The sequence below is a fragment of the Calypte anna genome, chromosome 2, assembly GCF_003957555.1.
Source record: "Calypte anna isolate BGI_N300 chromosome 2, bCalAnn1_v1.p, whole genome shotgun sequence".
NCBI classification, from domain to species: domain Eukaryota; kingdom Metazoa; phylum Chordata; class Aves; order Apodiformes; family Trochilidae; genus Calypte; species Calypte anna.
Genome location: NC_044245.1, coordinates 29,690,532 through 29,830,925, shown reverse-complemented (window position 1 = coordinate 29,830,925; position 140,394 = coordinate 29,690,532). Strand labels below are relative to the sequence as shown.

At 38.7% G+C, this 140,394-nt stretch overlaps 5 protein-coding genes across 6 annotated transcripts in view; 2 read left to right on the top strand and 3 right to left on the bottom strand.

Moving 5' to 3' along the window:
• Positions 1 to 2,989: 2,989 nt before the first annotated feature.
• On the top strand, positions 2,990 to 8,892 carry AGR2 (anterior gradient 2, protein disulphide isomerase family member). Its single transcript, XM_030445264.1, has 8 exons — positions 2,990 to 3,027; positions 4,757 to 4,894; positions 5,282 to 5,345; positions 5,498 to 5,550; positions 6,488 to 6,561; positions 6,920 to 6,983; positions 7,883 to 7,966; positions 8,567 to 8,892. The coding sequence occupies exons 2-8, from the start codon at positions 4,765 to 4,767 to the stop codon at positions 8,614 to 8,616; spliced, it is 519 nt and encodes a 172-aa protein (XP_030301124.1). The 5' UTR covers positions 2,990 to 3,027; positions 4,757 to 4,764; the 3' UTR covers positions 8,617 to 8,892.
• A 4,350-nt stretch (positions 8,893 to 13,242) lies between these two features.
• On the bottom strand, positions 13,243 to 28,934 carry TSPAN13 (tetraspanin 13). The gene is made up of 6 exons (XM_030445908.1): positions 28,775 to 28,934; positions 18,074 to 18,241; positions 16,736 to 16,816; positions 15,903 to 16,016; positions 15,460 to 15,570; positions 13,243 to 14,306 (listed from the first exon to the last, which is right to left on the bottom strand). Exons 1-6 carry the CDS (start codon positions 28,835 to 28,837, stop codon positions 14,232 to 14,234), a joined length of 612 nt encoding a protein of 203 aa, XP_030301768.1. The 5' UTR covers positions 28,838 to 28,934; the 3' UTR covers positions 13,243 to 14,231.
• Positions 28,935 to 44,360: 15,426 nt separating this feature from the next.
• Positions 44,361 to 98,725, bottom strand: BZW2 (basic leucine zipper and W2 domains 2). 2 transcript variants are annotated; one of them, XM_030445097.1, is made up of 12 exons: positions 98,589 to 98,725; positions 79,139 to 79,203; positions 72,201 to 72,377; positions 70,982 to 71,085; positions 69,096 to 69,161; positions 62,700 to 62,835; positions 59,979 to 60,088; positions 58,029 to 58,199; positions 57,423 to 57,569; positions 53,681 to 53,819; positions 46,392 to 46,514; positions 44,361 to 44,816 (listed from the first exon to the last, which is right to left on the bottom strand). In XM_030445097.1, the coding sequence occupies exons 2-12, from the start codon at positions 79,194 to 79,196 to the stop codon at positions 44,788 to 44,790; spliced, it is 1,260 nt and encodes a 419-aa protein (XP_030300957.1). In that variant the 5' UTR covers positions 79,197 to 79,203; positions 98,589 to 98,725; the 3' UTR covers positions 44,361 to 44,787. The 2 variants fall into 2 exon arrangements, with proteins under 2 accessions (XP_030300957.1, XP_030300956.1); XM_030445096.1 differs by lacking the exon at positions 79,139 to 79,203 and having other exon boundaries at positions 98,589 to 98,692.
• Positions 98,726 to 98,966: 241 nt separating this feature from the next.
• Positions 98,967 to 121,707, top strand: ANKMY2 (ankyrin repeat and MYND domain containing 2). The gene is made up of 10 exons (XM_030445305.1): positions 98,967 to 99,210; positions 102,171 to 102,235; positions 108,573 to 108,711; positions 110,520 to 110,618; positions 112,653 to 112,813; positions 113,896 to 114,110; positions 115,222 to 115,357; positions 117,235 to 117,363; positions 117,764 to 117,905; positions 118,455 to 121,707. Exons 1-10 carry the CDS (start codon positions 99,144 to 99,146, stop codon positions 118,676 to 118,678), a joined length of 1,377 nt encoding a protein of 458 aa, XP_030301165.1. The 5' UTR covers positions 98,967 to 99,143; the 3' UTR covers positions 118,679 to 121,707.
• A 2,358-nt stretch (positions 121,708 to 124,065) lies between these two features.
• LRRC72 (leucine rich repeat containing 72) overlaps positions 124,066 to 140,394 on the bottom strand; it is an 18,227-nt gene continuing 1,898 nt past the window's right edge. The window contains exons 2-9 of the mRNA XM_030445922.1: positions 140,256 to 140,329; positions 137,029 to 137,098; positions 135,920 to 136,001; positions 134,319 to 134,432; positions 129,593 to 129,682; positions 127,248 to 127,412; positions 126,054 to 126,081; positions 124,066 to 124,302 (exon numbers count right to left, since the gene is read on the bottom strand). Coding sequence (XP_030301782.1) covers positions 124,137 to 124,302; positions 126,054 to 126,081; positions 127,248 to 127,412; positions 129,593 to 129,682; positions 134,319 to 134,432; positions 135,920 to 136,001; positions 137,029 to 137,098; positions 140,256 to 140,329 — 789 coding nt within the window. The 3' untranslated portion in view covers positions 124,066 to 124,136. The remainder of the gene's footprint in view (positions 124,303 to 126,053; positions 126,082 to 127,247; positions 127,413 to 129,592; positions 129,683 to 134,318; positions 134,433 to 135,919; positions 136,002 to 137,028; positions 137,099 to 140,255; positions 140,330 to 140,394) is intronic.

Here is a 140,394-nt window from a genome sequence, read left to right as displayed (position 1 = left end):
AGGAGGAGGAGGAGGTGCTCAAGCAGATATTTACCCACAGCTCATGGTGTGGCAGCTGTCCCCCTGCAGCCCATGGAGGAGCATGGTGGAGCAGTCCCTGAAGGACTACGTGGAGCAGACGTGGAGCTGCAGCCTGTGAAGAATTATGGAGGAGCAGATGGGATTTAAATCAATTTTTTCCTTCCCCAGTTGAATCTGCTTAGTTCAGCCACACTATAACTGGAGTAACCATCTCCCTGCCTTTATCCTTTAGGGAGCCATTTTATACTGAGCAACTTGGGCAGGAACATGGTGATTGTCCCATTGGAGTCACCTGGCCCATCCTCTCCTCCCCATGGACACAGCTGCTCCCCCCACTGTAGCTGCCCCAGGCAGTCTCAGGTCAGCAGCATCATCACAGGCAGCTTTTTATCTTGCTCCTCTCAAGCCAGGACAAGGGACTTGAGCACAAGTATTATGAGGACTGGCTGATGGAACTAGGAATGTTTAATTAAAGACCAAAAGGCCTGAAGGGAGGTCTTATTGCTCTCTGCAGCTACCTCAGATGAGGCTGTAGCAACGTGGGTGTTGGGTGTCTGCTCCCCAGAAACAAATGATGGAACAAGAGGAAATGGCTGCAAGTTGTGCCAGGGGAGGTCTAGATTAGGAAACATTTCCTCACCGAAAGGGTTGTCAGGCACTGGAACAGGCTACTCAGGGAAATGTTTGAGTCACCATCCCTGGAGGTATTCTATCCATTACTTTTATTCTTCTAGTGTAAAGTTTTGCTATTATTCTGAGCAGCAGATCATGAGACTTTGAAGCACGTTTGTTATGAAATTAGAACAAGTGGTTGAACTCTAAAACTTACACGTGCCAAAAGACAAGGAAAAATAAAGTGATGCAAAATGCCTTTAAAACAGGTGTAACATCAGTCACTTGATGCTGTGCTACATTTTCTATGTAACTTAATGAACAAATCTACCTTCAGACCAGAGAAATGAAAAGCAAAGGAAAAATCCAATGATGAGTTTTTAAAGATGTTAAATATTGATGGTCAAAAGGGTCTACCAGATCTTTGTAGCAAAAGAGAAAAAAACTTCTGGAGCAGCCCTATTTGTTCCAAACTGTCCTGGGGAAATTTCTGCAGGGTTTAGTCACTGAGGCAGAGAAAGCAGCCTCTGAGAAAGAGACAGAGGCTACTTCATGGCTGGGTACTCTCTCAGGATCCAAGCAGGGAGCTGTGGGAAAGGATGAGCTCCTCTCTCTTTTCATCACCAAGGCATAAAGAACAGTTTAGAGATGTGTTCAACTACCTCACTAGTTGAGCTCATGGGGAAGTCCTTAGAAGTAGCTTTATTTGGATATTTTAGTTTCCTGTAGGAAATAATTCTTGTAAAGAAGCACAAAGATATGTGGAAACAGGCAAAGGCAAGGGCTCCTGCTGAAAATGGGAGAAAGCAAAGGTACAACGAGCATGTTCCATTATAATTGTGACTTGCCTGAGCAAAGACCAAGATCTGAGAAATAGTTACTTAATGTACCCATTGGCTCCTATGTCTACACTGAAGAAGTAAGGATGTAACCTGATGGTCCAAATATGGAACTTGGAAATGTATTTTGGTGTACGTTCTAGAAGAAAATCTGAGTGGATGTGATTTGGATACACAATATAAAAGCAAATGAAATAAATCTCTGAGCTTTGAGGGAGAAGTGCTGGAGGAGGACCAGATATGCAATCTCTCTTATTTCTTTATCAGGAAAACATATATTTATCAAGAACCACACAGAAACAGGAGTCAAAGTGGCTGACCTCTCAGAGACCTTTGGTTTCACCCTTCTAGTAAGTTAAGCATCTAAGCAAAGCATGGTACTACAGTATATTTGTAAGGAACAGCAATTTATTTTTTATTTGCCTGAATTCACCATCTTGCTTCTGCATCTTGTTTTCATAATTACTATTTAAGAAAGATTAAAAAAAAATAGAAAAATCCAAAGCCCTACTTGCTGCCTTATGTATATTCATAAAAAATGGGTGCCATTATCAGTCATCAGAAAGCACTGTGAATTTCAAACAGGAAAATCCATATCTGATGGATTTCATCTACTTCATTTCATCATCTGAGTAAGGTTGTATTCACTGCCCATGAACATGTGATCCTAATCTCTCTGAAGTATATGAGGCATGCATCAGGCAGAAAATACTGTAGTTTCAGCATAGATTGCTGAAGACAGTATTGCATTGCAGTTCGAGGAAGGACCATCCACTGTCAGTACAACAGTAGGGATGGCCTTCCAGCCCCCTAAAACATCTCGTTTTTCCAAGTGTTGCACTGTATTATACATGCATCTGAAACATAAAATGGTTGATTTTTACATTGTAGTTAAAAAGAAATGTCAACACATCTGATTAAACATGGAATTTGAATTATAAGTTTATTTAGACCTCCGCTTATGACCACAGGTTATTGCTATAGCTTCCAAGAAGATCTTTGTGGAGATTTTTGCAAACTTGCTTTTAGCTTATATTAGAGTGTGTTGTTGTACATGCATCCATACACACACCTGTATACTGTGCATAGTTAATTATCTAATTAAAATCTAAAGTTCTGAGTCATCAATTTAACTTTTTCAGAGGACTAAAAGAACAGCAACTCATATTGATTTTCCAGCCAATCAAAAAAAGACAAATCACTCTTCAGGCAAATCAGGACTCTCGACTTAAGCTTACCTGGACTTGGATCTTTGCCAGCCTTTTAAAACCACCTTTTAAGAAATGTCCCAAAGGTCTTAAGAAATATTTCTGAGCTTTAGATACAGCATCTGACATGAAACTGTAAACTTATTGAACTACAAAATTTACCCTGAATGTTTCGGTGGGGAAAAAAACTGGAAAGTTTAGCTCTTTGGAGGTAGTATTCAAATTGAAAGCTTGTGGGTGGAGTTGGGGTGTGTGAGGGTGCATAAATAGGCAGTAGGAACAGCAGCATTCACACTGTAACTGGGAACACCTTCGCACCCTGGCAGGCATCTGGGAAAGTAAACAAGGTAAGGCACAGCACACTCACTGCTTTAGAAACTACCTGGGAGAGCTGTGAGCCCATGTTACCTGGGGCAGCTGATCAATGGAAAGAAAAGCAGCACCACAGGCACAGCTCTACACAGCTTGCTATGAAGAAAACTGTGTAGAGAAATGTTGGCTTTTCAGGTTGGAAGAGACAGGAGAGGAGAGGTCATTTTCAAGGGGGAGGGTGGAAAACCTAGCAAAAGGGCACATAGTCTTCCAGAGGCAAAGTTTTTAAGAGAAGGTTTAACGTTTCTCTGTCCTTTCTTTCTACATTCTGCATCAGCAACAGCATAAAATGTACCTGGTCTTTGATTTCCTGGGTGTACCATACCTTCTTTCTCTTTTGGATTGTTGTGGTTTTTTGTTCTGGTTTTTGTTTGGGGGGGGGGGGGAGTGTGTGTTTTTCTGTGTTTGTTGGTTTGGGTTTTTTTCCTTTTTTTTTGGGGGGGGGGTTGTTGGGGTGTTCTGGTTGGTTTGTTTGGGGTTTATTTTCCAATAAAGAAGCATTATTTCCTCTATACACCTCTCGCCAAAACAACTCTTGCTGCAACCTTGAAAATCCACTTGCTTTAATTAAATGTTATGGAAAGACAGTCTTCTGCAAAAGTCATATTTCATGCCCTAGAAACAGTGATTCTGGGTTTCTGAGGTCTATTGGACATCCCAGTAGGAAAGAGCACTGTATCACTAGTGGAAACCCAGTGAATGACTCCTCCTACAGTTCCTACCCAGAAAAAAAGCCTATTATTTCCCTGGACTTTCATTTTCATTGTCTGAATTTTATAAACTATCAGCCTTTTAATTTTTGCCTTAATCTTTTGATTTTCCAGTTGCTGCTTTTGGAATATCTTAGGTATTCTTACTGTTCCCCCTTACCCTGGTGTTCTAGGTTCTAGGAAGAAATTTACTGAGAAAACATAGGGTCATGCTGATGAAGTGTTTTACTCCTTCAAAGAAGCATCCCAGCTGAAACACTGAGGAGCTTCCCATCAGACATGTCCTCAGGGAAATCCTTCTGCTTTGGGTGGCTTTGGGTGGCAAACTGCATTTCAGCTCTCACTGTTCCACGCAGCAACTCCTGCCCACTCTTTTTTATTACAGATTCTGCTGTTTTATCTTTAGATTATACACTGAAGTGGGAAGACAAGGATCAAAAGTGTCAACAACAGCATGAGGCTGTGCCTATGGCAATGTATAGCCTAATTTAACATTTTGACTCTCCATTTGAATTGCTCTTGGTGCAGAATGGAGGAAGAGCTGAGAGAAATCAGTATTTCAGGGGGTGAGCTGCTGAAGTGCTTGGTTACTGTAACAATGGGAGATCGATGTGTAACTGGGAATTTGAAAATACTTGTGGAATTGCCAAAACTCAGTCGCTGTACTGAGCAAATTCAATGTATGTGAAAAGAACAGAGAGAAACTAACACATGGGTGAACATCTTAAAAGGACCACAGCCCAGAGGTATGAACAGGGTAGTAGAAAGCAGCCAGGTTCTTCATGGCAATTTACTAATCAAACCTCAGAGTTCCTCAAGGTTCCCCCAGGCCTAGGCCCCATCCTGGAGCAGTTTGTTTCAGCCCTGACTCACCCTGCTGCATGCTTTTGACTTGACCTGCTGCTCTCCCCTTCCTTATCTGTTGCCTGCCACAAAACCTGCTCCAGCCTGCAAGGAAGGACAGCAACAATCAGGTTCTCTCCTCTTGTTCCAGGAACAGCCATGGAGAAGAGTTACATGTCCGTGTTCCTGCTGCTCATTGCCATCTCCTGTGCTCTGGCAAAGGATGTGGGCAAGAAGGACACAAAGGAGACTACTGCTAAACCAAAACTGCCTCAGACACTCTCCAGAGGTAAAAGAAGAAACAAACAATAAACCCCCCCAAAAAAACAACCAACCAAACAAAAAAACACCTACACCAAAACAAAACAAATTTCAAAAGAAAAAAAGCGTGACCTGTTAAAAGTTTTGATTCCCATGATGAAAAATTAATCCTTGAAATTATTGAATTAATTTTAAATTTTCTTAATTAATTTCTTTCAATACATTCCAATAAATACATTTTTCTAGTATGTCCTAGCACCCCCCTCCTCCCTTTTTACTCCTGATGTTTAAAGCCCTCTGACAGCACAGCTGTTCAAAGCCCTTCCCGGCAGGGGACAGGGCGCAGACACCCCCTTCCCCCCCATTCCCCCCGGCCGTCCCCTCTTATAAAGCTCCGCCCGTCCTTGCCCCTCAGGCTGGGGAGATCAGCTCATCTGGACACAGACTTACGAGGAAGCGCTCTTCCGCGCCAAGCACAGGTACCGCGCCCCGCTCCGCGCACCCTTCCGCGCCAAACACCGCCCCCCCTGGCGCCCTGACGCCCCCTGGCGCTGCCCCCTCTTCCTCCCACCCCCTACCACCCCCACCCTCCACCACCACCTCGTCGCTAACGAGGATTTTTCTTTACCAGCAACAGACCCCTGATGATTATCCATCACTTGGAGGAGTGTCCCCACAGCCAAGGTAGATCCCCTTTGCGCTGAAAATAAGTATGGAATTAAAAATTTAAAAGATATACATATATATATCTGTATACCTTCAGCAAAATTAAAATTTAAAAAGTAATTTTAAAAGAGTCATCACTCTGCTCGCTGCATAAGTTTTAGTGAAAAGCTAACTTACACAAGCATGTCTATATGCTTGAGTGTCCTTCGAGTTGCAGTCACAGGTATTTTTCAGAATATAAAATAAATAAAAAATGGTAATTCTGCGTTACATGGTATAGGATAGATACAGAAATAAGCACAGGTCAGCAGATTCTGGCCTGCAGCAAACCTGATTTTGGTTCACATCACCATCAACCAAAACCACCAGCAAGACCAGGACTAGTAAGAAACACTAATTTATTGGAAAGGATGTATTCACCTCTCAGTATCATTGATGACTGAGTCTGAATCTAGTCAGGCACTAAATCAAACTAGGCTAAAACTGAGCTCTTGCAGAATTTTTGGTAACTGGCACTGGTTTTTTTCCCAGTGCTTCTAAATTTACCTGAGGGCCTTCTTCCTGCAGGTCAATCCAAATGGAAGACCCTTGTATCCATCCATAGCTCCAGTGATTCTGGAAGGATCTGTATGAAAGCAGTAAAATCCTTTCAAAAGTTTTAGGCCAAAGTCCTGTGTACTATAGCATCAGTCCTGTAAGAACTGGAGCCAGACATTGCATGAGGAATAGAGGGTCAAATGCCCAAATTCCAACTTAAGCAGACAAATTCAAGAGAGTGCTGCATTCTATAAAGGAAGGAGTATTTTGTACCATAATACTAATGCTTTATCACAGAATATAAACAAGTTGATCAGCTTTTAGTGGAACAAACTTAAAATCTTCATTTGCTGTAACTGTAAACTGGGAGTTCTCATTTTGATTCTAAACTCCATTCCCTTTACGTTTCCACTCTTAGCCCTCAAGAAAGTCTTTGCTGAACATAAAGAGATACAGAAGTTGGCTGAAAAATTCATTCTCCTGAACCTTGTGGTAAGTTTCTGTTACACTTCATTCAGTGAAAGCAATAAAATTCTATTTTTATTTATGGTTTCTCTAGCTATAACTAGTCAGCTTAATAGCCAGGGTTCACTAAGAGAAATGGCTAGTGCTGAAGCATAACAGATTTAATAGTAAGTCTCTTCCATCAGTAGCTATCATAACCTCAAAATATGAGGGAATTTAAAGTTAACAACACTGTTGTTACCAGTTTGCAGCTCCAGCTTTTTTAAAAGACTGCATCCCAAACAAAATGTATTATTTAGGATCTATTTCATAATACAAAGAACAAAGAAAAAAAACTTATGTAGCATGCCCTCCTGCAATCTTGACTTTATCTGTTTTCTTTAAGTATGAAACCACAGACAAGAATCTTTCACCTGATGGCCAGTATGTCCCTCGGATTTTGTTCATTGGTGAGTACCTCAAGCATCAAAGCTGACCTCAGACTAAAGCCCCTGAGGTGCTGTGCATCTCAAATTTTCGGGCTTATTAACAGGAATTTATTCCATGAGAAATACCAGATTTCTAGTTGGTTTGGTTGGGTGAAATTTCAAAGCAACCCCACACAGGGCATTAGCTCCAGAGGTCATTGATTCCATGAATGATGTGATTTCTTCCATTGTGTCATTGAAATGACATAATCCCACAGTCACTGGAATGGGCGGGCACTGACTCAGCTCTGCTCACCCTCCTATCTCTAGAAATACTGCACACCTATCAGAATTCTGTTTGTAAGACAGTCTCAGGCATGACAGGAACAGCAATGACCCTGGATGCCACAGGGGCTGATTTTGAAAGCTCAGTACTCAGCTCTGTGCTCCACCAACATGCACAAGCTCCCTGTAAACATTTGTGGTGACCACGCATACATCCAGGTATTCTTTCTCCCAGAACAGATAACTGTATCTACTGGACACATGTATCATTAACACATAACATGATAAATTCAGGTCATATTGACCAAAGCAGCTACCATATTATCTCTTTCTTTATTATTCCTTTTTTTAACATTATATGTAACCTGAAAGCAGCCTCAGCTTGTATGGTTAATTCAGGTACTATGTAGTGGCAAGGAGTTTATGGCTGATCAGCAGTGATCAGAATTAAACCTATCCTCTTCGTAATAAACCAGCAAACACAACCCTTAGAAATGGAATGTCAGGAACTGTGTAGAGCAATCTGTTGGGTTCTGGTAAAAGCAGAAACTTGTCTTACAGAAACATTTAGGAAGCAAGCAGAAGTGCAGCAAGGGTTATTTCCTTCTGCTTGAAGGTTAGTCCTGTCCTCTACAGCTTCTCTACCTTTTTTCCAGATCCTTCCCTGACTGTGAGAGCAGATATTACTGGAAGATACTCAAACCGTCTCTATGCATATGAGCCCTCTGACATTTCATTGTGTAAGTAGTGCATTCTAAAATATTCCAGAATATTCTGAGAGCAGTTACATTTTTTTCATGAAGCAAAGAGTAACAGCAGGCATTACAGACTCTCACAATCAGCACTTGCTGAAAGGCAGTTCAGTTCACCAGGACTAAAATGAAATGGGATGCTAGACTTAGACTCAGTGAGGTGAAGAGAATGATGGCAAAGCCCTGGAGCCTTAAACACCCATCTGTTTTATAAGAAAGCTTACGTCAGTGGGAACTTGCATAATTCAGCAGTATTCAGTGTAAGTGATGGTGAGAACTCTAGCACACAAGCGCTGCTGGACTAGGTCAGTATCCTCCTAGGAGCAGGGAATGGCTGTCTGATAGAGCCCTCCCCGACTGCTGTGCAGCTCCCACCTATGTGTTTTCATTAATAGATGGGCCTTCAAACAAATGGACAAAGTTAAACAGATGATGTTTGCAAAATTCTTGGAAGAGCCCAGTGCATCAGACTCTGTGTAGCAATAGACACAAGCAAAAGCTTTGATAATAAGGACATTTTCTCTGCAGCAGTTGTAGTGGAGGAGGAAGTTGCAGCAAAAATAACATGTATTAATATTTCATTTCTAGTGTATTCAAATATGCAGAAAGCGCTGAAGCTTCTGAAGACTGAACTGTAAGGGGAAGAAGAAAGCCCTGGAATACAATTAAGTCTGATCTTCTATCTCTTCTCCACTCATTGAAAGAAGGGAAGAGATTATTTAGAGTGATATTTAGTGATATGTAGTGCTTGTTTATATGTATAAACACTACAGTTTTACATTAGCACTTTTGTACTGGGCAGCGTTTTTAAAATGCTGGAAGCTTTTAATTTAAGGCGTACAGAAGAATACTGTATGATTCAACTGTAAAAATGATTTTTTTAAAAAATAAATCCATGTCATGTGTTTACATACAAAATATTGCTGTGTTATTTTTTTCTTATTATCATCTATCATTATTAGAAAGAGCAAAATCACTGTGTCACTTGAGGCCATAGCTTGCAGTTTTACATCTAAGCACTTCGGAAGAAAAAGGAATACCATGGGTTAACACCAGCCAGCAGCTCCATCCCACACAGCTGCTTGCTCACTTCCCTCCAGAGGGATGGGGGAGACAACTTGATGGGTAAGAGTGAGAAAACCTGTGGGTTGAGACAAAAAAGTTTTAATAGGTGAAGCAAAAGCTGCATATGCAAGCAAAGCAGAAAAGAGATTCAGTCACTGCTTCCCATTGGCAGGTGAAGTGTTCAAGCACCCCCAGGAAAGCTGGGCTCCATCACATAATGGTTACTTGGAAAGACAAATGCCATCACTCCAAATGTCAAGCCTTCTTCCCCCCATTTTATTGCTGAACATGACATCACATGGTGTGGAATATCCCTTTGGTCAGGTGGGATCAGATCTCCTTGCTCTGTCTCCTCCCAACTTTTCCTGCAGTGCAGGAGCGAGCAAGGCAGTGTGAGGAGGTCTTTATACCGTGTAAGCATCAGCAGTAACTAAAATAACCTTGCACTTAGTTCACATAGCTAAAGCATAGCACCATCCAAGCTACTATTTAGATATTAGCCCTACCCAGCCAAACCCAGTACAGGAAAGCAGCTTTTATCACATTTCAGCAGCTAGCTGAGCTCTGTATTGTTCAGCCTGCTTTATCTCCATTTATTTTCTCATAGCACCAACCTGTACCAAGCTGTCATTATCAGGCCTTTCTTTATAGTTAGATAACCAGAAGTGCAAGCCTTGCACAGAAGAGTACTTGAGACTAGATAATGGGACTGTTTGCATGTGAGGCTTTTTTGTTTATTTAAACTGCCTGCATTCTGAAGTTATCTGAGGATTACCTTATCTACTTGAACATTTTTTTCATTAAAAAGACAAAACCTACTTCTCTAAAAAGATTGTTTATATCAAACTCCAATAAGGTCTTGAGATGATTAATAGAAGTGATACTGTACTGATTATATGGTTGGTATAATGATTATATTACGGCTTGTGATTGCTTATTTACAAGCCAAGTGAGAACTAAAGCCCTGAGTCTGAACACCATTGGAATACACACCACCTTAAGACTTAGACCAAAACGAGACTTTTCAACCTCTATTATCTAAAAACTCAGCAGCACTACAGAGAAATAGTTTGCCCAGGACTATACCTCCACTATCTTCTCAGCTTTTTGTCAGTATCAGCTGCGAACGTAACTGCTACTACCATTACTACCACCTCAGAAAGTAAGACAAGCAAAAGAAGCAAGTTTCAGCTCAAGAGAATTTCTCAGCACAATCAGAAGCAAGGCACCTGATTACATCTTTGGCAAGCTATGTGAAACCCTTCCAACCAGAAAATTTCAAGTGGTACCTGAAAATGGTCCCAGTCACGCAAGTTAGTACTTCTTCAGCAGTTAGATGTCCTTTCTATTCCAGCATCCTCTAACCGTGATGACCAAATTCCTTGCTGTGGAAAAGTCTTTCCCTTCTTCCTTCCCAAACAAAAGAAAGAGGGGGAAAAGGGATGCCATAGGTGCAGATATATTCTTTAGAAGCAGCTCTCATCCACAGAAAGTGAAAAAGGTGGTTAACACTGAGCAGAGGGACAGCAGAGAGTGAGGCTGGACCACATGATTGTCAGAATCATCTTCATCTACTTGACCTGAAGCACACTTGCTAGCCCTGTGTATCCAACATAAAACTAAAGCTGCCTTTCCCGCTACATTTTAAAAGTCTGTTCTCATAACTCCACTGGACTACCATCATTTTCTTGGGCAGATATACTGATGCCCTGGATAACATCCAGCAGATGGATCTACAGCACATTTTTACATCTAGTAATCTATGTGCTATACACGCAAAGCAAACACTCAAGCTAGTTCAGCTTTCAAGTATCAATAAATAATTTTAAATTTCTTTTTTCACTCAAAGCTATGCTTTTGACCTTAGTCAAATTTTCAAGAAACTTAATACATAAATAGTCAACTTAATTCTGTTTTCATCTCCTCAAAATAGGGTTTATGTTTACACAGGCATAAATGCAAGCTGAGGTACCTAAGGAAAAAATCTTTTACTTGAAAAACACAAGAAATAATTTCTGAAGTATACTTGCTCAGTAACTTGAAGCGTGCAGAATGGACAGGGTTTCTAGGGCCTCACTAGCATTCAGGCAATCTTTAAATAGGCGTAAAGATAATTATGCAATCTAACAACAGCAGCAGGCTCCTATTCTCTGGTCAGCTACATGACACATTTTACAGCTATCAAGTTATGGAAGCTTTTCCTTTTTATAATAAATAGCTATTTTTTATGTGACAGGAGGCAGACACTGTACAGTGGTATCAATATTTCAGTTAAGATCTGGATTTACTTTCTTACACAGATGCAGAATTAGATTTTTTTACATTAGAGACAGTTCCTTTTATGTCATATAACTGTGTAGGTGTGACTGGTTTCTACATTTTCCATGATAACAAACTTTTAAAGAATTTCAACATATCTAAAGTCAAAAGACATCTAATGCAATCATTGCAAATGCTCCAAGTTAAACCGTGCTCTTTTCTTACTATGCTGCTGTAAATAACTTCTAGAAAATCTCTTTACAACTCAATTTAATTCGCAGTCAGATAAAAGCTAAAATGCCTCTCTAGAAACCAAAAATATTTATATAAGTAATGTCTCAAGAGGAGAGACAAAGTAATTAGCAAAGTAAACTTCAAACACAAAACCCACTGTGAACAGGTGTAAATGCTTTTTTAAAATGCTCTATTTCAACACATCAGAATAGTACATTTCTCACACAAGGACATGCAAGTCACGCATCTTCTAAGGGAGGCTATTCTCTTCCCCTGAAAACCAAGGTCAGACTCAAGGGGTTTTACTGACACTCCCCGTAAGAATTACATTTTGAAAGTGAATCCACTCCTCTGATGTGAATCTCAAGGATTGTGTTAGGTTTTTTTTTTCTTGTTTGGCTGTTTCATTTTTTTTTTTTTAATCACAATCTTAAAGAGACAAAATATTAGTACAATTTAAAAACAAACACCTTAAATCAAGCCATAGGATCCACTGATCTATCTTTTGACTACTAAAATAAATTCACACATTTTGAGATATTATAGTTTCTGAAGTGGTAAAGTTTTCAGTATTAGCTCACTGATGCACAATTACACTCCAACATCACCTACCACATCTATAAAACTAGACCCACTAAAAAGCACTAGAACCAATTAGATAAAAAAGTCAAAATTGAAGCAGCAATGTGGTATCATTTTAAGCTTCATACACCCTATCAATGACTCCTCAAATTTATTACAGTAATGTACAAAACTCAGAGCCTGTCTAGACTAGGAAAAATTAACTATTGATAAAAGACAGCCACAAGATGATCATGGTCCTCTTTAAACATATTGAGGATGGCTGGCAAGTTGATAAACAGGACAGGACTTGGGAGTAAAAAAAAGAAAAAAAAAAGAAAAAAAAAAGAAAAAAAAAAGAAAAAAAAAAGCCACGTACACTTACATGAAACTTCAGTAATCCTCTGAAGGCTCTTAAGGTCTTTCAGTACAGAAACGGGCTCTTACACTGACTGTGCAAGCGTGTGCTTGAAACAGAGAGCAAAGCTTCTCAACATACCAAGTAGTAACTCACAGACTACACACCAGGAGATGGCGCTAACAGAAGATGTTGAATAATCAGCCCCACCTGAAGAGAAGCTCTTTTCAGCAAGACCTTGACATCCCTCTGACTTCAGGTTCAACTCTTCCCCTCTGAAACCTCGTGACAATTTCTTCTTTAGGAGCACTGGACACTGATGTATTTCAACTTTTTTTTTTTTTCTCTGTAAGAGCAAAAAGGCATCTCCCTAGTAGAGGGAAAATGTGTAAGAACCCACTGCTGTCTGTTTCATCTTCCTTTCCACTCCACACAGATGCTTTCTTGGCATACATTTTCTTATCAGATGGCCTTCATACTCTTCCTGCTGAGCTGTCTTTCAGGCGACAGCAGCTGCCTACCAACATTAGAAGCAGCACATGAGGGTAAAATGCAGGTCTGTGTGTCTGATTCAGTGTGATCAAAATGGAACATTATGGACCCCAGGTATATAGATGTCTGATGTTCCAGCTGAAGCAACAATTCTATTACAGATTAGCAGAGGGAACATGTTTTCTGTCAGCTCAGACAACACTTAACTACATGGATAATGTAGACAATGTACTAGTCTGTTATTATTTTCTTCGTTTTTGAAACACAAACTACTGGAAACCACCACAATTTTTTATTTTTTTTTTTACTTTCTTTTTTCTTCTTTCTTTTTTTACACATCATTCAGTCTCTCACAGAATCAAAACTGTTACCTGGATGACAAGAGGAATATACACACTGCTGAGTTATTACAACAATAATTTTACACCATCTGAAAAATAGCTGAATAGCTGTACAACAACTTCCCAGACACCAAATTTCTTACATTAAACATGACAGACCAGTATTGATTCTGATGTTGTGCAAATACCAAACTTCATTCATTTGTCAAAGAAAAACAAATTTCAAGTTAATCAGCTACAGATTACATTCTCCTGGTTTTCTTCATTGTAATCATAGTGAAGATATACATTAAAAAGTAAAGAATTATTTTTATTCTCAAAAAACTTCTACAGCTACCAGAGCCAAAACAAACAGGGAATGGGGGGCGTGAAAACTACAGCAGTCATTAACACACACTTACGTGCAGTACAGAAAGTAATATTTCTATTTTTATCTTAACAGGAAAGTGGGAGACCATTATTAAGACAAAAAAGTTGACTACGAGTTCATCCTACAGCCTAATTAAATCACACAGTCCAACCATCCACCAAATTTTTTTAAATCATTTTAATGAGAAATCACATGAACTTTTGTAATCATGTTACAACGAATACATCAGAAAATACTTTGGGGGTTTTTTGGACACCACAGAAGCCAGTAGTGCTATAAAGTTCACTGTATAGAGTTCACCATATCAATTACCAAAGTCTTAACAGAGTTATTTAACCTGCTCAGAGCTGTGTTTTGACTCTGCCCAGCCACTAAATGCACCAGTCTACTTCAAGATAAAGATTCTTAGAAGAAATACAGTGGAAAGTTAAATATGAAAACTACAAATTTCTTACGGAAATGAAGTTTTCCATTGGGTATGTGTAGAATTCCTGTTATGGAGAAATACCTAACTATGGAGAATCAGTATTTTGAAGTGGAAGGTGCAGAGAGAAGATTCAGTCCTTCGTAAACTCAAAGAAATGCACTAGGGTTTGCACGGGGATCCTTTTGGTTCCTGTATCTATACGTCAGCCAGACTCCCAGAATCTGAAAACAAAACCCAAAGATATCATTAAGCAGAGGGCCACCACTCCTTCTTCCATCAGTTTTACAAAATTTATTTTAAACATCAAATCCTGACAACAAATTAACAGTACACAAGCTCAAGATATTTCACTACTGCTAAAACTGCACAACCACACACCAGCTTTCTTAATTAGAAAAAAGAATGCACCTTTGCAGAAAGAACTCACACCTCACCAGGCAACAGAGAGAAGAACAAAACAAAAAAGACAAAACTGTATTTGCAATGCAAAATACTTCCCACAGGCATGTCTACTGTTAAATATTCTTCTCCCTCCCCAAGTGATAAGTATCATAAACCTGTTTTTACTGTAACAATAAACAAATCCTCCAAATTGTTCCATTTTATAGTTACCACTTAACTATAAGGCTATTTTTCTAGTACATTTTCAAATCGTCTCGTTCCTCACAACCACATTCTCTCATCCCTGCAGCTTCAAATTTTCAGTAGAGAAATGGAGGGCAGATGTCAGAGCGATTCTGTTTAAGTTGCTGTATCTCTCCTGATGCTCTATTACCTACAAACCTTCTGGAAATTGCACTAAGCAGGAGGAGGAGGAGTATTTTCATATGCTCTACTGTGAGGTTATGAAAGACCTGCTCTGAGGATTTTTATCTACCGATCAATAAGGCAAGTATATTTATCATCTAGGTACTAAAGAAAAGAGATCAAAATACCCAGCATGAAACTGTATCTTCGCACCACAGAAGGTAGAAAGAAAACAAAATAATCACAGAACAAAAAAGGCCCAAAGACCAGTGATGCAGGAAGAACAGGGGAGAAAAGGTTAAGCAACGGCACCTTTACTCCTTTTGGAGAAAGGTAAATCTGAATAGCAAACTTTCTGTAAAAATGAAACTTTACAGCACCACATCTTTACATGGTACCTAGCTGTAGTTTGTAGTCTAAACAAAATCAAGTTGCAAGAACTCCCAGTGGTGAATAGAGCCAAGTTGTCATTTTGGCAGATAGTCTGGAAATCCGACAGTCTGGAAAAATTTGACTCTCAAGATAGTACTGAGAGTTCCTATAACAAACCCCCTAAAATTAACTGCTTCACAAAATAAAGCCTTGAAAGTGGGGAAAAAGCAATCCATTTTCTAACCTCCTACTCACCTCTGTGAAACTGAAGAAGAGTCCAATGCCTCCAACAAATCTCAACACCATTCCAGAATATTCTTCAATTATCGGTGCACATGGTTGACACTGGCGAGTTCTGAAACAATCCTGTAGCAGTAACAAAAAAACTGAATTCCACTTTCTGATGACACTTCATTGATTGCAAGCATCTAGTTAGCTCTGTAAAAGACTGCCAGCTATGGACAAAACTCTAAGCAGCTTCAAGAGACTCCACAAAAGCACATACATACTTATATGTAATGGAGTACAACCTTTGCAGGGTGTTTTGTGATTACATCTCCAATAATTTAATAGAAGAGCTTGGTATCATTTTAACAACTATCTTACACATTTGTTAACAAACTGCTTTCTGCACTAAAAACAGTCATACATTTTTGAAAAACACAGAGAAAGTTATTTTTCACATGTGAAGAACTTACAGAGGAACAGGCTTCATTTGGATCAAAAACTCTGAATCCACAACAATTCAGATTTCTCTCAATATCTGTTCTTGCATTTTTAGTGTTATTCCATCCCACCTCTAGTAGTTGACTCTAGAAGGCATAAGCAAATAGATGTAATTGTTATGCATTTCACTGGAAACCAATATACTAGGCCAAGTTAATGATTCTATAACTGTTCTATAACTAAAATGTTCAGATCTTGAAGTCTAACAGGATAATACACTGAAGAATGACTTTAATGTTCCAACAGCCTGTGTAGCTAATGGAACAGCAGCACCTGCAAGCAGCAGTGCATTTAAGGTTATAATTAACGTCGTCTTTTTTCCTAAACTCATCAAGAACACTAAGAATAGGACATACAGCTAATCTAACCAGGACTGCTCAGACTTTAAACAAAAAGTGTGCTTTCATGTAACAGCTGATTATTTAGTCACTACCCTTGCCTGGTTCTTATGCTGTAAGAATTAGTCTCCATAGCCCATGGAGCTGGTGTTACATTCACACTTAAGGGTCACCTCTATTCATAATGTAGTTATGACCTTTTCAGTTACACAAGAACAATTCAGTGGCTTTATCACCTTTACATTAGGATTACTCTAGAATTCACCAGATTATTTGGGATTGCTGAATAGATGATATAGTCAAGATGGCAGGTTGCTAAACTTGTGACCACAATACCAGACAGGAATCTTAAAAACAAAACAAACATAAAAACAAAAAAACCTGAAGGTTTTGCTTTAGAACCCAAATGTATTTATTTCTAGCTACCAACCCCAAGTACTGCTAAGTCAAAAAAAAACTTTTCATACCTGCTGTTCCTTGTTCAGAGCCAGACAGGCACAGGAAACAGAAAACTGGACAATAAAGACTAGAAAAAGAATAATCATGTACTGGAAATAGTAGTTAAGGATACACTTTCATATTAATTTTCCTTTTATAACACATGCCTAATGGCATTCTTTATTTCACTGAATAACAGTAAATCCTTTACAACAAAAGAACTACAGAAGTAAACTGATTAGATGTGGAAAGGATCACCCAAACAATGTTCCCAGAACTCAGTCACAATATATTATTTCTATTTGGCTACTACTGTACATAGCTGGTCTTTACAGGCTAGTTGTTTATTGCCTGGCAAGACAACATGAGTGAAGAGCTTAATATAAGGAGTGTTGAGAGAGAAAAATCTACAATTTCTCCATCTTTGGGGACTCATGTTATCATGACACTGCTCTTAAAACTGTTGTGAAGAAAATACTTTTCTGGATACCGCATTTCAGAAATTTTTTTTTTGATGCCATAGTTTTCTAATTAATTAGAAAATATAACCTTAGCCTAAATGTTTTAAAAAGTGAGAACTGCTTCTGGAATGGAATCTCATATACTTTTATACTAATGCATCTGAAACCACTATATAACAAAAAGAACAAACTTTGATAATAAAGTTCACATATTGAGAGTTGACACCATCTTCACAATCTGGCTGCTGTGTACAGAGGTGTCTACTTATTCATAGATGGCAACAAGAAAAATAAGAATTTTATCTGACGAGTTTCTTTTCTCATCCAAATAGATCAATTTTCTTATGCAAGGCAGCACCACAGACTGCTTACAGCATGTCACTGAAGATAAAGAGGCAGCAAAGCACACAGGGAAGGCCTGTGCTCATTTCTAGTGTGGGTTCACACTGAAAGACTTGGTATGAAGAAGTGCTTCTTGAGAAGCCTGTATTACCCACAATGCAAACCCCTGCCAGCCACAACCAGCTTGCTGCCTGGAAGTATCACCTTTCTCTACTGTTAAACATTAATAGTTCACATACTATGGCTTGGTGTATACTTAGCACACAGCAAGAGGCACCTGTGATGCAGTGACCCAAACTGTATAAAGTTCTCCAAAAATTAAAATATAATAATTTTTAAAAAGAGAAGACATGAACACTTCTGTCTTAGAGGACAAACAAGGGAGAAAAAAGGAAGCTGGAATAAAGTTAAATGGGAAGGAAGCCTAATTCAGACTGCACTTGACGAAAATAATATTGTGAATTCCTGTTCTGTTTCCCCAGCACTTCCCACATCTTCCTCAGCTGACAGGTTCTTCACATGGCTGAACCAAGCTGTGACACATGGAACCCATTTGAAGGATACAAAGAATAGCAAGACTTGATGATGTTTCACTGCACCAATCAATCCGACTAAGGCAATAATGAAGAGGAAGATTCCTACAGCAATTACCACTCCAACAACTCTGAAACTACAGATGAGGCCAAAGCCGATTCCCCATGCCGCTATTCCAATCAGCAGCAGGCTTACCAGCTGGAGAGAAGAGAAAACAAGTTAGTTTGCATATTAAAAGACACCTACACACAGCTGCATTCTTTACATTCAAGTTGTTATTAAAAAGGTGATCTTTTTCGTGCAGAGAAGAAGGACAACCCTAAATAAATCCGCCACTTCATTGAAGAGGTAACCTCAGCTCTAGATGTTTTAAGGCATGCATGTCCTTCAACACTGTTAATGTGGAGCTGCTACAACTTAAGCCACAAGTCAAGCCACATTATCTGTAACTACTAGAAACACTGTAGTGTATAACAGAATTCATAAATAAGCTAAAATCATAGCCTTTAATTCACAGAATTGAAGAAGAATTAAAATTCCAGATGTCTTCTGAAACACAGGCACTGTATTTTAAAGAAAATACAGCTCTGAACACATAAAAAAAGCACACTTTGCCAAAATTTACTGTAACCAGGAATATAGCTGTATTAATTCATAGAAAAGCTTCTTTGTAATTGATGATATAACAGTTAACAAGGTGGGAAAAAAAATACTTTTTAGATCTCTATCTCAAGGACTTTGTATGGTCAAACAATAAAGGTGCCTGTCTCTGCTGCGTTACTTCTGCAATAAAACAGCTTTACTATGAAGTCGATCCTCTTTCAATATCCAAAACTGTTATGCAGTTTCCTTCCTTTTAAAGATGGTATTCAGGGAAAGCAGGCAAAATCTATCCCACTGAGCTTACAGGGATTTATTGTTTATATGGACAGGAAGCTCCAGCCTTTCCTGTTTCCACACCAAAAACACAGAAAAAAAAACCCAAAAAACAACATGAAAAGGCACAGAGAAATCTGTAAGGAGATACAGCAGGAGGGAAGATGCTGACAAAGCCAACCCAGACGTCCCATGCACAAGATGCCTAATACTCTAATTTGAAACAGTGAGACCTATCTGTCCATTTTGTTCTCTTAACACCAATTTAACATTCAAGTTTTAACTCTCCAAAACTCTTGATCTCAAAAAAATTATCTAGAGTTGTATCATTATTTAAAACCAACAAACAAACAAACCCCACAACAACAAAACCAAACCCTACAGTGCTTGGTCCACTCCAACTACTTGGCTTTATTTGACAACAAATACAAGAAATACTCACTCACCACTTTTATATTCAAACAACACTTATAAGGTTTTACCACTTATCCAGAGGGGTAGGAAAAAAAACAAGGGCATTTCCAATTTATAATTTCAGAATACCTACCCTGCAGCAAGGCATTTTTGTTGGTTTTAATACCTAATCTATTTTTTTTCAACTTAATTACCTTTGTTGAAGACTGACCAACGTAATGCTGCTTTTGAAACCTGAAAATCCAAGATAACATCAAGAAAGCTAGTAAAAAAACACAGTGATGCTCATCAAGATCAGAATGCATTGGGTGGGGTTTTTTGCGCGTGTTCACACAGGAACACATTTCAAAAAACATTTTTACCAAAAAAATAGTAATCCACATGAGAAATCTAAGAGAACCCACAGGAAGATACTTGTCATGCCTACCTCTCTCAACACATGAAGAGACAAAAGAATGGTATAAAATTCAAAGGAATTGTTCAATACCAGTAGAGTTTAGGATAATTCACATTTATATTTCAAACAAAAAGCGTTAATCCCCATGCTCAGTTAAAACCAAAACACCAAGCCAAGATGTCATGAATCTGAATTACAGGGAGAGGGGAAGAAAAAAAATAAAGCAAAACAAAGCCTTGGCTCTGCCAGAGACAGATTTTCTGCATGCATGCTGCACAAGGCTCAGAACTTCCTAATGTTATGATACTAAAAATCAGCCTTGGTAATCATACAGTAAAGTGGAAGACCTACCTGTTCTGATCAATGCTCATTCATTTTATTTCACTGTCTCACACCACTGCAAAGATTTATTTTTCTATGTAGGCAACAGAACTGAAAAGAAGTCGCATAATACAATTTCCCATCAGAAGCTCTGGCTGATGTCCCATAATATGCATCAACTTCTAAGCACTGTACTCAAATTGCTACTACACAGACTTTCAAATTGTTATCTCATAAAAAAAAAAATCTCAAAGGCAATGTCAAATTTCAGTTTATTTCATAGAGAAACACAGAAGAAACTTTGGTCCTAACGATCTTCACCAATACTTCCTTCTTCTGCCTGAGCTATGATTGCAAATCTTTATTTTCACCAATCTGTCTCCAGGATACCAAGACTCTCTCAGCTCTCTGCTCATTTAATAAGAGATCTAAAACAATTAGATGGTATTAGTTTAAAAGTATCAAAATCAAAAGAAAAGACCTGAACAAAATCTGTGCCTAAAACACCTACTAGAGAAAGACAGTGAGGGAGCTGCAGGATCCCAGTTATTTCTTACTGCTGGTACTAAAAGGTACTACCACAATGCTCCAGCCCAAAAAGCTTTCCTCACAGAAAGTCACACACAGACTCTAAAACTGCTATGGTTTTCAAGAGGAAGAAAAGCCACTGGCTTTTAAACCCATTCTTGAATCCCAGATATTTCAGCAATCAGGTGACTGGGTTTGAACAATATGACAACATAAAATCATTCAGTTTCTCTTTTGATCACATTCTAGTTTTAGCACCACCAGACTCATTTGCAAGTTTTACTTCCATAATACCAAGCCTTTTTTCACATGACAAAGTTGTTCATTGACTAATTCCTCAAAACATCTTGAAATTCAGTGTGATCACAATCCATGCTACTGGCTCTGGCTGGCAAGCCGTGTAAAAATGCTGTATCCAGTCAGGCAGATAGATGATTGGGCTCAAACTTAAGTACTGGACACTTAAAATAGTGGAAAACTAACTTCATGTTTCATTCCAGAAACAACTTTAGTATTACGTTCCTGAGGTCTCTGCATGAGGACTGAAAGATGAAATTATGGTTATTTCTTAATTTTCAGGTTTGGATTAGACTATCTGAATGTTGACAAATACAAATATATATACACATAAATATGGCTTTCTAGCAATATGATGTGAAAAACTAGAATAAATACACACTACTACAAACTGGAAAAATAACTTTATATGGGGCTTCTTATAACATCATATTTTATTTTATTGAAATCACTTTTCACAGCACAGAACTGCCCCAAAGGAAACAGCATCATCCTTGAAAGACTGAAGTCCATGTGAAACTCCATTCTACCTGCATGAGTTCTAGACTTGGCTACTAACATTTCAAGTACCTGTTTGATAAATCTGCCATAAATATATGAAATCACAGTACATTTTTCGGTGATAAGGAGTGATCCTGTTTCCCACACTTGTCTCAATAGTAAGCTGAAAAGGTCTATGTTGGAGAAATGGCCTGTTAGACTGTATGACAGCACACTGGACTGATGAGCTTAATGGGTGGTGGGAAGACACCAGAACAGGATGCCCAAGGAAGCTGTGGATGGTTAAGAAGTGTTGAATGCCAGGGTGGATGGGGCTTGGAGCAACCTGCTCTAGTAGGAGGTATCCCTGTCTATGTTGGAAGTTGAAACTACATGATGTTTAAGCTCCCTTCCAACCCAAACCATTCTGTGATGGCTCATCATCCACCTGGTAGCAGGTTAATGAGTGCCACAAAGGCTGATACTGGGCCAATACTATAGTGTATTTCATCAACAACCTGTGTAACAGAAAACAGAATGAATCCTCAAAAAATTTTGGATGTTACTAAACAAGAAAGAGCAATTGACTATCCAAACAGATATTAAACTCAGATGGACAAGCTTGACAAATAAGGCTTCCAAAAGGAACCCCATGGAGTGCAAAATTCTGCTTGTGGGGTACATCAGTGGGGACTGGGAACAGTCTGGTTGAACAACAGTCTGAGAGAGACCTGAGGACCACGCTGGTTGCTAAGCAGAAAGTGAGCCAAGAGCCTGCTCTCAGTGCAAGGAGGGAAAGCCAAGAGGAGTGCAATCAAAGGAAACTCAATGCTTGTGAAACTGCACCTCACCTCTAATACTGTGTCCTATTTCAAGCCCTCCCCAGAATAAAAAGGAATTTGAGAACCTGCAAAGAGTTACCAAAAAGGCCTCAAGCCTTGAAGATTATGTTTGGGAAGCAGGTGATGAAGTTTGTTTAGGCTGACAGAAGACGCCTAGGGACAATCTAATAGCAACTGAAGCTGAAGGAGCATTAAGAAAACAATGGAATCAAACCTCAATACTGACAGACAACAGAACGGGATAAAAACAGAAGTAATGGCTTGGAAGGTTCAGACTAGACATTAAAAAGAACATCTGCAAGGTGGTTTGGAATAGTATTCAGGTCATAATTTTTCTTCTAAGAGGTTTTCAAGACTCAGTAGACAAAGCCACAGCTGGCAAACAAGTGTTATTCACAATCTTGCTCTGAGCAGGAGCTTAGACAGGTGAGCTCCAAAAGTCCCTTCCAACCAAAATTCACACACACCACCAGGTCTTTCACCATGGAAACTTTGTCAGTCTCCACAACAAAAAAAACCAAAGCTTTAACTGGCAGATAAGGGACAGATTTAGAACTTACCAAGGACTCTTCTGTACCATCTACCTCATGAAGTGACTACCACCAGTGTAACCAACAAAAACTGTACCAACAAAACACCTTCTTACAAGCAGCTGAGAAGGTCTCTCTTAATACAAGAGCAATGAATGACTCCTCAGAAGTACTCACAGAGCTTCGAGAACTCAAGTCTTGTTCTCAGAAGTGGTTTTAAAAGTCTCAATTCACTTACAGCTTGTTTACACAGAAAGTCAACAGGTACTAAGAGCAAAAGAATTTATTACAATCTCCAAGCTGGAGCTATCCATCTCACAGAAAGATGCTGTCCACAAATCAGAAAAGCAACACAGCCATGGGAACTGTGTGCCTGTATGGAGGTGACAGTATTTTAAATTTAATATCCTCCTTTACTATATACTATCTTCTCCATCAACACCAATTCTAGCGAGCCTTTTAAAAAGCAAACATGGGTTTAGCAAAATACACTATATAAACTCATAAATTTCAAGTGGTTTACTGGAACAAACCTATAGGCAGAATAAATTCTAAGTGAAGATCAGTAGTTTTCACTATGAAATTGAGTACTTTTTGTAGGAAGACAAAAAAAAAATAAAAATCCTGCATATTGCCAATAGATAACTCGTTACTCCAACGTCCAGTTTTCCTCTCTAGGAAAGATTTCAGGAGTTGCACAAGACCAGTGGAATCAGCCTTCACTTTAAGTGACTTCCATTTTATTTGTTTTTTACATATACATACACACAACTGAATTTCAGAAATGTTTCAAAAATAATGATTTCTAGAAAAAGATTTTCTTTGTCACAGAAGTGATCACATTCTCCAGTTAACTTATTAACACAATGAAAGCATTACCCTTTACAGTATTCGTTGGAGTTTTCTTTCCCCTTACTGCTGTATAAACTATTGCTTCTACAAAGGAAAAAAAAAACCCAACCAAAAACCTCAACTCCTGAAGTGCTCTGTTCTTTAAATATACATTCTCCTGTGCACATAGCTGCTCATTCCCCTTGCTATTGTACTGGAAATACATGTTTCTCTTCACACTTGCTCCTTGTGTACTTATCCACAAGCTTACAGTCTACATCACAAAAATAAACCAAGATACCAACACATTATTTCTTTAGACAACATCACTAAGAAACCAGTCAAATGCCAAAACCAGCTACTTCTTTCCTAACAGCAAGCCATAATCAAATCTGCTGTTTTGACTAACTAGCAACTTTTCAGCATTTCAACTAGCACAGACAGCTTGCAAGGACTAAGTCATACACAGACATCAGTGTTCTCAGTATTTTCTTGTAGCCTCAGCCCAAAAAGGAGTTAGTAAAGACTGCATTTAAAGAAATACAGCCTTGACATTCCCAGGTGGAGTTTACATAGCATTTACATTGTTATCAGCAAAGAAAATATTTACAGAATACCTGTCAGGATGGATATGGAGCAGGAACTGAAACCAGACAGGTTACACCTATGATGAAGCTAGGAATCATCTGCACCACTAGGATGGCTGAAAATATCATGATATGCCATGCCTCATATAGCCTCCTTCTTCTGTGCCCTGTCATTCTCTATTTCTTTTGCTAACCACACACAAGTCTGCTTTCCTAGCCTGAAATGCCACTATGCACTCTGTGTGAGACAAGTGAAAACAGAAACAAAAAAAACAAACACCTGGATCTGGTCTACAGACCCACCACGTCTCTATTCTGACCTGCTACCACAAACCTCTGTCACTTTGGCTATGACACACAGCATAGCTGATGGCATTCCCAATCACCGACCAGAAGTCTTAAAGCACTCATTTTTGCAGTAGTCACTCTTCTGTCTTCTCAAGCACAAGCATACAAAGCTTACCAAAAAGCCAATGCAAACAAAAAAGACTAAATTGACATGGCCAATATTAACCTTCCCTGCAACATACTACCTGGGAGCTTCTGTACCATTTTATTTACACATCAAGGCTCAATAGCACAGCTTACACTGCTATCTTCAAAATGTTCTTAGGAATGATAGGAATGGCTCCAAGGCAACCTGTCCCATCTTCTGAACATCTAGTTAGGAGGATGAGCTAAACAAGCCTAGCACAGACTGGGGCTGGGGCAAGCTCTTGAGGCCGCAATCCTAAATGTTGACCATAGACAGTAAAGACACAACAAACAAATTTTAAAATTTTAAAAATAATAAAAAAAACCAAAAAACAACAAGCCCACAAACCAGACCACAAAAACAAAACAACAAACAAACCCCCACAAAAAAAACAAAACCAACCAACCAAACAAAAAAACCAGAAACCAAACATACCACAAAAACCTAAAAACCCTTTAAATACAAGATATTGGAAAGTGATGCAAAACCCAGGCCAGTCTAGAAAACAAGAAAGCAAAGTAAAATATTTTTATGGAAGCAGTTACTAGTATGGCAACATGGATGTTCATGTGGAATAATTGTGCTACCAAGATATGCACACTTTTAATGGTAAAGTTACCATTCTGTTTCACTTTGAATCACATGGCCACTCCATGTTTAAGAAAAAATGAAAGTCTGCTTATGAAAACAGAGGCAAGATGTTTACATACTGGCAACAAATAGTTCATGCCTCCTGATGCAGCAGTAATTAAGTAGGTGCTTGGGTGACAAAAATAGCAGACACCATCCAAATGAATTGTTTGATGGGGTTTTATTATTATTTAATTATTTACTCTTGTGGCCCATCTATCCCTTCAATCTGTTATCACTAGACAGGACTTAAGAACTTCCCTTTCCTTTCTGACAATCTGATCTGAAACAAGATAGCAACTGTTCACACTTCAACACAATTACTCAAGATGTCCTTGAATGGAACAACACCTAAGAAAATCCTTGTCTAGCTAAAGTGAGCAACTATTTGTGGAGCCAGCATCTAAGATTCTCATATCTGGAAATTTATAAGTCTTCTGTTACATACATATCCGTACATTTGGCTGAACCTTGTGGACAGGCATTTTCAACCATTTGTGTGTTTTTGCCATTCGATTGGAAATGTAAATATGATTGAATAATAAAGACAAAGCTGGCCACTTACCCAAAACTAGTATTTTAAAGGTCCTTGTATGCAGACAATTTTTCCATGTAAGACTTTCTTCCAGAAATAAACATCATTATATACAACCTTAGTCAACAGCAGTCTCTACTGCTCCAATACCCACAAGAAACCATACTGAAGTGAGCAATATTCGGAAGAGATGACAGAATTACTCATAAATTTAAAAGTAGAATCAAGGTCTAAGGACATTAACTTAGCCCAGAGAAGTACTTTAAAGTCACCAGCAAAGTACCATCTTAAAAGAATGTTAGATGAGCAAGCACATTAGTGAGTGTCTGGCTTTATATTGCTTCTTAGCCCCACTTCCCCTTTCCAACCATTTATTACTGTGAATTAACACTAGTTAAAAATATGAAGATTAAGTTCTTTCTCTGGTTGTCTTCTGAATTTTTTTCCAGCTGGGACAAAAATAAGCATAATATTCATTGTGTTGCTGTAACCCAAGTCCTGTATTCTCAAGTTTTTGTCTGGCCAAGGAAGAGAGAACCCCCCACATTTTGCTAAATAAACTACCAGGCCAACTGAACATCTTAAGGGTTATTACCAAAACTTCCAGTTTCTACAATTCAAAGAATTCCTTCCCTTCAGCAAAAAACATGCGTTCTGCATTGGTCAGATGAAAGAACACACAAAGTAAACCCACAAAGTAAATTAATAGTAATCATAGAATCACAGAATTTTCAGGGTTGGAAGGGACCTTCAAGACCATATAGTTCCAATCCTCTGCCATGGGCAGGGACACCTCCCACTAGATCAGGTTGCTCAGAGCCCCATCCAGCCTAGCCTTAAAGATTTTCCAAGGATGGGGCTTGCCCACCTCTCTGGGACCAGTAAGACCAGTGTCTTACCACTCTCATGGTGAAGAACTTCTTCCTAACACCTAATCTAAATCTACCCTTCTCTACTTTGAATCCATTCAAAGTCCTAGTCCTATCACTACCTAGTCCTATCACTACTTGATATCCTAAAAAGTCCCTCACCAGCTTTCTTGTAGGCTCCCTTCAGATAGGAAGGCTACAATGAGGTCTCCTCAGAGCCTTCTCCTCTCCAGACTGAATAACCCCAACTCTATCAGGCTGTCTTCATAGGAGAAGTGCTCCAGCCCCCTGATCATCCTTGTGGCCCTTCTCTGGACACCATACTCCAGCATGCACATGTCTTTCTTGTAATAGGACTATTCTACTCGAAGAGACATCAAAGCAAGATTAAGGGCATAGGTACATCATACAGGTATCACAAGCAGAACTAACAGAGGTCTCAGAACTCAACCCACTCTTGCTGAGGCCAAATATGCCCCCTTACACCTGGTTAATACATGGCTGTGGGAATAACTGATGGTGTCTTCAGAAAAAAACTTACACCTGCTGTCCCACATAACATAAGATTTGTGCTTCTATTCTTAGAAAGATACAGATTTCTCTTGTTCTTTTTTAACTCAAAAATAATTAGTAATAAATTACAACAAAAAGTCTTGCATTAACCTCTAGTTTACTGAAGAGAGAAATCGGGATGGGACCATTCCCCTATAAACCATCTGTTTATCCCCTATATAAACCATCTGTTGGGATGAAGCAGTCCCACAAAAAGCTGGCAAAGATGATCATTCCAGGTTTCCATTTTGCAAGCTCCTCCAAGGAAGCATGCACAATAGCACAGCCTCTCCTATACGTAAGCTTTTGTTCTGCTGTGTTCTGAGGAAACAAGGGTCACCTCGTACACCAAAGAATGTAATTGCAAACAACAGCGGTTTCAGCACAGGCACTTCTATATCCATTCCCGCTCCGTCCTCGTGATTGCCATCAGGTCCCCAGCTAAGAGAACTGTTTGTTCTGATGAGCAGCACTAGACCTGTTTGTTCTCCTGTCTCACCTTCAGTCGAGATCAGGCAGTACTTGTCAGAAAAGCACTGATACAGCTGCCTGCAAGCACTGGCAATTTCAGTCTTTTGAAAGTGATCCCCAAGCAATGTTGTTAATATGAGGAGAGGATATCCTCTCCACAAGTGCCGTGAGAGGAAGCCATTATACACAGTCCTGTTTCTTGCTATTTCTGTGTCATTTCAAAATAGGCAACGGGAAAAAAAATCCTCAACTGGAGCCATTAGTGTTCTGTTGGAAACAGGTCCCCCATCTTGCCCAGACAAAAGGCCCTGCCTGGAGCTCCCCAGCAATTCAGTTATTTCAGTTTAGCATAATGCTTTCCCCTGCCTTCACACATGCTCCCACCGCCCTGAACCAGCCAGAATTCGTATCTCTTATGGTCCCTCTCTGAGGAGAGCAGGGCAGACCCCTCGCCAGGAGGCTGGCGGCCGCACTAAAGCACCTCCTTTCCCCCCCCCCTCTCCAACGCACTTTGGTCTGTAGAGTCCTGTAAGGCCCAATACACCGGCACGGCACTTCTCACCCCCCGAACGGCCCTTATCTAGGTGCTGCTTCTTGGCTGACGAGTAACAGAATAAACCCTCTCACGCCTGGCTTGGCGCAGCGATCTTTCCAGAAAGCAAAAAAGGGCACGGCCGAGCCAAGCTGAACCTCCTTTAAACCATGGGACAGACCACCCCCCAGCCCAGGCCAGCTGGGCCGGGCCCGCAGAGGAGGAGACACCCGCAAGAGATGAGACACCCCCGCTCCGGACCGGCAGCGCTCCCGGAGCGCCCTGGATTTTGATCCCTGGGAGCCACGTCCCCGCCGTGACAAAGCTCGACCTGACGGGTGCCACCCTCCCCGCAGCAGGAGGCCGCGATCGAACGGCGGCAGCGGCTTGGATACCCCCCCGACTCCGCCGCACCGGCCCGCCGTAGAAGAGGCCGCCTCAGGCCGCAGTTGAGCCCCTCCACCTCCCCACCCTACCGGGCGGCGGAACCCGCAAGGCAAGGGAGACCCCGCAGGGCAGCCTGCGCCCCTCCCGCCGCCTCTCCACAGCACGGCGGCCACGCACCGTATAGAGCAGGTTGAGGGCGCAGAGGCAGTTCCTGGCGCAGGCGAAGCCTCCGAACACCATCGCGCTGCTACCACCGCTACAGCTACAGCCGCCGCCACCGAGGAACCGCGCAGCAGGAGGCCCCGGCTGGCGCCGCCCCGCCCCGCCCCCCGCCGGCGGGCGCGGCTGCAGCAGGTGAGCGGCGCCCACCGCTCGGTGCCGCGGCCGCTGATTGGCCGCTCTCGGGCGCAAAGGTAAAGATATGCAAAGGAGGAGGCGCAGGGAGGACTGGGAGAGCAACGGTTCCCGTTACCTGCGGCACTGCCACGCTGCGCCCTTCGCCTGTCTCGGCCTCCCGGGAGCTGTAACGGGAAGCGGGGCTTTAGCCCCGTACCCTTGTCTCTCCGTTGTTCTATGGTCTCCTCCGTCTCGCCGGCCCTGGGGCGGTGCCATGCGGCTGGCGTGCCGGGAGATCACTGCCGTCCGTATTCGGTCCGCGTCGCGGCCATGGGTGCTTATCCCGGGTGGCTCCTGGCTGAGTGATGCCTCTGTGAGATGGGGAGAGCTAAACCGGCTGGGGCTTCGCCTCAGGGTGTCTTGAGGGGGTTTGACCTCGGCCATTTTGTTGTTTGGGGAGCGGGAGGTCCCTGCTTGCCCCTTCCATGATGGTAATCTAAAAAAAGCATCCAGGGATTTATCATTGCAGGGAATTAAAGTATTTGGGGTACTGCTGCAATTGTACTAGCTTTTTATCTGCGTGTTTATTTAAAAAAAATAAATTCCGAATAGCCATGTTTTCCGTGTGCCTTTTATTCCATGCTTTTATCTGTAGTTTCTCTAGTTTGAAGGTTAAATATTTTTACTTACAGGTAATCAAAATCCTCCCACCCTATCAGTAATTTCCTGCTCATCCCTACCAAGTTTTTATTACTGGTTTTAATTGGCTGGCAGTTCAGTTCGGGGGTACCCTCCAAGCTCCTGTCCCTGCAGTCACCACTGGCTGGACTCAGCTGTGTAATGCTTAATAACAAATACAACAAATCTAATTACTGCCAGCTACTTCTGTGTGTACTTGACTTACAGGATTAGTGTCCAAGATCTTTCTGCTGGGCTTCACAAAAAGACAAGGAGACATGTTCCTCTCCTGGCATGTCTGAGGGAATATATCTTGGTAGGTTTTACTTCATCAGTTTGGTGCCAGAGAAGAATGTGATGGTCATTTCTTAGTAGGTGGAGGAAACTGCATCTGCTTTCTGATGAAGTAATGACAATTCTTAATAGGAACTTGTCATCAAAACAATTTAAGAAGGAAGTTCCAAAAGCATTTTTTTAAATGTAATTTGGCTGGCCTCCATCTGCAAAGCAAAGCCACAGCAGGCTAATAATCCTTGCCAGCAGTGAGACAGAAAGAGGCTGAATTGCAGCAGTCTTTGTCTTTTCCTGATCTATCACTCTGATCTCTTTTCCATATTCTTTGATATTTTGCCAGACATGCAATTAAATATAATGCTTTTTTTTTTCATGCAATAAACAAAACTCGTTGCTTTTTAACTGGTGTATATATCCCTCTAAGCCAGGCAGCATATTTAAATTCTCCATATTTGTGACCACAAATTAAATCTGAATGCTCAACAGCTGTGAAAGCTTTCTGTTTGTGAACTTGAGAGACATGGACTATCCCTGCTGCTAAAGCTATGTGAAGTGACTGGATGAGAGAAAAATCTTTTGTTCCTTGTTAATTAAATTGATGATGTTGTGGCTAATTTGGCCTGTTGGGAATACAGATTTACTGACTAGAGCTACTGCCTTTGCTGGGCCACACTTCTATTTTATGGTCCTGAGCCTGGCAGAGTGTAAGCCCAGGATAAAATCACTTGGTTCAGTGCAGTTTTATCAGCTGCATATGATTTCATTGTAAAGACTGGTTTCAGAAATTGTTTTATGCCATTTCAGTAGGAAAGAGCATCTTGAATCTTTCCTGAATACAAGAAGCCATTGGCGTATCAAATGTATTTTGTTGGATTTTGTTGCAAATGCTCACATATGAAGTTACTGTACTTTTGTTGTTCCTTTTGTTGTGAAGCTGAATTATTCAATGTTATTATCATCCACTCTTCTCTTAGAAGATCTCTTTCATTATTAATTATTCAAAGGTGTACCTACACTTTCTTAATTAATGCTGGTGTTTCTCATTAAGGGACCCAGCTCCTACAGTCCTTCGTGGTTGAGAAGTACCTGTTACAGGTTGACATCTTCAGATTCAGGTTGGTATTTATCCATGACTAATGCAACTTGGTTTTTACCTGCCTCTGGCCATAAGCTGTGGGGCACAGTTCAGCTGGTATAATCAGTCTTCAATTAAGTAAATAAAACAATGACAAATGAATGTAGCTGGAGTCTAGTTCTATTTGGTTTGGTTTGGTTTTTTCCCCTCCAGTTCTGTTCACAAGTCATAGTACAAACTTGAACTAAAGGTTTAGGTTTAGATTTAGAATAATAAATTTGCTGTTACAGCACTTGGCTGTGCTGACAGCTCTAAATTCTGGTAGTGGTCAGGAGTACATCTGAGCTCCTATTCCCCATCAGGCTTCAGAATTTAGCTTGTATTCCAGCTAGAATTAAATTGATTTAATTCTTTTAAATGGATAATTACAAATTGTTAGTTATAAGAAGGCTCTTTTGCAGTTGGAGGGAAATCTTTCTTTCTCTGTAGGGAAAGCGTAGATAGCGTCTGGTTATTTTTTAAAAGATTGTTTAAAGAGCAGGTCCGAGTGAGAGGATCTTAAGTATGTAGCTCCTCACCCTTTGCCCTTTATAGGGGACAAATTCTGTACTCCCATCTGTTAACACAAATACAGAGTGTCCAGACACAACCAAGAGCAGAATATGCCTTTTCCTTTTCTTCCCTCACTTTTTTTCTGATGCTTATTCTCCGCTTCCTTGCACAGCCTTTGTTCTTCTGCCCTTCTTTGGTTGTCTTTCAGCAGCACTGCTGGCAAAAGGAGGAGCTCTGAACAGCGTGAAACTCGTCATTCTTTCATGGGAAACTTCAACAAGGGAGAGTACACTGGGCACTTGTAATGCTGCTGACGTGCACTTACAGACAGTGCACAAGTACACAAGGAAACTCTCCTGCAAAGAGGGAGAGGAGTGAAAACACAGTCACTGGGGCTCATTGCCAGCCCACTACTTACTGGTCAGAAGAGCTTCAAATCAGAAATTGTTTTATGCCCTTTCAATAGGAAAGAGCATCTTGAATCTTTCCTGAACACAAGAAGCCATCAGCGTATCAAATGTATTTTGTTGGATTTTGTTGCAAATGCTCACATATAAAGTTACTGTACTTTTGTGGTTCCTTATAGGCAGTTTACTCTTCGTTTTCCTGTAAAACTCCCGTCAGGTCGGGGTTGTTTCCAGGACGTTTTCTGCATTGGACCTTGCTGCTGGTTTAAGCTATTTATTATGAGCCTGAAACCTAAAGGTCTATGTCACTTGTGGGGTGCAAATTTGAAATGTGAAGGCTCATGCAATGTTCTCTTAAAATATATGCTATTGTCTTAAAATTAAGACTATGACTTTTTTCCTTAATCTCTACTATTATGGAGTGTATAAAACATCGTGACACATTGTTTGCAGAAGTTGATTTTTATCACTTAATTTTTCCCAGGTTTACAATGAGCCTGTGACAGCACTTTAACAAGTTCATTTTACTCTTTGCCTTGCAAAGTAATTTTTCTTTCTCTGCTGTTTGTATAAAGTTTCTCATGCACAACACAATCAGGGAGGGAAAAACAGGGTTAAAAAAAGTCAGTTGTTTCCAGGAGTAGGAGTGCCACATGCAATCTCTGTACTTACAGTTATTAGACTTCAATTTAACTTTCTCATCTTAAATGTATAAGCAAAGTACTTATGTTAGTAGGAAAAATAGACATAAGGAATCTAAATTGTATGAAATCCATTGCAGGACAATCAGGTATCTTAAAATCAGTGTTAATTCCAAAAGATTTTAAAGAGACTCAGAATGCACCTTGCATGGTGTTCTTCTCTGGCTATATTTGTCTTGGTACTTGTTTGTTAAGTTGTTTGGGTTTTTTTAAACTCTAGCACCAGTCTTTTTGCTTCCTTTAAGACTGTATAGAAAAGCTGCAAATTACTGTTAAAATGAGTAATTTTTTTGGTTGTTGCTATGATAATACAGCATCTAGGGAATTTCTCATTTTCCTTCCATATATGCAAAAAGGTCCCGTAAGATTGTTTTTAAATCTTACTGCACCAGTCCTAAAAATCAAGTCAAGCACCTGCTGTCTTTCTAAATTGTATTCAATGTTTTTACTGTATGCAGTTACATTCATAGATGTTAGCAGTGAGGTGAATAGTGTATATGCACAAAGGTACAGGATTTTGGGTACCTTAACTTGGAGTAAGCAAAGAACTTATCCTATCTTGTCAGTGGACCCTTAAAGTGTGTTCCTGTGCTTGCACAGTCAGTGTGTGTGAAGTCGGGGGGCTGTAGGATCTGTGTTACTGTCAACTAAGTCTGTGACATAAAATGCTGTTTTTTAATCTGTGTACAACCAATTGTGTCTCTCCATGGAAAGTGGGTTCCAGTCTCCAGACATTTCTTGTACCACTGAAAAGTGAAATCTGAGTCATCTTTGTCACCTGAACTGCCTCACTTAGTCATGCCAGTTAGTCACCTTAGTTACCAGTAACTAAGTAGGGCAAGTAGAATGTATGGAGTCTATAAAACATCCACTTAAAATGTTATATTCAGTAGCAATCAGAATTTTTTTTCAAAGGTGAATTCAGTGCAAACGTCCTGTGGACATACCCCAGTTATTTCCTGACTCATTTAGTAATGAATTGGCTGTGCCATAGTGTTTGCAGGCTCTTGTGAATTCCTCTCCACTTCCTGGACAAAATTGGTTTCCCGATGGTGCTAATGTGCTTGTGCCATTCCACCCCCAACATTAAAGCAGCCCTTTCTGGCACCAGGAAGTGAGGAATAGCATGGGTAGGCGTAGCTGTTGGATGGGTCTTTGCTCTATTACAAGCAGACATACAAGGTGTTGTAGTGATGTTTCATGTTGATAACCCTGATGAGCCAGACACAAGGGAGGGATGATTCTGGCATAAAGAATAAATTTGCCCATGTAGTTTAGACCAGAAGTTCTTCTCTGCAGAGGTGGAAAAGTGTGCCAAGCTGTTTGGGGTTTTTTTATTTAATTTTTTTTTTTTTTGGTGAAGGGGAACACTGTAGGGTAAGAAAGGGAAATGAGGACAGGTAAATAGGCCATTTAAGGACAGTGGCTAGAGACACCCACAACTAGGTCAGAAATCAGCTTCTCCAAAACCACAAAGACATAGCAAATATTTAGGTTAATAAATATAAGAACTGCGTATGAATGACTACTGGTGGTTTGTTCATCCTTGATCTTAAAAGGACAGCTGCTAAATATATTATTTGAGAAACTTTTTGACCAAAATCAAAATAGCATAAATTTCTTGGATTGAGTCTGAGAAGCTAAATAGCTGTTAGAAAACTACCTAGAAGACAGACTCATTTCAAGCCAAAGCAGCTACAAGCAAGCATAAAGCCATTGTTCTGCTGGATGTGCAGCCTTGCTTTTTAAGCCATTCTTTATAATTCCCACTGGATTTACCATGCAGTGGGTGAAAATAACATTGGAGAGTAACAATAGCATGTCTACTTGTTAATTCCATTTATGTCCATGTCTTTTGAATCAACCCATGAATAGGGCTTGCCAGACAAAAGGTAGACTTGGTGAAAGTTCTCCCTCTGATGTTTATAGGTGAGAGGAAAAAAAAAACCAAATGAAAAAACCAAAACACACAACGAAGAACTAACATTGCAGCAGGATACTAACTTTAAAGGAGAAGTGTATTTCAGAGGTCAGCCTTCTAAAAATAGTAAAAGAAGCAAATACTCATAGGATTTCTATTGTTTCTACATCTTGGGATTTTCTGAAGATCTTGTTCATAAGAATTGCCTTTCAGCACATTTAAAATCCATTTGAAATTAAGGTGATACAGGATTAGGTTGAGGAGAGTTTGTTCTATCTAATGTATTAAAGAAACAACTGAAGCCTGAAAATAACAGGATAAAGCTATTTTGAATAGTAGAACATGAAAGGATTGATCCAAAGCCCAGTCCTTCTGTGTGAGACCAGGATTCAGGCCTGTCGTGGCACTGGCCTGGTTTTAGTTAGGTCTGGAAGAGAAAAAGGCTGAATTTTAGATCCAGGCAGCAAAATGGTCATATGCTTCCTGCAGCCAAATCCAAACTTACTTGTGCTGTTAGGAATAAGGCATTTGTGTATCTTGCTGGAGAGGGGGGTAATGGCTGGAAAGGCATCGTCTTGGAGACAGTGTTCATGATGCCCTCTTCTTGTGGGAAGCATATCAGTGTAGTGTGCTGGCATCTGATCACATCAGTTCTTAAGGTCTGAAATAAAATCAGTAAACTTCAACATTAAGACAACTCTGTGATTAACAGCACATGTTCCTGCCTGTGGACTACAAAAGTAGGGTGTAAGCAGTGGAAGAGTACTTTTCAGATTAATTGCCGTTTTTATTGGTCTTTGGTCTGCTGCAGGTTCTCATTAACATCTCAGCCCAAAGATTTCCTCTTTATCAGGTTCAGGTGGAAATCATCACCACTTGGTTTTGGTTTGAAAGGCAAATGGACACCACCCGCTAAATGTGCTTCCAGGGGATCCCCTGGGAGAGTTCCAGGCAATGCTGAAGTAATCAGGCATCATATGCTAAGAAGTGTAAATTGAAAGTGTTTACACGTGGAAGAACAGTAGAGGATGGTCTGAGTAAGACTTTGAACTGGGGGAGAGGAAGGACAGGGAGAAAAACTGCATCACAAAGGAAAGTTCAAGCACTAAGGTTGTGATGTATATGCTGCTTAGCTAAGTGCTCGTCACCAGTTTAGGTTCATGCTGTGCCTGTGAGCTTCTTGACCAGATGGGTTGTGCCTGTCAAAGAACTGTGGAGAACACAGGTTGGAAGAAACCCATGAGGTTTTCTGATCCACCCGTCTGCTCAAAGTAGAGCTGAATACTTAGCCAAAGCAGTTTGCTCATGGATACGTCCAGTCAAGTATTGAACATCTCTGAGGATGGAGTCTTGGGAGCTACACATGAAAGGAGATTATAATAGAGAGCATCTGTCATTCAGTTAATTGCCAGCCCAGCATTAAACTGGGACAAGGACCACAACCTGTAGGACAACTTGTTCTTGTTGCTTGAGTACTCCCACTGTGAAAACTTTTCCATTATCAGAATTAACCTTGTTCCAGCTTGTGGCCATTGCACTGCTCCTTTGCTGTGTCCCTGGTTCAAAAGTCCAATGGTGAATTTAAAAGACCTTATTTCTTTCTTAATATCAAATCTTAAACCAGCATCATAACTAATTTAGACACATGACATACATTTTGAAGCAGCTGGTTTTGGTAATAATGCTTTGTGCCTCTAGCAATTAATTTCAGATATCTGATTATTAGAACAGCCTGGCTTCTTTTCTTGTAAAGAGAATCATACAGTCCTTACCACTGTTGCAGGACTTCAACTGACAGGTTGTTGCTCTGCTGTCACTCTTTCATTTATTTTTGCAGAAAGCAGAACTTTTGTGCTTTTCTTTTAGTTTATTTTTCGGTACCCATCTGTACTATTAAAGTTGTCCCTAGTAGATTCTTTCTTTGATATGGGAAGAAGTTGTCCTTTTTTTTCCCCTCTCTAAGGATTAGTATTACCAAGAAAAATGCACTTCTCCACTGTGCCTTTTTCATGTTAAAAATTCAGAGTTGTTTTGCAACATCAGCACCCCCATGTGTTCCTATGCACTCAGTTGTCTGTATCCACTTAAAACCTATCCCAGACCCTGTGAAAAACCTTTGTAGTTTAGGGTCATGAGAACCAGTTGTTTTGCAACTTCTTCAGTAGATATACTTCTGTATCTTTGATGTATCCATCTGATTCTTCTTGCCTGCATCTGATTCTTGCTTTTCATCTATCCTACTTCAGTTTAGTAATGTATAAAAGTGAGCTGGTACACTGGCACAGCATAAACAAGGGGTCATTTTGCTTTTCTAGTTCTTAAAGGGAGGATTGTGTCATTTACGTTTAAATAAATTATCCACATGTGCATCTGTTTCATTTGAGCTGCGTTTTGTCTTTAGAATTCTTCATTTAAAGGGGCATCATCATCTGCTGTTTCAGGAAGGATTCTTAAAAAAAGTCATTTCAGTTGCTATGACAGCCACTAAATTATAAGTGTAACATAAATATAATGACATAGATGCTACATAAATCACTAAACCAGTTGTTATAAAAATAATAAAACTCACCCACACAAATCAAAAATAAGAAGACATGTAAAGGAAACTGTGAATGTGAGCATGCACAAAATATAGCTGAAAGCTGAAATGAAAGAACCAGAGATAATGCACTCTCTGATGACTCTTAATGGGGACTGAGTGTGACTAGAGGAGCAGCAGCATGTGAGAGAGCAGTACACATGTGCTGTTTTGTGCAGAAGTGACAGCACATGACCCTGATTTATGCAGTTATTCCAAATTATCTTTCTGTCCTGTTTTTTTTTTGTTTGTTTGTTTTTTTGGTTTTTTTTTTGAATTCCGTACTTCTCTCAGGGCTGGAACCGAATACTCCTCTTTTTCCATCTTGCAGCATTTCTAGGTGTTGGCATTTCCCATGACAAGCTACTGGCTTATTTGGGATCTCAAGAGACTGTGTCCCTCTGGATCTGACTGCTGGGATTATATGAGGACTCGATGCAGATTTCCCTAAAAAACAGAGAAGTTGTGCCCAGTTGTGCAGTTTGTGCCCTCTACTTGCCCTGGTCCCAGCAGGGAGGCTGTGTCCAGACTGGAGAGGCACCAAGGGGGGGTCTGAAGCAATGACACATGGTCCCTACCCCATCCCCTAGAGTGGAGAGATCCCCCTTTGTCCCCTGGGCGAGGGGCTGCAGGAGGTGCTGCTGCATGGGCATTTGGGCAGCCAGTGGCATGGGAGGGCAGATGGCTCTGACTGCAGGGCCAGAACTGGAGCCAAGGGTGACAAAATGTTTTCCCAGTCGTTTTGGAAATTTAGGCCAAACTGTGAGGCAGAGGAAGATGAGCTACTGCAGTGAGAGGTAATCTGTCCGTGGGTAGAGGGCATTTCTGTGTTGGATTTATTGAATTATGTGTATTTTGTGAGGGGAGAATTCAGGGCATTCACAGCTGGGTACAGGATGAGATACCCTTTGATTAGAAATCAGAGAATCACAGAATTGGTTTTGATTGGAAAGGACTTTGAATATCATCAAGTTATCCTGACACTTCCATGTCCACCACTGAACCATGTCCTTATGCACCACATCTGCCTTAATGTTTTACTCTGGAACAGCTTTACAGAGTCAGGGATCTCTGGATTCATCAGTGGCTTAAGCTCAAAGCAAAATGCAGGAGATAAAAAGCCCATGATAGCACAAAGAAACACAAAGAATCCCACTGTCTCAATAAAGCCACAGAAAAATGTTTTTATATTGAAAAGATGGGAAAAGTGTGATCTTCTAGGTCTATGCATATGCTGTTTCCATCTCTTGACAGAAGAGGATTTTCTAGTTGTGGATGTATAGTCTCCAGGCTTCTTCAGAAGATACCTTTGCATTGGCATTATCCCAAGGGCCTGGATTACAGGGACAGACTTGATGCAGGGATGGGCACTCAAACACATGGTAATTGCCATTTTTTTCCAGCTAGTGTTGTGCTATCTGTGACCCTTGAGCAAAGGTGGAAAATTATGAATCTCCTATGTCGTAACTTCTCTAGGTCATCAACAAAGAGAGAGAATCTGTAGCATCTTTTAACCACTTCTTTCACTGACATGTCCTACTTACTCCACAAACTATGAATTATCTGCCTGCCCACTTCCCTTTAGAATATCCTTCAATATCACAGATACCATCTGTTTTCTCTTGGCTGGTCTTATTGACACAAGTCGAACTAAAATCTAGAGCAGTTTTTTTTTTTTTTTTTCAAGGCTGTTGCTTCTATTTTGAGCCTAGAGAAGGACTGGTGAACTTGAAAGCTTACTGATTTTTCCTACCTAGACTAGTGGGTCTAATGACATAGGTCTGCCTATAAACCTTATTTCAGTCCTATCCTTGGATACCATTTTCTTATTTCTTCTGGTATAATTTATGGCTTTCAGCATTATGCTCAAGTCCTGCTCAGTGATAACTGAGACCAACAAGTGCATTTCTCTCTTGCATCCCTCCTGGGAGAGGCAGTGGGGAAACAAGGATTATCTTCACTCTCCCTGTCTGGATTGCCTCAGACTGGTACTAAGGATGCTTCTCTCCCAGCATGGTGCCTGGTATCCCAGAGCAGCAGCAGTGAAGTGAGATTCCCATATGCACAGCTCCCTCCGAAAGCTCCTAAGGTCCCTTGTAAGCTCAGCACTTCTTTCTTATTGGGGAATAGTGTGGATAAAGAATAATGTGGGTAAACTGGAAGGGAAAAATCCAGAAGGGCCAAGCATATTAAACCCCTGCTAGTGTGTGGCATGGCAAGAGCTACCAGACCTGCCATGGAAGGAAACCATGGCTTGTTTCATATTGGTAACTGAATTTCTGCCATGAAAAAATAGAGAGTGAGCAGGTCATCCAGGACACCAGTGCAGGAGCTCTGTGCTAAGGGCCAATTACGGGTTACACAGACAGCCTGGGAGTCTGTCTGCCTGAAGCCCATCTTCTGCAGGTGTTGGCATTACTGCCTCTCTCGGGATTTTTTTCTGTTGCTGTGAAGATGCAAAGGCCCATGTTGCTGAGGAAGGGTTAACTTTTCCTTAAATATTACAGAATGAAATGAAAGGAATGCTTTTCCCACTTTATTTTGTAGCTGGGATACTTGATGCAAAAGATGTCGCTTATTTTATATAAGCAATACACAGAAAGATGTACTTACCAAATTTGTCCTCATATTGATTCTTGATAAGCAGCACAGCCTGGCTTTCATTCAGAGGTTGGTTGAAATTAACCCATGTGATATTATTTGTGGTTCTTTTTGACAGTGTCCTAAGTCTTCTGAATGTTTTCATTAATTTTTTTTTTTTTTTTAGTAAAGCTACTAATATTTGCAAAAAAACTGAAATATATTCCAGTTGGAAATTACAAACTATTCCCTTAGATAAAGCTTCTCTTATGGACTGAAAGTGAGTTTAAAGTCAAATTATTCTGCCTAATTATCTTCCCTTTGGTAATACACACATATCTTGTACTTGTGCAGTGACTTTCTCACACATGTACATTTTAAATAGATTTCTTCAAAAATTATTTTACATTTTATCATTTTTCATTTATATTAATATTTAAATATAATGCATGACATGAATTCTAAACAGATGTAACATTTAGCAATGCGTGAGTAACATATTCAAGAAAGGGAAAACGAAACTGCAAAAATAAGAAAAAAGAGACCTACAGAGCAGGAGAGAGGAGGTGAGAGAGCAATGCCGGAGAACAGACACCAAGGTCAGTGAAGAAGGAGGGGGAAAGGTGCCCGAGCAGAGATTTCCCCGCAGCCCATGGTGAGATGGCAGCTGTGACCCTGCAGCCCATGGAGGAGCGCGGTGGAGCACTTGAGGTATCACAGTGGGGTAAATGTGGATTTGTAGCCCCTGAGGTGTCACAGGTGGGCAGCCGTGAAGCAGCAGCCTGTGGGGGACTGCAGAGAGGGTCAGATGTGGATCTGCAGCCGTGTAGGAGCCCGTGTCAGAGGAGGTGACTGCTCCTGCAGCAGCTGTGACTCTGTGTGCAGCCCGGGCTGGAGCAGTTCCTGAGGGACTGCACCTCCTGGGAGGGACTCATATCCCAAGGGTTCCTGAAGGACTCTCTGCCGTGAGAGGGACCCCGCGTTGGAGAAGGAGAAGAATGTGAGGAGTCCTCCCCCTGAGGAGGAAAAGCAGCAGAAACACCGTGTGGGGAACTGACCCTAAACCCCCCCAGCTCTGTCCTGTGCCCTGAGAGGGAGGCAACAGTGAAGGGATCCGGGCCTGGGAGGAGGGGGGTCGGGAAGATACTGAGATCTGTCCATGTTTTCTCTTTCTCCTTGTAGATTAAATTAGTCTTTTTCTTCTTCCCAAGTTGAACCTGGTTTTTGCCCATTACTGTAGTTGGGGACCTCCCTGTCCTTGTCTCAATTATCGAGCCTTTAGGTGGATTTCCTCCTCCGTGTCCCACAGTGGGGTGGGAGGTGGGTGAGCAGGGGCTGGGGTGATACCAGCTGGGCCTAAACCGTGACAGCAGTCACCTTCCAATTGAATAATCCCCATTTTAAAGTGCATCCTATTGCAATTTAGAGAAATATGTACAGTTCTGACATTTACTGACATCAGATTCCACTGATGTTTCAAAACTAAATGCAATATATTATGTGAACCACATTTTCTATTTTGGATTTTTTTTTCACAAGACAACTGACTCCAGACTTGAAGTATATATTTATCACTGTCTGTAACTTTCACTTTTCTAGCAGAGAAATACTAATGCAAGCGTTATGTTAAAGAAACGCTTTGGGTTGGGGACATTTTTAACTAAAATGCAGATTCTGTGAAGGCTTCCAGGGAAGGGTACTTTGCCTGAAGAGTTGTAGCAAAAGCTCTGCTCATCTTCTAAAACACAGGCTTTACTGCACAGATTAATCATTACAAGTTTGTACTGAAATCCAGTCTGCTGCAAGCTAGGTCTATTTGTACTCATGCCTCTACCTAATTCAGTTTCTGGCACATATTTAAAATGCCAGATTAATAATACACATGGGCATAAAAAAATCCCAATCTGAACTGATCTCAAAGAGGAAGAGGAAAATTCCTGAAAACGAGAATCACAAATATCTACTGCCTCAGCAAAATAACACATCATTTTGTGGGGGAGGGCAAGCTGGAAGGGGGTCCCAGGAGCTAAACTTTAGATACAATATAAACACAGAAGACGATGGGTTTTGGAGTTGGTGTGACTGAAAATGGGACAACTACTGTTAGTTCAGAATGCAACTCGTTACACCACTGTAAATCACAACCACAGAATCACAGATTTATATAATATGCTGAGTTGGAAGGAAACCATCAGGATCATCAAGAAGTCCAACTCCTGTCCCTGTGTAGGGCACCCCCAGAATCACACCATGTGCCTGAGAGTATCAACCAAATGCTTCTTGAATACATTACAAGGTTACAGTCTGTATGCTGTAACCACTTCCCTGGGGAGCTTGCTCCACTGCTCAGCTGCCCTCTGGGTGAGAAACCTTTTCCTGATATTCAACCTAAACCTCCCCTGATTCAGCTTCTTACCATTTTTCCAAGTCCTCACTCACAGGAGTGAATCAGTACCAGTCCCCTCTCTTCCCCTCATGAGGAAGCCATATACTGCAACGAGGTCACTCCTCAGCTTCTTTGTCTTCAAGCTGAACAATCCCAAGTGACTTCAGCTGCTCCAAATCTCAGCTTGGCCAGCAGCCTTGTCCTAAACCCACCCATTTCTCTCCAACGCAACAACTGTAGAGGGAGCCTGGGACAACTGTGTCGGCAACCACAAAATATCTCAAGTTGGAAGGGACCCCTACGGATCATGGAGTCCAACTCGATGGGTGCCTGGCTGTATGTACCTGACCTTCAGTGAAGCAGATCCCACGGAGCATGAAGAAACAGCTTTGCTTGCATCTGCCGTGCTGTGAGAGCACAGATTGCAGCCCGCATCCCAGACTTGCTGCTTTTTGCCACAAAGTGCCTGCTGCTGCTTTTCCTCTCCAGCAGATGGCTCAGCTAGATCGCAGTCAGCCTTGTCTAACCACCCTCAGCAGTCTCATCACAGGTCCACGGCATGATGTCCTCTGTATGTTATTCTGTATCTGCACCTTTGAAATCAGTTTGAGCTTTTAGATTATAGAGAAAAGTAGTTTTTTGTACCGCCAGCTGAGTATTCATTAGTACCTTAGAAAACTGCAATTTCAGTGACAACTCAATACCACTACTTCATGGCTACAGGTTGTGTCCAAAGGGTCCCAGAGGTCAGTAGTGCCCAGCAAATTTATTTTCTGTAGTAACAAAGACTGCAATGAAAAGAATGCAGCTAATGCATCAATTCTGCTTTTATGTATGATTATCTTACTGTGTCTTCTAAGTTAATGGAAATATCCACATCACCCATTTCCTCTTCCAAAGATTAATACCTGTTAAAAAAATAAAAGCTGTTCCAGATTGAAAGGTGGCATCCAACAGCACTTGATTTCCACTTGCTATTTGGTGTTTCCAGTAAAGCTAAATGCAACACATTTACAATCATATAATCTGTAGTTTGCACTATGTGTTGACTTTTCCATCGAAAAATTTGTATTGTTAGCTTATCTGGTTTCTTATGGCAAAATATACCACTTCATTAGTCAATTATGCTTTTTTATGCTTTTGCCCTGTAAGAATAAAAACCTGTCTTTTCTACACTTTATTAATCAAATCACTCATAGTTTATGTGGATTTAACTCTATACTTAAAGGGAAGGATGCAGAGTTTTTGAGTTACATATGCTTAAAGAGAAGATGAACTTGAGTGGTACAATCTGTCATCAAGCTGACTTGCTTCTCTTGCCATTCTGGGCCACCAGCATGGTCAGAGGCATGGACAGCAAAAGGGGGAGTGAGGCAGGAGAAGACTACTTCCAAAGTAATTGATTCTGTGAGAAATAAAATGGCAGCAACCTGATCAGCTGCTGTATGAAAAAAACCAGCATATAGGGAGATGGTACTGCACTGGACCTTTGCTTTGTCCACAAAGCACAGCACAGGATTCCAGGCACTCTGAGAGTTACTCAGAGTCTGAGAATTCACCCAACTTCAGACCTCTAGCTCTGGGAGTAGGTCTTGAAACTTGTGTGCATGTACAAACCTGCACATTGGCTCTACTTATGCAACATCCTAAGCAGGTCTCAGGCGCAAGAACTGTAAGTGGCATCACATCAAGTCACAGGGGAATATTAAAGAAAGTAGGATGGGTCTTCAGAAGTTTACATATTCATTTATGTATTTCAGTCAAATATCTGATCACAACATCACACTGATGTAAATATATTTCAGATTTCACAAGCAATGAGTTCTAATCATGCATGTTTTGAAGCTAATGCTTTAAAGAGAGATGTTTTTTCTTGACAAATATAGCCACCACCAATAACTGAGTATTCTGAACTGAGAAAAGCACGTTATTCTGCTTATCATTTTCATCAATTTTGTACATGCAAAACTGGAAGTCCAGAGATTTGTTCCTGTACATTTTCTTTGAATTAATAAATTGAATTAATCAACATTTGCTATGGAATCAAGTTAATCTGTCCAAAACTAAATGGAAATAAGGGAATAAAGATTAGACAGTGATTCCAATTAACTATGGATGCTGATTTTGTGATTAAGAAGTATGAAAACAGTCTCTTGACACAGTCTCTTGACATTCTTGTGTAATTTTTACTTGAGTCATAAAATTTTTGGCAAACCCGATTTAGAAAACATACACACATACACACACCATAAAACTAAGATACAAAAGCCATTTATTCAAAAAAATGTGGTGGTGTCAAATCACATACACAAGCCAATACTGAGCTACAAACACAGACTAAACAGTTCTATAAACAGAAACTGGAGTGTTCATATACCATTGTACCTGAAAAAGGCCGTTAATAAAAGGAGTCCATAAGTATTTCGTTTCACTTTTTCTATATGGCTCCTTGCTGAACGTCTTTACCTAAGTTAGTGTACAATGAGCCAGAGGCAGAGTCCCAAGCAGAGCATCTAATGCCTCAGGGCTCCATTAAAAACCTTTATTCTTCTAAACAAAAGGAAAGCCTAGCCTATAGTTTTCTGTATGACACTGAAGTAAAGCCTCTTTGCTTGAACAGGACAGCATTCTGAAGCGTGTTTGGCATTAACCTAGATTGAGACTCTGTTTTGTTGAACTGTCTCAGTTCTCCTCCCCTTCAGACTCCGACTCTAGAAGAGAAGTAAAACACTTCATGTAGGTTGTACAAAGACAGTGATGTGAGTAATTCTATAGAAATAATAAGATAACCTTTCCAAAATTCAAATTAAAATTTTCATCATTTTCATCAGTTTCATCAGTTAGTACTTCCTAGGCAAGGCTGGCAGATTAAACAGAGTAAGCCAGAACGAAATGCACAGCTTCAGAAAATTAAGATCTACTCTGCTACCCTCCCTGCTGTGGAGCTCTTCATTTACAGATCTGTCACTAGAATTTTAACCAGATTACTATGAATTGTTCTGGTCCTCATCTGCAGAGCCATTCTAAGTGCATCTGAGCTGAATTTAATAAAGGATCAGCATTATTTGCTCACTCTTCTAATCTCCATGAGTAGGCTGTACTGCTTTCATCCAGGAAGCATCCTTTAAACTATTTGCTCTGCAAATATCAGTGATCATCATCAGAAAGCCCATCTAGAAATGCATGTGTGGTGTTTCATATTCTACAGCAGGTACAAAATCCATATAAACAAAAGTTCTTATGATTTTTAAGTCATGAGATAAAAGTAATTTAGAAGTAAAAGAAGGAGAAGCAAAAGTAAGGAAGATAGGAGTAATTTAGCAGAAGGAACATACACTGTGGTTTTCTAAACTAAAACTACTTTGCATCATACTGGATTTCTGTCTGTGTTCACCTGACAAGAAAGGGTTTGCTGCTAACAAATATACACATTAGATTTCTCAGAGAAAATATGGTCCAGATGTTCTTACAGTAGCATTTTTCTCCATTTGTATTGGACTTTGTAAGTAAGGTCAACTGGCAGAGGGGACATGCAAGAAAGGACAAATATAAAGAGCAACAGGAAAGGCACACACGCAGAAGATCAAAAGGTAAAAAAATGCTCAAAAAAAGTCTCAAGTGTGGAAGAACCTACCATTTTTATACTGCTACCTGGACATAGGAATTGCTGCAGTCTTATCTGCTCCTTGGCATTACTACTTCCCTCTAAAACCAATTATGTTAAATGGATGGAAATGAACACTATCTATTATATGTGACTGCTCTTCCAAATTGAGGTGGAATTCCTTTTCCATGAAAAAAAAGATAACTTATTTATTCAGTACAAACCCAAATATTTCCTGTATAGAACATGAGAAAAACAAAATTAGGGACCACAAAGCTTAGTCTAAACACTCAGATAAAAGCAATTGCAACTGCAGTGGCAGAGGCAGACTGATGTTCATGTTGTCAGTCCAGATGGTAACAGCAGAAAAGGCAATGATACAGAAAACTGGTTGTTCACGTTAGGACCTAGGTACTTCACCCTGTTATCAGTAAAATGTTCCTCCTGGCAGAGTCTTAAACATTTTTATCAACAGACGAGTGGTACCTGATGACTTAAGAACTTTCTTCACAAGGACACCACTACCATTAAAAAGCAGTGAGTATTGTTAGGCTTGTGCATGACTGGAAACAATCTGGAGTGAGTCAGTCTGCTGTTTTCTATTCCATGTAGTTAACAGGAAATCTGGGGAAAAAAAAGAATTTGCCAAGAGACTACCATATTTCTTTAAGTGAACCCATACCTTCTTCAGCGTTTTGCAGCCACTCTACAAATTTCTTCATCTGGTCAAGGAAAACACTTTTGCCTTTAGCAACATGTGCTTCTTTATACCACTTGAGGATAGCTTCTTCACTCAGAACATCAGCTGAAACACAGATCAATGCAATGTAAAGAAATCAATGCAATGCAAAGAAATCAATGCAATTTTTAGGGGTTAGAAGATTCTGAACATGAGGGAAGAATTTTTTTTTTTAAAGGCAGCATGAGAAAAGTTAGTATGATCGCAATGGAACAAGCTTTGCATGAACTATATTAAACTGCAGCTACAGAATATCTGATGCATATAAAGGATTCCAGATGAAATAAAATGTGTAATGTATTAGGCTTAAAGTACCCCATATTGTGCTTCAGTAAAGGATAGTTCTCTATTAAACTGCTTTAAATACACCATGTAAGATTACTGGATATAAAAATAAATACATTAAAAAAAAAATCAGTCTGCATATCTTAGAAGTTACCACAAGATGAGCTACAATGCTTTTTCTTGCTGCTGATCCATAGAACAGTGCATGGTTCTAGAAATCTGAAGTGACAGACACCTCCTGATTAAAGAGTTAAAAGACCACCAAGTAGGGATATGTTTTGCAATCATTTCCCCCAATAGGTTCTATATTGGTTTCAGATTGCTAGTTTTAAGGCCACTATTCAGACCACTCATTTTAAGAGACTGTCTCAGATGGACTGCACAGATGAAATTTTTCTATCAAGCATCAAGAACAAAGTAGCTGTCAGTGAGAGAACATGAGGCTGAGCGAGATTTAGAATAAAGGAATCCAAATAAACAGCAAGGACACTTAATTGTTTCCAATAGATGCAAATTTAGCCCCAGGAACAAAGCTCCTGCACTCCAGCCAAGCCAAATATCTCAGTAATTGATGGCTGTGGAGGCAAAATCTGGGATCCACAATGGCATTTTGTAAGTTACGTAATGCAAGAGGCAACAAAATAAAAAATCCAACTATATTTGTTCTATAAAAAGACTAAAGGCAGCTTTCTACATCTCATTAAAATTTCCATTCTTTTGGTTGTTGAAGAAACTACCCTCCCCTACCTTCCCTTGCTCTGCAAAATCAACACATTTATGTTGAGTTTTTCACTGCTTCCTTGAGCTGCTTGGTGCCATCCCACCATTCACAGTGCTGACCCTGACCATCACCTTCTGCTCTGGCCTAAAGGTGGCAGATGTGGCAGGGAAGGGAAGAAAGCAAAAAGGAATGAATGGCACCAAAACCCCAAAGCATCTGATCAAATTAGACAGAGTAGACACATTTCACATATGCTGTTGAATAATAAACAGATGGAAGCAACCAGGGATCCATTTGAACACAATCAAGATTATCTCAAGACATCCAACAGTCACTGAATAGGAAGTCTCCCTAAAAATTTGGAATTTAGTGAGTATGTGTGACCTTATCTCTCAAACACTTCCAAAATAAAACCTCTTCTGCAGTTTGCTGCAACTGCCAGTGAGCTGAAAAGGGACTGAAAACAAGGGCTGTGCTGGCTCTGGGCTTTGTTCAGTACATATAAATTGCACTGAGTGAACCTTATAAGAGGCATATAAAGCTGTATCTTCCCAAAATTACAACCCCCCACAATGAACTTTTTCTCCAATATAACAGAAACACTGAGGCTAAGAATGAGGTTTCAAACATGTTGCATTAAATACTTGCCAGCAGCTTAAAGGCATTACAGCATTTAACAAATCAGGATTTTCATTTAGCAAACCTGAGAATGTGTCACAGACTTTCATGAGAAACTGTTGCAGAATCCCTGCATGTAAAAAGCTCATGTTCACCACAGACTCTTGAAATTCACAGAACTACATCTGCAGAATTACACATAGTAAAAGACATGTAAAAAAAGTACAGCAACCCCCTCTGTCCCCAGCTCAAGCTAGCTCTTGGGTACTGTGAACATTATTGTGGACATCCAGGAACACAAAAAGGTTGCCGTATAGGAGAAGCTGCAGAAGCTCATTACTGTATTACAGTCCATATTACAGTGTTGTACAAGGAAGCTGCTCCAGGTAGGCACATAACTCAGATCAAGAGTAAAAGGATTTGAGTTAGAGGCTCAATGGGTTTGTTGATGAAGACAAAGGAGGGAACTTCTCCCTTCCCCTCCAACACCCTAACATGCAAAATTGCAGCGTGCAATCTCATGGGGTGCCTCAAAGATTAAAATATCATCAAGCTAGGTAGATGAAAAATTTGCCTGTATGAAACACCATAGCAATAAGCCTCCTACGCTAACAAAGAAGAACAAAATACATTCAACTAAAAAAAGGACAACTGCAACTCTCCTTTCATTTCTGAGCAATATTATTTGTAATACATTCATGCCTCCAGTGCTCCTAAGAAAGGATATCCTGTTAGCACAGAGATGCTCAATTAAACAAACATGCAGGACAGGGTGTAGTAAACCATCTCTAGGTCGCTTGGATGCAATGGGAACACAGGGGAGGGGGGGTGGGAGGAGGAAGGGAGTGATTAATTTTGTTTATATTTTTTTCAGATACATATATTTCTTCCTCATTAAAGTTGATTATAGATATATTTTAATGGCTGAGGCTGAACACTGGTTTGTGGGTGTGTGCACATCATTTTCACTGCAGTCACAGATGATGTCAGGCCCAGAGAGCTGGTTTTGCTGCAGGTGCTGCCAATTGCCACTCAAATCACCCAGAGCCAGAGCCTCCAGGAACATCCCTCATGAAAGGGAGAAGCTGCAGAGCAGAGAGACTGAAACACCCAGTGTCTTTACTGCAGGGCTAACTGGAAAGATAACTTAAAGTTCAGGTCTCAGCTTTGTACTAAATCACCCAGCTGGAATCAATTTCTGCTTTCAACTCAAGCCATTGGCAGTAAAGGGAAAAGCACACTGTCAGCTGCCACCACAGCCAATCAATCTGCAAAACTCAACTCTATTGCAGCTAACTCAGTTGGGTGGACAGAGCCTTAAGGCAAGGGCTCTTTCAATGCAAGGAATGTCACCCACAGTACAGCTCTGGTCTTTATGCTTTGGTGTTTGGGTTTTTTTCTGGGAAAATTCTGAATCCAGCACCAAAAGAAAGTACTTGAATAATGAAGATATCTAAAGATAATTGTGTTCCATCAAAACACAATACCCACGTATTGAGTGGAACTTGAAGTCTTAGTTCTTTTAAGTACAGCATTTCAGAGGACAGCCCACATCATTTAGTTACAACATCTCCATACTGTAGAAGAGTTATTTCAGGGCTATTTATGCTGACACAAACTGGAGAACAACTTCATATGTACTTGTGATTAATTTTTTTTTCTCTGTTTTTGAAACCATTGTCTTGAAATCCAATGCAAAAGTACCCAGGGCTTCGTGCCTGCTAAGGGTGTTTGCTGTTCAAAGGGCAAAATCCTGATTCTCATGAAAGGCATGGTTATTAATTTCAATAGTGACCAGATTTCACATTTGAAATTTCTAGGTTGAACATAAACTAAAATAAAGGAGATTCTCCAAGTGAATATGAATGTAGTATGCATGTAATCCAGTAACAACAATGCTTATTTTACCCACAGTTAAGGAACACACTGCAATGTGGAATGGACAAAAAAAAAAAAAAAGACATCTTAAAATGCAATCATAATTAGAAAGGAGTCTGGCAGACTTATTAGGTGTCACTCAGGAGAATTCAGTATTTCTCATTCTGCAACTGGCTTTTAGGTTTTTTTGTTTAAATGCAGCTGGTAGATTTATAATTGCACTGGCTTTAAGGGATAATCAGAGAACAAAATCATAGCCAAGGCTCAGTACAGAACTGAATAGCTTATTTTTGTCTCTGCTGTATCAGGAACACAAAGATATCATAAAGTCAATAAGCTTTAACTCACTAGAGTTACTTTTTCATATTATACCTATAAGCTGAAAAGAACCAGCTACCATGAAAGTGAAAACAGTGCTTGGGTCTTCATTGGGGGAAAGGTAGATATTCCCCCTTGTTTAGAGGCAGAACAAATAAATAAAAAAACCCCAAACCACAGACTTTCAAGATTTTAGTGGGGCTAATGAGCCCCACTGTTGCTGTTGATGTTTAGGTATTACTAGGTTACTCTGAAAATAATCCAAGGACTATTTTGTGATGGAAATATGGGAAGTATTTCAATGCAAGATGGTGAAGATGCTGATGAGAGGAGTCATGCAACTGAATTTGTCAATGCATGAGTGACATTTGGTGTCTCACCACTGATGACCACCTCCAGCCCAGGAAGAATTACCTTACAATGAGTAATAAACAACAGATTGCCCACATTCATGCTGGTACATTGCTGCATTTGTCTGCCCATCCAGAGCTTGGAAGGTATTTCAGATACCTTCATTTGTCACTTTCTAGTGACAAATTTATTAGGAACCCTGAAAGCTGCTCAAAGCCAGTGCAGGTTACCCTTAAAGCACAAAGAAGAGGGCAACATGGGCATCTGCTGTCCCCTCACCACCAATACAGCCAGTAGGAACTTTTGGGGGCTGTTTTCCTTGACTATTAGGAAAGAGAAGATAGGCTGCCATCAGAAACATCTACAATAAAGTGTATGTCTCTAAAAAGACTTTATGGCTTGTTGCTAGCAGATGGGTATGAACTGGGAAAAAGACCAAGTACAAGACCTACCAGCACTGAAACAAAGCAGAGGGAGGCAGCATGGCTCTGGACAAGCCAACACCATGAGTTGTTAAAGCTTGATAACATCATGTGAGAGAAATGGTAATTGAAGGACTAGCACTCCCAGAATCTTCCCTTGGTAATGCAGAAGCATGTCTGCACCTAATGGACACTATTTAACTCCAAAGCTGCTTTAAATAGATGGAGCTGATGACTCCCTCCCTGTATCCAGTGCTCAGAAGGGCCCAATGGCTTTTACAATTTACTGGCTGTGATATCAGGGAAGCAGTTGCTGAAAGAGGGCAGATCCAGCTTCAGCCTAAAGGGGTGAGGAAGGGCTGGCAGCTGTGCTGCTGCATGACCACATCAGATGGCAGAGAGGCAGGTGCTCCAGCACATCTACCTGAGATATTCCAGGCAAAAATACAGGCAATGGTGAGGATGGCACACGCTAGGCATGCTGAATGTAAAGCTTCCACTGTGTAACGTGGATATATTAAAAATAAAAAAATTGTCTCTTGAATCAGCAAAATTATATCCAAGCTCTTATGAGACGGTGCTGGCATAATTTGCTCTGTTTAAAATGCATCAGACTTCTTTCCATTAAGCAAAACCCCTTCCACTCTGGCAATGCCTTTTCCCTGTTTACAATCTTTGTATGTATCAAGACTAACCTCATGAAAATGCTAATGAGAATGGCTCCTGATAAGCTGCCAGACAGCTAATGCAAATTGGTAGCGAATATGAGAATTAAAGAATTCCCAGAAAACCCGAATACAAAGGGAAGACCTGCAGAGTCTGCTGGCTCTGGCAATAATTGATGAGAAGAAGGGACTTCTTACTATACAAATTCAGAGGAAAAAGGTGAAAAGCAGAAACAAACAGAGAGGAAGCAGCACCAAGGAGCAGCAGAGAGCATCCCCACCAGTGACTTCAAAGACACAGGGATTGGTAAGGAGGTGATACTTGAAGGGTGAGAAGAACACTAAATGCTCTCTTTCTTTTCTTAATAGCCCTTTCCCTGGGATGACTGATTTGTTTAAAAAAGTGTTTTCCCTGCATTTCTCTCCCACTATTAACTCCTTCCTAAGACTCCTTTCAGCATGGTGTTATCTTCCTTGAAATAAACCATTGTGATTTGTTCAAACCATAAACCTGGTTACTTTTGCAATTTGTAGGATGTATAATGTGCAGTGGCTAATATTTCCTCACAAACAAAATATAAAATATTAATAGTTATGGACCATGGCACACTAACAGGCCACACCTGTGTTTGGTAGTTCCAAACACTCTTCCAGACATCATGTAAATCCTAAACAAAATTGTATCACCTGTAGTGCTCAGGCTGAAGTCTTCCCACCCTTCCTAACAAGCCTGTCCCAGTACATCTGCAGAGTCAGAACATAAGCACGTGGGCTAAGCAGAGTAAATGGGAACTGGGTTCTTGGAGCACATTAAGTGTAATGTTCAATTTAGAGATCTATATATTTTTTTTAAAATACTCTGGAACGTCAGGGTTGCTCTTACAGACTAATGCAGAAATGAATTTACAAAAATTTTGAAGGGAATTCTACACAAGACTCTTTCTGGTATTACTATATAGTTATGGTCTGAATGCACAGCAGTTACTGTGCTCATTCAACATGTCCAAAGTGAATCTTCTTTTACAAGAAAACTAAAGTGCTTGCTGCACTGCAATTTCAGGTTTGTCCTCAGTAATTAATAGTGTTTAGGGGACTGGTGTACTGTACAGAAGTAATGGTGTACTGCTTTTTCATTTGACCACCAAGGCCATGCTATATTGACACAAGGATGGAAATAAATCCACATGACTCACTTACTTCTTCCTTCTGAAGCCATGAAATTATTTTAACAATCTGAAATCATTTGCCTTGAACCTGGACACAACAGGGTGAACAAAACCAGTACTGGGTTTCTAATCCTGCCGATTTTTCTCTTTCAACTATTTATAGCAAGAATGTCAGAACAAACTGTTTGGCACCCACCCATCACACGCAATGCAAGACCATTAGTCTCCATGACAACCATATCAGAATAAACTTGCAATGAAGTCAACTTCACAATAAAAAATAAATTCCTCAAACTATGGTACTTGCGAGAAACTCGTAGGGAAAGGAAAAGGGAAAGAAGAATAAAGAAATCTCCTTCTTGCAGGGAGGGAACAATAAAAAAAGAAATAAAAAAAGAAAAATAACTAAAAAAAATTTCCAGGCAGGAATGTTTGCACTTTCAAGGTTTCTTAAAACCAAGCTCCAGTAGCCTCTTTAAATATGTCAGGAATTCATAGAAATGTCTTCCTATAACTGGCTTTATGCAATAATTAAACTGCATTGAACAGGCTGTGGATGGTGCTTGGACCCTGTTCATGCTTCTTGACTGTGGGATAAACACAACAGAGAAAGAAGGGCTTTCTTCAGCTTTTACTGTTGCTACATGTTTCTCTGAACTACCAAAGCAGAAGGTATTTTGCAGTTAAAATCCAGTGCAATTGTCTTACACTTAATAGCCAGACAATATCTGTTGCCTATGACATTGTAGGTGAGTGGCTGGCATAGAGAATCCAGGTACAGTTTAGAACAGTGTATATATACTTTTACCTTTATAAAAGAGTACCACTATCTTCTGAAAGGCTTTCATGAAGTGGATATTGTCATAACAGTACTCCTGCACCTTCTGGAGAAGAATCAACTCGGACTGGCCTTGAGTGCTGAATACAGCAAGGAGAGGTGCATATTGCTGAAATGAAGAGAGAGTAAAAACCAAAATGTTTGTCTGTATGCTAAAATTCAATTAAAGTGATACTTTTTTAAAGTATACATTACCGATTTCATCCCTGAAAATATGTTTCCCTGAGATTTACCTGACAACTGCATTTACTTATATACATACAATGCATATACATCCATGAGCTTTTGTTAGATGTGCTGCATACTGTGAGCTAAAATTCAGTCCCTCCTATAGATACTGAGTTTTGTAAAATCCATTTATGAAATCCACATCTTGGAGTGTGGCTGTTGGCACATCTCAGAACAAAGCAAGCTACTGATTTAGGAGTGATGCTTCACTGATGTTTATAATGCAAGATATCTAGACATAAAGTACTCAAAAATACAAATCTGTGATTTCACATGGATTTCAGAAGTCCCAGGAAACTGAATTAAATTAAATTATTCCAGTTTAACTGTGATCAGGTGTCATCATTTTTCTCATTATCACTGTCAAGAGTATCATGAGAACCTTTGCTCTGGTAAACAGAAGTGTTTTAAAAGCACAATATTAACTGCTAACTTTATTCTGACAAGAGAGTAGCAGTACAACATTTCATTGGTTTTTTTCTTGCCGCTTATTGAAATACTGAAAGATAAAGCAAAACCTTTTTTTAAATCATTTTTTTTTCAGATCCTAACTTCAGATCTTAAAATAAAAAATATGTCAAGAGAGCATATCCTGTTCCCTCTTTCCCTAAGGATGTTTATATCCATCTCTCCAATTTCCTTTCCTCTTAGCTTTTTGCAAAATAATTATAAGCTATTAATTTAAAGAAAGAGAGAGCAAGAAATCATACAGCAACTATAACAAGAGCAGTTAGGTAGGCAGACAGTATTACTACTTTTGGAAGAAACTTCCTTACAAACTAACTATGAAAAATTGCTAGTTGTAGCTAACACTAGAGGCTGAGTTCTTCCACTGGTGTCAGGCATAGCCACATCTTCAGTCACTGTGTTGATAAAAGCCCTGCAAAACTTGTGCAGGCTTTGGCTAACAAGTGTCCCTCTTTTTTCTCCTTTTATCCCTTGAAGCACACAGCTGGTTCCTAGGGAAGTTGCAAGGGAGCAGAGCAGTATGCATTGAAGTTCATTTATTATTCATTTATTTAATAAATAACACTCCCATCCACAGGTTTGTGAAGTGCAGCTGTTCTTAAGCTTTGGGTAATTAATAAAAAGAATCCTATCTTTTAGTTTAGAATGAAGATACCTTCATTTTGCCACAGCTGTCTATGACTCCCTTTTGCATTCCTCTCTCACTCCTTCACTGGTAAAGACATGAAAGTTTCACAAGTGTCTAACTGACTAAGGAACCATAAAATTAGCTTCCTCTCATGGAACCATCAAATTAGCTTCCTCTCATTGCTGGCTGAGCTTGGTGGCACTGTTTTCCATTTATCTCTTTTTAAGTAGCAGTAGATCAGCAGCTGCAGAGTGAGGAAGCTCACATCACAGCCTGCAGTGCAAATTGTCCGGAGGATTCTGCCCACCCCTGGGGAATGTCTCATCTCTGTACTGGAGGTGGCCTAGGGGCCAAGCTCCAGTGTCAATAGTGAGGTTATAGGGATGATGAAGAGCTTATCCTGCAAGATTCAGGATTTAACAGCTTGCCCTGTCTCCTTCTGAGTTCAGCTCCTGGCAGTCCTCCCATGCCGCTGGCAAATGTAGCATCTGGCTCATAGCTGCCGAACCACCTTCCGCTAGGAAGCCACCCATCCAGTAAAGCTTGTTAAGAACTGAAAACTGGGTCTGGTATGTCCTACATCAAGTACGTATTTATATGCATCCTGACTCATGCCACCAGGGGGAAACAACTCCACAATTATTTCAGGGCATGTTGACACAGAGCAGCAAACAGAACAAGGCTCTTCATCATGATAACGGTGTTAATCTGATTTCTGGAGCTGCCTCATGCATTGGATCAGCTGAGAGTCCAAAGGAAGGAATCCAAGATCTGTCTCTACCTATCCACAGAAGGATGTGAACAATGAAATGTAAAGAAGGAGGTAGCAAAGTCTAAATTTCTATGTCTATTGCTTCTGTTAAAATTTTATCAGTAAGTGCAAATAGTAAATATGCCATGCAAAGTTTTTCTCTGTTTTTAGACAGTGGGTGTACCTAGAGAGATGCCTATCTTATACATGCAAGATGCCTTGCCTAATTTAGTGGGGTTACATACACAGCTGATGGCTTGGGTCAGTGAGATGCTTGGGACTAAGCATCCAGTCAACAATACTTGTACAAAGCCAGCTATGTTCCTCTTTTCTTAATCTTCAAGTGTTTGTCAATTTGCCCTGCAGTACTAGACAATAAATTGCAGTGGGTACTCTGTTACAACTCAAAGAGATATGATCAATTTTCAGATCAAAAGAACAAGAAAAACAACGTCTCTCCTCCTTCTGGAAACTATCTTGTCTTTCTACTGCTATGTGGGTCACTTGGGGAGACTTCAAGGCATTCAATTTTACCATCAAAGACTTCACAAGATGCCCAGACTCTACATTTCTAGTATGACTGATTGAGAAACCAAAATCAGACAAAAGGGCAGCAGTAGCAAGAGAAACACCAACATGGGAACTCCAAGTTTGGAGAGGCATCCAAATACCAAGAAGAAAGGAATTCAGATCAAGCTTAAGACCCATTTTACCATAAAGAATGAAGTACAGATTGCTTCTGTCCTAGGGCAAATCTTTGCAGCCCTGGCTATGAGGGAGTATTGTCTTGCTCATGATTTACCAGTTTAAAAGAACTAATTCTGCTGAAAAGTCTCTCTGCCTCTGTTTTCAATTCAAAGTGTCTCGCACAGCACAATTCCTTCAGACTTAGATGAGGAATACCAACCATAATAATAACTACAATGTCTCTGCATTGTTCTTAGGTTTTGGGGCTTTTTTCCACTCCAAGGTCATAAAAGTTTCTGCACCAACATGCAAGTGTGATACTGCAATCTGTCATCACTTAGCAAACTACAACCCATCTTTCTATGCATTCAGTTCTCTCATGCATGTGGGAGATAGGCATCCAGGACAGTGCCTGGATCAGAGAGCAACCACACCATGCTCTCAAGCTGGCTCCTGGCTTGTTAGTTGACAAGTCAGTGAGTGTCCAGCTCCCACAATCAACATCAAGAACAACTATTTCACAGAGTCTGAGCTTAGCAGTCCAGTCTAGATCTAACAAGCCCCTTGCAAAGTCAGCAGAAGAGTCTTCCTCACCATGCTTCCAAAACTTCTTTGCTTCTGGCAGACATTGCAAATGCAATTCCTGCAGGCTTACTAGTCAGGTCTGAACAGAGCTTCTTCCCAAGGCAAGGAGACTCAGTATCTGGAGCTGTGACCACGTCTGTTTGCCCTGTTCACTCCACTGTATGCTTCAGAGCATTCAATAATCTGAACTACCTCAATTTTGCATTCAAGTGAAGGAGAACAGAATATACACAAAGCTTGGTGTCCTTAGACAACCTTCAAAACTCTTACTTGCCTCAATTTATACAGAAACTTAGTGGTTGTATAATGTATTCTGTAAATTCACAACAGTCTTTCCCCTCTCCACCCCACCCCCCAACACACACCTTTAGATGTTTGAGGGCCTGCTCTGCAACCAGCTCTTCCTTCTTGTTCCATTCCACAGCATTCATGACACAGGTCCACAGGAGACCGATCACTGCTGGCTCTGGCAGCTCATTTCTTTTCATTTCCTCTTTTACATAAAGCACTATCTAGAGAAGAAAATAAATGCTTGTCTTAAGCAATATTTCCAATCAGTCAGAAACAATGCTGACTTACCAATACTTGCAGTCATTTACAAGTAACAATACAGTATAGCAGGAATTAGAAACAAAATTACAAGAATAATAAAAAGTATGTTTTTAATTAGCAACACTACTATTACTTGACTACAACATTTGTCCCTCCCTTCCAACAGATAATGCAGTTAAATGAAATACATTTTCACCAAGTATAACTTAACAAAAAAACCCAAATCCCACAGCACTTACAAATGCTGAGGATGTTTTTTGGCTTTAGTCTTAAGCACAGAGTGAACTGATGAATAAATTAAAATAATTTAAAGAAAAACAGAGGGAATCTGAGGTTCTTATACCCATTCCTCTGTAGCAAGTGTTGATTTAAGTCTTTGACTATGATTGTATAAACAGAAGTCGTAAAAAACACTCTACCTCTTTAATTGGGCATTCCTGAGAGAGACGTTCTTGTAGTTCTTTTTGAAGTTCTTTACGAGTCCCCAGTGACTGTTGAACTCTGAGGAAATCTGAGAGCTCTTTTAGACCTGCTTCAGTAAAATACTTGGCAAAATGGTCCACATTCTGCCGGTTGGCTGGAAATAGTTCCTAAAGAACAGGAATGTTCTCCGTTAAATAACCAACTATAAGTCTTGACAGAATGCAAGGAGCAGTTTTTACAAATGAACAGTAGAAATCACCTGGCACTGTGCTTAAAAAAATGTCTGTGATTGTATTAACACTGGAAAAGTCAACATTTGCTCATAATGATGGGTGCCATCACTGTGGAGGGAAAAATTAGTCAGTTATGTGAAAACCTAACATCCTTTTCACATGAAGTGCATGTAGTTATGAGCAGCTGTGAGCTTAAGTGTCATTCAAAACAGTCCTCTGAGAAACTACCCCTTTTCCAGATTCCAAGAGTCTTGTAGGGAAAGTAAATAGGAGTAGATGGTAAAGCCATTATCTGCAATACACTTAGCAATACAGGTTTGGCCCAAGCACCCTGGTCTGATGTTGCTACTCTACTGAACAGTGATTACCACTAGTACATCATTTAGCAAAAACCATAAAATCCATTCTTTACTGTTAGTATTAACTCCTGTAGGCATTTCTAATTCAAAGATGCTGTCAATTTATGATTTGTGGAAGTCTAGCCACTTAGAAAAGTTAAAATTGTTCTTAAAAGTTGCTACAATTGCCCCATCATGGCAAAGACTCAATGGCATTTGCTTACCATCCAGTTCTGGGTGTCTAGCAATGATTTTTGGAATGTATTGAAAGAAAATTTTTTACAAAGAAGCTAAGAAGCCTTGATCTGTTTGCATGAAAATGAGATTAAGAAGAAACTATTATGAAGGCATCTCTGCCTAGACACACCATCCGATACTTTACAGTTCTTCAATACCAGAGCATAATGAGACCCAACTGCTGAAAGCTTAAGCCAGTGAAGTTTGAAACAGAAGTAAGATGCAGCTTGCATTTTTCACTCCTCTCTAATAAATGTGTAGTTAGCCCATTTCTCAGCTTTATGGTAAATTATTTACGACTTGGATTCTCAAAGATGAAGGGTTGTTGGAGGTGTCTTCACTGTTTATTTGCCTTATCATAAATTATTGAGATAGAAACAGGAAATAATGATGAATATCTCCAGGCAGTGCTACACAGGATGTAGGGCATTTGATTGGATTATCACAGTACCAATCTTCTTGAGGATTAAAAAAAACTCACTGGTCTTCAGAAAGACACTGGGAAGAGAAAGGCACATGACATAGCTCCATATTTACAAAGACTCTAAATACCTCAGGCCATTATTACAAACCCAGAAATACATCTTTTTAGTGTGAAGGCTGAAAACCTTCCTGCATTGCTCCTGCTAGGTCAGCTGTCATCACTGTAGGACCACTTATGATACCCAGATGGCTACTGCTACAGAAAATTAGCTTACTGTTCTTTCTCTACACTTTAAACTGTCACTTTGGAAACTTATATTGTAATCATAACCCTTTACACTTTATTTATTACTTAAAAAATTAAAACATATTTAAAAAAATAAAAGTCCACACGCACAATTGCTGTGGTGTATGTTTTGTTAGCAGTGGTTAGGAAAAAAACACATTTAATTAATTCCCAGCCCCATACATACCATCTTTCAGAAGACATTTAACTATAGGAAAAATAGAGACAGAATGTAAAAACATGTGCTATTTAATATTCCTGAACCTGTATCAATGCTACAGCCATAACAATATTGCTGTGATTCAAAATATTTTAAAAATGCTAAGAGTGTCTGAGGGGGAGTTAAAATGCTTACAGCAAACTACCATCTGCATTTTATTTCCCTTTTCCAAGGAGAGATAAGGATTACTGAAAATATACTGTACTTACTAGCAATCTCTTATCAAGGTTGGCTTTTCTTAAAGCAGAGGTAACAGAATTGGCATCTTTCTCTGCCATCCATGCTTTAAAAAGCTTTACAGCAAAAGAAGCTGCAATCCCTGTTTGAGAAAAAACACAAAACACGCTTCAGCGATTTTCAACATGAATTAGAGATGGCTATAAGAATTACAAGGTTACAAGAATATGGAATGAAAACAGCAAACACACAGAACTTAAATACTAATTTTTTTCTTTAATGCAGTATTAGTTCTCTGAAGTACGCTATACTGAATATTTTTTCTTTCTGTATCATCCATCTCCGTTCAACTCTTCAAAGATTTTCTTTGCAATTATTTTTCCTACCTCCCCAATTTACAAGTTCAACCAAGTCCAATGCAAAAGGAAATAATATGTCTTAAATCAGTTAGGAAATGAAGGCATGAAATTATAAAGGATAGTCAGGAATAAGAACTGAAAAAACATAAGGGGGTTTTTAGCAAGTCTTGGTATAGCGTTAAATAACTTTGCAAAATGCCTTTTAGGAAGTATTCAGTTGCTGGTAAGAGCAGGCACAATATTTTAAGTGGAAAAATTTCCTCCTTGAGGCACAACTTAGTATTATGTGCATTTAACTAAGCAAATTCTACCTCTGCTAGCTGTAGCTTTCCCAGGAGAGCTAAAAAACCATTAGGCACATGCCTCCTATTTCCCCGTTTCCTACAGCAACAGCAGCACAATAATGCTCTAATTTCTCTGCTGTAGGAACTGAATGAAGCTGAAAGGTTTCAGAAACTGAGACCCAGCTCATCCTTGGAGAAGGTCACCTGTAGGCCAGTCATGCTTCTCCACACTACTACCTTTATATGAACATTGACAGTGCTATCAAGGGTGCTGATCATGACAATGGGGTACTATGCTACAGCTGATCATTATAATTTTCTGTTTCACCTCTAAACAGAGCTAGATGGGACCTTCTGGTTGGAAATTGCCTCATTGTTCTTATCCACTTTCTAAGACACTATTTTTATTTCTCGTATACATTGATTAAATGAATCATTAAAGAAGAACAGAGGACATATTCCCAGAGCAGTATAAACTTCATTAACATTCATTACAGATCTGGACTGTTATGACAGTTTTGACAACCTTATTTCAAGAGCTAAGTCACACAGCACAATCCTTAGAGAAGAACTATACGGATGAGAGAACTGTGGGCACACAGTGCCATGAAGAGAGGCATACTACTTACCAATGAATTACGTATTTGTCCTTAAACTTGCTAGATCTCCTATCAGCATGATTCATCCTCTCTCCCCTTTAGACAATTCTTTGCCAATGTTAAATCTGCCATGCTGATTAAAAGCTCCCTAAGATAATTCTTTTCCATATGTATTTTAACCTCACTTGCCTGCAGCAGGTTTTTTTGTAAATCAAAAAGTATCAATTTTTTTTTAATATTATCTACCTGTTTTAAGCTTCCATCTTTTTCTCATTTCTCATTGATCTTTACATCTTTAATTATTCTGCTGTAAAAGATCTATTCCAGAACACTGATTGAACAAAGTTTTCCTCAAATGCCGACACAGGTACATTTTAGTACATATAAACCAAGTGTATGTAAGCTCTTGACAGAAGTTTAAGGCTTGCAGAAACCTAAGTTCATAATGCAAAAGGAATATGTTCTGGGATTTGTACATAAAAGTTATATTCCTAAAATACAAAAAATTACTTGAGTTTTAAAAATTTGAGTTTTCAGATGCCTTGTCTTCCCAGGATTTTGATTTAAAAACACTGCAGGCAATCATCCTAGACATGGACTAGGGCTTTTGTTTGAATTTTCTCCTAGCTTAAAATCTGATTCCAAAAGCTGTGGGTGATGACAGAGCAAAGCTGCAGCTATGGATTTTCTTTCTGCAGTGTTTAGAAAACAAATGTAATGGTTCGCATGCTAAAAATGTGAGCATAAAGTTAGAACTTTTTTTTTCTTAAATGAAAGTTAGAATGTTTTAGCTAATACATAGCTCTTTAACCAAACCAAAAAGTTTTCATGAAAACTTCCACATTAACAAACACATTCGCAGGTAATCAGTAACTGGCAGAGAAAGACATTGCTAAGCAAGCATTTGGAAAATTAGGACTTCAAAATAGATAGCTTTAAAATAAATAGCTGAATAAAAAACCTCAAAAAAAAAACCCAAACAAAAAAAAAGAAAGTAATCTGAAAAATGCATTACACCCTAACTGAAAGAACAGTTACTCATTGTATGGTACATGGGAAACTGTATCAAACAGTGGTATAGAGGCAAAATGAAGATATGAATATCTTTTTGTTTTCTTCTGTAATATCCAAATGGTCTGCATGTGCTCTCTGTGCCATTTCACATTCACATGCAAAATGTATTAGCAACACTCAGAAAAATGCTAGTAGGTATATTTCAGAAATAGCTATTATGGTTCACATTTTTATAGCATCAGAATAATATAAATTCAATTTTGTACATACAGTTGTATACTTTGAAAAAACATAAGCCCTTCAGGGTTTGTTTTTGCTTTTTGTAGTTTTTTTCTTATATTTCTCTTAATAGATTTCATGGTCAACTATATTGGTCATTGTTGTCTGTATGTGCTTCTGCTTTAAAATACTGACTTCTGTTGTACATGTTTCCAACACATAAAGTATGTTGCAATAAAATAAGCTAATGTAAGAAAAAAGATCATATAGAAAATTACCTTCTTTGACTATATTGTCAGTGAAGAGGCTTGTTAAAATTGTAGCAGGAAGAGTCCCATTGGCTAACAGAATGCCAGAAAGCATCGCCAGCTTTGTCTGTTCTGTCTCAGTAAAGGCTTTAAGAAACAGCAGAAGCTGTAGGTCAGACAAGAAGAAAAAAAAAATAAATCCACAGGCAATGGCAACAGGTAGAAATGATTATTAGCAGATGGTTTGATTTCTTATTTATCAAGAAGTCCCACTGGAATTAATAGCAGTCCTGTCAAAACCTGACCCGAAGCATGGCAGTACCATTTCACTGATCGCTTACAATTGTGCTTTCCGTAAAGATGCAAGCGTGTGGAGCATTCCTCAGGGAATCAAGGCCTGTCTTCTCCAAATATACATATATATCTTTAAAACTCTAAAATGCCTGTTTAAAGCTTGAGACCCACAGACATTACAGGACCACAAACTTGCTGTTTTAAGCAGGCTGACACAGGTGCCTGCTCATGCATGTCTCCAGACTGAGCCCCGCACAGCTGCAGTTCCTTTTCTAGCTTACAAAACCTGTTACTCATGTGAACAATGAAAGGAGGAGAAAGTTTCCTATTTTCTTTTTGGGGAAGGGAATACAGCACAATTACAAAAGATCTTTTATTTGCTTAAAATAAGAAATATATTTCAAGTTCAGGCATTCTTGATAAAGCTGACAAAGAACAGATGGGAACAAAACCTGCTTTAAGACCTTACCATTCCCACTACTAATGACAAGAGAAACAACTAGTTTGAGAAAAAAACCCTACAAATCTCACTATCTTCGGTGTTAGTAGACCTGAATTACATAATTAACCCTTGAGGTCTAAAAATGGCAATTGCATCCATTTTTAATGCATATTTTCATATGTTAAAATGAATCAATTACTTGTAAGTGTATTTATGAAGTACTTCACACTTCTTTTCCTTTATATGAGGAAAAAAGTTGTGCTAAATGACATTTTGACAGTCGCTTTAGCATTAGTAATAATGTTTTCCTAGCATCTGTTAGCAATCACAATATGGGTGATGGGAAAAAGGAGGCTAGACAGTAAAGGGCATCTTTGTTCATTGCAAAAACCCACTGACTCCATCAGAAGCTAGCATACAAAATTACCAGCACCATAGGAAAAAAAAAAAAAAAAAAGACCACAGACATCCAATTCTAGAGCTAAGAAGGAATCATCATTTCCTTTTCCAGCCATCTTCTGCTATCTTGACACCCTTTTTCCTTCTCCAAACAAGCAACAGACGCAACCAAAGCAGAACAGCTCATGCTGATGAAAATTCCCTACCCCCTTCTCCAATGTAAGGGTATTTCTTAGTGACCAAAACCTACCCATATAAATGGGCAGAAGATCAGTCATGTCCCTGCACTTGTTTGTTACCATGGACAGTGAGAGCTGTTCTCCAAGATATCTAAGCAGCTTATCATTAACAGAAAAGCTTTCTAAATGCAGTGATATTTTAAAAATCCAGATAACTAATGAATTAAATTATTAAAACTCGTGTTATGAAAAGCTGTGCTCTGTATCAGTGAACAAAACCAAAAAAACCTGCATTAATATGATAGTGGTTACATAATAGCATCAGCTTCAAATTATAGCTCACATAGGCCTGAATGATTCAACCACAGAAAAATCATTTGGCGTTTTAGTGGGCTTGAGCCAAATGCAACGTGCAGTTCTATCTTAAAATAAAAATTATGAAACAGTAAAATCTCAAGGTATAATTTTGTTTCAACAAACTGTGACTCACAACCAAAAAATGTTAAGAAAATCTGTAAAGAATTATTTCTAAATATTTGAATGAGAAACAAGTATTGTGCTGTGTTTTCAAATGCAGCAGTTAACTGGTATACATAGATTATGATGCAGGTCAAAGAACTCCAGGGCCACATTTAATGGGAAGACTGAAAACGTTTTAACAGAATTTCACTATAAGTCTAGTGTAAAATGGAAGCCTAGGGATTTCAACTTTTCTTTATGCAAGCTTTATAAACAATACTGTACCAAAACAATATCTGCACAGGAAAAACCCTGAATTAAACCTTTTAGTTTTTACTGTAAGTACTGAGACTGTTAACAGAGAAGAAACAGCTTTAGATTTCTGGGTAGATTATCTAACTTTTCTTTCTGCTCCTCTATATAAGCAACAGATGAGGATTTTGATTACATAGTGGCCACACTTACTATTTTGTAACATTACAGACCAGGTTTTGACATATTTCTGTGCTGTTACTTGCATTGGGCTTTGTCAGTAAGCAGTAGATCTTGAACAGCTGTACCCATTAATGTCAGATTTGAGCCATGAAAACAACAGCAGCAGTAAATCCATCTGCAAAACCAGAGTTATGCAGTTCAAGGTAGGGAAGGATTCAGAATATTTATCAACTAATTTGATATTTTGATAGATCTCTATTTGTTCAAATGAAGGCTGGAAAAAATTTCTCTGTCTCCTCTTTCCCTTGAAACATGCTTCTTACAAGTCTCTTAGCATTAATCTGAAGTTAATAATGTGCTCTTGAACTGTACCCCACCGAAGTATGTTTTGAGCAGGAACCTCATCTGCTACACATCTCTCACTACTTAAAAGTACTGCTGGTAAAACTAACATAATTTTTGTTTTACTAATATTTTTTAGATGCAGCTGAAATAAAATTAAACATGTAATTTTCTTCTATTCAAAAATACTACTCTCCACTTTCAATCAATTGCGAAACATTCCGTAATTCAGGGGGAGACTGGGTGACAGGAAGACTCAAAACCTTTAATACCCACTTAAAAGCATCAAAAAGAAGAAAGCATCCAGTTCAAAGCTGTTGTTTCAGATTTTTATTGCTGGTTATTTTAAGAGCTTTTCTTTTACCATCACTTTTACAAACCTCAGCAGGGAAGTCACAGAATGTCCAAGTCACTTCAGAATAGTACCCAACCACCCACAGAAAGTTCTCCAAGCTGATGCTTCCCTGCTGTTAGCCAGGCACTGGCATTACTGCTTTTGTTACAGATATCAACTGATTCCAGGCGTAAAATGTGCAGTTCTGGCTCACTATTTTGCATTTTTATCATAGCTGTAAGAACTCCCACCTATTTAAGTGGGAGTTCAGAATGCCTAATAAGCACAAGACCAGACCTAATATGCTGTTCCATGGTACTTTTTACTTTAAATAAAAATTCTAGGCACAAATTCTGGCCATAAAAGAAAGACAGGTGCAAGTAAATATGCACATGCAATATTAAAAAGAATATAAGAAAAAACATGTGCTTCTGCTCTCCCTTGGAGACTGGGAACCAGAATAGAGAAAATTAAGGATTTTTTTTCCAGATAGGGAGTGTGGTGTCTTTTTATATCTTCATTATCTGAAGTGGTCTGCTATTGTAGCATCTGACAGGCTGTCACATCTGCAGCTGCACTGAATGGTCAGCAATGGAGCAGGGCAGCTAAGGTAACAACAGATACTTGCTGACTGATTCTTGCTGTTTGTTTAGCTGACCTAAAGCATCTCTGTTTACTTCCCATTTAGGGTTCTTTCATTTGGAAAACAGGACCACAAATAAAGGAATTCATAACACCTCCCAGTGCTTCAGACATCCTCATGTCACTCAGTTATATTTACCATTGTTAAGATAAAAAATATACTTACTTGCTCTTTAGCCCAATTTTGGTAACACAAACCCCTATATAAAACTCTGCTTAAGCATTCAAAAAACCCTATGTAAACAGCTAATATTGCATTCTTCATCCATTGACCTGAACAGAAAAAGAATCTGTAAAAAACCCCACATCTTCAAAAAAGAATACGAATTTGGAACAGAGAATTTTATTGAAATTATTGCAATAATGTTGCCATAGGTCTATGCCACTACACTGGACAGTGCTCACATGCACTGAGGCTGCATATTTAAAAAAAAAACAACAGAAGGTGAGCATCTCCTTAAACATCTTTGTCTTCTGTTGAAATTGCCTGAAGAAAGTAATTTTTATGTAAAAATTTAGATGTATAGTTTGTTTACGTCATAACCCATAATAACCCTCACCTCAAAATTGTCAGTTAAGAAGGAAAACATTTGAAAACAAAGTTGACAAAAAAGGAAGAGGAGATGGGAAATAATAATGTCATAAAGACAAAATTATGAACTAGAAAACAAAGCAAATACTTGTACAGTTACTGCTGTTTAAGAAAATTTCACTTGAAAGTGAAGTCCCGCTGACACCATTTGCTTCTTTAGAGTGAAAGTGCTGGCATTACTTTGGTTTTTTAGCATGACTTTTCCCATGAGAAGAGCTAATTCTCCTCCAGGGGCTCTAGCTGCCTGATGAATCTGACAGAAAAGTCACTTTCATTACTGGGACAGTGAGCTATGAAACAGTATCAAGGAGTTGTTTTCTTTCTTTTCTAACCAGCAAACAACAGGAGTGGACTTTAAACTACTAAATGTTGCAGGAATAACTTCTAGAAATACTAATGCACCTACCTTCTGACTCTTTATGGGCAGCTACTCTCATACAAGCTATTGCACAGAGGCTTTACAACATTAAATAGGTAAAAAAACCAGCAGCCTCATCAACTAGAAGACAGTCACCCAGTGGGTTCACACAAGTAGGAAGAGGGAGAAGGTAAACAAAAGACATGTACAAATAGCCCTTAAGGGTTTTAAGGGAATGACAGTGCAGTTGTGATACACAGGCCTCAACACCTTCCCAACCACCCTCCTAATTTCAAACTCTCAGATAAAACTGCATTATCTGAAGAAGGGAGCACACCCAGCATCCCAATCGAAAGGTCCCCAGGAGCCACATCAAGATTCATACCAGCACTATGGGTGGTAATGGAAGGGAAGATTGAAAAATTTTCCCTCAGCCTAGGACAGCTATGCAAAGCTGATCTCGTAATTTGACATACAATTGTTTTTTGTATAATTTTCCATGTCAGATTACGAGTACATCAAATTGAGATTTGCAGTCTGAAAGGTGAAAAAGCCCACTCTGACCCCATGCTGCCATGGCTACCACACTTCCATGGCTTTAAATAAGCAGCATAACTCCAATCACTCTGTACCTCAAATTACTCCTTCCTCTCAAACCAGCATGCAGCTAAGTTTCACATCAGAGGCACTTGTTCTTCAGCTGAAGAGTTAAATTATTATATATTAACCACAGTATCATCTCACCACTAAGTGTGCAAAGCAAATTCTTAGAAGATTCAAAAGCAAGCAAGTTACAGAAGAGAGAGGAGGCGGCTTGAATTGACGTGGCATTTGCTTAATGTGCTGAACACTCCTGAAACTTGAATACTATGAGTGAGCGCTTCTCATGTCAATGATTATAGTAATTAACAGCAAGAACATTAAATTTGTGTGGGGAGAGAGGTAAATTTAGGTCTTTAGAATGATGTATTGAGCAATCAGCATCCATTAATAGACATGCTATCCACAAGAGCAAAAATTATTTCCTGTATAAGCAAGAATGTATGATTTACAGCCAAACTGATTCAGCCACAAGAGGTGGTGGTGCTCCAGACTTAATCTCATTTGACCCTTGCAGCAATCTTTCTAATGTTTAAATAATATGGAAACACTGAAACACACTTTCACTTTTAACAAATACAGTATTTCAGTTAGAGAACAGGTTTTGTCATTATCAACCTGCCTGCTAACTTACAGCACAACATTTATGACTTTTTCAGGCCATTAGAAAAAGATATTTACATCTGTTACTAGGAACTCTAAGTAGACAACATAAAGCTGTATTGTCTTTTCAAAAGTTTTTACCCACGTTTCTCCTGTTTTTACCCACGTTTTTCCTGTTCTCCTGTTATAATTCTCCTTAGAATTTAATATCACAAAACAGTATCCACAAATACCTGCTACAGTCTAACAGGCAAGTCCTGAGCACTCTGCCAGTGGTGATGACTTTCTCTATGGCCTTGAACACAAAAACCTGTGGTAAGGAATCACCCCACAATGATGGAGTAGTTTAATACTCATACATCAAGGGACACTCTGCGAAGCAGATTTTTATTTATTCTATGGAAATAATATGGGCTGTTCTATTAGCAGGATAGTAACACTGCTTCTCATTAAGAACTATACCCCAAACCATATCAAAGTTCTGCACAGAAAAGTCTGGGATAAGAAGGTGAGTTTAGTCAGAGCGAAAAAAGGAAGCATTAGTTCAGAACTACTCTACATCAAATGCTGTCAGCAGTATTCCCACAGAGCTAAATTTACAGACTAAAGATGCCACCTGTTTATTCCATCCTTTTTTCCAGTAAAGCTAGATGAAATACTTAACAGCACCACATTTGTACATTTACAATTATATTAGACAGAGGATAAAAACATCCATGCTCAAGAGGAGACTGCCACCAACATTACCTTTTTGATTTCATCTTCAAATGCTTTCTCCAGATACTTGTATCTCCTAATGAGTTTATTGAAGACCTAAAGACAAACACAGATTAACTAAAATAACGTAACAATTGCAAAACACGCAAAGGGAAACAAGACTGCCACTACTGAATCCATAAAGACTGACTAATCCAGGATCAGACAATTTTTAAACTTCTCCAGAGCAAGAAAGAAAAAGTTGGAAGCACTGCTGACTTCTCAGACTCTCATACTGCACTGCACAGCTTTATTGAGACACAGTTCCTGGGAAATAAGCCACCAGCAGTATATTTCCATAGTTGTCTTCTGCACTGTCTCATGGCAGACCATGTAACAACCTTCTTTATTAGTTTGTTCACAAGTGGGAAAATACAAGTTTTGCAATTCTTGCTTCACAGAGCAACATTTGAATCAGAGAATTTGCTGCAGTTTGAGTCGTCTTTTTCACATTTCTCTAAATCTTGTTCCTATTTCCAAATAAATTTTGGTAAATTATTATAAGTCCCTGTAAATGACAGAAGTACACTTGCTAAGCAAATAATCTGCTAAAATATAAACATTAGCTTTAGGTTTTTTTCTTGAAGACTTTTCGTTCTTTGAATTATTTCCATTAATAAATGACACTACGCGTTCATTTGGGAGTCGGTGTTTAGACCTTACTGTTTTAGCTGAACTAAAATACTATTTATCCTAACTTGACTTTTCATAATACAGTGTGATTCTATTTTCCATTATGCATGAAAAAAACTGGTGAAGTCTGTAAGAGGATACATTTCTTCAGGCATTACCTACAAAATGCTGACTTACTTTGGTGGCTTTTGGTTTGAAATGTGGAGAATACATTGCAAATTCTGCTGCTTCAAATCTTGAAGCCTTCCATTCCATTTTCAATATACAACATTTTACCTTAAAGTAAAATTTCTCCTTAGAAGATTGGTACTACCAATTTTTAATATCAAACCCTTAAAACATTAAAATTCAAGTAGACAGATCAATGCTTTTACCAGTAACAGAGATTTTTCTTTAGTACAATACCCTGTTTTTAAGAGACTGTAAAGTGAATGCACCAGATATATTTATGCCCTTTCCTTAAATATGTGTGTATCACTTCTTCAGAGTATCAAAGATGTATTTTTAAAGGAGCTTTCTACTATTTAGCAAACAGTTACCAACACTGATTCTGATCCCAGCTCCCTTTAAATCAACCATGCACCTTTTTGGCAACTTACCACCCTCAAAACCTTAGCCAGGACAGTGGCTTTTATACTTTCCCTGACTACCTTCAGCATAGTAATGATAACTAGTTATTTTACCAGCTAAATTTTAAAAATTAAATAAATAAATAAATAAATACAATAAAATAATTCTTAGCCTTCATTAAGGAGTTACAAAACATTAGCTTCTCTTGAGTTATGTTTAAGGCTTCATTGGGTTTTTTGTGTTAATTTCACAAAGGCTATTTCTGCAAGTCTTATTACTGCAAAAAGAAATTATACCTCACATATGTAGGAGAAATGCAAATTCTTGGTCTGTATGTCAAATTCTTAATTAGTTATACGACTAAAGGTTGAAGGTGTGAGCTTTATATTTTTTGTCCTTCAGATACTTCATGCATCTCTAAAAAGATATTTATACAAATCTTTCAGGTTGCATACAGCAAAGGTATACAAGAACAATAACGATGGTGCCTAAAAATATACTGAAATAAGTAAGACTGCCTTTTGCAAAAGAAAGATAATCTGATCACAATGCTTAAGACATCTTATTTCTTACATAAAATGTATAGGTTAGGGCAGATGAATGGTTAACTAGATTTTCAGGTATCTATTTTGATACATAAACAGCAACCAGTAATCAAGCAAGCCTTTACTGACCTGAGCATAATTTCGGATGGCATCATGATCTTCATCTGCAAAAAATACACAGTGGTTGGTCATCTTGGTCTTGTCATTGTCATCTATGCGTGTGCCTCCAGGAGCTAAAAGAAACAATTTCTCACTTAAAAGAATGTTCTATAAGATTTAATAAGTCTAGTAGGTCTTACTTTAACATCACTGAGGCAAAAGGCAAGGTTAAGAAAAAGCAAGGGAAAGGGGTGAAAGAGAGAGGATGTGCTATGTGAGTCTTAGGTGGCACTGGACAGAAGAGAGAGCTGGCTGATAGGATGCACTTCAGATCACAAAGCACAGGACAGAGATTCAGGTCACAGTAAAGAATCTTAGCTGGATTTAAGTGCACAGAATGATCAAATAAGTATGGGTTGAAGAATAACCTTGCACATATTTTAAGTACTACTTTTAACAGCACAATAATGTAAATCCTTTCAAAGAGGAAAGTGTTAGCACCTTCTTACAAATTTGAGGACTTGGAACATCCTCCTAGCCCTTCTAATGCTTGCCAGGCCCATGTAAAACATTCAAAACATTAATGAAAAAGTTTTCTCCTGGCTTGTTTTGTTGAGAGCTTTTTTCCTAGGTATTTTCACTGGCTTTTGTTTCCTGCATCACCTCAAGTCCTACAAAAACATCTTTTCTTCTAATATACCAAACAGCAGGAAGCCAGCCTCAAACCCACATGACCACTAAAAGCAGCTGACTTAGACGAAATACAGAGGAAGGTGAAAGGCATGATTTTCCCCAAACTGCCACTAATGCCTGGGAAAACCATACCATGTACATCCACAAAGCACTCCTCATTATCCTTCACTTCTCCTCTTAGGTAGCCTTTGTTGCAATGTCTACAAAACAAGCTTTCAACACCTAATAACCTGGTAGTGCAGTATTACACCTTTTCATGGTAAAATTCCTCTGTTTCATCTAGGTAGTGCCTCTCATTTTCTTTGCTGTTGCATTTTTATGCCACTTCATCTCAGACTGAAAGTTTCTCTGAGCAGTATCCATTTTCTCTAACATTTGCAGAATGCTTCACACAATCAAGTCCCTCTGTATTACTGCCCTACAAACAAGATTCAAGTAGTATCTAGATAAGGGAAATTGTAATGCAGATTGTAGTTTCCACTTTGTAACAGGAGACAGCATCTTAAAAGAAGCAAAGCTGAACATCAAATTGTTTATCAGGTGCACTGCAGGTTACCTAGCATGCTGCCAGCTACCAAAATATCAAAGAGTGTGTCAGCATAGCGGCGATAATCAAGCCGTGAGCCTGTTGCATCCAGAAACTTGGCTATAGCCTCCAGGTCATTCCCAGCTTCATTGAGGCCTTGGACAATCGTATCCCTGAAGACTGTGGGTTCAAATTTCTCCTTTTCATCTGGAAGAGAGATAAAGGATCAGGAAAAGGAGAGTAATTTTTAAAGCTTTCTGTTAAAATTCCTATATCAGCCACAATTGAAATGACCATGTCATCTCAACATATTCTTCACATTCTAGTCAATACACCAAAAGTTTGTTACCCTCACTTTCCTCTTCTCATCCCCTAAATACCAAAACACACAGGAAGAAATAAATAAATTAATGGGGAAGAAAAGTAACTATTGAAATGGTTTTCAAAATTCATACTCCTACTTCTCTCCTTGAAGGTATTAGAAAATGTGCAAATTATGCATTCTGAAATCTGATAGCAGCATAAAAAGAATGTCAGTTATGTATGTGTACATAATCTCACTGTAGGAATACTTCATTTTTCACTGCTTGATATTTTTCTTTAAATAGCTACGGTCACATATCTACAATGTTTTCAAAAAGACAAGTTGTCAGGAAATGAGATCAAGTTATTCATGAAGATAGCTTTTATGTAAATATTTAGGACCCAACAACACCGTGTAAGCAAGATTTCATCCTTCATCTTCACAATCCTGAGCAGCATTAGGAACACAGATGTGCAGTGCTCATGATGCATTTTCAACAGCTTTCCCTGTCTGAACTCTATTAAGGCACACAGTGACCCTGAGAAAATGTCCCTGTGTCACGGCCATTAGCCACAACAGATGGAACTGCAACCTCCAGATAAAGCTAGGTACAATTACCCATGCCTCCTGCTGCTTTTTCTTACAGCCTGTTAACAGCTTACCACAGACACTTGAAGCTCCTTGACAAAACAAGTGCTGACTTTATATAAGGGCAAATTTATACAAAATGCTCCTTATCATCAAAGTAAATTCTGAATTTCAGAAACAGAACTGTGAGCTGTTCTGTGAGACACCAAATTAGCTTGCCATCAACTGATAATGCAAAAGTTTATACAACTTCTTTAAAAAACCCTGCAAATATTATATCTAGAGGGTAAATCAAGAGCTTTTTAGTTACTAAGACTAAGGATTGTTAAAATACCTGTCTAAACATGTGATAATGCACCCTGAGATACGTCAGCTGCAACTCCAGCAGGCTTTTTGGGAGAAGAGGTTCTGGATGTTAACACATCCTCTAGCTGCAAGGTTTCCTACCCCTGCAATTCATAGTGCAGCTTTTTATCCCAAATACTAACCAAAAATAGCCCCCAAAAGACTTCATTTTCTCATTGCTTCTCCCAATTCTTTTTCCCCTGCCACAATAAGCCTTAAGGCAATTAAATAACTATTTCACACACAATTGCCACTTTTATTAGCTTTACTGCTTCGAATATAGAAACATTTCTCTTCTTGTTCCCCTATGTGTGTGTACTCATTCTACCATCTTCAGGGCATCACTTGCCCATTCTTCCCCTAATTCAAGGCATTCCCTTACCTGTTAAGAATTATATCTGGAGAGCACAGGCAGTCTCTCCCACTCAGTGTCACAGGACACTGGGAAGCTCAGTGGATTAGTCAACTGGTCCTTCCAAGGACTCTGGCAGCACACAGCCAACAGCAGCTCCAAGGCTGCCTGTCAAGTGCACAGAAGCATTGGGAAAATGAGGTATCACCTGATTTTCCAGAAATTTACTGCTACACATAATCTTTTAGGGGCTTGTTAACTCTAGCCCAAAGTGGCTTGCTGTCCATCTCCTGCAGCTAAACTCCTCAGACCAAAGCTGAGGATGGATACCCTGAAACATACTCAGAAAATCAACTATTCCCAACCCCAGCTTGTCATGCACAAAATCACAGTCTCAACCCAGCTTCTCACCTATCAGACTCCAGTCATCCCACAAGTTATGCAATAAGCCCCTTCTTCAGACTGCAAGAGACTTCTTCTCAGGCTTTTACTTCACCCCAGACCTTGGGGATATTCAGGCTCTTAGTCATGTTACCTCAACTTTCAGCTGTGGTGAAGGTCTTAAGTCTGCTGTTTTGAGTAACCATCTCTCATATCTGCAGAGCATGCCCATAGTGCACAAACCAGAGACAGTGGAGTGGGCAAACTGAAGACCATGCATTTTTGCTTGGGAGAAATGCCTTCAGAGAAGCACACTACTGGAATCCTATCTGAGAGATCAGACCAGTTACCAAATACTCAGTCAGCTGTCTTCTAACTTGAATTACTGAACACAAACCAAGCAACAAACCAAGCAAGCCACAAATAAGCCTTTTACTGAAGTAAGTGTAAGTACTTCAATATTTGTACTTCAACACAGCTCTACCCATAAGCAAGTGCCTGAGTGTAATTTTTATCTTTTGGGTTATCAGTTAAGTATGTATTATTTTCAGGATACAAGAAAAAAAAAATCTTGACAACTCATTAATGAGAAAGAAGACAGAGTTATGTCTTAAGACTTTTTTAAAAAAAGTAAATCCTATTTTACTTTTTCAGCTATATTTTGTCTAAAAATCTAAGATGTTCCCATCTAAACTGAAAAGTGTTGTATGCTTGGTATCATGGGCACACAGTGCTCAGCACAAACACAAACACCATGATTAATATTTCTTAGCTATTTTAAAGAGCTTCTTCTCCTGCCCCAGATATCTTCCTCTCATCTGGCATACCCTATTATTTTCTTGTCTATCACAATCTAAAAATTTACACAGGAAGAGGAGGTGAACTCTTTGCATGAAAAATTAATTTTATTGAAACATTTTCCTACCAAGCTAATGTACTGAAGAGGAATATGCTGATGTAGTACAACAGGGTGAATAAGAAGCCATAATCAAGAAGTGGCAACAGTATGTTGAGCTGTCAAGTACATAATTACTAAACAAGCACAGTTTCAATCATGGGCTAGTGGAGGCAGGTGTAGGTTGCGGATGCAGCGCATACAATATCCAATGCAATAGTGCTATACACAGCTTTTCATTTTCATCATGTTCCCAGATACTTATTTCCTTTCTTTTGCTTCTAAGGAAATCACTGAGTATATTTACACACCTCTCTCAAACAGCAGACACACAGCTGCATGCCTGTGGAAGAAAACCAAAGTGCCACATTTGGCTTCTGACTTCACGTTGATATAAAGGTGCTAATATTAACTTTTACTCGATAATTTTCTTTCTACAAGTAATACACAATGCTTTACTTAGCTTCTTTTTATGCTGCCATTTACCTTTCTGAAACAGTTTTTTATCAGATATTAACTCTATTTTATCTACATGATGGGAAAAAATTTAGGTCTCAGGTCTCAGCCTGTCAGCTTACTTTAAAAAATATGCATGGTGTGCTCCTGTTAATGCTTCAGGAAGCTTTTTGTGCTTTAGAAATTTGCCAGCTGTCTGGATATATGAATTTTTCTTACTACTCACTGGTGTTTCTGCTACTCCTATGGCCTCCTTGGCCATTCCAAAAGACAAAGTGCAGTCAATACCATCATTCACGTCCCACATATCTGCACCGTAAGCTCAAATCCCAGACCGATGCCAACTACTGACCCTCACCAAAACTACAGTATTCTAAAGGTACAGAGATTATACTATGAACTAACCAAACTATTTGCTTTATCTGGATTCCTTAAAAGTTGATATGGCACTGAGATGCCTCCTTCTCCCAGAAAGTTCTCCCATTTTTCTTCTTTCAAAGAAGATGGAGCCTCCCTGTTCACAAGGGGTCACATGGATAAGACAAGGGGCAAGGGGCATAAGTTGCTCCTGGGGAGATTCTGACTGAACACAAGAGGGAAATTTTCCACTCTGATAACAGTCAGACACTGGAATGATCCCCCAGGGGAAGTGGTGGATTCCCCCACTCTGGAAACCAGTTTTAAGTCTCAGCTGAACAGGGTACTGAGACATCTCACATAAACAATAATATTAGAAGGGCTGAACCAGATGATCCTTGAGGTCCCTTCCAACCTGACATTCTACGATTCTATTAAATCTTTTTGAAGTTATTTTAATGCCTACCATTATATATGCTGGTGGCAAGGCTTATACCTTTTATTAGGTCAAGTGATAGAACTGGTAGAAGTGGGATTTCCAAGCCCTTCCTTCATAATCCTCTCTCAAAAATGATTTACACATTAAGCACACTTTCAAACCTTAAGGAAAAACATAGTCTTCTTCATTTTCACTCTAGGAAAGCTCAGAAATTGTTCACATTCAGAGATAGCTGAGTTAAGTATAGATAATTATTTTCTTTAGATGCCTGACCACCATGTCACACCTCCCTGCCTCCTGAGGTGGCAGTACTCCTGGGAGCTGCAGAGCCAGTAAGTATCATGGGACACAAACCAACTGGTAAGAACAAGCAATCATCCCTCAATCAGCTCATTTTACCCAGCATTTGCATATGGGTAACCCTCCAACTTGCCTACTACAGACAAGAAATTATAACAGATAACTTAAATGCCATGGCCAAATCACAGTCACCGCACTCTCTCCTACCTGGGTGAAATTCCATGACTCCCTGGCATACTGAATTCAGGATAAAACCCCCTAATAGTATCTTCTAGTCTAAGTCTAGTCTATAACAATCTGTCATACTGCTAAAGAAAAAAAATAAGAAGTACATACAAACAGAAGGGAATAAAAAAGCCATTTTTCTTCCTCAAACCCTCTGCCTCCAGAAAGAAAACAGGTAGCTACAATTTTCTAAACAGGACCCTCAAATATTAACACAACTAGAATTACACCATAGATGGAAGAACGTGCTTTAAGCACATAAAGAAGTGCTTGTATGTAAAGATTTCTATATTAAATCCATTTAATATCCCAAATACCACTTAAGTAATCTCTCAAAAAAACCCAAGTAAACAACCCCAATGTTCCAAGCTCCCTCAAGTCTTTTCCTTGTTCCACGTAGTCAACGATATCTAGTGCAACTTGCAATCACTCCAACAGAAGTTCAAGAGACAGACACAGAATTAAAAATAAAAGCTTTTTATTTATTTTAATGATTACTTTTATTAAATAGGAGTCAAAGACCAAATCCATGTTAGGACCAAATATGCCAAATACACTGCCAAACATGGACTGAAAATAAAGCCTTTTATGAGAGAGAACATTTTCTAATACAGTTTTAGAAAATAATATATGTACCATAACAAGGTGACCTAGAGTAAATAATACACTGGAACAATCCAGCAGCATGCATATCTGATTGCTTTTACAGGCTGATTTGAGAGGTATTTCTTCAGGGATTATTAATTCTACTCCTCTAGCTATGTCTATTCTGTTGCTACTTAACACAGTGTGCAGTTCCATCTGAATAAGAATCATAGAATATCAGGTTGGAAGGGACCTCAAGGTTCAACCCTTCACTGGATTATGCATTGTTGCATAATGTTCTGGACTATACTGATAGAAAGTGAATCCTTCTAATTACTGGAACATCATGACATTTAATTACAAACAATGTAGGTTTTGTTTTTTAATTAATTTTACCTACCAGTGTTGTATTTACATCATAGAAAGGACATTTTCCACTGAAGACATCACACCAGTCAAACTAACTGAGGAGTGATGTGTGCAAGGGAGGAAAGACAGGAGAAAGCTGGCACTGCTTTTAACATGACTGAAAACAAGCTATTTTGCAATTCTCATCCAAACTTCATGATCATCCTCGATCTTAAAACATGCATGCAGCTCTTTAGACTCCTGACAGAATCTGTAATTTTCTGAGAAAGACTACAAACTCTTTTTGTTTCTCTCCTTCACACTGAGAGAATTCTCTTACTTACATTTTCTGTCACAAGAAGTTTAGACTAGGTGTTAGCTTTTGATCAGAAACAAGGAAGTCAAGATGGAAAAAACCTGTTACATGACAAACAGGGGTCCCACATGTATGGGTTATAATAATCTGCTACTGCAACAGCAAAAAAAAAAATCTAAGCCTTCTTTTTACAAACAAGACCTTTTTTTTTTCTGAAAAAAAAAAGAAATTAAACATATTTTTGTTCTCTTTCTCAAAGTGTTGGGCATTCATCTAAGACACCTAAACCATGACAACTGAACTCTGAGTATAGTGTAAGCAAGCATGTTCCAGTGACACTCGCTGTACAGAATTCCCAGATGATTTGTTTCATTAGCACCACTTAGCGTTCCTTAAGAGAGCATTGGTAATGATTATAGAAAATCAGACAAGGAGCAAAATGGGATTTACACAATGGTAACTGCTTTAATTTAACAGTAAAAAAACCAAACAAAAGCAAAATACAATCAAACAGCAGAAATAAGTATTTGTCAAAAAGGCACATTCTGACCTCTGCTGTTAGTGAAAACTGGGATTATGGGATGATCTGACCATCTCATGGAGAAGAAAGGTGAGAGAACACCTTTTCAGGTATGAAAGATTCCTTTATGTAAATTGCACTGATTTGAGTCAAAGAAATAAAAACAAAAATCAAAACTAAAAAAGCTAGATAATATTCTTTAAGCAACCTTTAAATAAAAGCTCATATTTTGCTTTCTTAATTTAAAGGGACATTAGCATAAGAAACACCTGAAACAAACATCTAATAAGTTTTCTTCCATGTATGTAAATAAACTATAGGCTCAGAATCTCAATTTTTAGCAGTCTTCTCCAACACTTAAAAGCTAATAAACCCAAATTTTAAACCAAGTCTGAATATACATAGAGAAAACGAAAAGTAACAACTGCTCTCTTAACAAGACTGAAGAGAGAGAGAAAAAAGTCAATGCTACAGAACTTCTCAGTTATTCCACCTGTCTTTTCTTCTAATAATTTTAACAAAGAGGAAAATAATGTAAAAAATGTAACATAACCTACCCCTCTTCCTAGTTTTGAACCGCTGGCCTGTTAGTACCGGCTTCTGATTCTTATTCATAAAATTTCTGGAGAAAAAGAGAGAGAAATGCATTTTCAGTATGGCATTTACAGACAACAGCTCAACCTTAAGGCAAAATAAGCATTCAGTGTAGTAAAACATGTAGACATATCCCTATATGTCAAGAGGAAAGTTCTTGATGTATACTCAAAGATTCACATCATCTCAAAGATGAAGAGCACTACGACCCAAGAATAACTCTGGTAAGACATACTTCTCTCAGAACCAATCGTCCTCATAAAAGACCCAGAAGATTCAAACTCAAGCAGGAAGGTGATGAAGCCTCTGCCCTTACTGCAACCCTTTCAGCTGATGGGGATGCTCACAGGCATTAGAGCTGCTAGGACACAGGACTGGGAACCACCCACGTGGCACACACTGCCTTCTGAAGAAATTACTACAGTCTAACCACAAAGGCTATGTCTTAACCATCAAATCATTCTCAAATGTTTCTCCCAAGTCTTACAGCATCTTAGGAACTTTTAGTTGCTAAAAACCTGTCTGTGTTGTAAAAATAATAAAAGATACCCAACCTCCCCTCCCATCAATTTTGTGTATAATCACATAGTGAAGGACCTACATGGCATAAAAACAACGGTAAAAAAATATTAGGCTTGTATCACTGCACACCTTACTTCAGACCTATAACATGCAACATTAAAAAATTTGGAAAGTGATACATTAATGCCATTTTATCTAAAGATAACAAAACTGTTTTTCAGCTTTGGATAGAATTAATTTAATCAGACAAAACATAGCTTGTGCAGTGAGCAGGTAATCTGACTGCTGATTGCAAAAAGTAGAAAATACAAGGAAGCTCTGTAGAATATGGCAATCATCAAGGGTCATCCCTACGTCCTGCAAGTGCCAGTACTGGGACTTACAGGCCACCTATTTCACACCCTGCAGGTCATTAGGTCACCATTACGTACGATCTGCTCATCCAGAATTAAGCTTTAACATACAAGAAGCTTTGTCCTTTGGCCATGTTCTACAAAAATTTGTGTAAGTTGTATTTCTTCATTGTGGTATCTAGGTCTAGGTAAAAAGGTACACACATTTCCCAACACTTCTTCCTACCATAATGAAAGAGAAGCTCAAGCTCTCTGTCTACAAAGATGCCAATAACACATTACTATCCAAGTTCATGTTCTCTGTCCACTTGAAAATTCATTTTAAAACCCTGTTAATAATGCTCCAGCTAGACAGTATGTTCCTATCAACCAGACTATCTCTTCTATCTACGGAGTCACTAGCTGGCCTCTTCTGCAGCATTTCAAATTTTTAACTTGGTAAACTACTGCTTTCTAGTCTTGGTCTACTACTTATCCCCAGTCCAAAACTGCCCATGTGCACTGGAAATAGCCAGTTCAGAGTTGAGGTGGGTTTTGCTTCCTGCAAGTCATAAAAACAAAAAGATGCAACATGCAGTGAAACTGAAAGGTTAGCACTGATCACTGAGATTTAAAGCTATGGTTTTAACAGAACATGGAGCATTTCAGAACACCTGCAACAACACACAGCCTTCTGGAAAAATGATTTGCCCACCTGCAAAGACTTAAAAATGACAAGCCATGATATCAAGGGATCTTTTACAGCAGCTGTAGGATACAAGCCTCCCTCTACAGCTGAGGTTGAAAGTCTCTTTTCTTGACTTAGCTGTCAATGTGGCAGAGGAACAGGAGGAGCTTTAGAAGTTAATTAGGGAGATAATCCCTCAGTTAGAAGGGATAAGCAACAGCCCAGCCTCTAGCCACTGACTGGAGAGTTGTGACATATTTATCTTGTTTCTCTTTCTGACCTTTGGTTATTTGCACAACTCATTTGTAAAATACAATATTCACCCACGTATTTCTGATTGCTTTAATGCTTGGCCCCTTGTTCTGGGTCTAAAACCATTCATTTCAGTAGGTTGCAGAAGGAGCCCATGAGGTTTGAAAAGAAAGTGTCCAGCATGCCATGCAGCAGGTTAAGAATTAAACCTCTTGTCACATCTCTTACAAATATACCATCAGGCTGGGATGGACACTGCCCATTTTCTTAATGAATTATTTGGGAGCAATGAAATGAATGCCACCTGACCCATCCATACTGGTAGTTTCCCAGTTGTTACAAAAAATATAAATGCATATATTAGATTTCTAGGACTACACTTCTTCCCTTTGATGCAGTTGCCTTTTTTTAAACCGTAAGAAGAGCTGCATGCACCTGAAGCTTGAATATTGGATTTTAAAACTGTTCCCTATGAATATACAATATGCCCTTTAAAAGAGCTGTGAACAAGATTTTAAAAAAAGCAGGTAGACTCACCACTTGTGGGAGATTCAATGACTAGAGATTCAGTGCAACAGAAGAGTCCTGAATAGTTAATTACTAGGAACTCAGGATCTGCCTTCTTCTATATTTAGCTTTAAGCACACTGTACGCTAATCTGCTCGAGTGAGGGTCAGGCTTTATAAGGTGCTCCCTCAAGCACTGACCCAGGGAGAGCACAGACAATTTCATCAAGAAAGTGCAGGATAAGCCTAAGCAAAATCAGCTCCTTGATAGATATGACAACCCAGGATGCATCTTTATTACAAATGACACCAGGCACTGCAAATGATATTTTAAAGGGCTGCTGCTACCACGAGAGGTGCCTGGATGATAGTTTAAGATTTACAAAAGTGAATGCAATGCAAAAACACACCAACAACAGCCCAGAGGTGATGGCTGAGGGTTATAAATTCAGGACATCAGCATATAAACTTGCACAGTGCATTCGACTGCATGGAAGTGCAGCCTGCCTCTGAGATGGCATGTACATATAAAGCCTTGAAATCAAAAGACCTTCAACTAGTACATCTGTCCTCCATTTTGAAAAGTACAGGATCTGGATAGTTTAAAGGCAAATTTTTAAATGCCACTTAAAGAAGTCTTAATGGTTTCAGAACAGTAACGATATGGGTATGGGTAAGAAGGAAGTAGCTTCAAAAAGAAAACCCAGATCACCAGTTATATTTGTATCTTGCAGCCCAACATCCTCCAGGATTTGTAGGAATTGCCATCAGGAAAGGAAACAAGAGATGTAGAAATGATAGCTCCTTACCACTCTTCTGTAGAGGATGAGGGAGGCTCAGCAATAGATGCTTTACTCTTAATCCAGGAAACTTCCTATGGAAAACTCATATTCAAATTCCATACCCGAATATTTTTTATTTTATAAACAGGTAAGTCAGGAGGTGGGCTGGGCCGACTCAAGAAGATGTCTGCAGTACAGAAACAGGCACCAAACTCCAAAAAGGGCTCATTTTCCATACAAATCTCAAAATGTCTATACTTGCTGCTAACTAGCTTGCAGCCACAAAATGCAGCAGAAAAATTTAAAAAAATGTGTGACAAAACATTTTCCCAAATTCCACTCCCACTCTTGTTAACAGGCTTGTACAAAACTGTTTCATACTTAAAAAATAAGTAAGTTGTTGAGTTGATACATTCTCCTGAACCTACTCGAAGCCCACAAGTTCAGCTTCCTCTACAGCTGCTTCTCATTTAGGTACTGAAGAACCTAAACACCTACAGGGACATCCACAGCTGCAGGTACCTAGACATATGACATAGCAGTTTCTATAATCAACCAATCCCAACTAATACAACAGAATTAATAAAAACAGAATTAATTGGTAAAATTAACTTATAAAACCAGAAACAAATTAAATTACTTCAGAGCTTCAGCAATTTTGAACTTGCCTAACAAGTCGGAAAAAATCTTTTATCCACACCACAGGGAAATTCTCATGATGATTAACTCCTAAATTACTGAAAGCTTCGATAAGGCTAAAGTTTTTAACAGGCCAAAATACTGGAAACATTTGTTTTTGGAAACATATTGCACAAACTGAAAATGAAAAAAACACTGAAAACATTTATCCAAACTAATACTATTTTTCTAAGTATTATTTTACACCTCTTTTCAAGTGAACTCTCAGATTCATCTGAGATTCTTCAGACATTAACATGTTCACGATGAATTCAAGAACAGTTGCTTCACAGCAGCAAAACTTCACTGCCCTAGTTATGGAGAGTGAAATCATAAAATCATAGAATCATAGAATCAATGCCAGACATCATAAAAAAAAAAAGAACAGCCATTTAATAGAACTCCCTCACAAGTTATAATGACTCTCTGCAGGCAGGACACTATGGTCAGGGAGGTCACAGGGGGAGGTGGCCCAGCAGTGCTGCTCCAAGGATGCTGCTGCAGAGACGCCACTGATGGTGTTTGATTGACAGGGTGCTGGAGAGAGTTGCCAGAACACCACCAACACAGCACCATCAGCTTTGCCAGGAACAGATGCTTGGCAGGGATTATTTCCATCTCTTTCTCTTGATCAGACATCATGAAAGACAGGAGTATTCATCAAAAAGTTAAATGAAGTAAAAACATAGATGGGAAGTTTCTATGAAGGAAAAACAAAACCCCACATAATCAAGGTCAATTTTTTTCCCCCAAAGAAACGGAATATCCAGGATATAAAAAGGCTTTACTTGGGTTTTTTTCACTGAGTCATACTATAAATACTTTAATTCTCTTTTTGTTTCTTTACTTTCAGAAACAAGTCAAGGAGTTATGTTAAAAGGAAACTGCCAAACTTGAGCAGCATGGAGGAAGAGCTGTCCTTGCACTTCTGCTGTAGAGGAAATGTGTCAGCAGCACACAGCCATCAGCTGTTTCCACTCTCCAGGAAGGCAGCAGAGAGCTAGATTATGAGCTAACAAAATAGGTAGATTGAAAACTCATAAATCATTACCAGTACAGCTGAACAAGAGCAATGTAAGGGGATAACAGGACACAGCAGATGCAGCAAAGCCACCTCTTCTTGCCAAATCCTCATCAGGCTTCCCACTTTCCAGATGGACACCAAGACCACACAGCTCCTCCTTTTCCACCAGCACTACCCAACATCCAGCATGCAGCTTCCATGGTTGCTGCAGCCATCACTGCTGTGACAGCTGCAAAGCATTTTCTGCTTTAACACAGTTTTCACACCCTCCCAAGGCTATGAAATCCACCTTGGCTGCTGACATTTCCAAGGTTTGGTCAGTGTGAAGGAAAAGCACTTTCCTTACACATCCAACACCAGCCTGCAATGTGAAGAGCAGTGCCAGCACTACCCACCGGCTGCCAAAGCTCACTTTGATGCTGTTGAAAGATAAGGAAATAAGCTCTTTTTGCTGCTTTCCAGGTTCTCAAGTGTTGGGATAGGACCAGAGCAATGGAAAGGAGCCACCACTTCTCTGTCCTTCGTTGAAGATCCAGGAAGCTGGCAAGATCAAGCCTCCATACATACTGAGACACACCAAGTTTTCTTTATGCAGGCTGATCTGTGCTGTTTTATCACCATTTTCTGATTCTTGCCCTCTGTTCCTAAAAAAATGGCTTTTTAAAAATAGTGGCTAATAACCTGTGGGTCTGCAACTTCAAACGTGCCAGGAAAGGCAGCAGTGCAGGAAAGACAACACTGGCAGCTGGATGGCTTATCTTGCTACTTTGCTCTGAGGCCACCAGCAGATTTACAATGTTTATGAAACCTTCATCCGAGAGGTCCCACTAGGTATAAACACTAGAGCCAGAGCCAGGCACTCTCCACATTTAATCCCCTCACAGACTTTATTGCACAAATGACCTCAATGGCGACATGCAGGGACTAAGCAGTCATATAAAGATCTGCCAGATAAATATAATCAACCTCATGTTTTAATATTTACATGAAAAAAAGGATACTGCTAATCCATATGTTCATTGCTGAAAAATACATTTTCTGTTGTGGATTAATTTCACCTATGACATTACAGGACATAAAGCAACTAGATACTGACCTTTAATCTCATATTTGGAAGGATGCCCTACTCACGAGTGCCTATCATATGCAGTATCTTGAGTATTACAGAAGGGTTTTGACACACACCAAATTCCCTCTGTTTCCCAAAAAAGCCTTCCAGAAGCTCTTGAGGCACTTCATTTTTTTCCTTGCTTTTTTCTTTTAATCACAGGACAGTGTTTTTCCACAGTAAAGAGCAAGTGTCCACTCCCAACAAAAGTACTCATCTTTTACTAGCATGCCTTGCTGGAGAGAGAAAACAAGAGATGAAACAAGTGGAATTTGTTTCATACTGCAGCAAGCACAAATACCAAAAGAGAATTAAATTTACCACACATTAAATAAAAAATAAAACAAAAAAACCTGTTCATGTAAGGGTCTCCAGCCAAGACTCATGTAACTTGAGTAGTTATCCAGCAGAGAAGTAAGTAAATCCAGATAAAAATGAGATGACAAACTCACCAAAATTTGTACCATGGATCTCATCACTGATAAACAGGAAGATGTTTCTTGAAAAAGAGTCCAAAAAACCCCATTGCCACCAATTAATGTACACACTGCATGTATTTCAGGAGAGTAGATATGTATTACATGACTAACCAAGAATTTATTTCTACAGAAGTAGCTCAGCTGACTAACAAGGTAAAGATAGGGCAGAAATCTCACATAACAGAAGCACTCCTGATGTCCTTGACAAGGCCAAGAGAACAGTAAACTAAACTACTAAGGCATAGGACTTGTATGTCTCATAATCAGCAACCATATGAAAGATGTGAGTCACAGCAGTACATTGAAAATAAAAAGAAAAAGAAAAGACCCTTAATAATTGGCAGGTGGAAAGACAAGTCAAGAAAAGGAAATCATACACTTGGGTTGGCATATACAGAAATTTATCTTTTGGTAACAAGGTCTCTTTAAGCAACTAAAAGGAGAAACTAGATACAGTTCTTGAAGGGCCAGGTATTAGTAAGAGCTTTCCTGACTGCTGAGAGTTCCATTGCTGTGCTCTTATCTACAGCTCTTATCTCCCAGTTGCTCACTGTTTTTTTATTTCATGAACTAAATACAGTAATCAGAGGAGGGACAGAATAATAGCCAGCACTCTTGCACACTTGCAAGTAGTGAACACCAATTTCTGTAAGCAGTTTTAACTTCTAACTCCCTAATTATTTCTTCAAAGCACACACAAGGGAAAGGAGTTGACCAAGTTAACACCTCTTTTTACTAGCAGGATAATGAATCATCTTCCAGATAGTTGAATTCTGGTATTTCTGGCTAAAAAAGAGATGGCACAAAGAGCCAGCAGTGGAAAAGCACAACACTTTGCATCATGTCAGCTATTCCAAACATACCATCTAACACTGGTTATGCTATTAGTAACATTCATTTGGACAGAAAAGGAGCTGATTCGTATCACTGCATCCCAAAAGTGGTCCCATGTTTCTTGCAGCTGCTTCTTCCTCCTCAGAGCAACTTAAACATTTTGACAGCACATAGTTTTGGTGAACAAATCTCTGGAGCAGGAGATAACAGTAGTCAATGCTCACATTGTTTCAACCTACTAATAGTTATTTTCTAGGCACTGATGGACAGAATTAATCTCAGATCAAGCCAAGATAACCTATGGCAATACATTCATATCCACAAGTTGGCACTTGGAAACAAACAAAAACAAACCAATCACTACCACAACCCACCCAACAGTGTATGGCACAGGTGCCTACACAATCAACTATTATCCTGTGTGAATCAGAGAAACAGCTATTACAGACTAAACAGGCAGAGGGGGGGCACACACTCGCTATCCTACCCACTGCCTGGCAGCTCACATACCAGCATTCTTAGCCTGACTTCAGAAAGCAATTTCTTCACCTCTGCACAGAAGCCTGAAAGCTCCAGAATTCATGGCAGGATTGTCTATCAGGGACTACTAAACATTGGGACGATGCAACCTTCTAAGCTGAAAATTGCTGCAAGTATGACACGAGCATGAAAGAAAGAAACGTAGCACTCCCATTTATCTATACTTTTATATCAGTTGAAGCCAAGAAAGTTGGTATAAATCAATAGCCACAGAGATTGAGACTATAAAGCAAGGTATTCTTTATTATGGCACTGGGTGCGCGGGGGATCACTTCACCCAACACACACACCACTTGGTTATTTGGTTACACTTTTATCCTTATAAATCATACATATGCATTACATTTTCATACAAGAAGCAGGGTTATTAAAATCATCTCCCAGAAGTTATTACCATAAGATTCCATACATTTCTGCATGCATACTGTCTCCTGGTGGTCGTGGGTGGGGGTAGTTGGGAAGAAGGCTCAAAGTCCTCTTCACAGTGTACTTTTCACCTTGGACCTTGAATTTTTGCACTTAGGTGAGAAATGGTGATGTAGCAAACCAGAACTATTTGAGTCTGGGTTTTCTCTACGCCTATCAGTAGCACCTCTCATTTGCCTTTGCAATAAATCTGAGTTAGCCTGCCCAAAGATGCCCTGCCTGGCCACATTCTGCCTGGCAACATCCTGCCTGGCTACTTCATGGTTCCCATGTTAGAAAGTTTTAACCCTCTGCACCACATCACATCCTTTCCCTCCCCTCCCACCTCCTTTTTTCTTTTCACATCTACTCAACTCTACAGGACATTTTCAGAGACCACACTCTGGACCAAAAGCCAATTTCTCCCAATACATCAAGCTTTGGTCTGAGGTTAGGGAGCTTATAGGCATCATATATCCCACATAGCTTCTCCTCACTCTGTACTTCCAGAAAGGCTGTCTCTTAGATGCATGAACACAGAAGACAAACATAACAGATCCATGACAAAATAATCCACCTGGGAGTACTATGACAACAGCATTGAGAGCTGGGTGGCAATTCAGTAAGGCCAGGTGAGGAGAAGTAAAAATCCCAAGAAGACTGACCTGAGTCAGAACGTTGTATTACTGATTATGTAGAAGGACTTTAGGTTGCTGCTTTTGAGATGAGGGAAAACATTAAAGAGTTTCAGTCAAGAAAACGAGAAGCTTAGAGCCAGTCCATACAGAATTCTATATACTTCTACATACAAACTACACATTTGAAGGTAGGTGGTGTTACATGGGATTTCTGAGTTAGCAGAATAATCTCACACCCTCCACATGTGGGATATATAAAAGAAGCTGGACACAGACTATTGGACTCTGACAATATTCACCTATCAGAACAAACTGGTTTGGTAACTAAAAAGCTCAAATGTTAAGCAATTGTGAATAGCAAAGTTTCATCTATTTTCAAAATCTATCAATGTAGCCCAAAAAACTCAGTTTATCTATAAAAACAGCACCGAAAGCAATGGCTATTATGAATGGTATGAATGTGTCTTGATAGTTTTGCTCCTTAAAAAGACATATTTATAAGCAACTTTCATCCTAACTGCAACCAGATGAAAACCCAGTTCTCAAAAATACATTTATATACCAAGACACCCAGAATCTCAGAATTAATAAGCATTACCAGGAAAGGAAGCAAAATAAAGTAACAGTATAAATCATCCGATAATTAGCCTGTTGCTTCACTAATTTCTATCTGTTTTCCAGTATTAATGCCAGTGTCATCATGTTACAAAAAGCTAGCAGAATTTTGAGTAAGAGACATCTGCTTGATCCAGATGTAGACCAGAGCAGGTATATAATATTTTACCCTACTCAATCACAAAGGCAGCAAATCCCACCTGTGTGCAGTACGATTTACACTGCAGCAGTTCCTGAAGCACTTTGTGCCCATACACTAGGAATGAAAGCACAGACAGATGTCTGTCAGCTCAGCTCAGTGAAAAAAAATGCCAATGCTATTAGTTGTGGGGACTACTACCTATTTCATTGTCAATGATTTTAGAAGGTAATCAGCTCAACCAAAATTCATATCCATGTTTCCCCAAAAAAGCCAACTGTCAGAACCCAAAAACAGGTGCACTGGACCTAACATAAACATGAATAATGACAGACAGCTAAGTCTAACCCTGCAGCCTTTGCCTCTTTTCACAATCAATGGAGCAAAGCAAATATTTCCAGAAAATAGCTTACCTAAAATATTCTGCTTGCACATTTAAAGATGGATGAGATCTTAAGGGAGTCCCTTGTGAACAGCCTCACTCTTAAGCATTTTTAACGTATTTGAACTAGATCAATCTTCCTCAATCAGTTTCTGCAACCCTACAACAGAAATTCACACCTGCGGACTAGCAATCTGTGTGAACCTCTACACCTCAGTGACACCAAAAAACATCTCAAGTTATGAGTTTAATCACACAGCCAAAATTAACAAAGAACAATTACTGATAGTTCTTCAGTTCTATAGTTAATTCAGTCCTACTTGTTTATCTTTCTGAAATGGTTTACAGATTTTCCATTGTTGGCTGAGAAGCTTCAAAACACAGTGTACCAAAAATATGCTGAAAGAACAGGCCCAGCATTAGACCACAACAACCCACCCACATCCAACTAGGTTTCTGAAGCCAAGTGTTACTGCAGGAGGTTGTGTATTTCTAATGGGAACAGGTTAAGTATCTTTTTTTCAATAAAACATCACTACCTTTGGGAAGAAAAAGCTTACATCTGCTTTGTGGTTGGCTGGGCTGTACCAGTGCCAGCTCTGCACAGTGATATTTGACACTATTAATAGGAAAATCTATTTTCTTGTTTACAGCATCATTGTTCATGCACTGGAAAGACCAATTATCAGCAACCTACTTCTGCAGATAATCTAATAAACGTTCCACTGGATGTACATCTGTAGGTGTTATGAATACATGTACCCATGAAGAGAGTAGGAATGCCAATAAAAGCTACATTAAATTTCTACAACTCACTTCCAATGCTGATGCAAGGTATGAATGATTTAAAGGATTCATTAATGAGACAGCTAAAGGACTACTTTTTTTTTTTCTAGATTGAGAAAATACATTGAAAAGCTTGGTTGGTTTCTCTGAGGACTTCAAAGACATGTAAACTAACCTAAGGCGCTTGAATGTGGATCTAGAAAAGGATTCTACAAAACACATTAACTTCTAGTGAAAAGGGGGCATATACCTTTTCACTATTGCATCTCATGTCCTTTTGAAAGAAACAGAAGCTTTACAAAGGATAAAAAACTTAGCACTGCATATATCATACAGTGAGGAAAACAAAACAAAAAAATTCTTTCTAATTTTAAGAAGTGAACTGATGCTAAATCCCAAAATGTAAATCTGTTCAATCACGGATACAGCCAAGCTCTCCAAGGCAATGAACTGACTTTTGAAGCCCATTCAGACCAACACATCTGCATCCGCATGTTGATTTTCATAGGTTGATACAGTTTGTAGAGTTGAAAAACTAGAAAACTTGCCTTATGTTCTTTGCTAATGGAAAATGCAAAGCAGAAGTGCCAACCTAAATTTGCTTTAAAAAAATTTAATAATAAAAGAAAGTAGATATTCAACATGACACTAAATCAGGGACTTTGCAACAGATGATTTTCCTCTAGCCTTGACAATGCTGCAAAAACACAATTGATACAATTATATACTTGATTCAGATTAAGAATAGGTTGATGTGAACATTTATTAACCAATTGTTGAGAACACTAATGAAGGTGGCTATTCAGTAATCTAATAACCTAGCTATTAACAAGAACTGAATAATTTATACTGGGCTTAGAGAAAAAAAGTAATAAGGATGTTAAAAGGAATATCTGGGGAGCACCTTGGTCTACACTAAGATGATTGTGCCCTTTTCCTCATCACTGACATCTCACTCTCCCTCAGCTTCAAAAGCATTTTTTTTCTGTTGTCTCCTCATACCAGAACACTGCTTTTGCAGCACTGATACCTACTAGGTCAGACTGAAAAGGTCAACAACTGTATAAGCTGACAAGACAAAGGGAAATAGGGAAAGCATCAAGCCTCTTTATAGCCAGGAAACAAAAGTGAATCAGGGAGCCCACTAAGCTACTAAATTAATCATAGCATCAAACAAGCTACCCATTAAATGCTTTGGATTGATACATTTGGCTTCAGTGAGCTGTGAACTACTGCTTATGGATTCAAGTTCCAAGAATCCCACAATTTCACCACAGGAGAGACCCGATAGCCATATGCCTTGAAAATCTAGCAGTGTAAGTCACTAAGTAACCAGTCTGTTATCCTGCAAAGAGGGTTGCTCTTGGAGGCCCAAGAGCAATGCAAGTTGATACACTGATGGCAGGGCACATTGGAAATCAAGCAACATGACTTTTCAGCTTACATCAGTAAGCATTTCAACAGGAATAAACCAACTGAAAACACAAAGCCCTTTCCTTTGGAAAAGTAAATGAGTATGTTTTCCTTTCTCAAATTCAAGGAAAAGAATTCTAATAAAGTTCTGCAAAACAAGACAGCCAAACTCAAAACCTCGTGCGTGTATCTTAGCACAGAAGTGTTTCTCTGTGCTGTGAAGGGATATGAAACAGATGTGCAGGATGATGAATCTCAAAGGCAGAGAGCCAAAGATTCAGGCAGTCCTAGGGACATGCTCAATGGGGCCTCTTTTTGCCACAAAATCTAGGAGAAAAAACATCTCACACAAAACATGGGATTCAACAGCACACCACCAAGCTTCCATTGCACTGGGTGATGGCTTAGGCATCCTGGAATCTTGGCCACATGAAACCAATGCAGTAAGATAATACAGTTGAAGCAGACCTAGGACAGAAGGGAGATCACCACCAGAGTTTTCAGGAGCAATCTCAGAGAGGTGCAGAGACACAGGGTGAAACCAGCAACAAGTCTCTAAACAAACTCATCATTTCAGTATTGGCTTGTACAGAGGAGGTTGCAAACTGAGAAGAAACTCACCATCCCCATCCCCTCTCCTTTTTTAAATGGAGGGCTGACTTCTCACTGAATATTTGAAACAAATGATGTACTTTGTTTTTCTGACTTCCCATTAGAAGTTAGAAAGGAGAAGTGAAATGATAGCAAAAAATAAACTATTAGCCCTGTACTTACTAATGCTCAGTAACATGTTCCTAAAATTTCACTTCCTGTGCCTTACCAGAAGAAAAGATACCAGAAAAAATATAACTTGAATGCACTGAATCAATATTTCCCCCTAGAAAACATTTATAGGAGGGAATTTTATTTATGGAAACAAAACCTAAAAAGAAAGGATCACTTAAATTTGAAAATTACAAACTGTTGAACTGCTTGGACTTTTTTTCTGCATGAAAATGAAACACATTTAAGGAAAATACATGAAAAAGTGGTTATTACAATGAAGTGCAATCCCAAAGCCATATTTAATTGTTCTGCCTGCTGCAGTTGAAGGAACTGTAAGAAGGGTGTAACTCACTGGGATTCTAGACATCACAGGAGGTGCTTCCTTCCTTCCTGTGTCCCTGACCAACCTCTCTTTGTCCCAGACTTTGTCTAGCATATTCCTTATCTGATCTGTCTGTCCTCAATTCTAATTCTCAGCAGAGGTAATCCATCCTTCTTACTAGCTGACTAAAAGCAATAATCTTTGTCTGACTCTATGAGTCTGTAATAGCTGCAAAAATCTCTACACAAAACTCCTCCACCTGACTGAAGAGTAACTCTGATATTACAGAGCAAAACCTTAAACAGAACTGCAAAGCATGCCTATGTACAAAGTACTCAACAAACTCTAAAACTCCTACAGGAAACTCCCTGCAAATACTACTGCAAAACCACATTTCTAATTTCGAAAGCTTTTAGATGTATAACAAACATCTTCAGACAAAGTCACTGTTGTGACAGAAATCACAATTTACTTCTGGAAATATTTTCTTGACCTCTGAAAATTTAAAAACCAGAATACATAACTTGTCAATAGATGATGTGTTTTATATGACACATATGAAGAAGTCTTCTTACTATATTGAAACATACTTAGTGATAGAAGTGTATCTAAAAATGGAGTGGGAACAAACGACAGGGAAAAAAACTGTCAGAATGTGTATCAGCCATTAGCCAGGTTTTGGCTTCTGTACTTATGAACAGCTTAACCTCTTAGCTACTTTCCCCTTGCATAGGCAGTACTCACGTATGCCCTAGTCTCACAATCTGATCTACATAACCATACTTAACAGAAGACCAAAGCTGTTAAATCCTGAAACTCAAATGTTTTGTTTTGCTCTCAGCTGCAAGAAACTTGAGGAGCACCACACTGCCATACCTTACCTTTTGGTCACTGGACTTCCTCTTTATTTTGCTTCATTTTGGAATAGCTTTATTTTGACTTCTAAAGGCTGTTGCAAGATCTACAGCTAGATTTAATAAGTATGGTGCAGGAAGCTGAAAAGGGTTTTCAGGCATGGCAGAATACTATTACACTCCACAGACTTCTCTCTCTTGGGGGATGCAATAGATTTTTTCCAGTATTAGTCTAGTGATCTTTGAACAGAAAATTACTATTTTAAATTAATAAGCAAGTACTGCTGCAGTTGAGGGGAGTAATCATATTTAACCAACAACAGATCACATGGAAATAGGATTTAAATCCACAGTTCAGTGGGCAACCATGGCAGTTCACTGGTGAAATTTATTACACACGATGTATCAGGATGGAATTACTTTACCTGCAGGCTCAGGCAGTGAGTCAGATCTAGGTGACAGCCTACTGCCCTATGTGCAACACAGGCATAAAAATTGAACAGGAGGAGTGAAGAGAGAAAATAAGCTGAGGAGTAAAAAATTATGTCTCTCAAAGCACTCTGATAATGTGATATATCCATTCAACACAATCTCATTTCTTGGCCCTAAAGAATCATCTTAAGCCTGGAGACATGTATATATATCTGTAGATTACTGCATTACCTACACAAAATTTGAATTAATTCACCTTACACTAAAAAATTACAGATTAGATCTTATTAGAGAAGTTTAACCCAACTGCCTCCACTTCTTCACCAATAAAAAGGTTTTATTGTCACTGACTAACTGCTGCTGACACATAACGCTCCCAGAGACTTTATTTTTCTCAGTATCACACTCATGATTCCCCAAAGGTTGAGTGGGGTCTGTATGTATGTGCTGTAAAATTTTTCAACATGGACTTATACTACCTTTACAGCTTTATGAATTTTTTTGTTTCATCTCTGAAGTTCTGAATTTATTTTAACACCACCTATCTGAAAAGCCACTGCAAATCACCTCTTGCAGAGGCGATGATAATGCATGATTGGGTTATTGCCACCACTTGCAAAGCTTAAGTGGGAAAGAACTTTCAGCTTGCAAAGGTGCTCAGCTGGCCCTCTGTTCTGCAGTCGTTAAACACATCTCAGCTTCTCATCAGCAAAAAGCTGCTTGTTCTATTAAAGTCACCAAAAAAAAGAGAACTACCTATCTACATGAAATTCATACATATGAAACAATTTAATTAAAGCTTGGATTTTTTTGAAACCAAAAAGAATCTTAACTTACAAGTCTCATAAGAAAACCAGAAAAGATGAACTAAATCCACTGTTCATATCAGGACCACAAATATTAATCAACCTGCAAAGGAGCAATTTATTTTCTTTCCTAAACTGCAGATCCAATGTTGAGCATATAAATGGAGCAAAGGGTACACATATCTTGTTTTGTTATGAAAGTAATGATGATTCTTTTTCAAGAAAAGTTTTTAACAGGGTAGAACAAACTCACATTTGTCTAAGGCATTCACATTGTCCCTCCTTTATCACAATACCTGAACACCTTAAAATTTCTTCTTTGCACTGTTAACCTTATCTGTGAGATTATGCAGGCTGCCCTTTTATGAATAACAGTTAAAAGATGTACATAAAAATAAAATAATATACTAAAAATGTACTTTGCAGCCTAAACAAATAAACTTGCTAGCAGTTTTGTCTAAAGAAACTTCTCTAGACATGGTTGCTATGCTGGCTGTATTCTGGGTGCAGAACTATCAAAGCTGGCTCTGCTCAATCAGATCAGGCCTAAAAGCAAACCACCAGCACTCAGGCTTAACTAGACTAATAAACCCTCTCAGGAGGGCATATCATTATACAAACCTTCAAGTCTCAAAATGGTACTTTTCCATTGCTCTGTCCAGTATTTCCCACTGAAGAACAGCATTCACCTCAACCCTGCTTAACCAGTAGTCTGGAACACATAATCCTTTGGGAAGATGCTTTGGTGTCCTTCTGTTCCTTATGCTTGAGAATGCTTCAAGTCAGTATTCAAGAGAAGATAAAGTGAGAAGAGATCTCACCTTGCCAGAGTTTGAATACAGCTGGAGTAAAGGGTTGGGATTTGCTCCTAAATTTCCAAGTGGAGAGAAAGCCTAATTTTGTGCAAGGTCCCACAGGGAACTGGTAGCAGATGGAGATCTCCAAGAGTTTAGCTTGGCAAAGACTGAGGCAAGCCATGACTGCACATCAGAGCTGTACAGGGAACAATTCATCATCTCCCAATATAGGAACTGGGGGCTGGGGAATCAAATAAAACTGTGAAGTTGCAGGTTCAAAAACAAATAAAAAGAGGCCATTTTTGAAGCACTTGTGGAAGTTATAGCCACAGGATGCTGCTGACACAGTTAACCTAAATTAAAAAAAATCCATCACAGGTGAGACAGTGCAAATGGAAATCCTTAGCAGTGAACCAGGGAGATGGGAGCTAGGAGGATAAGTATATAAGAATATCACAACTTGTTTGACCCCTTCTTTTGTTTTCCCCCCCTACATAAAATATAGTGGATCAGACAGAGTTTCTGATCATGGGAAGCCTTGGCATAGAATGAGTATAGATCTCTCACCTATGCTACCACTATAGAGCAGCAGAACACATCTCCATAAATAAAGCAAGCCTCCAAGATACAAGAGGTTAGTTATTTGACAGAAAGCAGCTTGAACCCAGTTCAGCATTTTCTTTTCCCCTCTTTCATGCCCAAAGACTATGTCATGGGGCACCCTCCAAAGTGTAAGGCAATCCATTTTCCTAATATGACCCAAGCAAAGGCATTTACTGTATTGTATATTGTATTATTAATACTCAGTGAAAGAAATCCTTTGTATTTTCTTGTATGGACCTTGTTCTCAACAGCTGCAGAAAACATCAGGTGTTTAGGATCACCCACACACAGATTACAATAGCATTTAATTTCCCAGGAGCAGAACTGCACACGCTCAAACCAGCGTATCAGAGGGGAAAAAACATCCTCACTTCTACCTTCTTTGCAAATAAAGTCTCAGATGTGTAAACTGATGAGGAAATAAGGAATATTTCATATGTAACATTTATAATTAGATTTCTAAACAATACTGAGTCGCAGTAAGGTTTATGTCCTTTTCCCCCTGTAACACCCACAACTGAAATTATTAATTAACATACAGTAATACCCACAACCTAAATACCTGTAGCAACCAGATACAGGAGATAAAAGAGATTAAAGGGCAAGACACAAAAGTACAGAACCTCCACTTTCATATTCCAGTCCCATGCCCTGACACAGACCCCCTACACCACCTTGGAAAAATGACTTGCTGCCTTCATGCTTCAAACTCTGCACACAAAATGGAGGCAACAAAGCTTCATTACCTCATCACCATCTCACAAGATAAACCAAAGGTTGAGAAATGTCTGCAAACGACTGGACTGAAGGTTGTACAGAAGTTTTCCATAGGTGAGAGAAAGAAACGTTTTTATCTAGTGTTGAAATATTTCTTTACCCTTACAGATGGATCACTCTTGCAGCCTTAGTCACCCAGTGAGCTCCAGTGAGGCTGCCAAGGAAAAACTGTGTTTGCCTGTTCACTCTATGAACTAGTGAGCAATAAAACCACTGACATTCTCACATTAAAAAACAAATAATAACAAAAAAATCCACTAATATAATATGCATATTCTTATACATTGAATGCCTAACTTTTTTTTTAATATGGAAGGAAGCTTGTAGAGTCCTATTATTTAACAATATCACAGAGATTATCATTGTACTATAACATAAAAAATTGTTCAGGGTGGGTAGAATTCACACCCTGTAGCGAAGCAACAAAAGACCACTTAAACCCTAATTTCAGCCTTCACATGGAGCCAGGAACGGACTTCTGTTAGCACCACACAGACATATCTTCCTGGACCAGAATAAAAAAAGCATTTTTATCTTGGAAGGCATTCCTTCCTATTTTTTTTCTAATTAAAAAAGTCAAGGGAATATGTTGTAATCTGAATCCCAAAGCAATTTATCTCTCTCATTTACACTTGTTGAATCAAGTAAAACTAGATTGTGGTACATCACTGTATTTCTGTGAGTTTCAAAAATCGCAAACTACAGAATTTGACTGTTTTGTTAAAATAAAATTGTATCACATTTTGGTTTATGAAGATACGACAGATTCTGAGACCATGCTCTTCTATACGCAGGAAGCAACCAACAGGACTTCACTTCTGAAAGTCAGTCAAGCAATTAACAAATGTGAAAACAAATGAACAAGTGATTAGTATTTGAAAGATTCCGATACATAAGTAGCCATGAGATGACCTACAAGCACTAAAAAAAAAAAAAAATAAAAAATTTAGTAATAATAAAAAAAATATAATCAGCTTGCTGCTACTGCTATGCCTTCAAAAAATCAGTACCAGGAAAAATTCTGTTCCTTTCAAGAAAGGATATAGAAATTACCCATCGAATAGCGGGGCACAGGAGGATGAAAAGTCACCACAAAGTACTATGGTTCTGTTTTTCTTTTTCGTACAAACACGCAGAAATCAAGGACGTTCAACCTCAGTCTCTGCTCTCACTGGGGATCTGCAGGATGATCCCTATGCCGCCCCAGCTGCAGATGGACGAGTGGAAAGTTGGACCGGTAACAAAGATCGTTTTTCCACCGACGGTTTAATTTTAGAAAGGCGCTAACAAAAGGCACAGCTCTGAACACCCCAAACGCGTTGTTTCCCTTCCCAATTCATCAAAGTCTGCTTCACTTTGGAGACACGATGCAGTGACACAACCAGCGCTTTGTTCGCTCGCTTTAACCCAATAAACACCTTTTCCTGCCTCGAAAAAAACAACACCCCGCAAACCGATGCCATAAAAAGCCAAGAAGGCAGCTCCCTTGGGTGGACAGGCGGCCGGGCACCAGGACGGGCCAGACACGGATGCCCGCCCGCCCACCTAAAGCCGCTCGCTCCGGGGGCCTCGGGACTCCCAGCCGGTTCCCCCCACCGGACGCCCAGGCGCTTCGCCCCTCGAAGCGGTCAGGCAGGCGAAGGCGACCGGGTCGCGCAAACCCGCGGGCGGCAGCATTTCTACGGTCGGGCTTCACCCCGTCGCCGGCACCCGTTCACCCCCTCGCCGCGGTGCCCGCCCGGCCCCGCGATGGCCGCCGCGAAGAGGCCCCGCGACTCATTTGCCCGCCCGGCGCTGCCCCGCTGCCCGCCCGCCCGGGCAGAGCCGTAGCGGGACTAAGGTGCCGTTCCCGCCCGGCGGCGGCCGCGATCTCCGCGTGGAGAACCGGCCGGGAGAGGCGCCCGCCCGCTAGCTCGCTTGCCCGCCCGCCGCACCTGTCGAGTGGTTGCGCGGTCCGGGTAGGGGAGGGCAGGCGCTAAGGCAAGCGGCAGCGGCGGCAGCAGACAATGGAGGAGTGAAGGACGGACACATTGACACACGGGCGCCTCTGAGGCCGCCCCCTCCGCCCGGCCGCACCACCGCGGCACCTCCCCGGGAGAGCACAGGGATGAAGCCGAAGGGAAGCCAGACAGAAAGGGAAAAAAGAGAAGAAATCTCGTTTCTCAACTTCAAAATCAGAGATAAGAGAGGAACAATCTCCTTCTCTCCGGCGGCGCGGAGCTGGGAAGGCGGTGGAAGACAAGAGCCGGCATTAAATTTCCCCCACGCGGCAATGACAATGGTTTACCCCGCGTCCGGCCCTTCGAGAGGGGGAGCTGAAGGAGGAAGTCGCCATGAGAAGCGGAGTGGAGGCGGGCACCACCGGGCTGGCCATAGGGAAGGAGTGTTTTGGGGGTGCTGCCGCCTCTGGGCTGGCGCCGCGACCGGGGTGAGCTGGCCTAGCCAGGCGGCACAGTCCCGACTCCGGCTTAGCGTCTGTGGCAGGCGGTATGGCTCCCCCCAAGAGAGGTGACCTGAGTCCGGAGGAGAAGGACTTATTGGGAGTGATCGCCACAGGTGAGCCTGGCCAGGCTCTCGCCCCTCCGCGGCAGTGGGCGGTAGTGCCGCCCCGGTGGGCTTGGCCCTGGCGCCTTTACCTCCTAGTCGCGGGCTGGCGAGGTTGCCGCCGCCGCCTAACTCGGCGAAGGCTACACGGTGCTGTGCTCTGTCCGGCTGCCGTAGGCTGGGCCGTGTCGCAGCTCCGGCGGGCCTAGTAGACAGAGCCCGGACGGGTCCCTTTCCCCCGCTGTTTGCTGTCAGTCCCCGGGGGCAGCAGGCAGGCCCCGGCCCCGCGGCGGGGCGCCGCGGCCGTTACTGGCCGAGTTGCCGCCCTTCTCGGGGTCCGTGCCACGGGCCGGCCTGCCCACCAGGCTCCGCTTCGGGCCCCGGCCCCCTTCTCCCGAACGGGGAAATGGCTGCGCCCAAGGCAGTGAGAGCGCCTTTCTCTCTCGCACTGCCCGTAGGTGGGACAGCCCTGTGTCAGCCGGGGAGCGTAACGGGGGCTGCTTGTCTGGCCTCGGGGATCCCTGCGCGATGGTGTTCGGGCTGGGGAAGCCCAGCTGCGAGGGTATGACTCGGCCAAAAAAAGATTGCATCTTTCTTGTGTATATTCATATTACGTACGTTGATATTTATCTAGTGACAATATGCGCAAAAAAAAAAAAAAATGTTTTCTTGGGTATAATGCAGCTCCTTAACCTGTTACAGATTTCCTTCAGTGCTAGATCTGGCTGTCTTTAGGGGTGTTCTTAAATTAACAACACTTTAGCTTATTCGGGGTATTGAGCATCTCATATTCCTTAAACTGTTTTATTTTGCATTTTATGTGTTGCAGTTTCAAGCAGGTTATGCAGCGCATATACTTATTGCTTGGGGGCTTCCTGTCATGCTTGCTGTAACAGTTGGGTTTCATGGTCCAGCAGCATGAATTTCACAGCCCTTTCTAAATACTTATACTCCAAATGGTATTTTGAGTGATGTTTGTTAGTTGGAGGTAAACTAAAAACATGCAGTGTGCTCCATGTACTTCCATATGTAGTTTTGGAGGTAATCTGTATCCATAAGAAATGGTATTTATAGTTTTGGGGCTTTGCTCTTTATGATGTTAAGACCTTCCTCCATCAGAGACACGAGCATAGGACAGTCAGTAATGGATTTATTGAGGCTCAGAATCGGTTTGATTGACTCACTTTAATCAGAATTTCAGGCCTTTCTCTTGCAGATGCTTCTGTCTAACTTAACTAATGCTTATGATTAGAGTCATGGGATAATTAAGGTTGGAAGGGACCTCAGAAGGTCTTTAGGCCAACCTCCTGCTCAAAAGAGGTCAGCTGTGAGGTCAAAAGAGGTTGCTCTGGAATTTATCCAATCAGGCCTTGAAAACTTCCAAGGATGGAGACCGCGTCATGTCTCTGTACAGCTTTTTCTGCTGCCTTACTGTGCTCATAGTGAAAATCTTTTTCCTTATATCCAGCCTGAAGCTTCTTTTTCTGTCAGCTTCTGCTTCTTGTCTCTTACCATCCTACCACACACTGCTACTAACAGTCTGACTCCCAACCTTAAGCTCTAGCCAATGCCAGGTGTCTGTCTTCTGTCATATTAGTGTCTTGTTTGGATATCTTTCAGTGTTTTATTATGTAGAACTCTGAACTTGTAAATACAACATTAATTTCCTTTACTTGCATTAAAATTTACTTTTAGATCGCCACTTGAAGACTTGCTGTTTCTGATGTTTGCTTTTTTGATTGGATGTTTTTTCTAAAACTACTCCATCTCCTAAGAAGCTTCTTATGTGTTTAAAAAATATAAATATATTTAGGGAAGTAAAATAGTTGAAAGTGCCCTGACTGTTGTAAGTGTATTTTACTGGGTCCTTATCAAAGGTGTGAGATGACCCAGGTGACTAGCTTTCTTTCCTAAAACAATTAATAAAAAAAAAAGAGTAAGGAAATGTGTTTAATATAGTAAAATCATGCCAAAAGCTTAATGGAAATAAATAATTTCTACTATTTGTGAATATTTTTAATGAGCCAAAATTTAAGTTGCAAGAGCTGCTTTTCTGAAAACTTGCAGGAAGAGCACCTCTTTGCGATACAGTGAGGATAAGCATAAAGCCTGTCATGAAAGTGGGGGATGTAAGACTTATTTTATTCAGCATATCTCTGTGGTTGGAAGAGTTGTTTGATTGAATTAATGATCAGAAGTTTCTGTTCACTTGAAATACATTTAATTCCCCAAATTTAGTATCTGATTATTCTTTGATTTCTGTTAGTTTGAATGCCTGTTGAAGTTACATTGACATTCCTGAACAGGACTTGAGAAGGCTTTAAATCATATTCTTGGATCTCTTGGCTTAACTGTAAGAATTCTTGTAACAAATTGAAAAAAAAAAGTTATGGCCTATATTTCCTTGCCCATATTTTTTTTCAGACTTCAGCCTACTTATGCATTTGGCAAGTTTTAGAAATGTCAGTGATCAAGTTACCTTGGTCCTTTTCCTTTCCACTTTTATTCTTTATCACTAAATTCTCTCCACTTCTCTGGACCTATGAGGTGGAATGTGGAAATTTTCAGGCTTAAACAGGAAAGGAGATGTGAGTAAATACCAAAGCTTGTTTCTTTATGACTAGAAAAGTCTTTGAAACAGGACAGTCTTCTATTGTGAGAATTTACTCTCTCAGATGTGTGATGCTTCAAAAAACTTTATACGTACGTACATACAGTTTATAAATATATCAGTGTCCTTTTCTTATGTGTGTGTAGATCAGTTGCTTTACAAAAAATGGACATTTACTTTTAGTTCTTGCTCTCAGACTAGGTTGTGGTTTCTTGACTTCTAGCTGTGTGATTGATTTATTGATAGTTAATCTATATTCCAGGTGGCTAATCAAGAATGGAACTGAACTTCTACCTCTTGGTTCTCAATTTGTTCTGTTTCTCACTCCCCCTTTCTCTCTCTTTGTCTTTTTTAATTAAAGGAAACACCGAGGAGGCTGGAAGGCTACTGGGCAGCAAGAATGTCCGTGTCAATTGCTTGGATGAGGTACAGAGAAACCGTAAAAACATTATGCTGGGTTTAGTGAGGAAAATACTAGGCCTGAAGGCGTTCTTATTGTTAAATAATATTGCTATACAGACTTCTGCAAATTAGAATTATTCTGAAGATATTTCTAGCCTGCAGCTGAATAATAAACTCTTTTTAAAGAAAGTTTAAAGAGTAATACTACTCTGGTACTCTAGAGTACTCTAGTAGTACTACAGTGTTTTTCCTTAAGTTCCAGCGTGAGCTTTGGTGTCAGTAAGGTAAGATGACGCTGCAGCAAGACACACAGGGGTGCTTCCTGACTTCTTGTCACCTCTACCAAATTGTAGTCCCTCGGTTTAGGTAGCTGCAGACAGCAGGGATAAACAATACCCGTCCCATCTCACATTTGCATCTCATAACCCAAAGCCTTATCTCTGCAGAACCATAAATGTACTCTGTGGGTGAACAGCTAGGTCAAAGTAGAAAATACAGTCTTTTGCAGACACAGATGTGATAGACAAGCAGAAGATAAAATCCTTAAGTGCTACCTGAAGATGTGAGAAAGTTATTGAAGAAAGGAACCTTGTATGGTATTCATGTTTCCTCTTCTTTTTATGTTTTTTAAAGCATGCAACATCAATATGAAGTGTAACATGGAAGAAAAACTAATTGCCTAGCATGCTTGTTGGATCAGTCTTTAATTTATCAATTTATATGTCAATTGCAGTTTTTTCCAGCTTCACAACTAGAAAGTCTCTAGTTTAGCCTCCCACTCAAAGAAGGTTCTGCTCCAAGGTCAGATGAGGTTGCTCTGAGCTTTAACCTATCTGGTCTTCTAAACCTCCAAGGGTGGAGACTGTACAGTATTTCTGGACAACTTGTTCATGTATTTACTGTTCTTACGGTGAAAATGTTTTTTCTTATATCTGAATCTTTATTTCAACTTATGTTCATTGCCTCTTGCTCTACTGCCACCATAACTGAAGCGTTTGGCTCTGTTTTATCAATGATCTTCATGTAGGTGCTGACAGGCTGATGTTGGGTCCTAAGATGATGTTGGGTTTCAAGATGAAATGTTTAGACATTTCATCTCTAGTCTGAACAATCCCAGTTCCTGCAGCCTCTCTTGGCTGCCCAAGTTTTCACTCTTTGAGCATAGCTTGGTGGTAGCCTTGGTGCTGAAATTGCAGCAGTTTGTTCATGTCTTTGTTGTATTGGAAGACCCAAAAGACAACAGGATATTGTAGATGTGGTCTTGTGAATGCTGAGTGAAGGAAAGCAATCACTTAATGTTCCTGGAATATTGTTCATCTTTTTTTGTACTGCCAACAGATCCATTTTTCTGATTGTTTTTCAATACAGTTAAATATTTAAACCTTGATTTCTTGTGTTTGCTTTTCAACGAGTTTCTTAATCCTACTGTAAACTCTAGAAACCCAATATACAATATAATACAATACAAGTGTATTTCTAAGTGTGCTTTATTGTGTGGACTTTAAAATCTTTTAGGGTAGTTGCTGAGCTAGTGCTGAAAAACTGCATCCTTGATGCAGTATTAGCACAAAATGCAGCATTACTGTTGAGAGAATATGGTTTATTAATAGTAACCATAACTCAGCTATGCCTCTGGATATTGTTAAAGAAGAAATGTCATTAACAGGACTTGCCTAATGCTCACATCTGACTGAATATGCTCAAGGCAGTGGACTTCTTTTAGTCTCCTTTTTATACCCCAGAGTGGTATCTAGTGATGTATATGAACTCCAGAGGGCTCAAATTTAGGATTCTTAATCCATCAGTCTTCTCATATTGGCTTTTACAGTTTTTCTGTTATAAACCATATCTATATATAAATGGTGTGTAAAACACTAGTTATCCACTAGTTTCAACTGTTATTCCATGTTGCCTTAGTTGGAGACTACTCTGAATGTATCAGGTCTTATTTTCTTACGTTTGTTCTGAAATTAACATTATTATTTATATTACTACTGTTAATTATTTTATTAATGTTAATAAATGAGGAAACAGAGCCCTGAAAATTGAATGCTTAGCTATTGAAGTGGGAGCATAATTCACTTGGGAACTAAGATCTCATTTCCTTCCTTATAAGACCTTTTTACATGAGATAATCTAGAGAATGAACACAGGTTTAACGTTATTCTCTTGTGGTACAGCAAACATGCAGTCAGAATTTAATAAGGTTCACAGCCTAAAGAATCCACAGCACCCAGAAGCAGGCTATTACATATTGCATTTCCCAATTTTAATAAATAAACACATAAGATGTACCTTTTGTTTTTGGTTTGACGTATTCCAACTTTTTAGATCTGCTTTCCTCTAGATTGAAAACTACTGACAATCATCAGCAGTCTTTCTATAGGATTTACACAAGAACCAAATAATGGTTTAACATCTTCCAAATGCATTGGCTTTTTAATTATCCTGCCAGAAGTTATGTCACTTCAGTAATTGAACTGTAATCATGGCTCTTTTCCAAATACTTTCCAGCTGTTTCAGCTCCTTCCTTCAGAAACGTAGGAAAGAGCTGGATGCAGAGTTTCAGCATTGCTTCTGTTGTTACATTAAAAAAAAAAATTGCTCCCCTAAGTCTCCTTTGCTTTTGCTGTCTGCTGTCTGTGTACCAAGACTCCCTTGCCACTCACTTCCTCCTGTCTGCAGTGCTCTACTGGGAGAATAGATCACTTGAAATCAAAGACCCCATTATGCGAATTAGTTTCACAGATGCCCAGCTTCCAGAAGTTTGTAGATACCCAGGAGATACAGTCCTGGTTTTTTCCCAGCATCTTTTCTGACCAAATCAAATTTTTTTGTTTGTTTGTTTCTTTGTTGGTTTAATGAAAGGAATGGTATTTAGGCTTACATCACTATCTTTATGAAGACAAAGAAAGCTCCTCCACAAAGCTTGTCTTTAGTGGCCTGACTCTGGCAACTTTAAATCTTCAGTGGCAAATTCAGGTGTCCCAAAATATTAGAACCAGTGGATGAGCAATGGAAATGGATGCAAAATAAACACAAATATATTTCATTTAAATGCACACTGCCAAGTCTTCTTTATCCCTATTTTAGTTGAAGTGGCTGCTTATTTGGATGTGTGGTATGGAAGAAAATGATTTGCTTTTTCCTGGGAGTAGAGAGTTGTAAATAGTGTCTTGACTTCATGTTGGCAGTTTGCTGACTTTTAGCCACACCCTGAAAATGGGTGGAGTTAGATATTTCAGATTAGTATGGAAAGGCATTCTAGAGGAAGCTCATGTTTTTTTTAGCTGTGGAAGTTTCCTTCAGTCTTGATGGTAGTTAAGATTGCAAAGGAGCAGTATAGCACTACAATCTGTATTTAAAGTAATTTAATATTAATTTTATATAGGGAACTATCATTTGGCATTAGCAGCATTACTTTTTTCCTCTAATTCAGCAGTTCACTTTGTAATATAATACATCTTTTGGAAGCTGTCAACTTCTGTGTGCTAATGGCAGAACTGAATGTTTTCTGGGAATTACAGCAGCAGCCTGCTTATTAGTGTATTAGATATGTGTAGCTTTAATCCTAGTAATTATGTTCAGTGAATGGGTTGATCTGTCCCTGTGATCCAATTGATCTATCTCTGTATTGTAGTGTGAATTTCTTATGCTAGCAGAAAATGCTCAGATCCTTGGCCATTATTGAGGAGAAAGTTCTGTCTTTTGATAGTTTTTTTTTTTACATAGTACTTAAAAATAGGCAAATCAAAGAAAATTCAACACCTAATTATCTGGTTTCAGTTCAGGTCACTGACTTATGTAGAGTTTAACTTTTCATCACTGCAGATGAACAGAAAGATCATCAGAGAATTCTAATGTATTGCATATGTGAAACCAGCAGCTTAGCAGGATGACTGTAAAGGAGAATTACAGCTATGATAGACATATCTACACACAAACAATACTTCTAATTAGATCATACTTGGATATAGCTAAAATGATTTGTACTTGTATATGCTGACTACCTTCCAAATCTTGCTTGCAGTATGTTCAGGTAGGTAAGAGGAATCTCATTCAAAAGATTTAAGGACTTAAATCAAGTGAAAATTCAAGTAACGTATTTCTAGTCTAGCAGCATTCAGTACTATTGCTGTTAAAATTCGGAGACATTTTTACAATCCAGTTTCAAATATCTACCTGAACTAGTCTGAAAGAAAGGGTCTGATTTCAAAAGTGCTCTTCTATTTTATTTAGGAGAGTTTATCTTGAAGGCATTCCTTGACTGGTATTTCTGTGTTCTTCTGATGCCAGCTCTTCTTGCATCATTTGTTTCCATTTCAGGAACTTTCCAAATACCGTCTAAAAAGAAAAAGTCAAGTCTCTAGTCTTAGTGTTTATTTTGTAATTTTATGGATGGATAGAACTGTTACAGCTGCCTGAATTTGAGCAATAAAATTAGGCACACTCTGCATGTTAATGTCAGGCTGGGTTCCTCATTATAAAATGTGCTGGGAAGGGGAGAGGTGGATGCTTTAATTGACAGTGTCAGCATACAGGTATCTACAGCATTTTTTCAGCTCAGGTTATTACAGTTTTCCCCTTTCCTCCCTTTCACATCTGACCTCACCACTGGTGAGGTAGTTAGGTTTCCCCCATGCACAGTTGTGCTGTACCCCACTGCCTCCTGAGGGAGCCACTCCAGTGTAATCCAGTCCATGGATGCTGCAATTTGGCCAAGTTTCACAGCTGAGGAGGAAGAAGAGTGGAGTGAGCAGGAGATGTAAGACACTGTTGGAAGCACATGGATTCCTCTAGTCTCTTTAGTAAGACAAGTCTATGGGAATATTTCAGCAGCAAATTACCAGCAGGTTATCCACGTATATATACACATTAATTTGTGTTCTTACACAGTCATCTTGAACGTTTGAATGCTCACAGCATAGTGAGTTTTTCTGTCAAATTTGCACCATTTTCCCCTGCTCTTGTTCCCCAGCCACCCTCCTCAATTGCTCTGGTCAACAAAGGCTGAGAAACAGTGTTGTTGAAAACTTTCTCCATAGTTCCTTCTCCGTAGCAATTTCTAAGGACACTGCAAACTATTTCCATTGTGCCAGTCAGCTGTACAGGGAATACTTGTAGCCCTGCAGAAGATGGGCAATGCTAGTTTTGCTCTCTGTAATTCATGTAACATCCCTACAAAGTAAACAAGAAACTGGGAAAACTGATTTTTGCTCTGGAGAATGAGCTTGAAAGAATGGAGTTTTGGACAGAGAAATGATACATAGTAGCTGCTAGAAACTTGATTCTTCATCTCATGTTTTTCTAATCTTTAGAAAGTTTTTGAAAATGACACAAATTTAATTTTATTGGGTTTTATTCTGCTATGAGTTGAAATTTGTAAATTAAGGCTGAAACTGACATTTAGGTGATTTCAGAATATCACACTAGCTTGTATTTACAGATCTACAGTAAAGGTGTACATAAAGGTATTTGTGCACACAGCCTAAATATGCCAAAATAAAAGGAAGAAAATACAATTTTTATGTCTTTCAGGGGCAAATTGAAGCACTCTCTTGTATTCAGTGCTGGAGAATGTTCTTGAGCAATTACTGTGTCTTGGCTGATAGCATGAATCCTGACTGGATGTTAAGTGAGAATAAATAGCATGTTGGAAAGACTATATCAAATTCCAAAAATAGAATGCCATGCAATTTTTTCAAACAGAAATGTGCTTCTCCCTGCCCTTTGAGAGGGAGAAAGCCTGCAATAGCAATTCACCCTAGTTCTGAAAACTTCCCCTAGTGTTTGCCAGGTTTGCACTTAAAATAACACCAGTACAAGTGTTATAAAAACTTGATGCCAGCCTTGCTGAAGCTGATCTTTTTTGTAATGGTGCAGTTTATCATAAGGAAAGGTTTGAGACTGTGTGTTTGTTAAAGCATGGTTAGAGCTGAGTGCTTTTACAAGGGCTTTCAGAGCTCTGGCTGTGGTAAGATGCCAGGCACACTAGAGAAAGGGTGGATAAACAGGAGAGAGGAGAGTAGCACAATTACCAGTAATGATGACTGAAAAGGAGCAAGATGCATTTTAGATAGTAAAGGTCTTGTTAATGGCAAAACTAACTATTCCTAATTTTCTTGGAGAAAAGGAGAAAAGTCATGACTTAGAAACCTAACATTTTATAAAGCAGGTTTCTCCTGCTAGTTCTCTTTAACATTAATGTCTTATACAAGCGCTTAGTGACAAACTGGTGGTAAATGAAATTAAATATTATCCTAGTACCAAAGTTAAAATTTTCCTATTGCCAACAGGCTGGAGATCAAGAGAAATAAATTCTTTTTTCTTAATGCTGCTTTCTTCCTCTCTCATTTGTCAGCATGGCATGACCCCGCTAATGCATGCGGCGTACAAAGGGAAAGTAGACATGTGCAGGTTGCTCTTGAGACATGGAGCTGATGTTAACTGCAATGAACATGAGCATGGATATACTGCCTTGATGTTTGCTGGACTTTCAGGTAACTTGCAATTTGCCATATATTAATAATTTAAAGAAAAATGTTGACATGTTTTTATTATTTAGGTTTAGTGAATTTAGATTTTGCATGAACCAGGTCAGGACCAGTAGAATCATCAGGACAGTGGGACAAGAGAGCTACTGTTCAGACTTGAGATCTTTTTCATATAAAATTTGATTTTGTTCAGCATTTTGTGGCATAAAGTCTGTCTGTACTTTGTCCTGTTTCTTACAGATCTCAAAATTCAGTCTTCCATGAGAGTTTTCTTGTACAGTGGGACAAATAGTGTTTAATTATACTGTGTTATACTGAAAAAGATGCTGCACCAAACTTTCTTTTTTGGGGACTACAAATCAGTAGCTTTTAGTAATATTTGAGATTTGTCAAAACAATCCAGTATTTCTGAAATTTTGCCTTTCTCCGGTGTTATTTTTGCAGCTATAGGTATGGACTTGTAAAAAAATTATTTACTAAGTTCTGAAAATGTGTTTTCTCACCTTAATTTTCCCTCTCACATTTTTTTTTTATTGAATTATAGCTCCTGTCTCAAGTGGTAGTTCAGTTTTCTTCCTGCTGTTCTTTTTCCCTGATGAAAGAACAGTTATTTCCTTGAGTGAGAAAGGCACTACATAAAAAAAAACCAACATTGCTCCTTCTGGGGGATATATTAGATTTGAAAATAAGAGGTTATTTTTAGTATCTTCTTTACTAGGCCACATAAGTCTTCCCAAAAAGGAGATTCTAGAGAGGTAAGATTTCTAAGCAGGTAGAGTTTACACTCTGCCTTCTTCTATTTTAAGTATAAAAAAAGAAGGGCATATGTGTGTATATGAACCTTAGCTGGCTAATCAGATTGCTTTTTTACTAAAACTTTGGTAAATTTCAGTATTTCATGGCATTGAGCAATATCAGAACTGCAGCAGAGAGATTGGAACAAACTCTTAGAGGTTGCTAAATCACTGCAGCTTTATGGAGAATGCTGGATTTTTACCATTTTCTCACAGCTGAGCCTAACCTGTCATCCTGTGTTTGAATGCTTCTGAAGGTCTGTCTTCTGTGAGTGCAGAAGGTACATGAGCACTACTGACGCAATGCCTTTGTTTCTAAATCAGAAGCATTCATTTCCATCCACCACCCCCCTTTTTTTTTTGCATTCACTTTTCTGTTACTTAACACATGCACAAAACCTGATAAAGTAAGAATACCTTTGAAAGCAGAACCAGCATGAGTGGTGACAAGTGTCCTTATTAGCCTCTAAAGGGCACCAATTAAGTCATCTAATCTTCCCATCAAATTTTAGCTTCATTTTCCTTGGTATTTAGCCCAGTCTGAACACCCAGTTCCCACTGTGGAGAAAAGAACAATCTGTTCTCTTCTCTATGCTCCTGCTACATAATAGTACTGGATTTGTTTTTCTTCTTAGAATAGAAAATGTTGTAGTTGAACTGTCAAACTAAATTAGTAGAATTTGCTTCTATACTGCTATCCAGAGGGACCGAGCTCTAAAGCAGTTCTCTGCATATGACTCCCATAAGCTCCATGGGGAGCTGAATGTGTGTTGGGGAGGGCAGAGTTACACACTCCCTGAATTTAGTTTTTACCTTGGTTTGACCTTCTGGAACCATTAAGAGGCAGTGCCATACCTTTCTCATAATCCATTCTCAAAATAATGACTTTAAGAACACTCATTTCCCTCTGTGCTATTCCTGTACTTAAATAAATTCACCCCTAGGTTTTCTTCAACATATAAAGAATTACAAGTTCTGGTTTGTTCTCTCTCATTCCCCATATCTTCCCCCAATATTCAGGAAACAAAGAAATCACCTGGATGATGTTAGAAGCTGGAGCAGAGACTGATGTTGTCAACTCTGTTGGAAGGACAGCAGCTCAGATGGCTGCTTTTGTGGGTAAGGTGAAAGTCTATATTAAAGTTCCTAAATTCATAAAGTGTTAGATTCTGATGCTTTTTATTAGAGGAACACTATTTAATGAACCATTCTGAACCGATGCAGTTCTTCAGCTTTTTTTTTTTCTACATTTCATCCTGTAACAGAGTCAATTTGTGTTCTATTTCCATGCTTTATTTCATAAAAGCACAGATTATCTATCTGTAAGAATAGTTGCTGCTGTTCTCCAAGCATGCAAGTTTTTGCAGCATCACTGCTTTTGCAATAGTAAGAGAGGAAGCTGGTGACATCTGAGGTGTCAGAAGTATGGGGCTCTGCTTCCACAGTACAAAGTGAACAGTTGGAGCTTTCCATGTGGAAACATAGCCTGGGAGCCAGGAATTCTCATCTGAGCTTTGCCATGAGCATACTGTGTGCTAGTGGCTGAGTAACCTGTCCTTCTCCCTCTGAGTTTGGGAAAGGGAAAAGTCCCAGAACCTGTTCTGAGGTAGTCACTACTTACTGACCTGAACTTGGCTAGATCAAGATAAAAGATTTGTCATTGCAGTATGATCACACATTTGTCCTGTGTGATCCTGGGCAAGACATGGAGCCAGGCTTTTTTCTGTTATGTTTCTTGTCTCTTTTTTTTTTCTGAACCCTTTTTATGTCTTTACTTGTTGTAGTGCTACTTTTTCTCCATTTATAGCAAGGATATGATATCACCATAAAAGGTGGAGTAATTTTAAGGGCTTGGCTATTGCTATCCAGATGACCTTCCTGACAACTGAAAACGTGGACCTGTGTTTTCATTTCAATGCAACTTGGTTTTAAATGTCTGAGAAACCTATTGCAAGTCCATTAAGTGTTCTGGATTCAAGAGCCTTTCTCACCATTTAGATTTACTTCCTTAAAGAGGGAGTGCAGTTTCAAATTCAATGATATCTCATTCTGATCTTTTAAAGAGGAATATATTGACATTACTTACTTGAGGTTCAGCCAGCAAAACCCTAACTCTTTGCTTAATATGTCAGAGAAGTCCACTCCTATCAATTCTACTTTGGATTTGCAGGCTCTTTTCCAGTGTGATGCCAAATTGAGTTGTTAGTGAATGGGTAATGTTATCTCTGACATAATTTTTAAGAGTTCTTGTTTAAAATTGCAACATGTCACCAAGAGAGTATAAATATTTAGAGGCATACTGAGATATGCTGCTCTGTAAAGGTCTTGAGCATCCAAAGCCATTCTTGTTAATTTTTATTCTCTGTCCAATCAACATAAATTAATGTGTCTGTATGTGGGAAGTTAGGACACTTCTTCCCCTGCCATTTGTCTTACATTGTGCTTTATTAGCTTAGAACACTCTCTTCAACAACAGCAGTGTTTTAAATGTTGGAGTTTGGTTGGCTGTGTCTTACTCTACTTGTTAATAGAATTAGTTCCAAGATAAATCGGTCCATTTAAAGAATATGGCCTTGAACTAGAGAAGCTAAATTTTACTTTCCCTTTAGCTAAGTAATCCATCATATTGTCTGATGTAGAAAACAAGAAGCAGGTGTAATTTCAGGCCTTTTTTTTTTTTTTTTTTTTTTTTTGTAAATTTTGAGCATGTTTTGCTGTGTAACTTCTCCCACTTTAGGTTAATACACTACTATCTGTTTCAGGTCTGAAAAGTTAAAAATATCAATGCATATATAGAGAACCTTTCTTGAGAAATTTAACATCAGTATGACAGTACTAATATAGTGAAACTCTGGGGAGAAATACTTGTTTTCGTAGTTTTGACTTACCAGGGAAAGAGGGTGTAGGAACTGAACAGAGTTCTCAAAATGAAATTTCAAGATGTCATTCCCTGCTAGGAGTCAGTAAGTTACAACATTGCCTGAATGTTAAAGAATGGCAAGAGTTGTGTGTTACCAGAGCGAAGCATATCATGCTAAGCTTCTGTGTGAGTAATTCTTGCCTGTATTGCTGACATTGCATTTGGGTTTAGGTCTTTTTTTAGGTTATTATTTCATGTCATTGTTGTATTGTTTTGTTCTTCTGTGCCTTTAGGTCAGCATGACTGTGTGACTGTCATCAACAACTTCTTTCCACGTGAAAGGCTGGACTACTATACTAAACCACAAGGGTTGGATAAAGAACCAAAACTGCCAGTAAAATTAGCTGGACCTCTACATAAAATTATTACTACAACTAACATGCATCCTGTTAAGGTGGAGTAATATGTAAATTGTAGGTGTTTGCTAACATGGGAACAGTTTCTTTATGTCAGAAAGCATTTAGTCCAGTTGAGATAAAAAACATTATCCATTAATTCAGATGCTTCTGAAAATGAATTGGGTTTCACATTTAGACATGTTTTAAAAATGAAGCTATTTCCATGTTCATGTACACCAGAATCTTGAAATCACACATTAAAGTGGAGGGATTCTTTTTTTTTTTTCATCAATAGCTTTCTTTTTTGGCTTTCTTATTTTCCTAGCTCCACTTGAAGTGGAAACATAGTTCAATGTCCTTCCTATCTTAACAAAATCTCCTTGTTCTCTCAATGCCTGCCTCTTTCTACCTTCAGCACTGGTTCGCCATAGTAACCTCTGCTGCTGCTTTTCCTGAAAGTATGGGCAGGAGCTGTTTATTTTTGCCTCCCAGTATATTTGCTGAAAAGAATGTCCTTTCCTTCTGTGTAGTTCAGAGAAGTTAATACACCTAAATTCAAGGGCAAGTTCCTTGGGTGTGCCATTCAAAGTCAGGAATTTGTCAGCAGTTGCCAACCAGGTATCTACAGCACATACAAACAGTAATGTGCCGGTGGCAGCTGATGTAGTGAGCAGAAATGGTTAACCATTCTTAAAATGGTTAGTGCTTTGCTAGTCTGCCTGAAGTGCTCCTAAATTATGTGAGGCTGATGTATTCTGTGAAGTTGCTTAAATCATACAACTTCAATTTACTTTAGGTGTTCAGAAGGAAAGAGATTTTTAGGGAAGTGTATGGTAGTATTTGTAACTGCTTCTTTTGAAATAGTTTTTGATACTTCAGATTCTTACACTGAAAAAATCCTTATGATTTTTAACACAAGTCTTAATTTTAAATGTTACTTGTATGGGAACTGTGAATTACAGTATACTAAATAATGACTTAAAAAAGAACAGGCAAACTGGTTAAGACAGAAGTAGGGGAATATTAGAAACCCCACTGAAGTTTAGCTCCAATGAGCTGTATAGCCTGTAATGCTAATGCACAAGTCTAAAAATATTAGTTCTTAACTGAATTACATTTCCTTCAATCTTTTTCACAGATTGTGTTGCTGGTAAAAGAGAACCCTCTATTGGCCGAAGTAGAAGCGCTGCAGAAATGTTACAGGGTTCTAGATTTAATTTGTGAGAAATGTATGAAGCAGAAAGATATGAATGAAGTACTTGCTATGAAAATGCACTACATCAGTTGTATCTTCCAGAAATGTATTACATTCTTGAAAGAGAGAGAGGATAAATTAGATGGATTTATCAAAAGGTTGGTAATTCTACAGAGAGGTCTGAAGGCATATGTATGAACAGCTTTAGAGATAACAGAAAAAGACAACTGTAATAATAGATTGGGTTGTCTTTGATAAAGGCTATGGCAAGTAAATTTGGAAATAATCCTAGCTGCAATCACTTTAGCATGGTGCTGGCTTCTTTTTTTTTTCTGACTGATGTGGCATTGGCCTTTTCATGGGGTACAAAAGAAACACTCCTAGATTTTCAGCTCCCTGCTGCAACTGGTTAGAGCTTGGCAGTCGCACATCAGCTATGAAGCAGCAGAGAAAAAGAATTTCTCAATGTCTGATGCAGATCATCCAAACATTTTTTTTGCCAGTTTGCTCTCCAGCAGTGATAGAGGGTGACAATTTTTTTTTCAAAAACACTTAAGCAACAAAGAACTACAAATCTCACTGACTCTGAAAGAAACTTGAACTTCTAAGTTACCTAGACATATCTCTAGAACCTACTCAGAGCTACAAAATTAGCTGCATGATCTTAAGTATCAAAATAAGTGCCCTGAGTTTTGGAAGGATTACTTTTCCTGTATACCTCTGTAAATTTGTGTGTGATAATGAAACCATATCACACAGAAGTTATAAATAAATTATGAAGTCAGCTTTCACATACTTAAATCAGTGATTCATCAGTGATCCATACAAAAAAGTAGGAGCCAAGCAGATAAATGGAGAGGACTATGACACATTATTAATCATAAGTAAAGTAGATTTTATAGTTTAAAATATTGTGCATTCTGGAGTCCTTATTTTTACAATGCTCATTTTTAAACACAAAATATTTTTTTTCTGTGTCAGTCTGATATTGATATTATTCTACTTGGAGATGGTTATTTTTTTTCTCTGTGCAGTTGAATTAGTAAGTAGTGGTTTCAGAGCATACATTCACTTATTTTTTATTCCCAAATGATTGTACATTACAATAAAATAATTCTATTTGCATTTTAAAAATATTAACATGAAGTTGCCAAATTGTTTTGAATTTTAATTCTTCTCTGTAAATTGAAAGAGGACAGCATGCTGTGTATTTGATTTTGAACCTTTACTGTGTGACTTCCTATTTGACTTTGGTTTTAAAAAATTTAGTCTCTTGAAAGGGAGAGAGAAGGATGGTTTTCCTGTATATCAAGAGAAGCTAATTCGAGAAAGTATCCGAAAGTTTCCTTACTGTGAAGCTACACTGCTCCAGCAACTCGTGAGAAGTATTGCTCCTGTTGAAATAGTAAGTTTTTCCTTATCAAGAAAATACTATCAAAGCTACTTGCATAGTAAATTCAGTTTAAACTTAGCCATTTTTCTGTTGCTCAGCTTCTGCAATGTGTTCTGTTAAGCAATGGTTTTTGATGTCCTGAACTTTCTGGCAAACTGCTACACTTGTTGCAAGGGAATACTCTAAAGTACTTCAGCAAGTAGGGTTTTTTTGTTCCCATTAGGAATGCTTCAATATGTCAGCTTCTAAAGAAAAGTGAAACATTTGGATATGTTTCCCTACTTTCCTTCCCTACTCTGAGATTTCTGTTGAGTTTTCCTCTGCCAATTCATTTCTACAGATTATAGATTCAGACACAGATGAAACTCATTTTGCATTCTTTTTTCTCAATGTCTAAATTCAAGATAAAATAATTTCCTACATTTAATGCATTTGTTATTTATAGCGTACATGAAAAGCTGGTAATATATGGTGGTAGAAAAATTAAAAAAAAAAACGTTCTGCGATGCTCCTTTTATCACCAGGGAGAGGCAAGATAATGGGATGCAGTATAGACCAAATGTGTATCCAAATTAGGAAATCAAAATTACAATTAAAAAAAAAATCTAGCTTCAGTTGTCCTCATATGCTTTTGCTAGCAATGTAATGAAAGTCTTCATTACAGCTGTGCTGATTAGTTCATAATAAATCTTACACAAGATTTAATATTTTTTAAGAATGTTCTCTTTGATCTGTGAAAGCTAGATGTTACATGCACTAACACTGAGGAAGTGGTATAATTTTAATTTTGATGAATTAAAAATAGCTTCCATTTTAAGTGGCTCCAGTCTACTAAAATGTCCTGAGGCTTAATATGATCCCTACTGTTTGTCGAGGGCAGAAAAATAAGCACAGTGGGAAAACACAAGCCATCATCATGCATTAAGACTTGCTTTATGGCAAAGGTTTTCCTTTCCTGTCCCATTTTTGTTTGGGTTTTGGGTTTGTTTGTTTGTTTGTTTTTCTCTTTTTTTTATCCAGAAGACCTTGCAGTCTTTTCTGCCTTCTCCCTTCAAAGAAAAATGGGTTTGTTGCACTGGATTTCTGTCCATTTTGCAGAACTGGGAAGGAGGATGTGCTATAAATTTGTAATTTTTTGGAAGGCCTTGACCTCTGGCACACACAATTATTTGGATTCAGTCTGGAGATCTCAGCAGTATCGTAGTATTTACAATCATGCATATTCTTTAGTCTGACAGTTTAAAGAACTACTTAGAGATGGAGAAGCTTGGCATTTTTTTCCTTTAATGTTTACATAATTGCCAAGAGAATATTCATAATACATGGTTACCAGTAAAATATACAAAATCTTACTGTTTATATTGCCTGGGGAAGACACTGCAAATAATACATAATACACAGATAATTGTTTTGAAGATTCTTGAGTTGGGACCATTTTGGTTTGCAGTATCTGGGTACACAGAACACAATAGTCACATCAGTGACAAGTGAAATATCTTTGTGTGCCAGCTCAGGGACTAATCTGGACAAACCTGCTGCTTATGATCTACAAGTGGATGACCAGTGTGTAAAGAACACTTGAGTTCATTAGTACTGTTATTAATAATATAGAGTAAAAAAAATAATAATTTTTTCCTTCTTTCTACAGCAGATGACGAGTAAGTTTACTTAAGTAAAAAAAGAAAATTGCCTAGCCATATAAATGTTAGGCTGTGTATGTTAGCTGAAGTTCTATGATTTAATTTTGTGTTCTTGCTGTTACAGCATCTTCAGTGAGACTGCAGCTGGATGCTTGGAAGCTTTCAGAGTTCCTGTTTTTTTCTATTACGTGTCTCTTCATGATAATGTTGGGTTTTAATCTCTTTACTACCTCTTGTCTTACCTTGTAGGGTTCTGATCCTACTGCTTTTTCTGTACTTACACAAGCTATTACTGGCCAAGTGGGTTTTGTGGATGCAGAATTCTGTACAACTTGTGGGGGAAAGGGAGCAGACAAAAGATGCTCAGTATGTAAAATGGTAAGCGTCATAAATAGTTACAATGAATCACAAAAATTCAGCACTGAGGTGCTGAGGATTTTGAGTGCTTTATTTACTGTTTATTGTGTAGACTACAAGGAATGGCTTGTATGTGCCTACACTGGAAATGTGTAAGCCATCTACTGCTAGGAGATGTAGTTCTCTGAGTAGAACTTGGATTTGCAGGTATGTATGCTTAGGAATTAAGAGTGTAAGCTTTCTGTTTGCTCAAGAGTTTACAAAATACCGAGTTTTATAAACGTTGGAGTCACTCCATAAGACCTAAAAAATTGCTTAAATATACCATAGAGAGGCTTAACTTGGTACACTGTAAAAAAGCAAGAATACAGTTGTTGTTTTTTTTTTGTGAAGATTCATTGATAGCTCTGTTAACTTTCAGGTGATGTACTGCGACCAGAACTGCCAGAAAATTCACTGGTTTACCCACAAAAAAGTCTGCAAGACCCTGAAGGAAATTCATGAGAAGCAAGAACTAGAAGCTGCCAAAGAAAAAAGGAAACAAGAAAAAAAGCAAATGAAAGGTTAGGATCTGTAGTTTGCTTGCTAAAACTAATGCTGCATTAACTGCACGGCAAGGAAGAGAAGTAATAGGTCTTAAAATCTGTAACAGCTGAAGGTGAAAGAAGAATCCTTGTTTTGACATATCAGCATACCTACATTTGTTGGAATTCTAGTCTTTTAATTTACAAAAGCTGTGTACTTTCTAAAATCTGTTCTTTAATGGTGGGTTTATGAAGGCTTCTACAACTAAAGCATTCTGAATTACACTGAGCTGTTTCAAAATCCAAATATTTAATCAAAATCATGTGAGTTTCATGTTGTTCTGACTTTTGTTGGAGATGTTAGGACAAGTTGGATAGGAAGAAAGCAGCCCACTCCTCTTAACCAACTTCTCTACCAACTTAAGTAGAACTCTAGTTTCTCATTTCTTTTTTGTTAAAGCATGGTTAAATTAATCACTTTTGTAATCTTTGCAAAGTTTCTTAGTGTTTGTTACTTTTCAATAATAAAAATGTTTGTTTGCAGATGAGGTGAGGGTTTACTTATGATGCAATTTCTTATTTGTTCAGATGAAGTGCAACTAGTAGAGGGTAGTTCTACAAGTGAAGAACAGTCAGATCTTGGTCCAGATGCTACCAAAGAAGTGGATCCAAATCATGCTACTAAGTGTACAGAAGAACCTGAGTTTACCAAAGAGACGGAGCCACTGGCCCTGCATCCTGAAAGTCCACTGGAAAGTGAGACTGACTTAGCTGACATTTCTCTTCAAAAATTTCAAGATTCTGAAGAATAAAAAGAGGGTAGGAAGGGACTAATTGTTCTGGCTATGACCCTGTACCTCAAGGGTCCTAGAGCATTTTGTTATGCTTACCATGTATGAGTTCTTACAACATAGCTTATGCAAGACTCCTTTTAGAGAGACAGCACATCTCTTCATCATGAGATGAGATAAATACTTGCTCATCTGTAAGTATTTCAGATTCTCTTGTAGATTGTCAAATTATGTATTTATTAACTGATAAAAGTGTCATAGCTCTATCTTTATGTATATAAACAGTGAGCATAGTGAAAATCTATGAGCACCTGTGGTTAATCAGCCACTCAGTGAAAAATAAAAGAGCATTTGATTTGGATTATTCATGTTCTCAGAACCTAAAATCGATTTCAGTTGTAATTTCAATTTTTTTTTTCTGCAAGCACACAGAACTGTACTTGAGAGCATTGGGAAGCAATCTATTGAATTTCTTAGCACCATTTTATGAAGCTTTATATAAAAGAATTCAGTAGCAGTTAAGTTTCTGAACTACTCATCTGAATTCTCAGCTGTTCATGACATTACTATAAATATTTTTGGCTAGTGGCAACGATGGCATCTATTTTGTGTGGCAATTTTATTAAATGGTACTGCTCTTTCAGTTGTTTCAAGCTGACTGTGAAAGGAGTGCTTCAAGAGAATTATTTCACTATTGGTTTGGTCAGAAATATTCCAAGTTTGTCAAAGTCCAATGAAGGGAAGACCAGATTTGAAGTATTTTAATTGACAAGACTATCAGTTTCTAAATCTCAGTTTTTTGGTGAAGATGCCTTAGAGCCCACTGGGATGTCACTTATGAATTATTTCATAAACATAAAAGATGGTTAATACTGCTTATGGTGAACCAGGTCACAGTGAATTAAATGTGAAAATTCATGTGTGCGTTGGTACAACTGGGATTTCACTTACCCTTTCAACTAAATACCATGTCTAGAACCCAGCTCCCCTTAACTGTGCTGTTTTCAGTCAGATTTACTACTTTGTCTTGGGAAATCAGTGGGAATGCCACAACCAAAAATAACACTTGCTGCATAAGGATGGCAACAGTTGAGGCTCTGTAATTGTTGGATGAATAACAGGTATTTTGGACATGGCAGTATCCTTCAACTTTAAGGAATAACCACCATCCTCAAAAATGCTTTTAATTTGTTACTGTTTAATATAATGGAAGTGTTTATTTAATATTCTATAAACTGTAAGAGTGAGGATACATATATGCAGCTGTGCAGGGAGTATAGCTCTGTTTTTAATTTCAAATTGTGAAGAATAAAGGGAATTCTTTTTAAAAGAAGGGAGCTGAGTGGCAATTCTTGTTTACTGCATCTGTTAATGGGTGCTGGGAACGTAGTTACATTCTGGTTTGACAGGTGTGGGGCTCCTGTGGCTCAGGTACACAAGTTTAATTTAATGACAACTGGCAAACAAGAGCTGCATGTCTGGAACTTAAATATGGAGTCACGATGTAGTCACCATCCATTCTTAGGAATGCAGAAATGCTGCTGGTTCTCTAGTGCAAACACAGTATTTGGGGCTCACTGGGATGTGTCACTCTTCAAGGTTTCTCTGCAAATGGAAGCCCTTTAGGATGGGTGATTCCCACATTCAGAAGTGTGGTAGAATGCATAGGACAAATCCTGCTTTCATTCTGCCAGGCTGGGCCTTTTCTTGATAAAAAAGAAAAGCTCAAAACATAGAAAAAAATACAAACATTGGAAATACATATGAAATATGCAGATTACGAAGTTGTGTTCTCATTATAGCTTGAAAAGCCTTTGAAGTCACTGTGAGCAGAGGCTGCCATGCTTCCTTCTCTTCACTGACTCTCAGATACACACTGACTCTCCAGAGCTACCTCTGCCTTCCTCAGCCTGAGCTGGAAACAGCTCTTCCATTGGGAGATCATGGTTGATATCCCTGCATGAAGTTGGGATAGTCACTAGCTCTTGTGTAATCATGAAATGGAGGAAACATCTCATGTGATGTGCTACTTACAAGGTACTTAAAGTAGAATGAAATTCATCTGCAATTGACTGATTCCTTAAGCAAGGTTTTATGTGACAGAATGGCTGCAGAGTGCAAAGCCAACAGACCCACTTGCACTTACAAGGGTGTGGGATTTTTTTCCCCTCCACTAGGAGAAATGGAGTTCTCACTTCTACAGCTGGTTTGCTAGGTGTAAGAATATAGCAGCTGTCTAGTCTGCTTCATCACAGTCCTTGTTTCCTATTTCACTTTTAGAGTAAGTGGTTTTCTTGTATTTTCTCTCTCTTCTACTCTTTTCTTTACCTTAGGAAATCTGATTGAATTAAGATATTATGAAAGCTGCTAAATCTGAGCATGTCTTCTAGTCAACTAAATGTTGCATGTTCAGATTTTTGATGCAGGTAAGTTTTCTTCATCTGACTAAAGGGAATTATCAGCAAACTTAGAAATTACCTTTGTTATTTGAGTAATTTTTTTAATATAAAAGTGAACTGCTTCTTTTGCACTAGTGACTCTAAAACAGACTCAAGTCTTTTGACAAAGCTCAAATGGATGAGTAAATGAAAAGCACTGTCCTTTACATAAGGTGGACATGTTTGGCAAACCATTGTTCTACTGACTTGTAGCTTGTGGGAAAACCTCTAACATGAACCACAGATGTTAACAGGTAGCAAAATGAAGATCTTACAGATGCCAGAGCATGGTGGGGTTATTTTTTTTTATGCAACATTATATTTTTGTATGACAATTATGGCACGCTTGTATGCAACAGTGAGGGCCAAAAATCTAAGAGGTTTTGTTGGACTTTTCACCATGGAAGAGTATACATGTATAAATCAACTCATTGTCTTCTCCTTGGAGCCCATCTGTATGCTCAAAAAGTTTACAAGAAGTTATGTTTAAATTCTTTAACAGTTACTCCTGTAAAATGTATCTTTTCTTTTCGAAATTATATTATTAGGAGGAAATGCTATATTACATGTTAGAAAAGATTCTGTAATAAAATACTTTATCTTTAAACATTACATTGCAGCATTCTCTGAGTGGAAAACTGAAACAATTCTTCCTTTCATTCAATTTTCATTAAGACAAGTGCAGAAAAATACTCCTGGCCAGAAATACCGTGCCTCTGCTCGATCCAAACAGTTGAAATAAATGCAGTTTACTCTGAAATTACATTACTTACTACCTTAGTCTAGCTCCCAGTTCCAAGTCTGGGATACAGTCTGCTTTCAGAGAAATGCTTAAGTTCAGCCTTTTCTATGTCTGACATGTAAAATATACAGATTCTGAAATTGAAATTGCTGCTGTGAAGGGATTACATCATAGACTTTTTCCATGAGACCAGTCAGCTGTCAGAGCTAAAAGACTGAAAGCAAACTAGGGATTAGAGTTACTAAATACTGGGGAGGACCTATTCAAGAAGATCTGGTAGCCAAAGCTCAGCTTGATATAGCTTCTTTATTGGATGATTCAATTTGAGATATTAAAGATTATTGAAACCTAATCAAAACCAAGGTGTTGATCTACCCTTTAGAACCACAAAGATGGAGCTAATTTAAGGACATTTACAAAATGCGTGGAATGTGAAGCAAGAAAAAATAGGGAAGTTAAAATTAAAAAGGAGATAAGCTAACAACAAAAAGATTAAAGGAATGACAAGAGTTAGCAAAGGTTTAACTCTGTCCCTTGTATCTGGAATAGCAGTCCCAGAACAGAGTGGGATCTGTGGATCTGCTGAAAGGACCTGGGGGTCGTGTTGGGCAACAAGCTCACCTGGAGCCAGCAGTATGCCCTGGCAGCACTGGAGGTAAAGAGTGCAGTAGATCAATGAAGCCAAAAGCACGGTACAGCAGATCAAGGGTGTAATTATTCTGCTTTAGTTGGCAGTTGCTAGGGCACATCTGGAATACTGTGTCATGTTTTGGTCCACTCAGATCAAGACATTAAAAAACGAGGGGTCCAGCAAGGATGCCATGGTATTCAGCCCAGAGAAAAGACAACCTGTGCAGATGAAATTACATCTGAATATAAGAAAAAATACTCTGGAATGCAACTAAAGACTGAAAGAGATTGCCAGGGAGTGGTGGTACTTCCCTCACTAAAAATACTTGAATCACTTTGACAATCTCAGACCTTCTTTCAACTGGAAGGACCAGTACCTGGAGCGCTGTGTCCAGTTCTGGAGTCTCTATTACAAGAAAGACATGGATGTGTTGGAGCATGTCCAGAGAAGGGTCACAAGGATGATCAGAGGGCTGGAGCACCTCTCCTCTGAAGACAGACTGGGAGAGTTGGGGTTGTTCAGTCTGGAGAGGAGAAGGCTCCAAGGAGAAATTTGTAAGGCCAGGCTGGACAGGACTCTGAGCAACCTGATCTAGTGGGAGGTGTCCCTGCCCATGGCAGGAGGGTTAGAGCTAGATGATCTTGAAGGTCCCTTCCAACCCTGAAAACTCTGTGATTCTATTCTATAAGCTCCAGAGATCTCTACCAACTTAGTCCTGTGATTCTGGGTTAACTTTGTAGAGAAAGAGGGACCTCAGAAGATAAGCCACAGGCTGAAGAAAGCATTTTGATACATCAGAAAGCATTGGCTAAGCTTTTGGCAGAATGGAGGGAGGAAGATGTGAAGAAATGTATTATCTTCCATATTTATAGAAGATAAAGATGTGCTTGTACACATCTCCCACTAGCTTCTGTAGTGGTAACAGCCTCTGGAAACCAAAAGTATCAGGTAAAGTGCTACAGCATTGTATGACCCATGTGGTTATAAAGGCAGTGTGTTAAAACCAGTCAGTGGTCTTGGGGCAGTGCATTGTGTATGGGAAGATCCATCTCTCCGAAAGGGCCAGAAAGCAAAGGCCTGCATGCTGGGACTGTATTAGCAGTCACAGACAAGAGCTAGAGATCAACATGGTTAAGTGCTCATGGTTCCATTGTATTAAGATTAAATTGCTTTCCCCATAAAATTACGTTTTTAGTGCATTCATGCAGCACACAGATTACCAGATCAAAATTTTAATTTCTCTCAGAAATAAGCTTTAAATGGTTGCTTTCTTGTATCTGTATTTTGAGGGAGGAAGACAAAAATTACTGATAGTGAACACCATAAGTCTAATTCTCCAGTAGAAACTCTAAGGAATTTAATTACTTATCCTTAGTTTCTTAAAAATTAATATGGTGCTTATTTTTAATGATTTATAATAACAATAATACGTCAGTAATTGCATTCCAACAGCTTTTACTATAACCTTGCCACTACCCATGATCTGCTTTCTTAATTTCTTCACTTCTTGATGATAAAAGGAATGTTACACTAATACTTTTTTTTGCTGGAAGTTCATTTAATTAGATGCATGTTTCCATGTACTTGTTTTGTAGAGATATTAGCTTACTTACGAGGCTTATCTTCACATGAAGAAGAGGAATCATTTTGTTTTAAGGAAGAAAGCACTCATCTAAATTTGACTGTCAGCTTCTCATGGGGTTCTTTTGCTTTGTTTTCAAGCCGTCTTTCTTGGCAGGTGGCTACTTTGTTCCAGTCAAGACAGGAAAATTCCATTAGAGATCTTGTCATTGCCCGGAGTAAAATGGCATCTTCAGGGTTCTCAAATGGTTCTCTGCAAAAAAGAACAAAGCAAATGTGCATTATCTGAATGTTTCCAAGCTACTTTAGAGCTAATTGTCTAGACCCACTCTAGGTAGAAAGTGAAGTTAGAAGCCATAATGACATTAGGAGCAAGGATTTGGAAATTTTAAATGTTTGGAAGGCTTTCTTTTGTTAACAAATTTAAGAAAACAAAACAAAATGGGAAAAGCTCATAATCACAGGATTCTAACAAAAAAATAACCCATAAGTCATATAAAATGCTTTTATAGTAGACTTCTCACTACTTTTTTTTTTTTTCCCACAAGAATTATAATTGTTATATACCTTTAATACTCTCATTCAATGGAAATCATTAAACTAATTTTATTATCACATAGTGATAAGGTATCCATTAGTCCCAGAATTACAGAATGGTTTGGGTTGGAAGGCCCCTTAAAGACCATCTAGTTCCAAACCACTTGCATGGGCAGGGACATTCTCCTCTGGACCAGGTTCCTCAAGGGCCATCCAACCTGGCCTTGAACACTTCCAGGGAGGGGGTATCCACAGCTATTCTGGGCAACCTGTTCAGTGTCTCACCACCCTCACACTGAATAATTTCTTCCTAACGTCAAACCTAAATTTACCCTCTTCCAATATAAAGCCATTACCCCTTGTTTTATCTCTACATGCATTTGTAAACATTAATTAATTGATGTAAATACATATTTATTTCAAGATGGATCTTTTAACTGGCTATCATGCAAATATCCCTTCCCCAAGCTCAAAATACAGAATACTGTGAGCTTGTGTTGTTCATGTACCCTGCCACAGCTGCAGTGTGAAATAGCAACAGTCCCACAGTGTCAACAAAGAATGGGACAAAGACTTCATGTTAGACCAAAACCTTTTAACTTTGATGCAATATTATAATCTGATCTGCTAAGAAATTATTTTATAAATAGGTACTTGTAGCAACACACCCCTAATGTAAACCATGTGACTATTTTCACTGAGTGTAACACTTGGAAAAGGTACCTTGCAAAGCCTAAGCATCTGTATGAGAGAGAGAGGAAGCTACACATCAGTTCCACTGGAAGCAGGTAAGAATTCATTTTTAAACATAAATTAGCTTGACTGTGAAGAGCTGGACTCAAAGTGTGTAGCTATAAATATCAAACTATTAAATGATATCACAGAATCATAGAATGGTTTGGACTGGAAGGGACATTAAAGATCACTTTAGTTCCAATCTTCCTGCCACAAACAGGGACACCTCCCACTAGATCACATTGCTCCAACCCCCATTCAAAGAAATAAATTATAATTTTGAAACAAACCAGAATAAAAGTAGCATTAAGTACAGACTAAAAAAAGTTTCATTCTACAAGTCATAATATTTTCCAGAGAATATGTATTTTTGAACAGCCAATCAGGAGAAGGTTTTCTGGGCCATAATGCAGACCAGCTATTCTGAAGCTCTAATCGTTAGAGTGTGTTTTTTCTAGTGATCAGTATTTGATCTTGTATATAAATAGCATTTATATATACCCATTTCCAAATGTGAAATACTTTTCAATATTAAGTTTCAAACAGCAGAGGCTAGGTTGTATCATTAGAATAATACAGAGTACCGACTGCATTAAATAAAAAGACCAGAATTTTTTTTCATAAGCTCATGGATGTTTTTTCTGCTAGGGTATTTTCTAGGCACGAGAAGAGGAAATTAGTAAATGATTCAGAGATGCTAAATAAAAAAAAATAATTAAAAGAATTACTTACTTATTTGTGCCATTTCCAAATCCAGAGCCTACAATAAAAAGTTCAAATTAAGACATTTTAATGGTTGTACAGCATTTTGATTAGATGTATCCTAAATAACTTGTTCAAATTAACTGAAAACTAGCAGATTATTTGAAATACTCAAGATTATCTTTTAAAATTGCTGTGGAAACAAGCATTTTTAGTTTAATTTTCTGTAGATAAATATTTCCATGCTTTTTTTTTTCCTTCACAGAAAAATGCCATTGTCTATATATGTAATTGATTTCATGGTAGAGATAAATACACTTTTTTTGCCTACTTTAATAATTATCAGCAAAACAAACAAATTATTAAACAATTTTTCTCAACCTTTTAAAACTTATTGTTAAATACTCTGCTTTCAGGCTTAGTCTTGTGATATATACAGTAAAAAAAAAAAACCCAAGTATTTTATTACTATTCCAAGATTCATCCACACTATTCTTTAAAATGCTACTATTTCAGTCATTTATGCACAATATCGTTTCTCTTATCTTTAAAACATAAAAAAAAAATCAGACAAGACTGTAAGATGTCATGACTGGTTCAGGATTGTCATTCATTTCAAATTACAAGGGTGCAGGTGGTATTCACTTGCTTTCTTGTGCCAGGATCGTGCTGTCTTTCAGATCTGAATGCTTTAAGAACTCTAAAAATTACTTCATATGCTATTGTAAAACATCCTTAAAATTGTATCAAATGCAAAGCATAAAAAGGAATCCAGTTACAAAACTAGGCGAGATATGTAAAATTTAAAACACTATATAGAGGAAAATACTTTCTTCGAGAAATTACTCCATAAAAGCACTAGAGGGCATCAAAACTCTATGCTGCTGAGCACTGCCTGAGAGTCTAGAAGTATATTGAGATGTTTTTAGTTGAATAAAACTAAATGCTCACAATACACATAACGAAAAAAATTAAATGTTGTTTGTTCATTTATCTTTAAAGATAATTCTGCAACTACAGGGAGTGAGTAGAACTTATTTGCCACAATGCTCTTAGTAGAAGGATTCATTTGTGTCACTAGCTATGTTATGAAGTGATTTAGTTGAGTGATGCACTTACTCTTTATTACTAAATTAGTGACTTTTTATCAGATAAACAAAAAGAACTTTTTTCTTATTCAAATCACCTAAACATGTATGCTTTTGCTTACACCATTATCAATACCTGAGGGCTTCACCAGTCTTTTGGCCGGCTGAGTGTGTCTTCTGGACCTCACTATAGTGCCAAGAGGTTTATTAACTCTCCTTCCAAAAGCTATTGAGTGGACAACAGCAGACCTTTTGTGGTTATGAAGATGAAGTGCTGACTCCCTTTCTCTTTGTGTAACTGCTGTTAAAAGGGGTAGAAAAATTTTATTTTTTTTCAGCAACTTAAAAGGCTGATATTACCTATCTGCATTCAGAAGCTGATTCACTTTTCTATGCAGTTTTGTAACAATAGTGGTGTTAATTCTGCATAATTTCAAAACTATTCAAAATGGGAAAGTGGAGTGATACTTCTCAAGGCCCTAGGGTGAAGCCCTGTCCAAGAAAAAAGCTTTTTCTTTTGAGTGCATCAGGACTAGAGCTTTTAAACCAAGAAACTATAAAGCAAGATTTTTCGTACAGCTTAAATGAGACACTGCAGAAAGCTGTAAAGATCTGGAATCCTTTTTATGAAGTCCTGGTTCAAGGTCAGTTCAATTCCCATTGGTTGATTACAGATAGAAATTTAGAAGTGCAATCAAAAGCAAAGCTTCAAATTTTTGTTTTTTAAAGTCTAATTAAAAAACTCTAATTTTTAAACTCAGAGTTTGAAACTTTTAAGTCAAAAAGAGAATTTTACCTTCAATTATATGAACTGCATACTAACTTCAGCTAAGGAGCAGAAGTGAGCTAACAAGTAACTAACTCTGGCAGAAGCATTTGGAACTGAGGGACATTTTTAAGTCATGGTGTCTAGGGGACCAATTAGGAAGGAACTGCAGTAGTCATGCCTGGAGGAAACAGAAGTGTGAGCACATGTCTGGTGTAAAGGAGACAGGACTATGCTGTGGTAATGTTCCACAGATGGTGAAGAAGCTTTGTAATGTCAGAGAAATGGTTCACTACACAGAAAGTCCAGGGTACAGCTTGATGCAAATTAATGCCTCAAGTCCTAACCTCGGACTGATTACAGTATAAACGTATATATGAGATTAACTCAAGGAAGTTTTATAGAAGTGCTTCTAGGGCTGTAAATGCAACATGTAATTTCCAGCACATTAAGCTTCAGTTATTGCACTCTAATAAAAAATGATCATTAGTAAACCAGCCTGACAGATGTGCTAAGGACAGATGTGACACGAGACCAAATATTCAAGAGACTGGTGGTACCAGTGCAAAATGAATGGGCAAGCTATGGCCATGTGGTCAGATCCAGCAGCTTCTCATCAACCCCTGACACATGCTGTGACCCATCCACCAGATCTCCCTCATGGCAGAGCCACACAGTCTGCCAGCACCTGCAGATGTCCTGTGGCTGTCTGGCTCAAGGTCCTGCATTTTGATTCTCCTAGAGATTGGGAGCAGGTTTTCAAGACACTGTTTCTCCTTGGCACTTTCTTATGAGGTAGAACCGGGGTACGAATCAAAACATTCCTCAGTACCCTCCAGTGATTCTCAGTCCTCCTGCCAACCACACACATCAGAGAAAAAAACACCAAAACTGATGTTTTGGATCCACTCTTGCAAATTTATCTTGACTGATTTATCACCTGGCTGTTCTAAGGACAATTTTCTTTTATTTTCTTTTTCTGTAGAATTGACAGTAGACAAGCTGTGAAAGATCTCTTAATGATTTATGGAGATTTGTATTTGAAAGCTTGGTCAGCATGCACCTCATCAAGCAATGTGTGATGTGCATGCTGAGGCTATTATCCATACCTAATTAAACATGCTCACACATGTGAATATACCAGTCTGATGGTACAAGTGTAGGTACCTGTTTCTAAGCACAGGCTTTTATACACAAGGGGCAATGGGCACAAGTTGCTCTTGGTGAGACTCTGATTGAACAGAAGAGAAAAATTTTTCACTGTGAGAACAGTCAGACATTGGAAGTGTCTCCTAGAGGAAGTGGTGAATTCTCCTTCTTTGGAAACCTTTGAATCCCAGCTCCACAGGGTGCTGAGACATTTCACATAAACATTAATATTAGAAGGGGTGGATCAGATGATCCTTGAGATACCTTCCAAACAGCCTGTGATCCAATCTGTGATTCTATGATGTGCCTTACCCAAAAATATATAGACTAAGATATGAGATAAACACACACAATTTAAAAAGAAAAAGACAGAAATCAAAAGTACCTGGCAAAGTATACTGTTAATGTCTTTCAAACTTTATTTGCTTGACAAATCTTGCAAAAAAATTAGTATCTGTTAATCAGGTCTATCATTATATCAACAAATGCATGTAAAAGAGCGGGCAATTTACTTATTTTTCTAACCTGATTAAAATCAAATGCAACTGTCAGTGTGCAATCCTTACCCTTCCTGTCAAGGAGCTGTACTGAAGGAAGGAAGTATATCACATAAAGCCGGTAGTCCCGTTCTTGTGCCAGAGGGTTATGGAATAGATCTGCAAAATGTATACAGGAAAAACAAACATCATCACACACACACAAAAAAACAAACCCAGAAAAAGAAAAATAACTTATCAAGGCAGGAAGATTAAAGATCATGCCCAACCAAAGATTTCTTGCAAAATATTATCCAATTTTTCTTCTGCTGAGTAAACAAAGCACAGTCTCTTTACAAGTGCAAAATTACACAGACTCCAAGAACTGGCTTACTTTACAGTATGAAAAATACTACAGACAAGAACCAAGTAAAGGTGCCATCATACATTCCAAACCTTTGAAGGTTTTTTTTGATTTTTATTTTCAATGATACAGAGGCAAAAGCACTAACTGTTTGCCTTTGATTTTCTTTTGTATTGCTAGGTGATGCCTATTTTAAATAATAGCAGCCTTTTAGGTGTGACAGCTTAAAGATAAGACAAAATTTGTAGGGGGAAAGGGTTACTAAAACCAGATAAACTTAGGACATCTAAGGCTTTATCATGGCTGATATGAAGTATTTATTCCATACACACAACATAAAATGTAAATACCCAGTCTTCTGACATTTTGACAGATGTGTTCAATAACTCAATAAATTTAAAGAGTAAAATGTTTAAAAGGGCCTAAGTTCCTGAGAACCTGGATCCCACTTTCACTGAGAGCTGAGGCACTAAGCTCCAAAAGCCCATCAGCAACTTGACTAAAATTCTTTCAGGTTCCATTTACCTGAATAACCAAACCTTTGCAGCACACAGAGAGGTACCAATGCTGCATTGCTGCTTTGCCAGATTAATGTGGCACATTTGCCTAGCTGACATGCCAGACCAGATTGTTTCATGAGAGTGTTATCTGATTAAAATAGAAACTGGCTTATTCCCAGATCAGCCAACCAACAAACAAGAGTTGCTGGGCTCTGGGTATTTTCTTAATAAGAAACGCAATAATGCTTTTTTTCTCCTAATGTTGTTCTCCTGAGATGGTAAAAATAATCAGGAGGCTGATACCTTGAGATCACAGCAAAGAAAAAAACCAACCTCAAATTAATACTTTTGACAACTCCTACAAAGGTCTACACTGGCCTGGTTTTCCTTTTTGGAGGAGAGGCTGTGGCTAATATTCACTCTAGAGTAAAAAAATCCTGTTATATGTAATTTTAGCAGTTATGAAGGGAAAGAGGATATTACAGTAGCAAATAAGAGATACCAGAAGAAGTAAAAAATATGGAAATATTCCACAGAGAGTTGTAAAATACAAGGTGCCATCTCATGTTCTTCAAGATGAGCGAGACTCCCACAGAAGATTCAGTGCTTGATGCAATTTAGCAGTTATTTTGACGATGCAGTAAAAGTGGGCAATTTGTATCTCCTACACAGAAAACACTTGTCCAGGTATTCAGAAGAAAACTTCAAATATTTTTATTGTTTAATAATTTTAATAGACCACTGTACTTAGAAGTAGTAAGAGACCCACAAGGTGGCAGCAAAAGAAAGTTCTATTTTTACAGAACAAAATATCATAAGCTGATTTTCTGAAAAGTGTTACTTAGAAAGAATATTATGTATGTATTTGATAAATCAGTTCTTTGGTCAATAAAATATGTGATAGCATTCCAGAATGAAAAAATTTTTGGAAAGATCTCTGAAAGCAGGCACATTTGTTAGTGGATTGAAACGAAGATTCAAGAGAGATTTTTCCGAGGCACAAACTGGGGTTGATACTAAGTGCTTCTGAATCTGTAAGCTACTTGGAGCATGTTCCTCCTCACTAACACTGGTATTTTATTTCTACTGCTTGTTCTTACAATAAATCCAACCATTTTGTATGGATCAAGATGGTATTATTTTACAAAACATCTGGGATCAGTTCTTGGCTCTGCTATCTACTTTCTTGTCAAGGTCATGCAACTGTACTTCTACAAACTAGGGATAATGCTCTCTTCCTCCAAAGTTTTGTCTGTTTTCTCTATTCAGAGTGCAGGAAAACAGTGTGCTTAACCCACTTGGGGCAGAAAGGAACTACTGTGGTAGAAACATACTGAAGAACAAAAGGAGTTTTCTGAGGTCTAGCAGCAAGATGTTATCAGCTGTGGATAATAAATCAGTCGAAGCAATTTGCAGAGTACATACCAAAAATCTTGGATTCCAAAAGGGAGATGTGAACACAAGGTGAGCCTGTACAGAAACCCTTCACATCTCCCAAAAGGCTGCAGTGGTGAGCGACCCACCCTGTAAATCTTAGAAGCTGAGTGTCTTCCCTAAACACCTGACAAAGAATGGTGTTATGCTAAAAACCCATGCAGGGCAGTGGGAAAAAAAATCACAAGAGACCCTTAAGGAAGAGAAAGGCAACATTTTGGCAGACGGATGCTACTTCTGAAGTGAACAATAATAGTGCATTAGAATGTTTCCTTTTAACAGGTCTAATGTCCCCAAGAGCTACAAAATCATAAAATCCTATTATGCATCCAGAAGTTCTGTTGAAGGCTAGCAAGTGGTAGCTGGCAATAAAAAAGATCTACCTCACAACACAGAGAATTCTTCCATTCCTAAAAGATGTTTTGTTTTATAAGGGTGAATTATGAGCACAAGCCTTTTCAGAGTTACCCAGTGCAAATTCTGCACTCATTTCATATTTCTGAATAATTTAAGTAGGCAGATAAATGATACAGTAATCTGATACACAGGATATGACTTTGATAATGTGTTTTGTTCATTTATTGCTGTCATTCAAATAAGACAGTACATTTTATTATCCTGATAGAGTCCTATTAATTTGAGAATTCATTATTATGAAATTTCTTTGAAACAAACACACTGACGATTTTTTCATGACTTCAAAGGTCAAAAACCAATTACTGTAAAGTTTAGGAAGTTAAGGTTATTAAGTTTGTCTCACTGATTAGCATTTTCTCTCATATCTTTGAACTAAAGAACAATTCTTTTGTCAGGGCAGATTGGCATATTTTATAAATTTGTTTGATAGTTCTCTTATACACTTGCTTTTCTATGCTAGTGGCTAGCTCAATATACACTCAGTTTTTATTATATCTTTGTGGCTGCCACTTCTAAAAACTCAGCAGCACTTTACCTGCTGTTTGTATTTCCCACAGATGGTTGCAACAAGTACAACTCCCTGTGCATGCTGAAGCTCCTTATTAATAGGTAGGGACATTACATTCAAGTGACTGCACTATTCCTACATAGGATGTCTGATCAGATTTTGCCTAATTACTTCCAGCATTCTCAAATGGACTACTTTTTCAATCTTGAACATAATGAAAAATAATGCAGTAATTTGAGTGCCATGCTCTCCTCCTAAACACTTGATTTTTTTTTTTAAATCTTGGCCCAGTGTCAAGTTCAATTAAAAGTGTACTTCTCAACCCCTATTTTCTTTTCCCCCAGTCAGACATGCAGCTTTGGAGTGCATAAAGAGGTATGGCTTGATGACTGTGTCATTAAGGTGTGAAAGTTGTTTTATGTTTTCTCAAAGCCCTGAGCATTTGGCATGACCTATGACGACATTCTTTTAGGAACCACAGAAAAAGACTGCTAGTACTTTCACTTTCTGTAGTTTAGTAGCATAAAATCCCACTTTCCCTGGAGGCTGATTCTCATGTTGTAACTTAGTGGCGCCAACACTGTCTTGTATAACTTAATCTGAAATTTCAGAGCCTATGCTCCTTTAATTTCCAGCCAGTATATCAAAAAGTAGAGAACAAATCATATGTGGATTTATGAAGAGTGGCTGAGGGAATTTGGGTTGCTTAGTCTAGAGAAAAGGGGGCTCAGGAGAGACCCTATGGCTCTCTACTACTACTAGAAAGGGGGTTGTAGCAAGGTGGGTGTCAGTTTCCCAAGTAACAAGCGATAAGACAAGAGGAAATGATCTCAAGTTGGGCCAGGGGAAGTTTACATTGGATATTAGGAAAAAATTCTTCCCTGACTGGGTTGTCAGGCACTGGTACAGGCTAGCTAGAAAAGTGTTTGAGTCACCATCCCTGAAAGTATTTAAAAGATGTGTAGATGTGGTGCTTAGGGACGTGGTTTAGTGGTGGACTTGGCAGTGCTGGGTTAACAGTTCAACATGTCAGTCTGAAAAGTCTTTTTCAACTTAACATTTCTGTAATTCTAAGTGTGCTAAATACCAGATATTGTTATACTTAATATCTGAGGCATATTTATTATTAGACTAGGAATCCATAACATCAACTAAAAAGATGCAGAAAGCAAGTTCTGTGAATAACAGAAATAAGGAGTCAGGAATTAATGTTCTATCATGAGTTATCACTCATGCTCTCAGCAGCATTAACACCCTGTTTCTCAGCTCCCTTCACCTCTGTGATAACCTCACTGGACTCCCATGTTCCCTTACAAAAAAAGCAGCAGTAAACTGCTTTGACTGCCTCCAGTCTACTCATTCAGGAGACTGGCTAGCCAGCAGCCAAAAAGAGTTAACTCCTGAACTCATTTGGCAGGTTTGATGTTTTTCAGTTGAGGTACTCTCTGTGGAATTTTCATGTCTTAAGAGTTCTCTTTCTTCTGGTTTAAAAACTATTAGCAAATGATATGGATACAGACAAGAAACAGCCTGATAAGGAACACGAAAGAAACCAACTGCTCACTATTCTGCAAAACAAAAATAAGGTATTACTTAGGGTCTGCAAGCTTATCATTCCTTTCAGTTCCTTCACTGTTCCGCCAAGCTTTCCTAAGTGGTTGTTGTGAAGGAACAGGATCTGTAACACATGTAAGTGGTTCAGAGCACCTGAAATAAAATAAAAATAAAATAAAATTATTCTCAACATCCTGACGGCTTTTATTAGATAATTACTTCGTCATGCTGCATACTGTTTTCAATATTCTAGTTACCCATCCATGCCTGCCTTTTGGTAACAACTCACATGAGATTAGTTTAAATAAATAAATAAATAAATAAATCAGAGATTTCAATGTTCCTTTCATCTTTATAGCTACATCCTTTGAACATATGCTTAACTTCTGTCATTCCAGTTCCTTTTGTTTGTCCCCATCACTCTTGCCTCAACAAATCAACATCAACTGCACCCTCTCTTCTTCTGCCCTTCCATCATCCTATATCCCAGTAATCCTTGGTTAATTCTTCTTCACTTCCTTTTACCCTTACCTTTGCCTCACAAACAATAGTATATCCCTAATGCTACCTTTTCCTCTCAAGCAATAAAGAGTGAATCCCTTAGAAAACAGTTCCATTTCAAATAATTATTAAGGTATTAAAAAGTTATTACAAAATATTGCTGTGGCTGACCCAGATTTTGTGTTTACATCTTCACACCACATCAGACAGAGGCATCTCATTATCCAAACTCTCTACAGTATTTCTCATCCACAATTCACTACCAATGATACTTGCCCTGCTGTTTACCCTTATTTTATCTTCTGTATTGCCTCTTACGCCCATATGTTTATTTCTTTCATACACTCATTATCCTCAAAATCTCACAGAAATGAATCAGCATCTCTTATCATCCCAAGAATTTATAGGGGCAGATAAAAGTAAAATATTAACATTCAAATTTATAGAATGTACACAATTTTGTTATGATTTGGCCTCTTCCTTCTTCATTCTGGTACAGCCACTTTAATTTGCATGAGCAAGCAAAACTAAAATGGAAATGTAAGACACATGCATTTTTACAGTAGAGGAGTTTTGCATTAACTTTGCAAAATACTTCTGATTATAAATGTAACTATATAATGAAGAATCTGAAGAGTCTTAGTGGCTACCTTACAAGTGGGACAACTTACTAACTTGTTACCCTTTTATTTTTGTGTGAAATCTGTCAGCACTGCTATCAGTTTTTCATCATATAAGCATAAACGTCTCTCAAAAGGTACTTCTATCAGCTTACAGAGTATCTGGTCAGCAGAAGGACTACATCATGTAAAAAAAGCTTTTCATGCTCATTTTCAATATGAAATATGGCCATGTAATATCAAAAATATTTTGTAATTGTCTTACATGAAAGTGAATGGCATTTCATCCCTTAGACCAGGATAAACACATCACTTTCCTGCCACTCAAGCATGCTGGAACAATTAAAGCTCTAAGAAAACCATTGACTTGTATTGCTACGCATACAAGTACACATACAAGCACATAAGTGCTTCCAATCATTAAGTTACCCCTTGTCATTCACTCTTATTAATTTGAAAGCCAATGCAAAAAGAAAGTGTAGGTCTCAGCTTAAGAATCTATAAAGGGAATATTGATACCTGATACATCCGTCAGTTCATTATTGTTGAGGTAGAGCTCAGTCAGGCAATAGTTTTTTTTCAAGAAGGTTAAATCTTGGATCTGAAATTAGAGTTAGAAAAACTGTTATATGTTAGTCCAAATTTAACTTTGGAGAACTAGATCTATAGGTAGTTTCTTTTGTATCAGTTTAAGGCTCCTAGTTTAAGGGTTCTCTTGACAGCTGAACTTTCCTTTGAAATACTACTTACAGATCAAATACACACAGCACAACCCAACCTAAGTTTTTGAACTACAAATTCAATATTTATCTTTAAAAATATATTTTATTATGAGAACATTCTTGTGGGTACAGTAATTCTATCTTTATACTCCTGGAATACACCCTGGGAACAATACCAGAATTAATTTCAAAGTTCTTTGTTACTGCTTAGGTAGGAAACAGATATATGCAAAAATAAGATTTATCTTTAAAGGCCAGCAAGATTGGTTCTGCTTAGTCATCAGCCCATGCTCTCTTATTCTTCACTATCCTTTAGAAAACAAGGGGAAAACCTTATAAAGGACTGTGATTTTTAGTTCAACCTTTTAATGTATCTATATTTTTGCTTTTAAAAATAGTTGGATAATCACAGGTCTTTCAATGAAGTTGACATAGGATGATATATAATGGATGTTAGCCTGAGGCAGCAGATATACATACACTCTTAAGTGACATGGAATGTAAATTTGTTTTTTCTGCTGCTCACAGAGTTACTTATTTTCCCAAGCTAAGAACCTGAACCTATTATGAAAGTCATGTAAACTATTGTACAGTAAAATATTTAAAAGCAAATTGGAAATTAATGTTTTTATCACTTTTCTTGAACTTTAATTACCAGTACTAACAGTGAAGGTTTGGACTCAATTGAAGCATTTAACAATGGTTGGCAATGTATTTGGAGATTTCTAAACCAGGTAATTTTACTGTCAAGTAGATGATTTTGTGTAAGATACAATGTATTTTGGATCTGGCTGGAAACTGTAGTACATGGAATGTATGAAGAATATTTTCTGCTAGAAAAATTACTAAATAATAATTAGGGAGTATAAATGTATTAATCCACTCTTTAAATTAATATATTTTTACCTTGTTGTTGCTAATCCACAAATACCTTAACCTACGAAACCGTGATAGACTTGGGATACTTCTTATTCCTCTGGTGAAAGAAAAAACACAAAGAGTAACAAATTTCTCCACATTAATGGTACTTAATTGCTTTATAGAGTGCTGAATTTTTTATAAATCATATTATATGAGCACTAAAAAGCCACTACATAGCAGAGAAAGAAGCAGAGAGCAAGACAGCAGGGACAGTTTAAGAATTCTACACACCTGAAAGCATAACAAAGAACTAACTGGGTGGTAAAGAAATGGGAAGAAACTAAGTAATATTTTTTTTTCCCATAACAATATTTATTTTCACAGGGAGTATGAGTTCTGTGTACTTTGCAGTTTGTAGAAACTGCTCTGAACACAGGTGAGGTTTGGCATCCTGGGGATACCAACCTAATAGGGAAATTGCCTCAAACTATGTCCTATGTGCTGGTAAGGTTTCTATCACTTTGAACTTGGCAGTGTACTATAAATAACAAGTTACCTGCTAACCAGAGAATATTAGTGAGCTGCTGAGTAATTTTCACTAATTGCTGCCTCTTATTTTTTATTGCTTTAAATAAACATTCTTTATTTCCTCTAGAATAAATACAGATGACCTTTACATGACAAATTTTCATTGACTTAATAAAACTTCCCTTGTGGAAAATGTTGCAAAATGAGGATCAGTGTTTGAGAAAGAACCAACAGGATTGATAACAACTAATGTCACATCATCAGCCTAAAATGATCTGCATGCTTTCCAACTGTGAAGCCTAGTCTCTAGTTTGCCACTGGCTTTTGTTTTGTTATGTTTTGTCTTCTTTTGTTTTGTTGTGGTTTGGTTTGTTTTGTTTTTTGTTTGTTTTGTTTTTAACAAACCCTCCAGAAACAGATGAAGGGAGAGGACACCTTCTCTAATCTTGCATTTGAAACAAAAAAACCTGCTGAGAGCAAGCCCTACAAAGTTGAGTTGCTGTACTTCTGTTCTTCTGTATGTCTGAAGATCAGATTGTTCCATCTTTTCACTTACTTTGTTAAGCTATTTGCCTTCCTCAAATAACCCATAGAAATAATTTTTTCAAATACATATTTATATGTCTACTGTCACAAGTAAGCAGAAAATACATTACTGCAAGTAGTAAAGAAAAGCAGATGAGTGTTGACAAGACATACAGTAGCTCTTACAGAGCTACAAAGAAATTCTTCTGTATAGTTCTACCTGTACACCCCTGAACTATTTTTAAGGTAGGAAAGCCAAAACTTCCTCATATTCTCTGTCGCTGCCATTCCATGCCTAGTTTACAGGTTTACATTTTAAGTGGTTTTACTCCCTCGCTAGTAGCAGCCTCATCCTGCCTATCTCTTGTGGGTTTTTTCTGGTATTAAGGCATTTAATTTGCCTCAGGTAGAGCTTAATTCCTCTTACATTTTAAAAGAGCCTGTCCCTTTCTGTGTGCCTTCCAGACTTTACATGTCTCTTACAAACTGATCCTTTTTGGCCTGCAGCACTGCTTTTATACCTACTGCTAAGTTAATCAGTTTTCCTAGGATGACAGTTTTCAGTGTCCAAAAGTATATCTTTTCATGGCCCTTTAAAAGCAGTGGTTTAAAAATACCATTTCAATCCCTTTTATTTGATTGACTTTAATTACTATTTTTTCATTATATTATTTCTTATTTCAACCAGCAGAAAGTTATATCAAAATAACTGCTGAGGAGACATGATCTGATACTGAGATTGGCTGAGGTTCAAGGTATATATAAACTGGTACAGAACAGAAAGAATTCACTTCTCTCCAATCATCAAAGAAACCTGTTTTCACCATCTTTTTCAAAATGGTTTCATGGTAAGAGAGCTCACTTCTCTACCTGCTATATGAACACCCCTTTTTATTCCATACCAAAAAAAAAAAAAAAAAAAAAAAAGATTTCAAAGCCAGTGAGGGCACACATTTAAATATTTAAAATCAGAACATATGCCTATTAAAATGGTATACACAGTCTTAATTCTTCTATGCATATACATTATAACGACTTTCTTGTATTGCTTAGAAAATATTTATAGGGATTTTGTAATTTTCTCATTATATAAATGTCCCCCTTATGTTTTTACATATGTTTTCTTCTTTCTAAAATACATGTTTTAATACTTTTCACAGTTACTATATGCATTTTCTTTTCACAAAGCATCAAATACTTTCTCAGTGTAAAATGGGAGACCTGATAAGGAATTTTAAAATAGCAGTGGGCAGATTAAGATTTTCAAGACAACCTGATTTCCACTAAACACAGGCTAGACCACACTTGCCCCTGAATTATTAACCTACATTTATATATGATATCAACTGCACAAACACTAGATGAAGTTCTGAGGCTGCAGACAGGTATGCAACACTTGGAACTATGCCCTGGCCAGAAATTCAAAGTATCCTTTTCAAAAAGCTTAGAAGTACGCCCTGTCGTGTATCCATCTTTCTCTGGTAACCTCTCAACATGTTCATTTTATAACATGCATCTCTATCAACCTAGATCACCCACAGGTTCATGAAAGCTTTGCCTTCCTTCACTTAGCATGGTTTCTTCTCATCTGCCCTACATCTTAAGCTGTTTCATAAAGCACTCAGAAGAGATCAGTTCTCTGATGAGTACTGCCTGCCCCAAACAAGTGTTCTTGTACTGACTTCATGCCGCCCTGCCCTCTCTTCAACTCTTAGTAGTAGAGATGCAGGTAATTTCAAAGGTGCAACCAACGAGTTTCAGTGTTGCAATAACAGATTTCTTCAGGGAGGTCAGAAATTTGGCAGTCTCAGACTGGGAAGATCCTGTGTTTTTTTCATTTAGTTTCTTGACACTCTTTCCACCCAGGCTTACAAGCCAGTTACAACAGGCAGAGATTAAGCCTCACTCCTCTGCTCCCTGTGGTAGACGTTCAAGCACAGCTCTGTGAACTTACAGACCCCCGAGCAAGTCTGGGTTGCTGGAGAAGGATAGTGTTTCTAGGGCTGGGGCAGTAAACTACTTCACTGTGTGTACAGCTCTGCTGTGTCTGCCAGTGAATCTTTGCCATTTTGTCCTAGACAACATGTATGGACTAGCTATAAATATGATTTTTTGATATGTCACATATAAATGATGCTCAGATACAGAAAGCACTGTGAATGGTTACCATTTACTGTGTTCTACTGCTAGCAAAAGCCAAACAAACATATTTTACTTACTGTCCTGCCAGATACAATACTAAGACATCCACATTCCTCTTGAAGCCCCAGGTCTTCAGCTGTTTTTCTACTGCCTGAGAGCACACAGTACATGTCAGCATAACATACTGCATAATTCTATAATTCAGTACATTATAAC

Coding starts and splice junctions, on each gene's coding strand:
- AGR2 (XM_030445264.1), top strand. CDS start 4,765: ATGGAGAAGAGTTACATGTCCGTGTTCCTGCTGCTCATTGCCATCTCC. Junction 6,562..6,919: donor TCATTCTCCTGAACCTTGTG/GTAAGTTTCTGT, acceptor GTTTTCTTTAAG/TATGAAACCACAGACAAGAA. Junction 6,984..7,882: donor CCCTCGGATTTTGTTCATTG/GTGAGTACCTCA, acceptor CCTTTTTTCCAG/ATCCTTCCCTGACTGTGAGA.
- TSPAN13 (XM_030445908.1), bottom strand. CDS start 28,837: ATGGTGTTCGGAGGCTTCGCCTGCGCCAGGAACTGCCTCTGCGCCCTC. Junction 16,817..18,073: donor ATCAAGTCTTGCTATTCTTT/GTATCCTTCAAA, acceptor TACTATTTCCAG/TACATGATTATTCTTTTTCT. Junction 14,307..15,459: donor TCTTCTTCAGTTTCACAGAG/GTGAGTAGGAGG, acceptor TTTTGTTTTCAG/ATTCTGGGAGTCTGGCTGAC.
- BZW2 (XM_030445096.1), bottom strand. CDS start 98,685: ATGTGTCCGTCCTTCACTCCTCCATTGTCTGCTGCCGCCGCTGCCGCT. Junction 57,570..58,028: donor AGGAATGCCCAATTAAAGAG/GTAGAGTGTTTT, acceptor TTTCTTCTCTAG/ATAGTGCTTTATGTAAAAGA. Junction 53,820..57,422: donor AGGCCCTCAAACATCTAAAG/GTGTGTGTTGGG, acceptor TCTTCATTTCAG/CAATATGCACCTCTCCTTGC.
- ANKMY2 (XM_030445305.1), top strand. CDS start 99,144: ATGGCTCCCCCCAAGAGAGGTGACCTGAGTCCGGAGGAGAAGGACTTA. Junction 99,211..102,170: donor ATTGGGAGTGATCGCCACAG/GTGAGCCTGGCC, acceptor TTTTAATTAAAG/GAAACACCGAGGAGGCTGGA. Junction 108,712..110,519: donor GATGTTTGCTGGACTTTCAG/GTAACTTGCAAT, acceptor CCCAATATTCAG/GAAACAAAGAAATCACCTGG.